The 129,463-nt window shown below is 42.8% G+C and overlaps 4 protein-coding genes across 10 annotated transcripts; all 4 read right to left on the bottom strand.

Moving 5' to 3' along the window:
- Window positions 1-1,460: 1,460 nt before the first annotated feature.
- LOC310863249 (ras-related protein Rap-1A-like) lies at window positions 1,461-45,278 on the bottom strand. Of its 7 annotated transcripts, none has more exons than XM_083771449.1 (8): window positions 45,164-45,278; window positions 36,332-36,420; window positions 35,026-35,094; window positions 32,565-32,621; window positions 28,863-29,003; window positions 16,278-16,421; window positions 15,404-15,537; window positions 1,461-2,541 (listed from the first exon to the last, which is right to left on the bottom strand). In XM_083771449.1, the coding sequence occupies exons 2-7, from the start codon at window positions 36,386-36,388 to the stop codon at window positions 15,448-15,450; spliced, it is 558 nt and encodes a 185-aa protein (XP_083627575.1). In that variant the 5' UTR covers window positions 36,389-36,420; window positions 45,164-45,278; the 3' UTR covers window positions 1,461-2,541; window positions 15,404-15,447. The 7 variants fall into 7 exon arrangements, with proteins under 7 accessions (XP_083627575.1, XP_083627576.1, XP_083627578.1 ...); XM_083771450.1 differs by having other exon boundaries at window positions 36,332-36,425; window positions 45,164-45,252; XM_083771452.1 differs by lacking the exon at window positions 45,164-45,278 and adding an exon at window positions 45,056-45,149.
- Window positions 30,241-90,012, bottom strand: shisa4 (shisa family member 4). Its single transcript, XM_083771447.1, has 6 exons — window positions 89,744-90,012; window positions 86,439-86,616; window positions 83,109-83,245; window positions 80,793-80,984; window positions 79,956-80,570; window positions 30,241-30,285 (listed from the first exon to the last, which is right to left on the bottom strand). The coding sequence occupies exons 1-5, from the start codon at window positions 89,820-89,822 to the stop codon at window positions 80,530-80,532; spliced, it is 627 nt and encodes a 208-aa protein (XP_083627573.1). The 5' UTR covers window positions 89,823-90,012; the 3' UTR covers window positions 30,241-30,285; window positions 79,956-80,529.
- Window positions 48,095-56,793, bottom strand: timm17a (translocase of inner mitochondrial membrane 17 homolog A (yeast)). Its single transcript, XM_083771456.1, has 6 exons — window positions 56,725-56,793; window positions 53,299-53,398; window positions 51,639-51,702; window positions 51,381-51,509; window positions 50,378-50,488; window positions 48,095-49,043 (listed from the first exon to the last, which is right to left on the bottom strand). Exons 1-6 carry the CDS (start codon window positions 56,748-56,750, stop codon window positions 48,964-48,966), a joined length of 510 nt encoding a protein of 169 aa, XP_083627582.1. The 5' UTR covers window positions 56,751-56,793; the 3' UTR covers window positions 48,095-48,963.
- lmod1b (leiomodin 1b (smooth muscle)) lies at window positions 68,406-74,240 on the bottom strand. The gene is made up of 3 exons (XM_083771439.1): window positions 73,672-74,240; window positions 70,362-72,092; window positions 68,406-69,272 (listed from the first exon to the last, which is right to left on the bottom strand). Exons 1-3 carry the CDS (start codon window positions 73,969-73,971, stop codon window positions 69,246-69,248), a joined length of 2,058 nt encoding a protein of 685 aa, XP_083627565.1. The 5' UTR covers window positions 73,972-74,240; the 3' UTR covers window positions 68,406-69,245.
- Window positions 90,013-129,463: the final 39,451 nt, after the last annotated feature.

The raw sequence follows: 129,463 nt of genomic DNA on the forward strand, positions 1-129,463 counted from the left end.
TGCTGCAGTGTTTCTATTAATGGGACCTGTAGCAGTCTGCTGCAGTGTTTCTTTTACTGGGACCTTAGCCGTCTGCTGCAGTGTTTCTATTAATGAGACCTGTAGCAGTCTGCTGCAGTGTTTCTATTAATGGGACCTGTAGCAGTCTGCTGCAGTGTTTCTATTAATGGGACCTGTAGCAGTCTGCTGCAGTGTTTCTATTATGGAGACCTGTAGCAGTCTGCTGCAGTGTTTCTATTAATGGGACCTGTAGCAGTCTGCTGCAGTGTTTCTATTACTGGGACCTTAGCCGTCTGCTGCAGTATTTCCCAAACGTTTCAGCTTCAGACCAGAAGCAAAATGTTGTCTTTCCAGGACCCAAATGAATGAACATCTATCTACAAGCATGACGTCGTGAGTTTGTAGATCAAATAATTTCACTACTAATTTAAAAAAAAGAAAAAGTAATTTCTTTGAATTATTTTATTCATGAATGTTTGATTTTTAAATTCAGTCTACCACTGGTATTCTATTATTGGGATTGGACCTAGTAGGCTAGAGCTGGTATTGGGGCCTTTAGTAGGCTAGAGCTGGTATTGGGGCCTCTAGTACGCTACTACAAGTCTTCAATCTATAGCAGACAGTGAGACTACTTTAGGCCTACCACGGTTTTTCTACTGCAGTGTTGCTTTTGGCAGCAAATTTATATTTTAGTCGTAGTCTCCTGAAGTTTTCACTTAGTTTTAGTCACATTTTAGTCACCTGGAATGTTTTAGTTAGTCTAGTTTTAGTCGAATAAAATGTTAATTAATTAATTAATGATGTCGTCGTAATGACTGATTTTATACTTGCTGAAAATAGCCGATCTACAAGCTCACAACGCGTTGCACACCTTGTGAGCTTGTGGATCGGCTATTTTCAGCATGCAACCAAGTGTAAAATGACTTATACCTGGATCTCTTATCCACTAATCCCTTCCTAACATTTTAGTCTAGATTTTATTAGTTGACGAAATGGTCAGTAGGCTATATTTAGTATTAGTTTTAGTCATCGTAGCTTAGTTTTCATGTAGTTGTTTGTCAGTTAAAAAAGGTAGTAGACGAAAACATTTCCTATTAGTTTTAGTCGACGAAAACAACACTGGTTAATGGGAACCCCAGCAGTAGGCTTAAAGTACACATGTAGCCTGTCCTCGCATGCAAACACCATTAAGTGAGGCCAAGTTAAAGGCCAAGTTAAACTCACTGTATGGAATTAAAATCAATATTGAAACAATCATTTTTTGAATACTGAAGCGAGCAAAATAGATATCAATATGTATCATGCAATTGCCCCCCGTCCCCGTCCCCCCCAATGCTTTGGCGTCATGAGAACGCATGCTCAACGTAGAATGTACGTTAACACCATTTCATTTCACAGGTCGCAAAATCAGTCAAATCTGTTTTGGATAAAAGTTTAATTCACAAAAATACAATGACCAATATAATGAAAACGTACTAAAATGTACTTTAATAATCCATAAAAGCTGGAACATCATTTGACAGAAAAACACAAGAAGCATTATTAGAGTTGGTTTAGTATAATATATTTCAGCTTCAAGAGACATAGAAATCAATCCTTATTATTCCCCATATTTCTTCTATAAAAGACCCAGTTTTTTTTCTTCTGAAGCATTGTTATGCAAAAAAAATGGCATTAGAATATATTATGGGAGCTATGAATTCCCAGTGACTGAGTATAAAATTAAGTCACATCAGAGAGAGAGATATCTGCAGAAGAGAAAAGTCCATGAATAGAACAGGGCGAAATGAAACATCCTTTGTGGTTCTGGATCTATCACCATCGACATGACAGACATGGAGGATAGGTGTATGGCTATAAAAATAAAAAAAAAGTTCTCACGTTGCCACTTGGTTTCACTTGAAAACATTTACGCTTTAATAACAAATGTGGTTTCTTTTTTTCATGCTCATTTCAAATATTTATAATCATACAACTAAAAAAAGAAAGAAAAGGGCTCAACTTCCATGTCTTTCAAATACACTAATATATTGCGAAGATGAAAAAAAGACTGAATTGTGAAGTTTATTTCTCCACCTTAACATTAATTCATTCCTGTCACACTCTTGGGAGGAAAACGAAAAACACAAGTTAAGGGGGCTGCTCTCTGGACAGATTGGCAGATAATAATGGGACACATTTTTGTTTCTACCATCAGAGGCGTTTTGTCAAGCTTTTATCATCATCATCATGATCAGAGTTCGTTCGTTGTGGTGGAGTTTGTTTGTGTGCGGATTGTCCGTTCAGACTCGCACTGATACAGAAGACACCGAGGACTGCCCTCAGAGGTTGAGAGACCAGAATCTTCTCTCTCTCTCTCTCTCTCTCATTCGCTCTTTCTTTCTCTCTCAAGTAGATCATCCTCATCTTCAACAGGAGCACATCGGTCAGCCGGATCACCGTTTTATGGCTGATGGCAGCGGGCGGGCGGGGGAGGGTCGTGGGGGACTGTCGGAATGCTGGCACGTTCCAATCAGGGCAACAGTTCTTCATTACAGCATTCTGAAGAGGAAAAGACAAGACATTCATCACAGCATTCTGAAGAGGAAAAGACAAGACAGGACATTCATCACAGCATTCTGAAGAGGAAAAGACAAGACAGGACATTCATTACAGCATTCTGAAGAGGAAAAGACAAGACAGGACATTCACAGGACGTTTCAACTCCTTGTCCTTGGGACTGCTGGTACGGCTGGGGTTTTCCACTGTGTAGCACACACCATTTGGCTTTTTCCACTGTCGAAAACTAAATGGAAACTAAATGAAAGCTAAGCTACGATGACTAAATATACTGACAATTTTGTCAACAAAGAAAACTAGACAAAAAATTAGGAAGGGACTAGTGGACAAGAGATCCAGTATAAGTCATTTTACAGTTAGTTGCATGCTGAAAATAGCCGATCTACAATCTTGTAGATCGGCTATTTTCAGTAAGTGTAAAATCAGTCATTACGACGGCATCAAGGCTCGCCAAAATACATTTTGTTCGTCTAAATCAACTGAAGATTTAGTCGATTATTAGTCGCCTAAAACTAGAGTAACACTAAAACATTCCAGGTGACTAAAACTAAATGAAAACTATTCAAAAGACCAAAACTAAAATCTAAATGTGCTGCCAAAAGCAAAACACTGGTTTTCCATTATACCAAGTTATGTCTAACTGGTATGACAACACCGTCCAACATTACAACTAAGGACAAACACAATGTTAACCACCCGGTAAACTGCTAAACATTACAACTAAGGACAAACACAATATTAACCACCCGGTAAACTGCTAAATAGCATACATGAATCCTCACTGAATCATCACTAAATTAGCATACATGTGTTATCCATGGACGCCCTCTTGTGGCCATTTAGAAACATTGACTGCCGCCCCGCCCCAAGTTTTCCCAACCTCTCCCTGAATGACTATACACACACACACACACACACACACACACACACACACACACACACACACACACACACACGTCTCCAGTTCTGACAAGCCAATGACGACACCGCCTCCTCCTCCCACATCGTAGGTCCCCGTCTGCAGTGGTGGAAAGTACTTTTACTTAAGTACTGTACTTAAGTACAATTTTGAGGTATTTGTACTTTACTTGAGCATTTACAATTTTCTGTACTTTTACTTCTACTCCACTACACCTCAAGAGCCAAAGTTTTTACTTTTACTCCTTTACTTACTAGTTGCTTTGGCGATTTTAAAAACATACATTAACCACTTCAACCCTATACATTTCGGGCATTTTAAAATAGCTGAGCTTGTGGATCGGCTATTTTCAATAGATTTTCTGCACATTTTGAACTTGTGAAATGATACATTCTGCACAATGACTACTTTTACTTTTAGTACTTTAAGTACATTTTGACGCCGATATTTTTACTTAGAAGTAGTTCTACATTGCAGTATTGGTACTTTTACTTACCTAAAACAATCGAGTACTTTTTTCCCCACCACCACTGCCCGTCTGAGAGGGAGGACTAATGGCCAGCTGCGAATGAGGTAACCCCGGGGGTGGGAGTCCAGAGACAGACACTCCCTTCTCCCCAACAGACACGTCCAGAGAGTTGAGCCAAAATCAACCGAGATGCTCATCTGATCTATGCAAAAACCACAGCCTGCTCCAAAACCCAATGACAATTGAAATGGATTCATATAGAGTTCAAATGGCCATTCAGTACTTTCAGGCATGGCAATGTGATATTATGACCCCTCTTATATAAGTATTCATGTTGCTTTACATTGAAGCCATTTGGTAGGAGAGCAGCAGAGTGCTGGGAATGGCTTAAAATCAATCGGTACATCTGATGAAATGACTTGAAGGAAGCGTGCCAACTGCAATTTCTATCATACAATCCAAGATTTATTATTACGGGCCCCAGACAAGGCCGTTTACCATTCTGTAAAATCATACGACGTGCAGCACCAGATGCAGGTTGAATTACCCTGCCAGCTCTGTGCGCCATTATGACTACCTGTTCAGTCGAGTTAGAATGAAAATTAGAAGGTATCAGTCTAGGGAAGGGTAGAGCGGGCCAGGGAGTTTGAAACCCCCAGAGTTAGTGTCGAAGTGTCCTTGAGCAAGACACTGAATCCCTAATTGCTCCTGATGTGCTGGTTGGTGCCTTGCACTGGTTTCCTCTGCCATCACTGGATGAATGTGAATGGGTGAATGTAATTCACAATCTATGTAAAGTGTACTTTTATAAATGGTAAATCGTGCATTTCTATATTATAGGCTTTTTCTTTATGCAAAGTGTGCCTCGGGAATGTGAATACACATTCCAGGGGCAGATGAAGTGGGACACTGTTCATGGGGTTGCAGAGCGTTAAGCCATTTTGGGCAGCAACCCCCTTTTGGTGTTTTAGCCATTGAAAAATCGCAGACCTACAAGCTGCAACTGAGTGCCTATGATGTAGGTCTACTATTTTTGAAAAATCGTGAAAATGTGGTGCAAATCTTTGAATATATATTGAGTTTTTAACTCAAATCGTTGCTTCTGGTGAGGTCCCTGGGGCAACATATTTTCAGATGGGGGTCGGCGGCCAATTACAATAATCTTGGGGGTCCTTGACATGAAAATGTTTGAGAACCACTGACATAGGTCAGGATTTATAACACATTTGTAGAATCGTTCCCAGGTCAAAATGGGTTAAGGAAAATGACCGTCGGTCGTCAAACAACAGATCCAAGTCCCTCTTTGTTCCGTTCATGCCCCCCCCTTTCCCCAACCTCACTTCCTGCCTCTCGCAGTTTAAATGCTGCTGTATGGTGGGGAGTGAAACAGTGGGTCTGTAATCCTATTAGTGTCAGTTCACTGGCTCGAGGGGTGGGGGCAGACACTGCCCCAGGGCATGCAGACTGAGGGGGCACACACACACACACACACACACACTACACCTTCTCCAACTGACCAACACAGATGGATGTGTGCCTAGGGGCTCAGTGGGTGGTTCAGGGACACTGTTTGTGGTGTGGCCAACATGCAGGCCCTCTTTGTGGCCCTGTCTATTTTACTAATCCAGTGTGTTATCACTGACTGGGACCAAAAGTCTGCTCACAAACCGATGAATGCAGGAGCAACAGTAACGCTTCTTTACAACCTTAGAATCTGTGTATTGTAACTGCGCTAGTGACAGCAAGTGAACACATGCATTTCTGGAGTCAACGTGAATCGACAACAATGAAGGCAAATAGGCTTTTGGGATGATGTTGTGGGCATAGTAGAGATGCGTCGACAATAATTTATATAGAGAGAGGACAGCATGAGTGTACCGGCAATGACGTCTCCATTTTCACAGTGCGTCTGTGGAGGAGGCTGGCCATCTATGAGGGTCTCAATCCCTGGGGCGGGTCATACCAAAACACTACATGGGGGACATGGGGCATTTTCACAAAATTAAACCTAAACCAAATGAGCAAACCCATGTTAACCCATATACTCCACACACACACCACACCTGCTGGACGCACAGCCAACCTCAGACTGCCGAGGCCATTTCAATGCTGCACACTCTGGACCCACATCCTGTTTTGGGCGTCCATGTTTAATGCTACATAAATAGTGTCAATGCTAGCGAGCTAAAATGAAGCCCTCCTTGCTCTAGAAAGCGCAAAGCCAAGCCCAAATAATAATAAAAAAATATAAATCAGCGATCCGGTTTGATATCAATAATAAAGCTTATCAGACGGAACATTACGCCAGAAGCAGTTGCTGGTTGGATTCATTCTGACAGAACGTTCCGCCACAAGCAGTTAAACCATTAAACACAATCAGTGCCGGGATTTTCTTCAAAATAAAGAGGCGCTAGAGTGCCAGAAGATATGGGAGATTTTACTCTGAAAAGCCCTGCCTTCTGTTCCCCCCAAAAAACGGGAGGCATAATGGTGCTTGCTTGCCTCGCGATGATCACGCTAAAGGCTCTCTAGAAGCGTTAATATTCCAAACGAGAGGCTTGTTGAAGTCAGAAATGAAGACAGAAGTATGCTCGTTTGGTCAACACCGCGGAGTTCCCTAGATAAGGAGATACGAGGCAAACTGAAAATGAGTGAAAAGTTACAAACCGTAATAATGACCCCTAGGTGTAGAAGACCCAGCGACACAGTCACTTGTTCGGGTTCACTAGTTTCAATGTTTGGAAACATGGGAGGCCCCATGCTGCAGATCTCCAGCTGAGGTTACACACTCCCAAGATCTCATTAAGATTCCCTTAACCAATTAAAGCCCAGCGTTACCGTCCCAGGGCAAACTTTCCACATCAAGGTGCATTCCAGCTGCTTTATATGTGCAGAGCGAACAGCACTTTCCAGCGGACTCTCGTTCGGCCTTAAATTCTTGGTCTATAAAATGTTTGGTGAGAAACAAATGGATGCATACGTTAGATTCTTGGTTTTCTTACTAATGCAATTACATTTTAAGTCATTTCGACAGACTTTCCACACATTCCTTAAGGATTCCTGAATATGCCTCGCTTAATAAGACAATAGTTGCAGTCATGGTGATGAATCAAAATTACCCTACAGGCTTAAATAAACATATTAATTTGTGGTTTGTTATACAAGAGCAGGGATGGCTGTCAAAGAGGACTTTGCCGATGGCGATATACAGATATATATATATATATATATATATATATATATATATATATATTCGTGAGTCATGACATCCATGCAGTAGTTTGTCTATTACGCCAACATAAAATCATCCAGCAGTTCTGCTAGCCAATTACTACAATGTGATCGTTGGTCCATAAATGAGTCAATTACAACACAAAAGTCCCTCTGGAGAATGGCATCTAAACAATCAACTAGCCATTTAGAATGCTCATGGCTTATCATCAAGGCAGAGTAGTTGCAAAACGTCAAGCTACATCTAAAGTCAACAAATAAATTACACAATCACCATAAAACAAAAGGAGAAAGCTTTGCTGGTAGAGAATCCACCGTTTGCAAACGGTGGTTGGTTGGGGCTGTATGTGCCGACTGGGGCTTGGGTCAATGCAATTGTGTTAAGAAACAAAGTATCCAACATCTCCTTAGCAACGCTGCTTGGCAGTTATATTGAAACCCGAATACATTTTGAGAACCATTCTGACATTGGGTCAACAACGCATATTACGTTTTTGTGTTGATTTGTGTCACATACGTACAGCCGCGCACAGCTCAGTGATGTAAATGGCTTTTCAATGTAATGAGTCCCGGGATGCAGGGATGGTCTTTTAGATGAGTCCCAGGGACATTTTAGGAGTCCCACTTCAAAAAGACGTTATTTTTTACAAATTGCAGCATTTAACTCCCATTTCATTTTATATGGTTATATTCATGTAGGAAACAGAAAAAGAAATGCATATTATAACTAAAGCTAGCAAAGTTAACTAGAATAAAAAAACAGTACAGTAGTATAGTAGTGCATCCCGTGGATGCAGGGGTCGTTTTATTGCGTCCCTTAACTATGAACTGCATATTGGGATGCAAAATGCACCCATTTTAATCTCTGGTAGCTCCAACGTCATGATCAGATATGCAGACGACATGGCAGTGATGGGCCTGATGGACGACGGCGAGCTGAGGTTGGAACACGGAGAGAGAGGTGCCAGGAGAACAGCCTGGTCAGGAAGACCAAGGAGCTGATCGTGGACTTCAGGAGGCCAGAGCAGTGTTGTTTTTGTCAACTACCTTTTTCCACTGACGAAAACTACATGGAAACTAAGCTATGATGACTAAAACCAAGACTAAATATACTGACAATTTCGTCAACAAATAAAAACCAGACAAAAATGTTAGGGCCTAGTGGACAAGAGATCCAGTATAAGTCATTTTACACTTTGTTGCAAAAGTCGACTAAATCAACTGTATATTTAGTGGACTCAAATCTTATGACATTTAGTCGACTAAAACTAGACTAACACTAAAACATTCCAGGTGACTAAATGTGACTGAAACTAAATGAAAACTATGACTAAAACTTAAAAAGCACACACCTATTGTTTAAGTTCCTCGGAATACACATCGTGGGACCTGAAGTGGGCCACACACACACACACACACACACACACACACACACACACACACACACACACACACACACACACACACACACACACACACACACACGCCTGAGAGCTGACAATGAGGTTATATCTTCCCTTCTTCTCTGGAGTCCTGCCTCAAAGCAGACCAGATGTAGAAAACTGTCGTTGCCTGTGATGTCATCGTTAGGGACACATGCATCAGTAAGCAGGAACTGGGGATGGCAATAGAGGACCGGAAAGTCTGGCGGGGCATTGTGAAATCCATGATCTCGACCACAGTCGAAAAATGATGATGATGACGATGCCCTGAGGGTGAGAAGCAACCTCACCCTCAAAAAGCAGCACCAGACTCTTGAACAGTTTCTATTTGTCAACAATTAGACCAAGAACCAAGTCGGGTGACATTGCACAGACTGAACTGAATGCCTTGTTTTTATAGAGACTCCTTTATATTATACACGTAGGCTACATCAACATTTATGACCGACATTTATTTATTTATATGTATACATATTGTATCATGTAGATTAGTCATGTACTAAGCACTTTATGACAAGTCATCTGTGCATGTTTCAACAACGGATAGTGAGTCAGTCGGTCATGGACAGAAACTATTCTGGGTCGTAGTATAGCCTAAAGCCAAGCCCCAAAATCCTGCTTGGCCACAAGAGCTTTGCAGGCTGCTGCCGACTGTCAGACACCTAAAAATATATGGTGGGAATCAACTATATTAATCCCATTAAATCTCAGCAGTGCTGAAGTCAGCCTCAAGCAAGCGCCAGTTAGGCCATCTAAGCCATGTTGACAGTTTAACGGTAGGCTTGTTCCGATTCGTGGTCGATCGCACCGTGTGTCACCGACTGAACGGAATGACAGATCACAGCTTGTTCCTACGCCGGTATTAAAGCCATTTGACTTAAAACCAGAACAAAGATGTTATAAATAATAGAATGGACACCCTGGCCCGGGCCGGCCTAGCAGTCCGGGCACCTAGGCTACAAATGCAGCCCCGATCCTGACGACCTTTGCTGTGTGTCACTCCCCATCCCCATTAACCCATTTAGACCCGAGAACTGATTCTACAAATGTCTTCTAAATCATGACAGTTTTCTGAAAAACCCAATGTTTCTATGTCAGTGGTTCTCTAACGCGTTATGTATCCAACCGCAGTTCTAGAAAAGCCCCGCTGTGATTGGCCAGTATTTTGGACAGATTGGACAGTCCTCGTTTTTGCGACCAGTCATTAGTCCTACAACTACAACCTATCTCAAACCCTCACCCTAAACCTAACCTCCCAGGGGGCAGCACACCTAAACCTAACCTTAACCCATGTCTAAACTAAGTATGCACCCCCCTAAACCTAACCCGAACGGCCTAACCTCAGTAAAACTATGCCTTCCCGGGAGCCAATCAGACACATGGTGAGGGGGGTCTACCCTAGAACGTTGGTGGGATTCATAATCACGCTTCTCTAACAACCCCATCTGAAAATATGTTGCTCCTGTGTCAATTATCTAATGTGATCCTGGGCTCTACACACCCTCCGCCAACCTGGGGAGAGCAACGGACTTGAATGCATGTCCAAATCGCTCCTTACAAGCCATTTTTAATGGCCATATGAAAATATTACCCAAGCCTATTTGACGAGACTATTTGAGTAGTACACGACATGCGTTTGTTCACAGGTCAAAAAATAAATAAAAATCACTGGAGAAAAATAAAAATGGAGAAGTAAAGCCCAAAACACACCGGCTCCGTCCGACGCGGCGCGACGCGTTGCCGCCTGGAAAATAGAACTGGTTCTATCGGCGCGTCAGGCGAGGCGCCAGCGCACGTCGGTTGCTAATGACAGCACTCTGCACTGACTCAGTCAGGAATATGGGCCTTATTCACAAAACACTGGGCTTGGTTTGTGATGGTCGTCACGAGGAGGTGCAACAACAGCGGTGTTGTTTTTGGCAGCAAATTGAGAGTCTCTTGAATAGTTTTAATTTAGTTTTAGTCACATTTTAGTCACCTGGAATGTTTTAGTGTTTGTCTACTTTTGTCTAAATGTCATAAGATTTTAGTCGACTAAAATGTGTTTTGGCGGGCCTTGATGCCGTCGTAATGACAGTTTTTACACTTTCTGAAAATAGCTAATCCACAAGCTCACAACGCGCTGCGACGTGTTGTGAGCTTGTAGATCGGCTATTTTCAGCATACAAACAAGTGTAAAATGACTTATACTGGGACTCTCTTGTCCACTAGTCCATTCCTAACATTTTTGTCTAGTTTTTATTTGTTTGACGAAATTGTCAGTACATTTAGTTTTAGTTAAGTTTTAGTCATCATAGCTTAGTTATTAGCTTAGTCATTTAGTTTCCATTTACGGTATTTTTAATCAGTGGAAAAAGGTAGTCGAACTTTTTGTGTCATAGTTTTAGTCGACAAAATCAACACTGAACAGCAGCAGTGGTTCATGGAAACTTACGGGATGGACGGACGGGTACGAAAATGTTTCCTGTGGACAACAAGCCTGACTCATTCAGCATCATGCGGAATTGTTCCTGGTTTAAGACAAAGGCAGCGTTTACGCCGTCCAGATCACTGTGGCTACCGTGTACACACAGCACATAGGAACGGTGGTCAGATTGTTATGCTGGAGGAGTTGTATACACACACACACACACACACACACAGATTAAAATGGGGTGCATTTTTCATCCCAAAACGGTTAATAAAACAACGACCTCTGCATCCACGGGATGCACTACTGTACCGTTATGTATTCTAGTTTACTTTGCTAGCTTTAGTTATAATTATCATTTATTATTCTGTTTTCTACATGAAAATAACCACATTATAAACATATAAAATGAAATGGGAGTTAAATGCTGCAATTTGTAAAAATCGCAGGATAAAATGTCCCTGGGACTCGTCTAAAAGACCATCCCTGCATCAGGGGACTCATTAAAGTGAAAACCTATTTACATCACTGCACACATTAGTGCTGCACGATTCTTGCTCAAACGTGAATCTCGATAATCCTCCACAAGAATTGAGATCACGATTCTCACACGATTCTCGTTTCTTTTTCCATGAACATATTCATTATCTTTAGTTGCTGAACACATAAAAAATGATGCACCTGGAGCCAACTACTGTGGCTTTAAAAGACAACACCAAAGTGCTCGACTTAAACCTCTTAAAGTAGCAAAAACAGAAGAGTTACTGAAATGAATTGGACAGCGAAATAGTGCTGCACGATTCTCACAATGCTCAAATGTAGATCCCATAGGGTGTCTGAATCTAGATCGTGATTTGCTTTTTGCATCAGGTCAGGCCAGCAAAAAAGATAAATCTCTCCTAAGCTCAGGCCAGGCCAGCCACAGTCAATTTCAATTCAATTCAGGCAGTGTTACTGCAGCACAACTACTATACATTGTGTGTCTTATGTTAATGGAGGGAAGAAGTTAATAATATAAATAACATCAGATGGTACATTTCTCATGTGAAATTGCTGCAAAGGCCCGCAAAATGTCCCCAAAATTCTGGCGCGCGCAGTGTGGCCTGCCAGGGCGTATAACTCCCGGCCTGATTTGGAGTTCCACTCCGGGCCTGCACTCTGCACCCCATTATTGGTTGGGTGGAAGGGGATCTGATTTGTATAAGCTTGGCTTGACCATACTAAACGGGCATAGAGCCCCGCTCTCCGATGGACGCCGTGCATGGGACCGGACCTCGGTCTTATTCAAAAAAATATTTGTGGACCTTCATCATTTCTAGTTGAGGACCCCTGCTGTATGCCATCAGATGATATGGCCTGGGTACCGTTTTGTGGTTATTAGACAGTTACACTTATCCAATCAACGCTTATGAGGGCGCTGCACGCCAAACAGTGTTGTTTTCGTCGACTAAAACTAAGACGAAAAATGTTCGTCGACTACCTTTTTTTCACTGATGAAAACTAAATGGAAACTAAATGAAAACTAAGCTATGATGACTAAAACTATGACTAAATATACTGCCAATTTAGTCAACAAATAAAAACTAGACTAAAATGTTAGGAAGGGAGTAGTGGACAAGAGATCCAGTATGTCATTTTACACAAAATACAGTAAAAGATTACGACGGCATCAAGGCCCGACAAAATACAATTTAGTCGACTAAATCAACTGTAGACTTAGTCGACTAAAATCCTATGTTATTTAGTCGACTAAAACTAGACACGAACACATTCCAGGTGACTAAAATGTGACTGAACCTAAATGAACACTGTTCAAGAGACTATGACTAAAACTTGCTGCCAAAAACGACACTGTACACTGCCAACGAGGTACGCCAACAAAGTCAGTGATGAATTAAAATACCGGCCCCTGTTGATGCGGGGGTTCCTCGTAATGATTGAAGTTAACACAAAGTAAGCAAGGAACGCAGGACCTCGTTCTTCTATCCACGACCCGCCTGTGCCAAGACGAGGGACCTAGTCCTTCTATAATTTAATTTAATCCAGCTATGAAAAAATATATATATATTATTCTTTTTTGCCTTTACTTGCCTCTACAAACTAGAGATCAGCGGATGAGTTTTTTGTCACCCAAATCCACGTGTGCATAATTATAATCTGCCCGTTATCCGACCACAATTATTAATTAATCCAATGTATTAATCCGCTGCGCAGGGAAGCGTAGCAGCGACGCGTTGTGAGCTTGTAGATTGGCTATTTTAAAGTACTTGTACTTTGTCACTCACCACTTTCACGACAGTTCACCAGTGTTACGTTAGTGGTTGTATATATCCATTTCCATGGTAACACGCCGTCCACGTTACAGCATATCCAGCTGTCCTCGGCAGAGTAAAGAACTTAATCACTCCCAGTCCCACGCCAAACGTATATTCCTCCCTGCTGTTTTACAAGTTTTACGTTTATCTCAGACTCACTAGCTGCCTGTTAGCAACTTTAGCGTAGCTACCTGTAGCAGACCCTGAGCAGACCATGTGGTTGCCGTTTTGCGGCGGCCGCGGGACCCAGCGTAAATGTTGACGGCGTGGGTGGTATTAAAATGCCTGCGGGCGGGCCCCGTGCCGGTCAACAAAAAAAAACAGCGGGCCCCCGCGAATCCCGCATCCTCCTGCAATTAACCAGATACAGAGCTTATATAGCCTACAGTTTAGCAAAATATAAATGTATAATTTCCATGCGCTGGACAAGCACCGTGGAGTCAGTCTCACTCTCCAACAGACATCATCAGGCACGCTCCCAAAGCGGCCGCACCTGTCAATCATTAGTAGGCTAATCACTCTGAGAAGTGCATGCGTGGATCGAGATCCTTTTCCCAACAATGGACATTTTCGCTTCTAAACCCCTTGTTGCTTTTCCCTGTGTGCCTCAGCGTCAATCACTCAGCAATAACGTGAAACAGAACACAACGATGAGTATATTTGGTTTTTAACAAGCAGTCTCTCTCTCTCTGTCTCAATCATAACTTCTGACAGGAATGCACTAGAAACGTACTTTTTTTGACATGCTCATATCGCATTCTCGCCGAGATATAAAGGAAAAAAATATATATTTATTTTAATAAAATAAAATAAACGAATGGTTCAAGCCCATTAATTAAGAATAGAGTGGCAACCCTAACGAGCGAACATTCGAACCTTGAATGTCTGGGGACAGCCTTGGGGGGGGGGGGGGTGCACTTCCTGCCCAGGATCTCTTCTTCTGCTGTGGTATTTCGCACATTTGACTGGCACTGGCCTAACGATCCCGCTTAGTGTAACGGGAAGGAATTGTGGTAATGGTCTATAAGGCCAGTGTCATCATGCACCGTAAAATTAGTCACTATGTAAAACTATAAAACACGATTATGTAACGCGTGCAGCGTTGCCACTCTACCTGTGTGTAATGACCTTGATACAGCCACAGAGAGAGTCTACCGTGTGTGTAATGACCTTGATACAGCCACAGAGAGTCTACCTGGTGTGTACCGTGTGTAATGACCATGATATAGCCACAGAGTGTCTACCAGGTGTGTAATGGCCTTGATACAGCCAGTGAGTCTACCAGGTGTGTACTGTGTGTAATGACCTTGATACAGCCACAGAGAGTGAGTCTACCAGGTGTGTACTGTGTGTAATGACCTTGATACAGCCACAGAGAGTCTACGAGGTGTGTACTGTGTGTAATGACCTTGATACAGCCACAGAGAGTGAGTCTACCAGGTGTGTACTGTGTGTAATGACCTTGATACAGCCACAGAGAGTGAGTCTACCAGGTGTGTACTGTGTGTAATGACCTTGATACAGCCACAGAGAGTGAGTCTACCGCATGTGTACTGTGTGTAATGACCTTGATACAGCCACAGAGAGTCTACGAGGTGTGTACTGTGTGTAATGACCTTGATACAGCCACAGAGAGTGAGTCTACCAGATGTGTACTGTGTGTAATGACCTTGGTACAGCCACAGAGAGTGAGTCTACCAGGTGTGTACTGTGTGTAATGACCTTGGTACAGCCACAGAGAGTGAGTCTACCAGGTGTGTACTGTGTGTAATGACCTTGGTCCAGCCACAGAGAGTGAGTCTACCAGGTGTGTACTGTGGCGAACATTTCATTTAAACTTTTGTAATGAAAAACAGGGTTAACATTGTGGATAACGGTGTATTATTGAAATCATGATCTCACACACACACACACACACACGGAAAGTAACTAAGTACATTCACTACCCATTTAGGCCTGAAAAAACGTTCGCTCTGAAATAATATATATTCAAAGATTTGTGCCGCATCTTTACGAAGAGACACACACACACAGAGACAGACAGAGACAGAGACAGACCTGGCTCAGAGCTGCTGCAGGGTAAGGGGTAGGATGGGTGTCTTTTAAAGCAGGACACAGTTGGATTTCTTTTTTGCCTTCTTCTTTTCCACTGGCGTTTTCCTATTTATCTGTCTGACCAGGTCATAGAAGATCTACAAGAAAGGGAGAATCAGAACACAGTGATTCATGAGAGGGTTGACGCAGGTGACACTAAGGGGCAGCAGTGGCTCAGGTGTAGAGTGGCCGGTAGATCGGACGGATGGGGAAACCGTGAGGTTCCCAGTTAGATCCCTGTGGGCTCCCCCAGAGTTAGTGTCCAAGTGTCCTTGAGCAAGACGCTGAACCCCTAAATTGCTCCCGATGTGCTGGTTGGTGCCTTGCCTGGTTTCCTCCGCCATCAGTGTATGAATGTGTATGTGAATGGGTGAAGGAAATGCACAATCTATGTAAAGTGCTTTAGGATAAAAGCGCTATATAAATGCACCATTAAGGTAGAATTACAGGTAGAATACTGGATGTGGTTGGTTGTCTGCAGCAGGTACGACATCTCAAACTGAAATTCATGTCCGTTAGTGTGGAAATGCTTTGAGATGAGGGTTTAAACTTAAAGGGCTCCATTTTAGTCACCGCTAAACCCCTTAGACCTAAACTTTTTTGCCTTTGTTTTACCATTTTGCAAAACATTTTTGAATTTTTACGGTTTTTCAAAAATAGCAGACCTACAAGCTCATAGCGCGCCACCCGGTGGCGCGCCATTTTCCTATTTTCCCTGCACGACACCGTTGCACGACAAGAGTATGAAACGGGGCCTAACTCGACCTGTATCGGTCGCCATTTGCGATGCAGAGCCGCTGTGTGTGTGTGTGCAGTGCAATCCGTGTGTTGTACTCACTTCGAGGACGTTGATCTTTGACTTTGCGGAGGACTCTAAAAAGGCACAGTGGTTCCACTGTCTGGCCAGGTTCTGACCCTGCTCCTTCCCCACCACGCGCTCATCCTCCAGGTCACACTTGTTCCCCACCAGGATCATTGGCACCTGCACAGGACGGAACGAGACACACACACACACACACACCATTTTAACTCACTTTTCTCCACACACATTTATCTAGCTTAATATCCATCTACTGTACATGACATGTACAGTGCGTGCACACTGCACACACACACACACACACACACACACACACACACACCTTAAGGGCTGTATTTTGCGTGTCTTAAGTATCAGGTCTTATTCCCTAACTTGAGTAAACTAAAGACCTGGAGGCGTGATCAATGCCATTTGGCTATTCTGAGTGGCCAAAGAGCATTGATCACACCTCCAGGTCTTTAGTTTACTCAAGTTAGGGAATAAGACCTGGTACTTAAGACACGCAAAATACAGCCCTAAGTGTCTCAAACTTGTGCATGCGACATTCATCTTGATCTCATTGTGCTAAATACAAATAAACACATTAATTGATTTTGTACTGATCCACAAGAGGATACATATTTTGTACTGATCCACACGAGGATACATATTTTGTACTGATCCACACGAGGATACATATTTTGTACTGATATACAAGATACATATTTTGTACCGATACAAAAATGGCATATTCTGTGACTTCAGTATCATGTACAGTAAAAGAAGAAGAGTGAGGAGGAGGTGAATAGAGGATACAGTAAGTAGCCTGGGGTCCATCTATGCTTTCTATGGCATAGGTAGAGAATCTAGACACAGCTGCGCGACACGAGAGAGGTGTGTGTGTGTGTGTGTGTGTGTGTGTGTGTACGGGTGTGCGTCAATTTAACAAAGGAGCAGACCATCAGAAATCAGCAGTGAAAGGGATCGACGTTTGTGCTACTCTATGCCGAATTGAAGTGGACTCGGTCCCAGACTCTTTTTTTTTTTCCTCCATGGAAATAAAAACGTCTGGGTTTCCGAGGCTAGAGGATAAGTAGACGGGATGAACGGAGAGAGACAGAAGACATAAGGGCGAAAGGGGAGAGGGCAAAAGAGAGGCAGAAAGAAGGAGAGGATTGGAGGTTATGAAGAGATGAGCAGCAGGCGCTCTTGTTAGCAACACGCAGTCCATTTCATTTGCAGCACTTATCTGCAGCTAAGTAGTCTATTCAATATAATCTCAAGGCGGCTTGGATGCTTCACATAAAGCATCATCGACCGAGATCTATTCATCCCCCGGGGAAACTGGCATTTACACTACCTGGCACAGGAACCCAAAAAGGACAGAATCAATACAAAGCTGCAGCAGAGGCAGTATCTTAGTTTTTTGGTTTACTTTTGGGAAAAAAGGACATCCTCCTCAATTAATTTTCCTGGATTGGTACCCAATGCAACTAATAAAATAAAATACAGTGCTTTAGGAATCTGCCAAATATGCAAACTCGTTTCCTATTTTTGTATTACTCTGGGACAAGAATAAAGCTTAGCCCTTAGCCGTCCCACTGGATAGAGGACAGGACTAGCCCTTAGCCGTCCCACAGAGAACAGGACTAGCCCTTAGCCGTCCCACTGGACAGAGGACAGGACTAGGCCTTAGCTGTCCCACAGAGGACAGGACTAGGCCTTAGCCGTCCCACTGGACAGAGGACAGGACTAGCCCTTAGCCGTCCCACAGAGAACAGGACTAGCCCTTAGCCGTCCCACTGGACAGAGGACAGGACTAGGCCTTAGCTGTCCCACAGAGGACAGGACTAGCCCTTACCTTAGCCGTCCCACAGAGGACAGGACTAGCCCTTACCTTAGCCGTCCCACAGAGGACAGGACTAGCCCTTACCTTAGCCGTCCCACAGAGGACAGGACTAGCCCTTACCTTAGCCATCCCACAGAGAACAGGACTAGCCCTTAGCTATCCCACTGGACAGAGGACAGGACTAGCCCTTAGCTGTCCCACAGAGAACAGGACTAGCCCTTAGCCGTCCCACTGGACAGAGAACAGGACTAGCCCTTAGCTGTCCCACAGAGGACAGGACTAGCCCTTAGCTGTCCCACAGAAGACAGGACTAGCCCTTAGCTGTCCCACAGAAGACAGGACTAGATGTTGTAACTTAATTTAGGTTACAGTTCATTTGTGTAATATTTATATTGCATAACAGTTAAATGTGTTCATCGTTATTATTATTACAGTTAATAAGAGAATTGATTATAAACAAAAGAAGTCGATTTAATTCACAGTATGATTTATTTGATTGATATTGCTTACTAAGGAACGAATTATAAGTTGAACTGCATATCCCATGATGCATTTGTGTTTAGCACAGGATATCCGGGGAACCAAGGCGGGCTTTATTATTGTTGTTTACATTGAGAAGAAGGAAAAGTCTCAGCCTAGTTTTGCCGTATTAGCCATTGACTAACCAAACTAATTCATTGCATTTTTCTGTACCATTTCTTTTGCCTATATAAAATTCAAGCATTCTAGTACCAGCCGACGTCCTCTTATGTTCATTTTGACCGTATTTTAATCTACATTTTTGGTGCCGAAACCCGGGAAGGAGATGAGTCAGGGAGACGTACAAGACGCAGCAGCCGCTGTTGCTGCTTTGAGAGCAGAAGAGGAACGTAAAGAAATGGAAAGAATGAGAAGAAAACGGGGTGCAATAAGAGGTAATACTACAAGACTTTTGAACAATATCGACGCAGAAATGGCCAAGCCAGACGCGGACGTGGATCAATTGAGCACTTTATTGGATATGTTGTCGGCGAAGGAGGACAGTCTACTGGACCTGGACAACGAAATTGAACGGCGTACGGCGCTGGATGACCTGGAGAACGAGATCGAAACAACGGAGGATTACAAGAACCGTGTCGTCTCGTCTAAGAGCCGCGCACAGCGCATGATAAGGCGGCAAGAAGAGGGAGACCACCAGCTCCAAATGCCAGCCATACAAAGGGTGAGCGACGCTAATTCGGCTAACTCATTAGCACAGAGGCATTCTGTAAAGCTACCGAAGTTGATTATTGACAAATACAATGGAGATGTCAGTAAATGGCAGGAGTTTTGGAGCCAGTTTGAGACCGCTATTCACACGAATGATGCACTGTGCAAACGTGAAAAGTTTACCTACTTGAAAACGTATCTCACTGGACAAGCTGCAAAGGCAGTAGCAGGACTGATGCTCACGGATGCTAATTATGACAGCGCGATCACATTACTGCAAAGCAGATTTGGAAGGAAAGATCTGGTTGTCAGTGCTCACATGTCAAGGCTGCTGAATCTAAATCCTGTGAAGAAATCCTCTGATGTGCATGCACTAAGGCAGCTATATGATGAATGTGAAATTCAAATTAGGAGCCTGGAGTCACTGGGTGTAGTGTCAGACACCTACGGAAGCCTACTATGCCCAATTTTAATGAAGATGATTCCAGATGACATAGCTCTTGAATATAGCCGTCAGAGGGGAAGTGATGATGAATGGAAAGTTGATGAAATAGTCAAATTCCTACAGAAAGAGGTTCAGAGCAGGGAAAGAGCACTGCAAATGACATCGTCATACACTCAAGAACAGAAACCAGAAAGCAAACCATGGAAGCAGTCATGCTCGTACAAAGACACGAAGACTAACAGACCCAGCATGCAATCTGCTGCTGCACTGCACACCGCCAGCCAGGAGAGGACAGGCAGTACTCGGAATTGTGTATTCTGTGGCAGTGCAGAGCACAAGTCTGAACATTGCCCTAACTATGACATTCCTGAACGCAAAGAAAAAATCAAGAAAATGGGAAGATGCTTTGTGTGTCTAGGACAGAAACACATCGCGAAGACATGCAAAGTGAAGGATGTGTCATGTGAAAAATGTGGAAGGAGACACCATATTGCTGTGTGCACCGGTGAGAAGAGTGAGGGGCAGCCACCTACCGTTACAGAAGATGCTGTTGTTTCCTCAGTCATTCCTCACCCAGCAAAGATGAAACCAGGACAGAACACTGTGCTGCTGCAAACGGCTAAGGCATGGGTGGGAGGCCCATCAGGAAGGAAAATAGCTCGTTGCTTACTCGATGGAGGGAGTCAGAGAAGCTTCATCCATGAAAACCTGGTGAGGAGCCTGAACTTACCAGTAATAAGACAAGAAACACTCACTCTTCACACGTTTGGCTCCACTGTGCCTACAAGCTCACGGCGCAACACAGTGAGAGTAATTCTACAGAATGTCTGGGACAACCAGCAGATAATTGAAATTGAGGCCATAGAAACCCCACAGGTGTGCTCAGCTGTGATGAAAGTTCCTGGTGACCAGATTCAGCACGAGATGAAGAAAAAGGGACTACAACTAGCAGATTTTCCAGGCAACGACGACGACCCCGAGCTCTCCGTTCTAATAGGAGCAGACTACTACTGGCAAATAGTCTCAGGGAGAGTGGAGAGACTGACAGAGACATTAGTAGCACTGGAGAGCACTTTTGGATGGTCTGTGCAGGGACCAGTGTCCATGTCAAGTGTCGCCGAGGCAACCTGCATGTTCATTCCACTTGAAGAGGACACACTTGTCTCCAAGCAACTATGTGCATTCTGGGAAATTGAGTCTCTGGGTATCACAAGTGAGAAAACGCAGAACCCAGCAGAAGAAGAGGCTCTGCAGATCTTCGAGAGAACGACAACTTTCAAGGATGGACGATACCACGTGGAGTTGCCATGGAAACCAGAAAGAGCAGATCTACAAGACAACTACAGAGTTGCTGCGAAACGATTTGAAGGTCTGAAGAAAAGACTAAAGAAGGATGTCACATTCTACAGCAGATACAATGAAGTGGTGGAGGACTATTTACAGCAGAACATTGCAGAGGATGTGCCTAAGGGCGCAAATACAGACAATGTGAAATACTACTTACCGCACCACGCAGTACTCAGAGAAGACAAAGTGACCACAAAACTGAGAGTGGTGTTTGACGCATCGTCACATGAAGATGGCCGTCCATCCCTCAATGACTGTCTGCTCACAGGACCAAACCTGAATCCAGATCTACTCAGTGTCCTCATTAAATTCAGACAACATAAGATAGCCTTCATGGCTGACATAAAAAAGGCCTTCTTGCAGATTTCCATTGTGGAGAAGGACAGAGATGCTGTGAGATTCCTGTGGCTCTCACGTCCACCAAGTGGAGAAGAAGATGGAGAGCTACGCGTGCTGAGGATGACCAGAGTGGTGTTTGGAGCCTCCCCAAGTCCATTCCTGCTCGCAGCTACAATCAGACATCACCTGAAACAATACGAAGCAGAACAACCACAGGTTGTGGAGACACTAAGAGAGTCATTGTACGTGGATGATTTTATTTCAAGTTCAAACAGTGTTGAAGAGGCCTACCATGTGACAACAACTGCAAAGAAGATGCTGTCAAGCGCCGGGATGGACCTCTGCAAGTGGATGACCAACTCTCATGAGCTGGAGAATAAATGGGAGGAGGGCACAACAGAACACACACTAGCACCAGAGACACACGGAGCAGTGCTCAAAGTGCTGGGTTTAGTGTGGAGACCAGCAACCGATGACTTCACCTTTGACCTCAGACCGCTATTAAACATACTAAAAGAAATGAAGAACACAAAGAGAAGCGTTCTACAGTCAGCTGCACGCATCTACGACCCACTCGGGTTCCTAACACCTTTCACCATCAGAATCAAGTGCATGTTTCAAGAAATGTGGGAGAGAGGGCTCTCCTGGGATGAAGAACTGCCACCTGACCTGACTCGAGAATGGCAACAGTGGTGTTCAGAATTGCCCCAGCTACACCAGCTCGCCATACCAAGGTGGTATCAAACAGACATACAAAACAAACATGCCCTGACATTACATGTGTTCTGTGACGCAAGTGAAAGAGCTTACAGTGCTGCTGCCTACCTGCAAGGTGAATCACCAGACGGAGAACCGATAATGAGCCTAGTCGCATCCAAATCCAGAGTGGCCCCCCTCAAGAAAATGACACTGCCACGCCTGGAGCTCATGGGAGCTGTGATTGGAGCGAGACTAGCCAACAACTTGATGACTACTCTAAAACTGGAACCCAAACAGATAAGAATGTGGACAGACTCCATGATTGTGTTGCATTGGATTTGCAGCTCAGCGCAGAAGTGGAAACAGTTTGTTGCAAACAGAGTGACCGAGATCCAGTCACTGACCAACCCTGAAACATGGTCACACATAGCAGGAAAAATCAACCCAGCTGACCTACCAACAAGAGGACAAAGTGTTGAAAAACTGATACAGAGCCAGCTATGGTGGAATGGACCCAGCGTTCTGACTACACCCGATCAGTCAGAGGAGACTGACGATGAACATGTTCAAGGCAACGTGAATGCAGAACTCAAGTCCAGTCAACAAATCACTGTACAGCTCGCTGCAAACGACACAGACCCCACTGAACCAGTGTTACAGCTGGAAGGATACAGCAAGCTGAAAAGAGTCCTCAGAGTGACAGCTTGGATAAAGAGATTCATAGCCAATGCACAAACAAAAACAAAGACAAAGGGAGAACTGACTACTGACGAGCTCTTCGAGGCAGAAAAGTACTGGATCAAGACTACACAACAACAGAGTTTCAGCCAGGAAATAAAACAACTGAAGGCAGGAAAGAGCCTGAACAATGATTGCAAGATTAAAGAACTGAAACCTTTCCTGGATGAACACGAGCTGCTCAGCGTGGGAGGAAGGCTCCAGCAGTCCGACTTCACATACAGACAGCAGCACCCATGGATTATGCCCAACAAGCACAGATTTTCAGAGCTGCTGATACAGAGCTGTCATGCTAAAGTGATGCACTCAGGAGTGAGAGACACTCTCGTACAAGTGAGAGAGAGATACTGGATCCTGCGTGCCAGGCAGCTGGTCAAGAGCATTGTGGCCAATTGCACAGTCTGCAAACGATTCAAGGCAAAAGCCGGACGGCAGATCACCGCGCCCTTGCCCAAAGACAGAATAACGGAATCCCCACCATTCGAAGTCACAGGTGTGGATTTTGCAGGGCCGCTTTATGTGAAAGCAGATGATTCTGTGAAGAAGTCATACATAGCTCTCTTCACCTGTGCTGTAACCAGAGCAGTACACTTGGAACTGGTCTCAGATCAGTCAACAGAGACCTTTCTGTTAGCGCTGAAAAGATTCGTCTCCAGGAGGGGGTTATGCAAGATAATCTACTCAGACAACGCCAGAACATTCAAGAGAGCTGACCAGGACCTGAAAGAGCTGTGGAAAGCTATCAAAGAACCCCAGCTGTTAGAGTTTTTCTCAGAAAGAGGCATCACCTGGAAGTTCATCGCAGAACGAGCAGCCTGGTGGGGCGGATTCTGGGAGCGAATGGTCCGATCAGTAAAAACATGCCTGAAGAAAGTTCTTGGGAAAGCTTCACTCAACTTTGAAGAGATGTGCACAGTACTGACAGAAGTGGAGGCTATCATAAACTCAAGGCCTCTGACGTTTGTGCACAACGAAGTGGATGAGCCACAGCCACTCACCCCAGCCCACTTCTTGGTGGGAAAACGACTGACTTCACTGCCACCCAAGCCTTTCCCTGCCGACACACAGCACCCAACTGTCAACAAAGCAGAGATCACTCGAAGATGGAAGTACAGGCAGAAGCTCACAACCCGCTTCTGGAACGCTTGGCGTAAGGATTACCTCATGGACTTGAAGTCAGCACACCGCTGCGACACACCGACGCCCACCCCACTGAAAGTGGGTGACGTTGTTCTCATTGGAGAGGACAATACCCCCAGACAAACCTGGAAACTGGGGAGAATCACAGAACTGTTTACAGGCCGAGATGGACTTGTCAGGTCGTGCATGGTCCGCACTCCCACAGGGACTTTGCTGAGAAGACCTATTCAGTTACTGTACTGTCTTGAGATTTAGATGAACAAATAGTTCATGGGTGGGAGGATGTTGTAACTTAATTTAGGTTACAGTTCATTTGTGTAATATTTATATTGCATAACAGTTAAATGTGTTCATCGTTATTATTATTACAGTTAATAAGAGAATTGATTATAAACAAAAGAAGTCGATTTAATTCACAGTATGATTTATTTGATTGATATTGCTTACTAAGGAACGAATTATAAGTTGAACTGCATATCCCATGATGCATTTGTGTTTAGCACAGGATATCCGGGGAACCAAGGCGGGCTTTATTATTGTTGTTTACATTGAGAAGAAGGAAAAGTCTCAGCCTAGTTTTGCCGTATTAGCCATTGACTAACCAAACTAATTCATTGCATTTTTCTGTACCATTTCTTTTGCCTATATAAAATTCAAGCATTCTAGTACCAGCCGACGTCCTCTTATGTTCATTTTGACCGTATTTTAATCTACACTAGCCCTTAGCTGTCCCACAGAGGACAGGACTAGCCCTTAGCTATCCCACTGGTCAGAGGACAGGACTAGCCCTTAGCCGTCCCACTGGACAGAGGACAGGACTAGCCCTTAGCCGTCCCACTGGACAGAGGACAGGACTAGCCCTTAGCCGTCCCACTGGACAGAGGACAGGACTAGCCCTTAGCCGTCCCACTGGACAGGACTAGCCCTTAGCCGTCCCACTGGACAGAGGACAGGACTAGGCCTTAGCCGTCCCACTGGACAGAGGACAGGACTAGCCCTTAGCCGTCCCACTGGGCAGAGGACAGCAGGGGAGTGTTGGGGATGCGTCGACTCCTGCCTGCTGTTTCCTGACAGCCTATCTAGGGAGCAAGGTCTGCCAGAAGGAAGTCATGGCGGACCCGCCCAGACCCGGGATAACATCACTTTCCTTCCTGCCCCCTTTCTAACACTGCTGTGTGCTTAGTTTAGTGTCTCTGCTCCAGCTCCTCTCTGGAATGATAGGATAGTGTTTAAGCACATTTAAACCCACCATCCCCGCTTTGGGCAAATGTTCAAACATCTTCACACAATTTTACATTAGCAAAATTTTAAATAAAATAATGAAAATAGTCAGATCTACAAGCTCTCAGCGAGTCACTATTCGTTGTGCGAAGAGTGCATAGAGCCAAGCGCTTAAGTACAAGTAACATGTGTGTTTCTGTAAGTGTTCGGTACGATCCCACGTTTTCGCCAAAGGTTTGTGCCTCTGTGGTCACGCAGGGGCAGGCAAGAAACATACTAAAGCAGGGTAAGACTAAGATTTAAATCCAATGCAATTCATCCATTTGCATAATGCTTTGCTTATATTGTGGTGGGTCGCAACGGATACGGATATACTGTACCCCCCCCCCCCCCCCCCCCCCCATTTCATTCAGCCTTGTCCAAAGATGACGTGACTTGTGGTGCTGGAAAAAAACTGGACAAGATTTGAGAGAAATATGGTAGTGTCCTGACTGATATGCACCAACCTGTTCATGCATATCCATTCTTTTTCCTAGTCAACTGCCGCCTAGTATTTCAGAGGTTGTTCTTGGACAGGGCTACTATGACCAAGTACTTCCAGAAGATGTTATCCTAAATACTCAAATATTCTAGTACCCCTACCCCTAACCCCCCCCCCCCCCTCCCCTTTCTCTCTCGCGCACGTTTCCACACTCGCTCACTCTGAGCTGTGGGGCAGACGACAGGAAGTGGGTATGTTTGGTTTAGCCCCATGGAGGTTGCTGCTTGATGTTTGATAACCAAACAAGCCTTCAGACGGGACCGTTGAATGACAAGCCCCCCCCCCCCCATCAGAGGTCCCAAGTGAACCTGTGGTATGCCATTCTAACACAAACTGTAACAAGCCAAGCTGGAGGGGCAGAAGGGTTGGACTGTTAAGGTCAGCAATACGGCAGAGCTATGTTAACTAGCAGTGTCCACACACACACAGGCTCCGTTCAGACAGGTCCTATCCCGCCTCACAATGGCATTCCAGAGGCTGGACTGCAGACAGAATCATGGAACTCAGAATAGGGATAAGGATGCTTGGTCCGAGTAGAAACATGAATATAGACACTGAGACGGTGCTTCACAGGCATTAGTTAACCCATTTAGACCTGATTTTAAAAAGCCTTCTAAATCAGACTTCTGAAAAACCCCATGTTTCTACGTCAGTGGTTCTCAAACTATTTCATGTCAAGGACCCCCAAAATTATATATAATTGGCCCACTGACCCCCAAAACGTTTGCTCTGAAATAATATATAGTCAAAGATTTGGGCCACATTTTCATGATTTTCCAAAAAATAGCAGATCTACAAGCTCAATTTTTCAATAGCTAAATGCTTAAAACACCAAGAGCCCCAAAATAGGTTAACACCCTGTTCACGCGTGTGAGATGAAGAAGCCAGCTTGGAAGAGTCATAAGACGTCAGTTACGTAAGAGCAGTGGGAGGCAATGAGGCATGTCGGCTTTCTCTCTCTTTTTTTTTTTAATACACTCTTCAAGCGAGTTACTTTAACTCTCTCTGCCTCACGAGACCCTTAACAAGTCTTCTCAGGAGGAGGAATTCAGTCCCACTGCGATCAAAAACGCATGTCATTAAAAGGCCTTTTTAATTGAGCTTGGCAAGGCAGAGTGCAGTCTGCAAATTTCACCAGCGTTTGCAGTAAATGGTGCGTGGCATTCCCATCGAGTTGAACCAGAATGAGAACAGCTGCTGCGGCAGCAAATAGTCTTGACTGCCCTCTCGCGCGCTTGCCCCAGCCTCAAAGCCTTCAGCTCCAGTTAAGAAATATCTCCTCTTTGCAAGGAGAAGCCAAAGAGAGAGGGGGGGGAAGACGGGGACAATGTGTTAAGCATTTCCTTTGCTTGCTTCATTCTTTCAAGGGGCAAAAAGAAAAGATAAACAGATGTCGTGGGTTGTCATAGCCAGACGTCTTAAGTTCTTAAATCACCAGTAGAGTGCTCGCTGACGGAGCAACTGTAGCGACCAGATAAGCGTGAATGTTTGGACAGGGGTGGAACACATCAGGAGGCCCGGAACACGGTTCCAACAGGAATGGGACAGCAACTGCTTTCCGCCATATTGGAGGAGCCACACTGATCCTGCAATCAATCCCGGCTTCAACCCCGAGCCTGAACCTCGGCCCCCAGAACCACAGCGGCTCAGTAATGAGCTACCGCAGATCCTCCCCGATTCCAGTGCGTTTTCTGATGAGTTGGGGCTTTCCTCTGACAGTCCAATCACCCGCACAGAGTGCCAGAACCACAGTCAGTCAGACCACAAGGCAGGCCGGGGAAAGAGAGAGGTGGGGGGACGACGACAAAGAGCCAAATGTGATGAAAGGCCAATCAAAACAATGAGCTGAAGAGAATATTGGTATAGAGAGTGGAGGGCTGGCCGATTTGGGTGGGTGAAGGCAGGAGTAGGGGTGAGGGGTTTTACAAACTGCTGATGGGAGAAGGAGAGAGAGAGAGAGAGAGAGAGAGAGAGAGAGAGAGAGAGAGAGAGAGAGAGAGAGAAGAGACAGAAAGTGAGTGAGCCAGATAGAGTGAGTGAGAGAAATAGAGGGAGGGTTATATGGTAACATTCATTCCCTCCAGAGATCACCAAAAAAGGGCATCCTGAATCCTGCTGACAAGCTATCTGCCCTGCCTGGGAGGGGATGGATGGAGAGCTCTCCCAACAGTGTCCCAGCGTACCAGGGACACAGAGAACCTGATGCACTGCTCAGAACGGATTGACATGATCATATCCTCCAAGACTCAATCAACATTTGAAGGGGAAAACCAAACTGCATGTTAAAAAAAGGGGGGGGGGAGAAACGCAGAACTATTATGTTAATATTTCTGTGCAAATTAGGGATAGGAAGGGATTAGTTGCAACTAGATAAAGTGCCCCTCGGGGCACAGGTCTTCACAGGTTGTGGCCTCCTGGTGGTGCTATATTAGGCGAATGTGAAAAGGGTGCAATTTCTTCTTACGCCTTGGATGGCAATTGGATGATTTGAGGCATTTTGTTAAAAAAAATTGTTTTGGTGACCAGGCCAATGGGATATATTAATCAACAGGAAAGTCTGTGAAAGATTTCATGTAAATTGCACAGTGCGTTGATGATTTGAGGCATTTTGTTCCAAAAATGTGTTTAGCAAAAATCCACCTGTTGGGCGGGATATATTCCTCAGCCTAGTAGGAAACAAGGAAAGTCTGTGAAAGATTGCACGTAAATTGCATGCTGCGTTCATGATTTGAGGCTTTTTGTTCAAAACGGGCCAATCCAAATGTAAACTTTGAAAGCCAATGTTAGCCAATTGCGGTGTGCAAATACACACACAAGGAACAGCGCATCGCAGTTTAGCCAATGAGAAAGCCAACTGGACTAGCACAGCAACGTCAGCCAATGAGAAAACCGGCTGGACTATAGAGGACTAGCTTGCACATCGATGATAGACAGCTGGTAAAACAATGAAGAGTATTAAAAAGTGCTTGGGACAAAACCTCTCAACTCCACCATCAAGTTGTCTGCTAAAGCAACTAACTCCACCGCCTCTCATTCAAAGCACTTGACAATATATAGTCACAATACCAACTTTGACGAGGCAGTGTTTTCCGACTAAACTCAGGTGTTACTACTTACATCCTCCGTGTCCTTTACTCGTAGGATCTGTTCCCTCAGGTCCTGGAGGTCGTTGAACGTCGACTGTGCTGTGATGGAATAGACCAAGGCAAAGCCTTGGCCATTCTTCATGTACAGGTCCCTCATTGCCGTGAACTGCTCCTGAAATGACAATTCAGAAACAGGGAGAAGCAAAAGGCTGTCACTACTGTTTTACGGTACAAATTGGCCATATTGACAGACACGTTGGCCATATTGCTCTTATGTCATACCAGGGTGGGAAAAAAGCCCACTGTGGAAATATTGCCACTGAGGTTATGCAATGAATTCACCTTTGTCTATACTAACCCATGTTGGGGCGGGAAACCCTTTTGGTGGGTTTTTTTTTAATCATTTTTACCCCACGATTTTGCAACCCAGTTTTTTTCACCCAGTGCCAATTATCTAATGTAATCCTGGGCACTACACTTCCTCTGCCAACCTGGGGGAGGGCAGCGGACTGACCTCATGCCTCCTTCTATGCATGAGGAGTCCAAGCTGTTTCTTTTCACCTGACAGGGGGGAGTTTCCCTGGCCGGACGTAGCGCGTGGAAGGAACACGTTATTCCGACTAGGGGTGCAACGGTTCTCGGTTTAAAACCGAACCGTTCGGTACAGGATACACGGTTCAATGCGCTTATTGAACCACGCTTTTTCGGTTTGCATTGATTAATTTCTTACAGCTGCGAATAATGTATTTCTCTGTCACACACCGGCCTACTTAGAAGTCTAGCACTATCGGTCACACACCGTCCTACTAAGAAGTCTAGCATTCTTTCGGTCACAGAAGTGTAGCACTCTGTCGGCCACACACACACACACACACACACACACACACACACACACACACACACACACAGTTTGTTCAGATCTGCTTCTGCATCTGCACTCGCTGTTTGAGTGCTAAAGAGGGAGAGAGAGAGCAAAAACAACTTGTTGTTGTTGCTCTCTCCACCCGGAGCAGGAGAAGAATATTCCGTCTGAAAAGTCCCAACAAAATACTCCAATCCAATCTAATGTCCAATCCATGACTGTAGATAGAAACCTTTCTTCTAATAATATAAGCATAATATCCTTATGCAGAGATCTTTATTCAGTAAACTAGTATTTTTCTGTGCGACACGGCAAAGTGAATCCACCCCCCCCCCCCCCCCCCGGGAACCCGCACACAGAGGTGCGATTTTTCTTTTTACTGTACCGAAACCGAACTGAAACCGTGGCCCTCATACCGAGGTTCGAACCGAACCGTGGGCTAACTGAACCGTTGCACCCCTAATTCCGACCAGTTCCTTTCCCCTCCATCAGGCGCCCCGGCTGGCCAGGGGGAGATAGTTTTAGAGACCAGGATTACTGCATGTTTTTTGTGAGGGTACCTACCCTAGGGGACACGGGGAGAACATGCAAACTCCACACAGAAAGGCCCTTTCGTATAGGCGCTGATGATGCGGAGGAGGGAACACGCCCGCAGCGGGAATCGAACCCAGGACATTCTAGCTGTGAGGCGACAGCACTACCGACTGTGCCACCGTGCCTCAAGGGTTAACTTTATCTTGAACAAACCCTGGTAATAATTATGATTATATTATTAATGCATGTTGAAAAATGCTTGACGCACCATGGGTAATACTAATGGGCCATATTTTTTTTTAATCTCCATTACAAGTGCAATGCTGAACACAGTGTGGATAAGGCACGTTATCAGTACACTTTGTTTGGGCTGCAATTCTGAGTGGCTACATGACAAGCATAACAGTTCCACATCTAACATCATCAAGTATGCCAGTGTTGATTCCATCGACTAAAACTAAGACGAAATTTTTTCGTCGACTACCTTTCTTCACTGACGAAAACTAAATGGAAACTAAATGAAAACGAAGCCACGATGACTAAAACTAAATATATCGACAATTTAGTCAACAAATAAAAACTAGACTAAAATGTTAGGAAGGAACTAGTGGCCAAGAGATCCAGTAAGAATAATTTTATACTTGGTTGCATGCTGAAAATAGCAGATCTACAAGCTCACAACGCATCGCACTGCGACGCGTTGTGAGCTTGTAGATCGGTGTAAGTGTAAAATCACTCATTACGACGGCATCAAGGCCCGCCAAAATACATTTTAGTCGACTAAATCAACTGTACATTTAGTAGACTAAAATCGCATGACATTTAGTCGACTAAAACTAGACTAACTAGAACTAAAACATTCCACGTGACTAAAATATGACTTTATGAAAACTATTCAAGAGACTATGACAAACTAAAATCTGCCAATGCTGCCAAAAAAACAACACTGGTTGTAAGCGTACATTTGTGTTGCAGAATAAATGCGATGTACAATAACACTGTACAGATGGACAGTACAGGCGGAGGTTTACATTGCTGCTTTTAGATTTCCTTGACAGAATTAAAAATATTTCCCAGATAAAATAAAAAGCCCTCTATCAATTCAAAGGCTGGCCAACTGACCCTTGGCATGTTTATATAATGTTTCTCAACATAAATCGCATAGCTGTTCCTACCCCAGATAAAAATCAGCAATTCACATCAATTCAGTCACACTATTCGGTCTTACTGATTTGAATGTGAATCCCATTCCCTACTAATCATATGAGGGGAGAGGTGCTGCACAATATAGGATAGAAAGGAACGTCCCTGGAAGAATATCAATGTTGTGTATAAAACCTCTTGACTTGAATACTAGCCTATTACTAGTTTCAACCACAGCTAACGAGATCAGACAGCAGAATTGAGAATAAATTTGGGAAGAGACACCAATTTGTTCCCGTCTCTATCACCGTTACCATTTTGTTGTGCAAACGTCGTTGTGTATTGGCTGCCGCTGCATGCTTCTACACAAAAACAAACAGTGACTGTCATGCCGTCAGTGCCATTATTACATTGGCAGAGGGAGTGTAGAGCCCAGGATTGCATTCGATAATTGACTCACAGTGCCAATGTTGAGTGATAGAGCTTGGTATTGGAGGAGGCTGGGTATAGACTATAGAGCGTCACAGTCCCGCCCCCTTTCATGACGACACCAGGCCCAGGAAATGAATCTCAATGCATTTTTCCCATAGACATTTCAAAACGTAGACCTTTTAAGCGTCGTACGAAGCCAACTCGTCGTGACAAATCATGACAACACACAAATAACAAATAATTACAAAGAAGAAAAACAACAAAAAAATTGTTTAAAACCTGCCGTTTTTTCCTACTTTCCAATTCTTTGTTTGGCCCGACAAGAGTTGTCATGACAAGAGTTGGCTTTGTCCGCGGCGTAAACGTCTTTAAATAAATACTTTCTGAAAAGTCTATGAGGAAAATTAACGGGGATTTATTTTCCGGGTCTCTCGAGGGGGCGGGACTGCGACGCTCTATTGGATTGAGTGATAGAGCTTGGTATTGGATGAGGCTGGGTATTGGATTGAGTGATAGAGCTTGGTATTGGATGAGGCTGGGTATTGGATTGAGTGATAGAGCTTGGTATTGGATGAGGCTGGGTATTGGATTGAGTGATAGAGCATGGTATTGGATGAGGCTGGGTATTGGATTGAGTGATAGAGCTTGGTATTGGATGAGGCTGGGTATTGGAATGAGTGACAGAGCTTGGTATTGGATGAGGCTGGGTATTGGAATGAGCCATATGATATGATACCACAATTATGGAGGTTGTTCACTTACTGTGCCGGCCGTGTCGAGGATTTCAAGCATACATTGCTGCCCATCTACCTCCACTTGCTGTAGGGAGATATGACAAGGGTGGCATAAATGTTAAATTTACAGTATATAGTGCCTTTATCCAAGGCGCTTTACATAATAAAATAATAAGAGGGCTAATAAAAGTTACAGGTATGGTGTGTGCGATATTAATTGTGAGATTACCATAATGACGGTAATCATTAAAGGACCACTTTTCAACCTATCTTCATATAATAGGTCCTCACTAATAATCATAATAAAATGGCACGTTTTTTTCTACTCGGTCTGTGTCACATAGGAGGGCTGTGGGCAGTTCAGAAACCCACCCAACAGTGACACCAATGGAGAATCCAAGCTAATAGAAACTGCAGGCTTTCTAGTCCTGAAAAGTTGCAATGCGAAAATGGAAGTCATCATTCTCACGATAATAAACCCTGTTAGGGTCCATTTGGTTCCATTTGTACACTCTCAGAGTTACAGACCCATAAGGGTCCATTTGGTTCCAAACCATCATTTCCCTGGGGACCACCTGGAACTGCCTCAAGGACCCTGGGGGTCCCCGGACCCCAAACCCCACTTTGGGAATCACTGCTCTATGTAATCTGATCTTTATAGTCTGATAAACTATTCTCACGTAAATAAATCTTGTTTAAAAAACAATCTGCCTAACGATGATGTCATTGGTGGTCGTGGACGGGTTTCTGAACTTTGATTGATTGATTGAAATATTTATTAACAGTTTGTAGAATTTACAGTACATTTTAAGCACAAACTCAATACAAAGACTGTTAACTGTGAGTGGACGACCCAATTAAGCATTACACTTGTTTACAACAGGGTCCACATTGTTCAATTCATCAAAACATTTAGAGACATACAAACATTTAGAGACATACAAATAGACATTTCTATGTAGCTAAAGAACAGAACATGAATTCATCATATAGGAAGCAAAAAAGGGAAAATATACATTATACAGTGAGGGGAAATGGGGGGGTGGGGTGGGGAGGATTCAGATTTTACAGAGGCCAGTTTCGAATTGCAGCCATCCGTAGGTGCCCTTTGAGAGCGGTTTTGAAGGAGTCAAGGGATTCACATGTCTTAATGACTGTTGGTAGGGCGTTCCACATTTTGGTGGCATGGGAGCGAAAAGAATTTAGTCCCTTGTTTGTGCCGAATCTGGGTTGTACATGGTTTGTTGCACTCCCTCTGGTGTTGTGGGTGTGGACTTCGTTTACATTAAGGAAGTATTTAGACAGGTACATGGGTATCTTGGTGGTGTATCGAATCTTGTGGACCAGACCCATTGCAAGATGGGTCTGGTCCACAAGAGAGTGAGTGAGTGAGTGAGTGTGTGCGTCCAGCTGATGGTCGTTAATGTCAAAGCAATGCTGTTTATGCACTGTCAAATAGGTCTAGGCCTCCATCTATTCTAAGGTAGCATATACCTGTTTAGACATATTATCCTGCTCATTACTGTGCGGAAATATACATAAATCTTCGTGTTTGAGCACAAAAAGCATTTTGAGAACCCACAAATTTCCGTGCTTCGCTGTGCAGCCCCCCACACACAATCATTCTACAGTTGTGGCCCCAGGCCAATCTAATTGAATACCCCTGTCATAAAGCATTACACTTGTTTACAAGAGGGTCCACCATTTTCAATTAATCATATCATTTTGTACACTATGCACTTCTATAAAGCCAAAAACAGGAAATCATCATAAAGGAGGTAAAAAGGGGGAAAAACGTATACAGTGAGGGGGGAAAGGGGTGGGTGGGGGTGGGTGGAGTCAAGGGATTTACATATCTTAATGACAGTTGGTAGGGCGTTCCACATTTTTGTGGCATAGGAGTGAAATTAATTTAGGTGGACCCTCTTGTAAACAAGTGTCCACTCGCAGTTAACAGTCTTTGTATTGAGTTGTGCTTGAAATGTAGTGCAATTCTGCAAACTGTTAATAAATATTTAAATCAATCAATCAATCAATCCTTGTTTGTGCCGAATCTGGGTTGCACATGGTTTTTTGAACTCCCTCTGGTGTTGTGGTGTTGCTGGCATGATTAGACTGACTGAGCGTCACCGTTTATTATGATACACTTTTCATTTCATTAAAAAAAAAACATAATAAAAAATAAAAATGTTTTTTCTTTTTTTTTAACCGCGGTAATGAACCCGATACCGCGGTATGCGTTACATACCGGCGGTATGGCGGTATTGCGGTTATTGCACCCAGCCCTAGTGTGATGAGGACCAAAAAGGGGACAGAGAGAGAGGGGGACAGGGAAAGAAGAGCGAGAGGGAGAGAGAGCGAGAGAGGAGGAAACAGTAACATCATGACGTGAACCTGAAGACCAGCTGCTAGCAATCAGCTCATTCCAGACCAGCACACAATCTCTTTCACTCACTTCCCATTCTCTCCTTCTCCACGGAAACACTTACCTTTCTGTACGAGTCTTCTATTGTCGGGTCGTATTTCTCCACAAAGATTCCCTGTACAAACTGAACTGTCTGTAAGAAAAAGATACAGACCCAGAACAACGTCAGATCAATGTAACATCCAAGAGACACGAAAGGTGGCCGAGCGACAGTGTCTGCTATTAGCAGGGGTTCCCAAACTTTTTCACATCAAGGACCCCCAAATTGACACTAATTAGCCCCACGGACCCCCATTTGAAAATATATGCCAGGGGACCCCCCCCCCCCCATAAGAGAAGATGTTTATGGCTCTAGCAGTGATTCTCAACCCATTTAATTTCAAGGAACATGCATTAGTCGTCCCCCTCCCCCCATTTAATGGCATTTCTATCTCTGGGACCCCCAATTGATATTGTAAAATCAATGTTATTTTAACTCTGAGAGAGTACAAATGGAACCACTCTCTGAGTTACAGACCCATAATGGTCCATTTGGTTCCAAACTATAATTTAGCTGGGGACTCCCTGGAACTCCCTCAAGGACCCCTGGGGGTCCCCAGACCCCACTTTGGGAACCACTGTGCTATAGCACTAGCAGTGCTGTACCAAAGTTTCAGGGTTAAGTCTATAAAATACATACACAGCGATGGAAATACAGTGCAAGCAACCATTGATCTTAAATGTTGAGGATTAATCTTGTGCAACAAATGGTTCCGTTAAAGAAACGTAATAGCCCTGAATTCACCAAGCCTCTAAACACGTCACTGCTTGCCAGTTTGAGAGCAGGACTGTTTCACTTTGCATTAATTAACCATGAAGACCTACTAATGCTGAGGAAAAGGTTGAGCACATCTCAGTGCAGAGGCAGTTCCAAAGTGCCCTTAAAGTGTTCTACCCGTTTCAAATACATTTGATACCGGTTTCATATACTGCAAGCAAATTTGAGGGTATTGGATAACCAGTATTGACATCACTGTTGGTTTTTGCAAAAACAGTTTATAGTTAAGGGACGCACTACACCAACGACCTCTGCACCCACGGGATGCACTACTGTACTGTTTATTCTAGTTTATTTTGCTAGCTTTAATTATAATAATAATTTATTCTTCTGCCTACCATATACAATGTTAATAAGTTAAATGCTGCAATTTGTAAACATTGTTGAAGTGGGACTCCTAAAATGTCCCTGGGACTCATCTAAAAGACCATCCCTGCATCCCGGGACTCATTACATTGAAAATCTATTTACATCACTGTCCATTGAATAAGGATGTGCTACCATTCACGTCATTGTTAGTAGAGATGTGGCAGTGAAGAGAATATATACTTACCAGAGCGGACTTGCCCACGCCTCCCGAGCCTAACACCACTAGTTTGTATTCACGCATGGCGGGATCGCTTCACCAGACAGCCCAACACTCTGCACTGGAGAAAACAGGGAGGAGAGGAGCAAAGAGAAGTGGAGAAAGATAAAGAGAGAGAAAGGAATAAATAAGGACAGGACAATGAGATGAAAGATTTATGAAATGTGTCGAAAGAAAGATCTAATAAAAAAACATTAAGAAAAGGAGAGGAAAAACAGGGATTGTCCCACTAGTCCAGTCCAGTCCCAGAGTTAGTTTCTCCACTTCAGGAAGAAAAGGATTCTAGTAATTCCTGGAGGTCTGGGAGGACAAGAAGCAGCACAACAATGAGGCAACACCCATAAGTGGAGCTGCTCCAGGGTGGAGGAGGTGAAGAGTTTGTGACCCCTCTCTAACGCAAACCAGCTGTGCTGCCGCGTGTGTGTGTGTGTGTGTGTGTGTGTGTGTGTGTGTGTGTGTGTGTGTGTGTGTGTGTGTGTGTGTGTGTGTGTGTGTGTGTGTGTGTGCGCGTGCGTGCGAGCGAGAGAGAGAGAGAGACATAGTGAGATGGGGAACTGAAGGCAGGAAGACACATGGGTTTGGCAGACAAGCCCCTTAATGACACAATCATTTGGCCATAGAACACAAAAAAACACACCCAATGCACCCCACTGTCAGGACATGCAGAGTCGAGCTCATTCGCTCATCGCCTAGCTAGCATATTTGTGTACCTCCGACAGCACTATGTCAGTCACTGGAGGTGACTGTGGCAACAGTCGGGGGGGAAGTGGAAAATGAGATGGTGGGGGAAGTTGTGAAATGACTGGAATATCCCTTTGAGCAACATGGAACTGGAGGCTGTGAATCGTTGGCACACGTGACGTAACGCCAAGTTAGCCAAGCCAACTGGGTCACTACTAGTTGGCCTCTACAGAGAAGCTAGCTAGGAGGCCTGGTGAGAATGGCTCAGAGTCAGAGAGGGAGGTGAGTTTGGATTATTGGTCCAGATATGTGAAGCTTGATTTAAATGCTTTGTTGTTGCACATTATACCCCAATAGCAGATCTACAAGCTCACTTTGCAGATGAGCTATTTTCGCTGTGAGACACGGATGTGCAACTAAGTATGAATCATCTCTGAGGAAAAGCACGTAATGGTTCACTAGGAAATTATAACTAAGTATGAATCATCTCTGAGGAAAAGCATGTAATGGTTCACTAGGAAATTATATGAACAGGAAATAAAACATTCCTCCAATGAGTGCTTTGAAGCATCATCCAGCAATTGGATACATTATTTTCTCTCTCCTTCGGTAGTTTAACTGGCTTAGTGGCTTTGATCTTCTATTGCTTGTTTCAGCGTTGTATAGCAGTCATGGTCAAATAGAAAGAAAAAGTCAACTGGAATGCATTACGCCGCATTTCAATAACTATGGTACTACTAAACAGTAAACAATAATTGCAGCCATTATTACCAAACCTATGCCGCCCACTACATTTATATATATTAGACCTGAGGACGATTCTACAAATGCCTTCTAAATCCTGATAGTTTTATGAAAACCATATGTTTCTATGTCAGTGGTTCTCAAGGTTTTTCATGTCAAGAACCCCAAAGATTATATGAATTTGGCCGCGGTTCCCCCCCCCCCCCCCCATCTGAAAATATGTTGTTCCAGGGACCTCCTAGAAGCAAACCTTTGAGTTATAAACATTCACTCTGAAAGAATATATATTCAAAGTAGGGGTGGGCGATATGGACAAAAGTTTTATCACGATATTTTTTTAAGCTTATCACGATACACGATATTATCACGATATTTTCGTGCGAGTTTTTTATGATTCTTTTTCAAGTTACTTAACAGTACAACGTAACAATTTTTTAAATAAATACCATTTAGTAGACCCTCCATAAAAACGCGGGCAAAAATTCTTGATTATGCGATATGCAGGGTTTTATGTGAATTTATGTGGCAAAATTGTGGGAATTTGCTAAAGTTCAAAATATGATGTATAATATAACCACTTTTTTAAAAGTGATTAACTCACACACTATGGTATTGGCTGTCAAAATGGGGTTCAGCAGTTCCAGAGGGTCCCCAGCTAAATTTATGAATATCATAAATATCTATTTAACCACTAATCATACACATTGGCTATTAGAAAATAGCCGATCTACAAGCTCACACAAAATATTTTTCAGATGGGAGTCGGCAGTCAAATACATTAATATAGGGGTCCTTTAGTGAGCACAGCAGAGCCTTTCATGATTTTCAAGGTAAAAAAAGCAAGGCTTTGTCAACACTATTTACTGCACTTAAAGGCAAAAGAAAATACCTCATGTCGCTTAGTGAAGTGAAACTCCGGTTTATGTTGTGGTTTTACCCTTAAATGGATTAAAAATGTTGTGCCTGCAACTTAAGTGTTGATCCCATCCGCTTTCATGGGATACTATAACTTTTCGCTGAGGAGTTTGTTTGCTGGATACATTTTTGAACGTGGCGACTTTTTAAACTCTGTTTACAAGGAGTATGCTACCATCAAAGGATGCACGTCGCATCAAGTAGGATTCAGTTTAAATTGTCATTATGAAAGTTTCTTGAATTTTGGCGGAGCAGATTAATGTAGGCTACATTATAGAGTAAGGGAGGAGAACACTGACGGACGGTGTACACACACACACACACACACACACACACACACAGCGTGTGTCTTTGCAAGTATGAAGTCGCCGTCGGCGAAACTGTAGAGTTTGAAAATAATGTTCCTTGTCCCTTCTTACCGAGAATCCGAAATAGTTATTTTGGGGAACTATAGCCCTCCACTCGCTTGACATCTGAGTATAATTGACTGTCCATTTATTTCGTCTTTCTTTACATATTATTCTGTGCACTGCAGAGCGCAGTGAGTGTGCGACGTGCGTGTGTAGACTGTAGACAAACTCCGGTTTCCCTCTGCCCAGAAGAAATTATCTTTATCGGTTATCGAGAAACCAAAATAGTTCCACATCACCGACGTGGAGTTTTTTTTGGGAACTATAACACTTCGCCCTTCCTCGACATGGACATGTTCTGCATCTGACTCTGTTTCGGTGTCCATTCTGTTGTCTTTCTTTAGTTTACTACATGTGCTGTGAGCGCAACAGCGCAATGCTGTTTCCCCCTCTGCCTAGAAGAAGGGGGCGGGGACCTTGGGAGTGCTGAGAACTCAACAGAGTTATAAGCAAACCACGCCGCCCATTGGGGTGCTGTAGCAACGTGTGGTTAGCTTGTAGATCTTTTATTTTTTGTGAACGAAACCGTCGTACTGCAGAAGTAAAAATTACGGCATAGAACTGCATATATAGAGTGTGCATTCACTGTGTCTGATGCAGCACATTTATCGTGAGATAAACGATAACTCTAAAAAGCCATATCATGGAGACGTTGTATCGTCCCGACGATAATTATCGCCATATCGAACACCCCTAATTCAAAGATTTGCGCCACATTTTCACGATTTTTCAAAAATAGCAGACCTACAGCTACAAGCTCGTAGCACGGCATGAGAGCTTGTAGATCTGCTATTTTTCAATATCTAAAGCATAACAATGCTTAAAACACCAAATGGGGTTCCCGCCCAAATGATTAAAACTATAGCTATGACTATTTGGCTAAGAGATACATGTAACTTTCCAAAGGAATATTATAAGCGTGTAGCATCTGGGTAGGGTTATTCAACTACAGGTCAGTGTTTTCCCCTAGCAATAGTACCATGCCATATGTTATGACCATAGGTACCAAGACAAATCAATACGTTACCCTTTTGAGTCTGTGGCTGGAGAATTCGCCATATTGTCCCCCAAAGGTTGAGAAGTAAGAAGCATGTGCTTAAAAAGCAGGACCCAAGGATAAGAGTCTAGCCTGGCCTAATCATCATCCCCTTTTTCACATTGTCAAAAAGCTAATTACGAGCCATCCTCAAAAATAGATTATCTCCTCCCACGGCCACACCATTCTTAATCCCTCTAAAATATCGAGGGAGAAACCAACTGAGGACCGAGGATCTCCAACTCTAAGTCACGAGGGACAACCATGTGGGATATGAAGCCCGAGTAGTGAATAATTTATATGCACTAAACACTGACACGCAAAGAGAATTCCTCCTACCACAATTTGGAAGGAGCCAGTCGGGGGAATTGCAGCCCAGGCATGCACGTGTGCTTTGCAAACAGTCGTTCCAAGTACTGCGATGTTAGTGCACACACGGCGTCACATGTGCAATGTCACACTCACTCATAGTGCCATAACGCGGTACACACAATGTCACATATGAGATTTAAGGCTGGGCCTTTACTCGTCAGCATATCCATGTTTCTTATATTAACACTGTGGCCTAATCTGTGCAAAGGCGGATGACATCAAGACCCCCCCCCCCCCCCCCCCCCCCCCTCTGAGACAACGGCTGTAACACTATTATAAGAATGCATCACAAGTGACTATGGAGGACGTTCACTCCTCCAAACAAACAGTGCACAGTCAGATGCCATCTGTTCCGTCGTCACACCCTCCAGTGTCATTGTGGGTGAGCAAAACTAAGATGTAACCATGGTGGCGACTACTGCTCTTCTAGTGGCTCACCATAAGGGCCAGTGTTGTTTTTGGCAGCACATTTCAATTTTAGTTTTAGTAATAGCTTTCATTTAGTTTTAGTCACCTGGAATGTGTTTAGTTAGTCTAGTTTTAGTCGACTAAATGTCATGCGATTTTAGTCGACTAAATCTGGAGTTGATTTAGTCGACTAAAATGTTATTTTGGCAGGCCTTGATGCCGTCGTAAGGACTGTTTTTACACTTGCTGAAAATGCAGCCAAGTGTAAAATTACTTCTACTGGATCTCTTGTCCACTAGTCTCCATAGTTTCGTTTATTTAGTTTCCGTCAATGAAAAAAGGTAGTCGACGATTTGGTCGACTAGTTTTAGTCGACCAAATCAACACTGCCATAAGGGCAGAGTGTTTGTTTTCACAAACCAGGTTCCCACACTAACACAACTCATTTTGTTGTTGCAAAAAAATAAAAATAAAACGGTTCATACAATAACTGCTATACATCATAGACTGTAATACAGACACCAGCCTCCCTCTACTTTGAACTTGAAGTAGTTGAGAATGGGAAACTGCCTGGTTAATTTGTCTCCCACACTACATGACCCCAATGCCCTTAATGGCCTGGGTTGTGGGATCCATTTTAAAACCCAGCCTGATTTTACAATTATTACGCCTCGCCCTCGATTGTCACCTTTCTTAGTTTCTTCCTCCTTTGCCAACTTCCAAGAAATGCATGTTCACATTAAAGTACAGCCATTTCTACAGCAAACAAAAAATGAACCTCTAGCAAGGCCATTACAGAATATAGGACACTCTCTTTCTCCCAACACCTCCTCTGCCAATTAACAATTCGTACCAAGTTTCATACTAGCAAAACAAAGCTGAACTCTCTAACTCTGCCTGCCTTCGCACACAGTAACACAAAACCACACATACAAGGGGCCGAGGCCATGTAAGGACATCTCCCTTAACGCTAAAATCTTGCCCCTTTTCCACAGCCGCCACAACTACACGCCGCAATGTTCCCAACAAAACAAACACAACGCCACCGTTCCTCTACGATTGTGGAAGGCTGGAAGCCCCAACAAATAAGGAGAGGGAAAGCCACACGCCGCAGCGAACACACACGACTGCATCACTCACCGTCTAATATGGACCAAGGTATGTCTCCATGTAAGGCTGGAGAAGGCAAGAGGAGGTGCTGCCTGTGAAGCCACACAAAACTTCTGGCCAGAGAATGTTTCAAGTTTGACAAAAGTGAAAGTAGGGTGCAGGGTAAAAAAAAGGCAGTGAAACTGCAGCGCCAAACAGTTTGACGATATTATCTGGAAATAAGGGTTTATTGCGAACACTATCACATGTTACTTCCTGGTATAGTAAGGATATAGCCGTCACAGAACTGAGTCAGCAGGCATGTTGGTTTGACAGGTGCCTTCTTCTATCTTTCCTGCCCAGACGAATGGTGAAAAACCACACATCCGTCCAACATACATAACATTAACCGTTATGCCATCTTCTTGTGCTTGTTTGACAATTATGGATGCTGCACAATTGGTGAGGCAATTTGAGGTTTTGGGGTTAGAAAAGTAGGTGACAAAACAGCTCTGATGCCCTCAGGTCTATTCAGATTGCTGGCCATTGCTCATCTGTACCAAAATCTGCCATCTCACACTATATTACTGTTACACAAAACGTAGCAATAAACCAACCGACTTACTCACTCATGTTTACATGTTAATGGCAGCAGTGAGTCTGACAGGGAATAAACTGTGGTAGACTTTATTCCAAGGACAAAAAGATAAGAGAAGTTCTTGTACAGTCAAACATATCTTTAAGAGTCTGTCATGACTCATTTCAGATTTTAGTGGTGTTGGCTTTTACAAAATGACGGATGTACAAGTTCACAGTGCCACTCTGCGAGCTCATGTACATCTGCATCATTGTTCTGTACATCTATTTTTGAACAGTTTTGAAAAACCTTGTGTGAGAACAGTTTTGAAAAACCTTGTGTGAGAACTGAGAACTGATTTAGAAGGCATTTGTAGAATCAGTTCTTAATTGTTATATGTGCAACATGTGTATACCGTATATTATGTAAAGTTTATAGTACATTAGACATTTTCCTCACACATGAACTTAAGACTTAGAGTAAATAGGACACATCTTGAATAAAAATGTAGGGGAAACACAGATGTGCGAGGTTAAGTACAGTCAGAATGACGAGCACCCTCAACACTGCCCACGCCTTCTCTCTCTAAAACAATTACAATTCAGTCGAGCTAATATTCCCTACAAGGGGGAGACCAACAGTAACCAAAGAAAACTGCATACTTTTACAGGACCTCTATTATAAACAAGCTACTCAAGTTGAACAAGTTAGAGGACCCAATCTGTAGCAGGAACCTTGAAAACAAAATGAAACTAGCCCAAAAATCTTGCTGACTTGACGCCAAGAACGATTACTTTCTAGCTGACTTTGCTTTTAAGAATGATGATCAGTAAATGACAAGTCGACAACTGCCAGTCAGTCAGCCAGTCATATCGGGGCCTTGACCTGTAACTACATCCTCTTTCCAGAGTGCCAGTTATGCCTCATTCTGATAGGACGGATGGAAAGCAGCAGCTACTTTTAGTCCAGGGTTCCTGTTCAAACCCTAGACAGGAGGGCGAGTAGGTTCATGCTTGGAGAGGGGGAGGAGGAGGGGGTAGGTTTATAGCCTAGCTCTCATCACCCAGCCTGGGTGGGTTTAAACGGATCCTTCCTCAGTCAGAACAGGATGAAACAGATGCTGAGGGAGGGGGTGGGTGGGGAGACCCACTCACTCACCTAGCTCGAGGAAATAATATAAACCCATGTTAAAGGAAGCACTTTTTGGGAAGGTACACCTGTGCAAAAAATCTTATGTTGTTGATCTTCTCTATCTATCTGGTGTTTTATCTTCCATCATCAAATAAAACGCATGGGTGAGTCTGAGAGAGCCTCGAGTTCGTAGTTTTTGGGGGACATCACTGCAACAGGCTGCTGCTGGTGTGTGTGTGTGTGTGTGTGTGTGTGTGTGTGTGTAGTAGCAACAGTTCAAAAAATGAGTCATCGCACGTCGCAAATCATATAAAAGGAATCCTGTCCATGTCTTCGCTGCAGTAGCGTACAGTACGTTTTTATCATACCAGGTCATGTCAAATAATTCCCTGCTATTTGCGGCCGTGACCATTCCCCGGACGGAGCGAGGAGGACAGTTTGCTATTTTAACACAGCTTCCATAACATTCCACACATGCTATTCATTTCTATCTGAGCCTCCCCCCTGGCCTGGGCCACACATAAAGCCGCAAGAAGACCCCCCCCCCCTAATCTCTAATCCAGGGCATCCCAGATCAGCATACATGTGTCGGCCAAAAGCATATGCTTATATTCACACCGGCAAAAAGACGACTAAACTACCCCCCCCCCCCCCGTTTAACTGTCTCGTTAGCAAAATACTGCTAAGTAGCTAGCTAACTGGGCCGCCCCAGTGAGTCACTTCTAGCCCTGGCTTCATGTTAGCTATTGATTTATTAACAGTTTGCAGAATTACAGTACATTTCAAGCACAACTCAATACAAAAGAAACTGTTGAATGTGAGTGGACGACACCATAATAAAGCATTACACTGGTTTGCAATAGGGCCCACCATTTTCAATTCATCAAAAACATTAAGCTAGTCAGTTAGCTGGCTAGCTATTCTGTGTCCTAAAACACCAACACATGGCAGGATAGTCCCTCACGCACTAGTGGCCTTTTTGGTGCAATTAGAACTAGCCATGAAAGAAATGGCTCATACAAAAACAAACACACAAACATTTTAGCTCGTAAAGGCAGCACTTTTAGCCGGTTGCTAACGTTACCTGCCCTTCCTTCCTTCCGCCCGGCCTTCCTTCACTAAAATGGGAGTGCTCCTCTCTGTCTCCCAGCGGCAGCTCGCTCCCCAGTCCCAGTCTCCTGCTACTTCTCCTTATCCTCCCTTATTAAAACACCCAATCAAACACACACCACACAGTACAGTACAGTACAGGCCGGCGTGCTTTCATTAGTGCCCCCCACCCACCCCGGGGGTTAGTTTAGGGTTAGAGATGCATTACAGTTACACACCCGGTCTCTGTCTGCAGTCCGTTATATCCCACCCGGGAGGCACTAGGCAGACCCCCTTGTTTAGTCCCTTTTAAATCTGGTTTGAAGTTGATCCGTTTTGCTACTTACCGTTTCTCTTCTCTCTGGCTGGCTGGCTGGCTGTCTCTCGCCGCTCCGCAATTGTCAGTTTCCCTCCGGCCTCAGTGTGCGCGTGTGTGCGTGTGTGTGTGTGTGTGTGTGTACACACTGCGTTGGTGTGTGCGCAGTAGACGTCATTGGAACTAGTGCGATCATTTTCTCTCTTAAAGGACCAATCCGCGATACAAACGTAAACAAACGGGCACCATAGTACACCACCACCACCACCGCCAATTAAAAATGGGAGGCATTTGGTTTTACTTCTCTAATCAGCGGTGTAAACTGTAAAGTTTACTCAAGTAGGCCTACTGTATAAGTAAAAATAATAATTAAGAATTTAGGTACTTTTTTACTTACAGCAAACTTTGCTACTATAGTTACTTAATACTTTGTAGATTGATTATTACAAAACATGCATTAACCACTTCAGCAGCTGAAGATGTTATACACTTGATTTATTAATTGATTTATTTAATAATTAGTAGGCTATACTCTTGGTACTTTAAGTACATTCTGATGCAATTACTTTTGTAAAAAAAATTGTACTCCAGTAGATTTTGAATTCCGGACTTTTACAATACTTGCCGTATTGATACGTTACATAAGTAAAACATGTGAGTATTCCTTTTTCCCAAACTTTTTCATGTCAAAGACCCCCAAATGGACACTAATTAGTGTCCGGCGTGGCGCGGACACCCATTTGAAATATGCCAGGGACCCCCCATAAGAGAAGATTTTTACGGCTATAGCAGTGATTCTCAACCCATTTAATTTCAAGGACCCCCAGTTTGACATACATTAGTCTACGGACCCCCATTTAATGGCATTTCTATCTCTGCAACCTCCAATTTATATTGTAAAATCAATGTTATTTTAATTCTGAGTGTACAAATGGAACCAAATGGACCCGACCCGTTAGGGTCCATTTGGTTCCATTTGTACAGAGAGTCTCAGAGAGTTCAAAATATGATCATTTGCAATCAGGGGTCCTATACTAGGCCCTCTTGTATTTCCCTACAGTCTACTACTGTGTCTTTGCCCGAAAACATAGCAGATCTCACAGCATGTTGCAACATGAAGCTTTGTGAGCTTGTAGATCTATTTTCCAAATGTTCACCCCAGAATAGGTACCGTAGGGTTCAAGTGGTTAAATAGTATAAAACACTGAGAAATAATAATTAAGTAGGAGTGAAGATGAAAAGGCTGTGTTATGCATTTTTAAATATGTTACATATATGTAGCCTACTACAAAGCATGCAGCTCCACATTCATTTAACAAGCTCGGCCAGATTTCTGGTGAAATGTATCAAAGAATGTCAATTAATGGTGTAATGTTTATCATCCCTAGTAATCACCATAACACAGTAAAATCCTCAGTAATCATTTATTCATTTGGAACTGTGCGAGTGTACAAATTAAGAGTTGTACAACATACTCAAGATTAATCAGAGGATTTCTGTGCATTATGCCAACCCAAACCTTTTAGCCTGTGACCCAAAAGAGAAATGTGATGTTTCTCCGGGAGCCAAACTAGTGAAAATCGCTGTGTAGTGAGCTTGTAGATCGTCTATGTTCACTACTTCTTAAACATTTGTTTTCTAATTACATTTCTTTTATTTCTTCATGAAATTTGTATGCAAAATGTTCATTCATGAAAAATGGGGGAATTGTTTTAAATATTTTGAAAGAATTAAAAACAAAATGTAGGAAACAAATAGGGAGCAAATAGATCGAAACGTTGTCATTTGTTAATGCAATAAAGTAATTTACCAAATAAATAGAGACCCATACAAATGTGAGTGCACGACCCACAAATCCATAACCCAATAAATCTCAGAACTCTAAAACTGGTATCATAATTAAATCACGACATAAATCTGCATTACGTTCAGCAAACGAGGTCCTCTTCCATCGGTAACAAGAAGACTCACCCCGGTGCGTGCCTGTTTTTCCTCCCGGAATTTTCCTCAGTGAGGGGGGTCCTCAGTGAGGGGGATAACTTTGTAATATGCTATTGGCTGTTTGTGTTCTTTTTGGAAAAATATAAAAAGATACTCCAGTGGAAAGGCTATATTATATTACTTATATTGACCCTATAAACTATTTAGTATTATTTAGTATAATTATGTAAGGTTTTGCCCCCTCAAATGGTACCTCGTCAGATAATCCCCACATATCCTACAACAACTTCTGCGAACAGACTTCACTGTAATAGCTTTTCATAAATTATATTAATATTTATAATGCTGTCATGAAAGTTTACAGTTAAGAGAAACTCAAAGTCCAGCCGTCTGCTGTCCAGCCTCTCCCACCCCTCACTGGGGGAAATTCTGGGATGAAAACAGAAACGGGGGCGAGTCTTCTTGTATTCCTTCCATCCACCCAGTGTCCTTCACCTGCAAGTAGGCTGCGTGTTTGTGCGTGCCTTCGGGGTCTTGGGTCCAAGTCAAGAGACAACACATGTACCAAGAATGCCTGCTAATGAGGGCAAAGTGCTCCCTTATGTGTTGACTATAAACACATCTTTAAAGATCAAATTACACAGTAAACCATGTAGGCACATCATCATTTACTGTAGCAATCCCCTCTAATGATGCTTCCCCCCCCCCCTACATTGTAGGGGGGAAAATAATCATTTATTGCTACAGTAGTGTGTGAGGCCTGCCCTCTAGTGGGGAAAATGTGCAATCCCTCTAAGCCAGATACATCACTTTCAACCTGGCATGCCCTATTTTGGCATGACCGTCATTGTATGGTGGAAATGATCAAAAACGTACAAAAATTATAATAACAGGTCTTCAAGTCCCTGTAAACTTGCAGATCGAAGGATGAAATAGCATTCAAGTGATCCAATTGTGCATACCCATCACTCCACGGGGAGTGATTATGTGCGTATTCAGTATTCACACGTTACAACAGATATAATGTAGAATTATTTTTTAATTGTTCAATCTGTCATACAGATTTAATGTGCATCAACACCCTTGCTTGAGTTTGTCCATACATTTGTACTGCCAATGCCATCCTTCCTATCCAACATCAACCCTACGCCATTAGCAGTGCGTTCCTTTTCTTGGTGTCAAACAAACGGCACTGTAATGCCTGAAAATAGCTATCCGGTACAATTCTTCACAACTAATAATAATAAATAATTCACTATATATATATATAAAAAAAGAAGAATACATCAGGGATGTAATTGAATGTAATGGATGTTTGCCTTCATAACTCTGAATGAAGTTAAAAAGGCCAACATCGTGTAAGAAATTTACAAAACGGGGCCAACACAAGCGGGTGACATGACTGATATCATTAAGGCAAATGAGCAGTACGTGTACATGCGGTAAGCTTTTACTGTATATACATACAATAGACATGGTACAATTTTATTTGGGTCCATCTGTGACATGACTATGCTAGGTTCAACACCAGCTGGAGATTATCCATCGGTGAACGGCATCTTGTAGAGCCAAACATACATTGCATGGTTACAAAATAATATGCAACTCCATAAACCAACAACCTTTTCCTTATCACAAAAGCCTAGATATTTTAACCACCGCCTGGGAGAACTAGATGCAAATTGACAAGTCTGAGGATGGCAAAAAGGCAAGTCTGTACATGGCTCTAAAAAGACAAAACACAAATAAACGTGAGCATTGTCCTCTCCCTTCATTTCTGACACAGTCTGTAAAGTTGGGTTCAATGATGAAGTTTTGCTCCATTTTCCCGGTGTAACCTCAACAAGGAATTCAGAGGGCCTAGTGGATGCGTGAGAGAAGATGGTCACCTCATTGATATTGACTGTAGTCGCCAAAGGGGGGAGGTGAGGGCATGGGGGCAGGAGTGGGTTCCTCTGGAAACTGGGGACCTGAGGCGAAGGAAAATAACAGACGGAAACCTTAAGTATTTAACCCATTTAGACCTTCTAAATCATGACAGTTTTCTGAAAAAAACCATGTTTCTATGTCAGTGGTTCTCAAACAGTTTCATGTCAAGGACCCCCAAAAATATATGTATTTGGCCACCGATGTTCCCAAGCCAGTCACACGATCGGCTTAGACGTGGGCAGGGAGCACTCGTTTTGCTTCACGTTGATAACTTGTTCCTGTCTGTCACATCTTGCTGTCTGCGTCCATCGCATCTTGCCAACTCTGACTCAGCGGGTGAACCAAAATGAGCATGACGTAATAAAAGCTGGCTGGGGAATTAGCTCCCATTTACAAACAATTTAACGTGCACACCAACAGTTAACTATAGTGGGTGGGGCTGTTGCGAAAGGTCAATTTAAAGTGGAACCCAGGTACCACGTGCAAGTGCCAACATTTCTATTGCAGAGCTAATACTTAAAGGATATTTTGTACTCTAGTTCGCGCTCTTCGCCAACGCATGCATGACTCCAGGTCGATAAGCAACCGATACAACAGGAAATTAACCGGAAGTGAAAGTTTCGCCTGCCGTTAAACCTCCACGTTATCAGGAACCAGAAACTCTAATTCCTTTCCCATACTGCGTCCCTGGTCAAAATTCAATTCAATTATTAAATTATTCAAACGGCCCACAACCAAAGAACCGCTGGTCGCGGCCACAAAATCTAGTTTCCGGGTCACAACATACAGCATTTTCCTACATCTGGTTCACGTCTCGCCGGGTTCCGGTGGACCTGCAAGAATAAGGGTTTCACTGAAAAACACTGGCGGTTTAGCAGGCATTAATCAATTAATACCTGCCAGTGAATGTGTTAACACAGTTATGATTGCCGCTCTGTGGACTCGTGTACATAGATTGGTGAAAATAATATTGGATTACAGCAAGTCAATTATTTTATTTAAAGATCGAGTGCTGTGATTTTTGTACTTTTTTTGTTTAAGAGGTGACAATACTTCATTAGACCCCTTGGTGTGGTTGTTATGTGCAATGATGTCTTCCCTTTGCATTTAGGGTTTCTTCCTCCTCTAACTCCTCCCCCTTTATCATATAACAAGAGCTGTGGGTGTGGCTTCAGTTCAGGTGGATCACCACCCATCACCCCCCACCAGGCAAACTTAATGAACTGGTGGGCATGCATTTTAACAAATACTGTACACGTTTTGGGAAAAAAAATCTCCCTCCTTAAGAACAATAAGACCAGATGATCGTGTTTTAGGGTGGGAAAAAAAATCATGGCACTCCATCTTTATTTCTTTTTTTAAATAAAACACTCACCGGTTGGGAGCTGTTGGGAAGCAAATCTAGTGAGCATGATTCCAGCCCCTTCTATCAGTGCCAGTAGAATTCCCCCCATAGCTGCAGAGCCCACCATGGCTACCGCTCCGTCTGAGAAGAACACAGAATAGAAATGGAACTACAGTTCAAATAATGAACACAAACAAGCGTTTACAGCTCTAGCATGGTAGCCGAAGGAATATGTAAATACAGCTACCAAATATAATAGAAACTATCAAGAATCGAGTCTAGTCCATGATGTCCAGTAGTATATATAGCATGTAACTTTGGAAAAGTGTCATAGTAGCTTGTTTAGTTCTGAAACGGACTTCCTGTGCTCCTGTGCCCCAACCAACTTCTTCTTCAAAATAAGAGTATTTCTAAGTCTACTTACAGGACATTAACATCACATTTGAGTTCCTTTTGAATGCCTGTCAGATTTCTCTACATAACTCAGCTGTTGGTGCGCAAATGCACCTTGAATGCCTTTGATCTACGCGCAGAAAACATTTTGACGACGTATGCGCACTGGTTGTGTGCCCCCCTGATTATTAATAACATCTAAACATGTAACATGTAAACACAACATGAACATAGTACTCTTATTATGCATATGACATTCTCGCCAATAAATATTTGAGTTAAAAAAAGGGGAGTAAAGACAAAAACAATGAATGGTTAAAGCCCATTAATTAAGATTAGAACCCTAACGAGCGAAGGTTCGAACCCCGAATGTTCGCGAACAGCCTTAGTGTGTGTGTGAGTGTGTGTATTGGCGTACTAGGACATACTGTACATACATGGAGACATACTAGACATTGGAGCGGTGAAGCGCAACAATTAAATAAAAAACAAATATGGTTATGGTTAAGATGTTGCTTTGCCTCAATAACTGTACTTTACTCTAAATGTACTTTACATGAGATATCTGTATTGGTTAGAGTTGTGTTGTAGGGTTAAAGCTAGCATCTGTTTATCTGGAAATCTTGTTTATCTAACTCACTTCTTGCAGCAAGGATAGCTCCGGTCATGGCCCCACTTGTGATCGAGTTCCAGGGATCCTCTTTCCCTCGCACTTTTACAAGACCACAGTCAATCATGGAGAAGAGGCCTCCCCATACAGCAAAGCTACCTGCATCCACCGAAACATTTCCAAACACAAGCAAAACAGCATTACACCAAAAATATAGCACGGTATGAAAACGCTCATATTCTTGTTCATCAAAGTGAACGACGCAAACATAATGTTCACAATGCTTACCTCCCAACTGTGGGGCTCTGGTCTTGATGGCAGTCATGCTACCCTTCATTCTGTGGCTCATCCCCTACAAGGGACATACAACACATGCGTTCGTTCAAAGTCCATCCAACTTAAAGGGCTACTATTATAACACTTCTCTAACACTCGCGCTTGTGTGTGCACTCCATGATTCAATATTTAATATATTTGATCAGACTTCCTATTCCTCTTCCTATATAACCCCAATGAAACTTCAAAATCCATTTTCAACATCTTCAAGTTAAGAACTGTCTTGAGTGCACACAGAGTATTCGTTAAAATGAGAAGTGTTTTAAAGTGAAATACCTCTTTATTTTTCATTATTAATATTTTTTATCCCACGATTTTGTAACCCATTTTTCACCCGTGTCAATTATCTAATGTGATCCTGGGCTCTACACACCCTCCACCAACCTAGTCCCCATATATGGGGGACATGGGGAGAGCAACGGACTTGAACTCATGCTTCCTTCATGCCTGAGTGTCCAAGTTGCTCTTTTACACCTGACAGGGGGGAGGAAACACGCCACCAGCACCCACAGCGTCCCGAGCGGGAATCGAACCCAGGACCTTCTAGCTGTGAGGCGACAGCACTAACAAGTACCAACTGTGCCACCGTGCCCCCAAAATATCTCTCCCATTATACTTTGTGCATGTGTTTGTACAGTAATGTGTCAGCAATCAGGACTATTATCCTGCACCTGCACGCAAACTCCACACAGAAAGGCCGTTTCGCCAACCCCACCTTCGGGTATGGGCACTGATGACGCGGAGGAGGAAACACGCCACCAGCACCCACAGCGTCCCGAGCGGGAATCGAACCCAGGACCTTCTAGCTGTGAGGCGACAGCACTAACAAGGACCAACTGTGCCACCGTGCCCCCAAAATACCTCTCCCATTATACTTTGTGCATATGTTTGTACAGTAATGTGTCAGCAATCAGGACTATTATCCTGCACCAATGTCATATAAAGAGGTCTCTGTACAACTACTGTATGTGGCATATAAGGTTATTCTAAATAGCATACGACTTTGTTAACAGCAGAGGTGATACGAAGATATATATATATATATATATATATATATATTAGGGCTGCACAATTTTGCCTAAAACCTTGATTTTTTTTCTCTGAAAAACATAAATATTTAATTTCTTTCATAAATAGAGAATCTTTCAATCAATAGGGACTGCTCCCATCGCAGGTTGATGATATGTCCATGTGTGGTCCAGCCCTATGGAATGCATATGCGTTACAACTTAATACTTCCTAAGAATAATATGAGCATCAAAGTAATATTTAAATACTTTTTATTAGCATGTGCATTCCATACATTCCCTGATGACCCAATGATGACCTGTCTCATTCCCTTCTTCTTACCTTCGCACATCATATCCAAAAAGCAAAAGGTCGGGGGAACCTGCTCTCAGATGTTTTATTTTCTAGCGGGCAAAGAAAATCTAACTGAGCGTTTGAATCGTACGCATCAGATTCAGAGTAAGCATGGCGGAAACCAATAGAAGACTTCCGGAAGGTCTTACAACTAAATAAGCGAAAATGTTATACACAGTACATTGACAGCAGTAATAATAAATTAAAATACAAAGAATGTCTTTGTTATACTTATATATCTCCCACTTACAGAAGGTGCATTTCGGAACCCTTTGACAGCCTGGAAAATACCGCCTCCGATGGCTCCCATTGTGAAGGCACCCCCACAGTCGTCCACAATCCTCCAGGGGCTAAAAGACCAAACAAACAAACATTAGGAAGAGAACAGCTTGGGTCCACGTTTATGTCACTACTGATACTGTATCACTGGTGTCACTATTCACTGCATTGTCCTTCCCCCTGTAGTATGTTTACTTGTTTTTGTATTGTATGTTTGTGTTTGTATTTTTTTTTACCACTTTTAAGAGCCTGCTCAGGGACTACAGATGAAAATTAGCCTATGGCTAACTCTGGCTCATTTACATGGATTTGCAAAATGACGTGTTGATTATTGTGTATTGTCCCTGTTAAATAAATAAACACTGCAACAGTGTTGGAAACGTCTATTAGTAATACTAGTATTAGGGACGTGAATTATCCATTAATGCATGAATAGTTAGTTGATACGTTTTGATGAGGTTATCGATCGATTAACCGGTTAGTTGATAAAAAAATCCCTCAATGTCTAGATTTTACTGATATACAGAAATAATACAAAAGTTATTATATCCCTTCATCAAATATTTATTTGGCCATTGACGATACAGGGCGATGGCATCATAATGTGTGTTCCTCGGCCACACGCGTGTGCACAGACAGCATTACATTCACAGAAAAAAGAATCACACTCATGTGATTCATCATACATCATGATTCATCATACATCATTCACATCCCGGCCAAACACAATTGGCATCCTCAATTTTCTGTCCTCACTTTTTATCCTCAAATCCGTGGAACACACAGAAAGCTGCATATAGGAGGGGCTAGCATCCCTACACAAATCTGATTTCCAAAAGCTATGCAACAGGAGTGGTTCATTGAATACCGGACTACTCGCCTCGGTGCTTGCCTGTTTTTCCTCCCGGAATTGTCACCAGTGAGGGGGATGACTTTGTAATATGCTATTGGCTGTTTGTATTCTTTTTGGAAAAATATAAAAAGACACTCCTGTAGAAAGGCTATATTATTTTACTTATATTGACCCTATAAACAATTTAGTACATGTAAGGTTTTGCACACTCAGATGGTACCTCGTCAGATAATCCCCACATAGCCTACAACAACTTCTGTGAACAGACTTCAATGTAGTAGCTTTTCATAAATTATATTTGTACTTAGGCTGTCTGCTGTCATGAAAGTTTATAGTTAGAGAAATTCAAAGTCCAGCCGTCTGCTGTCCAGCCTCTCCCACCCCTCACTGTGGAAAATTCTGGGAGGAAAACAGAAACGGGGCGAGTGGTCTTGCTACCGGTTCATTCACCTTTGTTAATTTATGTGTTTGTGTAAATAGACACAAATCCCTTTTCCTCATTTAAAGGAGCATAATAAGAAACCCATAATAAAGATTGCTAATTGACAACATATTGTACAACCCAACATTGGCTAGCATGGAGCTAGATCTCAGTATAATCACAGTATATCACAGTCCAATTTTGGAGCAATAGTGAGTGTGTGTGTGTGTGTGTGTGTGTGTGTGTGTGTGTGTGTGTGTGTGTGTGTGTGTGTGTGTGTGTGTGTGTGTGTGTGTGTGTGTGTGTGTGTGTGTGTGTGTGCGCGCACACACGTATAATGGCATTCAATGTTAATTTGTAAATAGATGGAGATCACCAATACAAACATTTGCTGAGATACACAAGCAGCAGACATTATTAATTCAATATGTATCTATACCCAAAAAGCTTCACTCCCGATACACACATTGTAGCCCTGAAACATGACTGTCAAAATCGTCTCATGTGAATGACATGACAGTCAAGTCCTGCAGGGCTAACACTGTTGATGCTATTATTAGGTCTCTAACCGACCAAGTAAACAATGATCCAAGGTTACCGAGTTGCTATTGCTAACTGCAATGAACCCAAATCGGTAACAGTACGTTACTGTAACCGATTTGGGTTAATTGCAGTTAGCAAGCAGAGCAGAGAGCACTGCCTGCCCTGGGACATCAAGGCTACTAAGAAGGCTAGAGCTTTGAGTACACATGTTATGTGTTGGCTTAGCCCTCCAAGCAGAACCCAAATGCTACTGAAGTTTCTGACATTTGTTCGACCCAGTGCATTGGGTCCTGTTCCTCGTCGTCCATGCCACCTGATTAAAACATTTACTGGCTCGTGTTTACATGTTAAAACGCGTCCCCGCGCTCTTTGACGATATTCTTCAGTATGAGGCTTTCTGAATATGTAAAGTATAAGTACACATACATACCTTTGCGAATATCTCCTGTGGCGCGGAAGCCGTTAAGTATTTTTAATATATGTTTGCCCGATTTGGAAGCTTGGATTCTTCTTGTTTATTGACACCTCATTGTACCGCCTATCTGGCTAGCTAGTGGCGCTATAGCTATGACACAGCAGATCAGAGGCAGGGACGTAGCCTCACAAGCCAACCGCACACCGGGAGGCGGTACAATAAACGGTAAACAAACAAGAAGAAATAAAGCGACCAAATCGGTCAAACAAAGATTAAAAATACTTAACGGCTTCCGCGCCACAGGAGATATTCGCACCGGGGTGTATAGCTACTTAAAGTTACCGAATTAAGAATAACTCAAGGAAAATAATGGCGGCACATGCCGCGGGGCCTATTTTAGAGAGAATCTCCACATCCGCATTTAGGAATTTCCATACGAAAATACACTAGCGAGTAGGGACCCAACGTAAAACAAAACAAAATATCAAAAAAGTTTTACGTAGGGTCCCGAAAGGGGCTAGTGTTGGCTAAGACTTGTCTGGCTGGCTGGCCCTGATATAACTGACCGGTCTCCTTGCTCTTTGGAGAAGACTGAAGGCCACTACAGTGAAGTGAGACATCAAGTAAAAACCCATGTCATAATCTAAATAGTACAGTAACCCAACCGGACATCAAAACAAGCCGATGTTTGTTCACGTTGTTAGGCCGTTTCAGCCACAATGCCACATACATACAAAAACAGTAAACAACACAACATTAAAGGGAAGCTAATGTAGCTAACGTTAGCACTGCGAAGGAAAGGTTTCGTCTAGAAAACAGTTCACCACCTGCTTGTCTTTCAACTCGCCTAACCGTGAGTTTAGTGGTACACGTTCAGTGCTTTTCAAAGTTATCATAAAATAATGGAGGTGACAGTTATTACTAAGTGTAAACAGGTGGATAGCACCCAGGCGACAAGGTCACCATGAAGCAACGTGATCAACATGATGTATGTTAGCATTCAGCAACCAGCCGGGCTGGTGGTGCCCGGACCCCCAGCACCACGGATAACGGAACGAATACACAATCTAAAGCTTCATCAACTAATTAATTAAGTTAATGGAGTGGTTGAGAGAGACGCTGCAAACAGCATTATGATCTACCGGTATTTAGAAGTGGGACTCACCACGGCTCCCTCGCATACTCCTCCATTTTGTTCTCTAGCTGTTCCCTCTGACGTCACTGTACGACGAAGACCGTTAGGTTACCAACGAATGAATGACGCAACACTGTATATTAAAGGGACACTCCGCACAATAATTATAGTCCCCCCCCCCCCCCGGCGCTGGCACGCACGCACCCACGCACGCACGCACGCACGCACACAACTAACTTTGATTCAGTCATTTATTTTTCTTCCCACAGTAAGAATTTCTGAAGCTGACTGACAGCCCAATTGTATGTCATTTTAGATTTCCACAGTTTATGCAGGATTCTAAATGACAAAAATAAACAACCGTTCAAATATAAACATTATTGGTTCAGCAGATTGTAATAAGTTGGATTGATTGATTGATTGATTGACTGATTGAAGTATGTATTAACAGTTTGCAGAATGGGTACATTTCACATGAAAGCACAACTAGAGTAATTATATTCGATTAAGTAGGCTACTGTAGCGTGGTTCTCTCAAATCGTGGTCTAGAGGTCCTTGGGGGGGGGGGGGGGGGGGGTTTCCAGCTAGGGGGGTCCTCAGGAAAATCTACTATCTATTTTATATTTATTCCAAAATAGTTGTGCGACACGTGAGCTTTTATATCAGATAGGAAAATCTTGAATTGTGGAAATGTTTCAATATTGAAACTTTTTAACACAAATCTTCTCTTGTATAGCGTGGCCGCTGCATGTGGCCAAAATGTTTTCAGATGGTCTGCAGCCATCCATCCATCCATCCATCTTCAAACGCTTATCCGTAGTCGGGTCGCGGTCCGCAGCCAAACACATTCATTTGAGGATCCTCCTTGACATGATGTGTACTTGATTCCCAGTCCACTGAAGCAGGGACGTGCAGAGAGTGTTAGAGAGGCAGCTAGGGGCTAAAATTCCGTAAGGGGGCACTTTTGGACAAAAATAGCGAAAATAGCAGATCTACAAGCTTGAGAGCTTGTAGATCAGCTATTTTCTCGGCACAACCCAGCAGTCTTTAGCTAGTGGAGATGCAGGTGTATAACGACATGGATTTCAAAAGCTATTCTCCTGAATGCTGCCTTCCGGTATAATATACCGGAAGGCAGCATTCAGGAGAATAGCTTTTGAACCATGTAGTAAATGCTACATTCCTTCGTGGTCTGGAAAGGGTCGTTGTTTTACAGACGGGTAAAAGGGCAGGGGCTGAAGCTCCCTTTGATGTCTATGTGTGCACGTCCCTGCACTTAAGTACAGAACTCTACAATTACAATAATATACATTCTTTCTTATACATTCTCTAATTGGATTACCTTCTAGCTAGTGGTTTTTATACCGGCGTATGAGCTGCAAGAAATGTTTGTGTTTGCTCCAAGAATTGATCTAACAAACTGATATAACCTCACCATTGATAAAGGGCATTATCAAATTCCTCACCCTTTTTTCCCTCTTCCATGGCTTCAGTACTGTTGGTCAGAGAGGAGCTGTAGCCGAAATACAGACAGACGTATACCGTTGGAGAACAGCCCGTTATTAGGAACGGAACGGGGAAGGAATGGACCGCAGACCAAGTCAACATGGAGAAATGACCAAATATAGGCATTTCATGGATGCAGAGGCTGAGGCAGAGCAATAGAACTGGATTGTTGAGTGTTCCCCCCCCCCCCCCCCCCTCTCTCTCTCTCTCTCTCTCTCTCTCTCTCTCTCTCTCTCTCTCTCTCTCCCCAGTGCTGGCTGGATGGTTTGCTGGTCTGCTGGCAGCACTGCATGGGTGCCATCCATGTGGTGTGAAGGAGAGGGTCCGTGTTTTGACAGCAACAGCAGCAGCAGATAGTTACTATGAGCTCCCGGCTGCTGGAGGAGAGCTATATGTGATGATGGAGAAATCCTGTACATTACACAGACTGCCAGATGAAAAGGTTATACGACTCATTTAGTGCCGTGAAGTCAGGTCAACACTCTTCACACTTGGCTAGTACCAATGATACGATGCATTCATCTTCTGTGCTAATCAAGTCAAGTGTCTTAAATACATTCATTTCCACCAACGTTCCATTTTGTTCCCTTTTTTCCTCATACTTATATCTGCTGCTCATGAGGTTCACAAAAGTATTTTTGAGGTTGCACAATCCCACTGAATATTGAATGTCAGGGTGGTGATAGTCTAAAGGATATCCTAAAAACAAAAAATGAAAATGTGTATTTTTGTAAGTAAGCCTTGCCGAGCCATGAGGCCCATAGGGGCAGGAGCCTATCTCATGTTTCTGTAGCGTGAGGCAGCTTGAAGTATACGTATTAAGTACACCCCCTGGACATGACGCAGGAACTTACCCCCAATCCAACCATTGATGCTGAGTGCCAAGCAGGAAGGCACTAGATCCCATTTTTCTTTGGTATGACATGGGCAAAGATCAAACTAAAATAATGTGTAACAAAAATAATATAAGACTGCTCAGTATAAAAGGAACACACCTGTGATGGATAAATCCAGCAATGTGGGACTATATATTTAGCTATTAGACACATCCCATAATTCTACATAGTTGTGCATAGATATAATCACTTGTGATATTGTTCCATTCAGGCTTACAGCATTGAAGTTGTGACTTGCCATGTGAAGTTGTGAACATACCAGTATAATTTTATTGAAGGTATACAGGCTGTGTAAGGTAATCATTCCATATTAAACATAACATCAGCAGAGTGCCACTTGGAACATTTTATCACATTAGATTAGAAATTACATTCATTTTAAAGTATGGAATAAGTCAACAAAACAGTTGTACATTGCTGATAGAAGCCATTAGTTACTTCATAAATCCCCAACGATAAGACGTGTAGATTTATTATGTAAGACTATCTAACTAAGATATCCAAAAATCCAGCCTAGAATAACACAGAATATCAGATAAGATACTAAAGGCCAGCCATCCCTTCCTTCTGAAAACGTCCATCCTACCAAGTCTTTCATAATTGAACAGGTTCTAATGCCTGCTTTCCAATGTGTGTAAGTGTAATGTACGGTAATGCATGTGGGTAAACTCTAGCTCTGGTCCATAGCTCTAATGCGTTGCATTTAGACTGAGCTATGTTACTCTCGACTTCCGCCGCTCGCATGAAAAACGACCAGCCTCTTGGCCTCTTTCTGGCCAAAAAGTACCGTTTATACATGTGGTGGGGGGCTCAGAGTGCTCTGAGGAAAGTAGGCTTTCTAATGACACAACCTGCCTTTGTTTTGGTGAGTATAGCACCAAAGATGAGAGGCTGGTCTGCATTCATGCGAGCGGCGTTAGTCGAGAGCAACATAGCTTTAAATTTAAAACGCATTAGAGCTATGGACCAGAGCTAGGTAAACTCTTGCCTGAGATTGTCTTGAGATTTGACAATGAAACAAACAAACACACACACACACACACACACACACACACACACACACACACACACACACACACACACACACACACACACACACACAAACTTTGATTCACTCATTTATTTTTCTTCTGCTTAACCACACGATATATATATATATATATATATATATATATATATATATATATATATATATATATATATATATATATATATATATATATTAACAAGTGAGAACTTGTACCCAACACATGGCAAGAAACCCAAAGCCACAACAGCTATGTCACTATTGCAACACCCACAACACCATCTTACACACTTACATTCGTAGTGTTCGGGACCTATCTCCTCCTATCGCGCCGAACGTCAAAACTCAACACCACCCGCCAAACACTGGCACTGGCACTGCCACCAAAAATGCCTCCCTTCCACACTCACGCCGCCAATGCATTTGTTTACTACAAACATTATCGCCCGAAGCACCCACACCCCCGGAACACTGTTGCCCTTTCACCACGCTAAATTCGCCAGGTCTATGCAAGTGAGCACAAATTACATGTGAGAAAATTCATTCACAAGCCCACAAATGCCATTCAAATGCCATTCAACACACACTATGACTCGCTTACAATTCGCAAACCTGGCAACACTGCCCTGTCTTCTAATAGGCCCACACTAGCTCTCAGAATCTGATTCTGATCTCCCGCAGGAGAAGAGAAACAAGGAAGGGGAGGAATTGTAGCCTCACGATTTTGCTTATTCCTTCTAAATCTCTGTATTTAAAATATAACTCACTCAGCGAATCTCTTAGTTACATCAACATTGTACTTTGTCAGTAGTTTGTTTGTGCCTAAATATTACGATTACACGGATCGCTTTGGCTATTTTTGCCTGCCAGCCAACTGCCGAGTACACACGCCTGCACACACACGCACACGCACGCCTGGCTTGCACACACACACACACACACACACACGCACGCCTGGAAGCCACGATCTCTCTCTCTCTCGCCACGCCTCTCTCTCTCTCGCCACACCACACACACACACACACACACACACACACACACACACACACACACACGCAGGCTATACACGGCGGCGCCGCGGCAGCGAGACAGGACGTTATAATCTTGAGTTTCATTAAATAACTGTCTTTCTCCGCACGCGCACGTGCGCACACAACATTATTCAAGTGAAATGCGTAACGGCAATATTGGGCTAATATAGGCTACCAATACAGGACGTTATAATCTTCACTTTCATTAAATAACTCTGTCTTTCTCCGCACGCGCACGTGCGCACACAACATTATTCAAGTGAAATGCATAACGCCAATATTGGGCTAATATAGGCTACCAATATGTGGGTAGCCTACGGGGATTTACCCACGGAATGAATATATATATATATATAATATATATATATTCATCTATACCAGGGCTGCCCACACTTTTTTTTACTTCAGAGCTACTTTCAAAACGAGCAGCTCATATACCCACCAAATAAAACTATCATCCCATTGCAGAAAATAGTTACAAAATGTAATTGAGGCTACATACAGTGGTGTCACCTTCGTCTGTACCAGGCTGACTTCTATAGGTTTTGAAAGGTACCTTTCTTTTTTTATGTCAATCAATCAAGTCATCTCAGGTCATCTCAAGCGGCAGATGCAAAAATAGTTTTTTATATTAAAATTATATATATATTTTTAGGGCCATGTCATGTGCTCTACCTGCAAAGCCTTTGTGATCTATAACTTTTGGGCACCGCTTAACGTCAGATCAGGGGTTTTGTCGGCCAGTGCCAAAAATGCTCCCCGACAGCATAATCGGAGCAAATACCGGGCAGTGTGTATGAGCCATAACGTGTTGACTACACTACACTACACTAATAAGGACAAGGACACATAATAACTAATAACCCATCCGTTACTACATGTGGAGTCAACTCCCGCAATTTCCTTCTTCCCATAGTGCGCGGCAACGTAACTCTGGGATGAGTGGCGAAATTCTAGTATATATATATATATATATAATGATGAAATGATGAAACAACCACAAAGAAAACCTCCTGGCATTTTCGGAAGTTTGCTATGACAGGTCCAGCTACATCACACATTCTCTACAATGTCCCTTATGATAGTAAGGGCCAAGAGCTCGTCCAACTAACTGACTCAGTATTTCCTTACATTAATCTGTCTATGTCACCACACTGCTCTGTGACAGACAGTGTTTAAGAACTGCACATGAGGACACGTTGAGCTGTTTGTTATGCCTTATGTAAACCGCAGGTGAGCTGTCTATTCTCTATACCTGTCTCCCGTTTCGCTCTCCATTCCAATGGGACTATTACTGCAACCACTTTGGCACAGGAACCTGTTGAAGATATAGATATGAACAGGAATGTACTTTATGTGTGCACATGAATATATACTACAGATAGGCCTATACTTATTACTTAATCATCCTATATATTCATCTTATATCCGTTACCTTCTTCAGTTGGTGCTTATCGCTCCCCCTGATGGAGGCGAGCAGTTGTTCCCTTTAGCTCTTGCTGGAGACTGGCCCTTTGTTATCCATGGGGAAGGGGGAGGTGGAGGTGCCAGGCCCCCAGATACCCGCTTCAGTTTTGGCAATGCCCTGGGTGAGACCATGGGGGAGGGTTTCAGGGATGCCCTGGGTGAGACCATGGGGAAGGGTTTCAGGGATGCCCTGGGTGAGACCATGGGGAAGGGTTTCGGGGATGCCCCTGGGTGAGACCATGGGGGAGGGTTTCAGGGATGCCCCTGGGTGAGACCATGGGGGAGGGTTTCAGGGATGCCCTGGGTGAGACCATGGGGGAGGGTTTCAGGGATGCCCCTGGGTGAGACCATGGGGGAGGGTTTCAGGGATGCCCTGGGTGAGACCATGGGGGAGGGTTTCAGGGATGCCCTGGGTGAGACCATGGGGGAGGGTTTCAGGGATGCCCTGGGTGAGACCATGGGGGAGGGTTTCAGGGATGCCCTGGGTGAGACCATGGGGGAGGGTTTCGGGGATGCCCTGGGTGAGACCATGGGGAAGGGTTTCGGGGATGCCCTGGGTGAGACCATGGGGGAGGGTTTCAGGGATGCCCTGGGTGAGACCATGGGGGAGGGTTTCGGGGATGCCCCTGGGTGAGACCATGGGGGAGGGTTTCGGGGATGCCCCTGGGTGAGACCATGGGGGAGGGTTTCGGGGATGCCCTGGGTGAGACCATGGGGGAGGGTTTCGGGGATGCCCTGTGTGAGACCATGGGGGAGGGTTTCAGGGATGCCCCCCCTGGGTGAGACCATGGGGGAGGGTTTCGGGGATGCCCTGTGTGAGACCATGGGGGAGGGTTTCGGGGATGCCCCTGGGTGAGACCATGGGGGAGGGTTTCAGGGATGCCCCCCCTGGGTGAGACCATGGGGGAGGGTTTCGGGGATGCCCTGGGTGAGACCATGGGGGAGGGTTTCGGGGATGCCCTGGGTGAGACCATGGGGAAGGGTTTCGGGGATGCCCTGTGTGAGACCATGGGGGAGGGTTTCAGGGATGCCCTGGGTGAGACCATGGGGGAGGGTTTCGGGGATGCCCCTGGGTGAGACCATGGGGGAGGGTTTCGGGGATGCCCCTGGGTGAGACCATGGGGGAGGGTTTCGGGGATGCCCTGGGTGAGACCATGGGGGAGGGTTTCAGGGATGCCCTGTGTGAGACCATGGGGGAGGGTTTCAGGGATGCCCTGGGTGAGACCATGGGGGAGGGTTTCGGGGATGCCCTGTGTGAGACCATGGGGGAGGGTTTCAGGGATGCCCTGGGTGAGACCATGGGGGAGGGTTTCGGGGATGCCCCTGGGTGAGACCATGGGGGAGGGTTTCGGGGATGCCCCTGGGTGAGACCATGGGGGAGGGTTTCAGGGATGCCCTGGGTGAGACCATGGGGGAGGGTTTCAGGGATGCCCTGTGTGAGACCATGGGGGAGGGTTTCAGGGATGCCCTGGGTGAGACCATGGGGGAGGGTTTCGGGGATGCCCCTGGGTGAGACCATGGGGGAGGGTTTCGGGGATGCCCCTGGGTGAGACCATGGGGGAGGGTTTCGGGGATGCCCTGGGTGAGACCATGGGGGAGGGTTTCGGGGATGCCCTGTGTGAGACCATGGGGGAGGGTTTCGGGGATGCCCCTGGGTGAGACCATGGGGGAGGGTTTCAGGGATGCCCCCCCTGGGTGAGACCATGGGGGAGGGTTTCGGGGATGCCCTGTGTGAGACCATGGGGGAGGGTTTCGGGGATGCCCCTGGGTGAGACCATGGGGGAGGGTTTCAGGGATGCCCCCCCTGGGTGAGACCATGGGGGAGGGTTTCGGGGATGCCCTGGGTGAGACCATGGGGGAGGGTTTCAGGGATGCCCTGGGTGAGACCACGGGGGAGGGTTTCGGGGATGCCCTGTGTGAGACCATGGGGAAGGGTTTCAGGGATGCCCCTGTGTGAGACCATGGAGGAGGGTTTCAGGGATGCCCTGGGTGAGACCATGGGGGAGGGTTTCGGGGATGCCCCTGGGTGAGACCATGGGGGAGGGTTTCGGGGATGCCCCTGTGTGAGACCATGGGGGAGGGTTTCAGGGATGCCCTGTGTGAGACCATGGGGGAGGGTTTCAGGGATGCCCTGGGTGAGACCATGGGGGAGGGTTTCAGGGATGCCCTGTGTGAGACCATGGGGGAGGGTTTCAGGGATGCCCCTGTGTGAGACCATGGGGGAGGGTTTCGGGGATGCCCTGTGTGAGACCATGGGGGAGGGTTTCAGGGATGCCCCTGTGTGAGACCATGGGGGAGGGTTTCGGGGATGCCCTGGGTGAGACCATGGGGGAGGGTTTCGGGGATGCCCTGGGTGAGACCATGGGGGAGGGTTTCAGGGATGCCCCTGTGTGAGACCATGGGGGAGGGTTTCGGGGATGCCCCTGTGTGAGACCATGGGGGAGGGTTTCGGGGATGCCCCTGGGTGAGCCTCTCAGAGACCCACTGCCGCCACTCTTGGGAACGTCCAGTTATCAGGATGGCTGAACCCATTTAGGCCTGACGTCGAAGTTTTTAAAATGTCTTCAAAATCTTGATAGTTTTCTGAAAAACCTTATGTTTCTGTATCAGTGGTGCTCAATATTTCATGTCAAGGACCCCAAAAATCATATGTAATATGCCTCCGCCCCCCCCATCTGATTTTTTTTTAAATATATATATAACTCAAAGATTTGAGTTAAAATGTTCACTCTGTAACAATATATTCAAAGATGTGAGGCTTTTTCAAAAAAAGCAGACCTGGCTGTGCTATGAGCTTGTAGATCTGCTATTTTTCAATAGCTAAAGTATAACATAATGCCAAAAGGGGTTCCCGCCCAAAATGGGTTTAACCTATGATAAAAACCAAACCTGCAAATGTATCTATACAATGAAAAAAGCTCCCTGGCATATTTGCTTAATGTAAACACTGCTTACTGTAACTGCAACACACTAGACTAGACATTATATTCTATGTGTTTACAGTAGGTAAACGTACTGGAAAACATTATTATAGTGCAGGGATATATTTGCAGAGTATTGCTAAGTGTTTTGTGTGCTCTCCATCTGTTTTGCTGTGCAAGGCCAAGGGTCCAGGCAGATGTATCCTTAAAAGGCAGTGAGCGTAGTAGGAGCAATCAACCAAGGCATTCCATCAGGCTGCGATTAAGCTACATAGGACCGAAAGTGCCTTTCCATTAAACACTAGCCAGCAGCAAACTGCTAGAAGTTAGAACCCTTCTGCACTCAAACCTGTACCAGGGATTGGCTCTCGATCTGAAAAGTCTTTTATAATGTGATATATTAGGATGGCAAAAATAATACCCTGTGTGTTTCTGAGAGGCTGCTTCGATCTCCTCTTGGCTCTTGCGAAAGATTGAATAAGGATGCGATAAAGCTGCAAGTACGCCTTGGACGGAAAATGTTTTTCCTGGCACATACGCCGACTGTGGTGGACCACTATTTATGACCTGATGGACTCGCTGTGAATGAGATCCAGTTGACAGAAAGAAAGAAAGAAAGAAAGAAAGAAAGAAAGAAAGAAAGAAAGAAAGAAAGAAAGAAGAAAGAGAGAGAGAGAATACAATCTAATCTATCATTAGAATATCTGGGGTGACGTAATGAATGGCATGTCAATCGATAAAAGCAAACATTCACATCAATTGTCATTTTGTCTATGGATGCTTTTATAAATTGAGTAATCATTTTCATTAAAACGTCAAACTGCAAACTAATACAAACCTGAGAGCTCTGCAACAATACCATGAGAAATGAACAAGGACGGTCTTAAAATTAATAATCATAGAGGCAAAGGATAGGTTTTCCCCATGCAAGCATTATGCATTAATCTCCTTTGAGTCAATACAAATTATACTAACAAGGGGTGTGAAAAGTGTAAGGGATTAGTGGTGATGCTGAGATCGTACCTGAAATTACTGTTTCCTCTGACTATGCCACCTTTTAAGCCCAAACCTGAACACGAAGGGTTGGGTCGGGACAAAACTGCATGTTTTTTAAAGGGCCTTGTGCAACCAGATCTTATTTGAATGGAGACAATTTTAATTGGGAGACAAGAAATACTTTCCTTCATGTGGTCTTTATGTGGGTAATATGTGTTCTTAGATATTTCAGTATTTCCATGTCCATGGGCTCACTTCCTTTCTGGACTACATCAAGGACTGTCTAAAGAGGACGGATTTGTACAACTTCCTGGTCTCAACTGCGCATGTTTCTTTCCTGCCATGGAGCAACATGGCGTCGCCCGAACGGTCTCCGCGTCTCGTCCTCTTTAGACAGTCCTTGGACTACATGTTGTCTCAGTAACAGCGCAGGCACATCTTCGCGCACAGCCGTGGACAGAGGAAGCTGACGTCATGGAGCCCATGGACACTTCGAAATACTGAAATATCTAAAAACACATATTACCCACATAAAAAGTGTTTCTTGTCTCCCACAGAGGAATGAGGAATATTCCCATAGGCCAAAGCAGATGGTACCCTGCTGTCCTATCATGTCCTGTGTCCCAAAGCCACCAGAGGCATCAATCCTGGCACCATGAGGCTGGGCTCACAGGGGTGCCTTGTGTTAGCGAGCGGTACGAGTGACGGACTGCGATATAGTCTCACATGAATGATCAAATTGGATTGGGAGTCTAGGACATTCTTTGAAATCCTGTGCATGTCCATATTTAGTTCAGGGTCCTTGAAAGGCAAAGGGAAGGGCTGAGGTTTACACAGATGTACACTACAGAGTGGTATTACACAGTGAGACTTCCAATTCCAAAATCATATTGATTATTTTCTTGGGACCAGTTGCCAATTATTTAATTGATAATGTCTCTGTCAAACGGCAACAGTTAGGAATTCTAAACTACATTTTACTGCCAAGACAGTTATGTCAGCTGACATTAGGAGTGTTTGCTAATTAATTAATCTCCTCCAACAAACACATTCAAAATATTTGTGGAATGTACAATGCAAGAAAGAATAACATTTATACACAGGAACTATAAATAGTGCTAATAATCCGACTGAGGTCGTGGAAAAGGAATCAATAATTTGTTAACAAATGCTGGTGTTTTGAACAGAGTTTCAGAAGCAATGTGATGGTGATATGTTTCTAATAACGCCTGCTAGGGCATGCATACATCATCTGTGATAAATAAACGTAAAAAGTGACAATTTATGGACATCTAGTGGTCAAAATAACGTAAACGCAGGATGACCCTGTTTTCCAATGTCATACTGTATGTATCCAAGACAGCAAGAGACAGCAGGCCATTAAATGTTATGTTCCAAACTTTTAGTTTATATTACAATTTCATACCATCCATTAATTTGACAATAGACAAAAAAAAGCCTCATCTAGAAACCGTTAAATCACAACCAACGACATTTTCATTAAAGGGACATTTCACCCTTTTTGCAAAAATATATATGTTAATGACGTTTAGAAGATTTAGAACACTTTCCTGGGGGTCTTTGTGTGTGTAATATGTGGTTTTAGATATTTTAGATTTTAGCAGTGAGCCCAGTGTCTCTGATGTCATGGACTCGGCTCACTTACTTCCTGGACTACAATTCCCATAATGCTTTGGTGCACTGCTCCTCCTTGTGGATAGGGTGGGGGGCTGTCTTACTGAGACAACATGTAGTCCAGGAAGTAAGTTTCACTGCTAAAATCTAAAATATCTAAATCCACATATTACACACATAAAGACCCCCAGGAAGTGTTCTAAATTTTCTAAACATCATTAACATATATATATATATTTTTGCGTGTGTCCCTTTAACACACTTATAGAGTTGGTCAGAGGCACAAATAAACAGATACATAAACTTTCCAATGTGTAAAACCTTGCCTGAGATTGTCTTGAGATTTGGCAACGAGACACACATAATAAATTGAATTGAATCACTCATTTCTTTTTCTTCTGCTTATCCACACACTGTGAATTTATGAAGTTGACACCCCATTTTTATTAATTCCCTGATATTTATGTCATTTCAGATTTCCCCTGTTTATGTAACATTCCAAATGACAAAATAAAGTGGATTCTCTCTCCACAAATAAATAACTGGTCAAATTATTGTTCAATATATAAATGCTAGATTTGTATATACCGGTAAGCATTTATAGTATATTTTGAACCTCTTACTAAGCTCACCGCGCACTCCAACCACACTCACATTCAACCACATGTACACAAGCTGGAGTCACTTCTGAACCGCTTCATATAATCTAGTGCAAATAACAGGCTATGGTGTCAAAATGGAACGAAGACAAACAACCACGAAAAAACTCATTTCCTGCTGTTGGCTATCAGAGGCTCCCTCTGCATCACTCATTCTCCACCATCTCCTTTTGGTCCAGTGTTTTAGGGGAGAAATCATAGTGAGGGCCACTCATCCAACCGATGGACATTGGTTCACCTTCTCCCTACCCCATAATCTGTCTATGTCACCATGCACATGGCGTTGTGACAGTGTTTAAGAGCGGCACATTGGGATATACATTAGAGGGGTTTGCTATTCCTCTGTAGACCTGTGTTGTGAGGTGGCTGTCCTTTCCCTCTCTCCCGTTTCTCTTTCCATTCCAATGGGACTATTACTGCAACCACTTTGGCACAGGAACCTGTTGAAGACACATATATGAACAGGAATGTAAAGTACAGTATGTGTGACAATATACTGCAGATATAGAGCGCCGAAGTCCTGACGTCACTCGCTCGTCCTCTCGATTTCCCCTGGTTCACGGAAGTAATTTCTCTATGGAGAATAACATGGGGTTATCTTAAAATCATTTCATATAAGCATTGTGGTCCAAAAATAACCAAGCTGTCTTGGCATTATTGTCAGGGAGGTGTCTCTGTATCGTTTGTGACAGTCAGTCACTCATTATGATACAGATTGTTTCTAGCGAAAATGTAACTAATTCAGTAGCAGTAACAATAGCATTTTCTCTCAGTCTGTTGATTCTTCATATCCATATGAGTGAAACGGCCTGGATGACATGTTTATTTTTCACATAAAAACACAGTTCTTATATGAGGCGATCTAAAATCCCCCTATGGGGATTACAATGCAAATAAAAAGTACATTAACTCGTGGATTTGCGCCCTGTACCGATATTGACGTCAGACTTTGGTGCTCTACAAAATCATCATGTATATTTTATCTTATATCCGTTACAGTGGTGGAAAGTAACTAAGTACTTTTACTTAAGTACAATTTTGAGGTATTTGTAATTTACTATTTCCAATTTCCAATACTTTTACTTATACTACATCTCAGAGTCAAAATTTGTACTTTTACTCCACTACAATTATTTGAAAACTTTAGTTACTAGTTACTTTGGCGATTTAAATTTTGATTAGAAAACATACATTAACCACTTCAACCCTATACATTTTGGCCATTTGAAAATAGCCGATCTACAAGCTCACAATGCGTCGCAACGCAATGCATTGTGAGCTTGTAGATCTGCTATTTTCAACAGATTTTGTACACATTTTGAAGTGAAATGGCACATTCTGCACAATGAGTACTTTTACTTTTACTACCGGTACTTTAAGTGCATTTTGATGCCGATAATTTTGTACTTTTACTCAAGTACCTTTTCAATTCCGTACTTTTACTTGTAACGAAGTAGTTCTAAATTGCAGTATTGCTACTTTTACTTAAGTAAAACAATTGAGTACTTTTTCCACCACTGATCCGTTACCTTCTTCAGTTGGTGCTTATCGCTCCCCCTGATGGAGTCGAGCAGTTGGTCCCTCTTGCTGGAGACTGGCCCTTTGTTATCCATGGGAGGTGGTGGAGGAGGAGGTCCGCACCCGGGCGGAGGTGGAGGCGGCGGAGGTCCGCCTCCAGGCGGAGGTGGAGGAGGTGGAGGTGCCAGGCCCCCAGCAGACACCCGCTTCAGTTTTGGCGAGGGCATGGGTGAGGCCATGGGGGAGGGTTTGGGGGACGCCCTGGGCGAGCCTCTCAGAGACCCCACACCACTCTTGGGCACGTCCAGGGTGCCCTTCTTCTCCCCGCCGTTGGCCTGCGCTTGCTTCTGCTCCTGCAGGCGCCGCTGTCTCTGGCGGTCCATGTTGCGGCTCAGGATGTTGGTCATGGTCATCCGGGGCCCGGCCAGTTCGAAATGGTAGCCCAGCTTCAGCAGCGTGGTGTTGTCCTTCAGGATCTTGGTCATCTCCATCTCCGTCTTGCCGCCGCAGATGTGACGCTGGTTGTGGAAGCGCAGCTCGGTGAGGCTGGCGTTGTGCTGCAGCGCCTGGACGAGGGACAGGATGCCCTTCCCGGTGAGATGGTTGGAGTCCAGGTTGACACTGGCGATGGTCTTGTTGTTGCGCAGTGCGCCCGCGATGGCGTACGCCACGTGGTCGTCGGCCCGACAGTTGGCCAAGGCGAACGTCTTGACGTGGGCGTTGCCATGCAGGGCCTCGGCGAACTGAATGAGGGTCTTGACCTTGATGACCTCGGAGTTGTTGACGTTGAGTTCGCCGAGGGACGGGTCGTCGCTCCGAACCTGCTCCATCAGCTCGTCGAACATGCTGGAGTCTTCGTCCTCCTCCTCTTCCTCTTTCGTCTTGGTTTTGGCGTTCTTCCCGGCGACACAGTTGCCCACATGCTTGGATTCCCCTGCCTTGCTGGGCTTTGTGCCTTCGTCGTTTGTGACGTTTCCCTTGCTGTCCTCTTTCAGGTCATTCTGTTCTGCTCTCTTCTCCCCACCGTTAGTGGCATTGTCTTTCACGTGGTCATCGTGTTTTACTTCCTCTTCATTCGCTTTCCTTTTTCCTTCTTTGTCGTCTTTCACCTGCACATCGTCCTCTCCTTTCTCTGACGTCTGTCGCTCCAGTTTCCCATCCGGCTTGTCCTTCTCCACATCTTTCTTCTCCTCCACTTTAGCCTTCCTCTCTTCTGATGTACTCTCTTGGCCCTGACCTTCATGAGCCTTGCTCTGTTTCTCAACCATCTTGGAGACAAGACCACCTCGTGTCCTGACGTCTTCTTTCCTGTCCTTCTCTTTGTTGCCTCCCTCCTTTTCGTTTTTTCCTCGCAGCTTGGAGATAATATCTTTGGTCTTGCTGTCGTCTCTTTTCCTGCCGTCTTCCTTCCTCTCCTTCTCTTCTCTCTTCTCTTGTAACTTGGAGATCATGTCTCTGGTCTTGTTCCCTGTGCTCTCCCTGTTGTCTTGCTTGTCCTTTAGCTTGCTGTCCTCACATTTGTCCTTTTCTTTGGTCTCGTCTTTTACGTCCCCGTCTTTGCTCCCCCACTTCCTATATCTATTGGAAAGGCCAGGCCGCTCCTCTGTGTTGTTGCTCTCCTCCAGCCTGTTCTCCTGGTCACTAGCTTGTGGAGCTCCTTTCTTGTGATCTGTGTCTCCCTCTTGACTCAGGCCCATCTTCCTCAGGTACTCCTGCTTCCGGGTCTCCCTCTTTGGCTCACCCTGCAAGACAAACAAAAGAATATATTAGCACACAATTATTATTATTATTATTTTTTTTAGAATTTAACGTTAATGCTTTACGTGACAGGGAAGTCAAGGGCTTGGTACAAGGGGGGTATTGGCCACAAGGGGCCCCTGTGGTCAAAGCAAAGCACCATGCAGTGTCATGGCAGCTGAGCTGAAGAAGATGAACCTGACATGGGGCGAGGCACAACATGCAGCACAAGACAGTTCCCGATGGAGGAAGAACGTTAAGGCCTTATGTCCCACCTGGTACGAAGAGGATTACATAAGTAAGTAATCTATCATGGTTACAATGGGTTTGTAGGAAGGGGGCGAGGCAGCTAAAATGAATATCAAATATCTAAATACTGAATATATCTAGTAACACAAAACCTGGCGGTCCAGGCACCTATAGGCTCCTAATGCAGCCTGACAGTGCATCGCACAAGTACAAATTTTGGCTCTGAGATGTAGTGGAGTAGAAGTAAAAGTACTGGAAATTGGAAATAAGTAAAGTACAAATACCTCAATAATCAGTAAAAGTACTTAGTTACTTTCCACCAGTGAACATAACCCCTGTGATATACAGTATAATGCCTAACCTGCACATGTATACAATGAAAAGGCTCCTATCGTATGCTTACTGTAAAGTTAAACACCGCTTAACTGCAACTCTGACCCACTAGACAAGATTATACTACATGTGTTTACAGTACGTAAACGCTCAGGGAAACAGTGAATAGCGCAGGGATATATTTGCAGAGAATATAGAGCTAAGTGTTTGATTTGTGAGCTCTCCGATCTGTTTTGCCGTGCAAGGCCAAGGGTCCGTGGCAGATGTATCCTTAAAAGGCAGTACAGCGTAGTAGGAGCAATCAACCAAGGAATTCCTACAGGCTGGGATTAAGAAAGCTCTGTAGGACCTCGTCTCTATCGACTTTAAACACCAGCCAGCTGGCAGCCACAAACTGCTAAAGCATTTCAAACCCGTACTAGGGGATATGGCTCTCGATCTGAAACATCTTTTATGTGATATTAGGATGTCAAAACCCTGTGTGTTTCTGAGAGGCTGTTTCTCCTCGTGTGAGAGAACGAATAAGGATGTGAAAAAGTCTGCAAGTAAGCCTTGGGGGAGGGGGGAGGGGGTGTACAATGTTTTTCCTGGCACTTTAAACTGTGGTGGACCGCTATTATGAGCTAATAGACTCAGTGTGCATGATATCTATGCTAGTTGGCAGCAGATGTATAATATCACATGAAAGTTATCATTATAGGATATTTGTGGACAGTGCGGGGGACTAGACATTGTGTATAGTATACTGCAACAAGCAAACAATTACATACATTGTCTTAATATAGTCAAATTACTACTGTGAAAGCTCTGCATATAAACAATGGCATACAAAAGTAATACAAGCGTGGTGTTCATAAAAAAGTAATAAAAGTGTGGTGTTTATAAAAATCCATCCATGTATAGAAGCAAATTAAAATGTTTGTCCTGTGAGGAAACATGAACAGTTTCTTACAAATGACAGATGTCAGTGTTTTTAGTGGTGATGTTTGAAAGTAACCATACCTCAAACGACTGTTCCCTCTGACTACGCCACCCTTTAGGGTCACTCTCTCGACGAGTGCCCGGTCTAGCGTCCGGGACATTGTTGGTTGCCGGTGGCTGTGTGGACAGGCTCTCCCCCGGGGAGATTACATCCTTCGGGTCGAGGTCTGGGACTTTCAGCATGTCCTTTTCCAGCTCCTCCATTTCCTCAGGGGAGAGGTGGGACAGCAGGTTGTCCAGGTCTGGGTCCTCGCTCACCTGGCGACCCGTACTGGTCAAGCCCCTCACCTTCCTCCTGGACATCTTGTCTTTTGTAGACATTGTCTAAAAGCTATGGTAAAGATGACACCCGTGGTGGGGGGCGGGGGGGACAGAAATAATTGGATTTCTGCCGGTATAGTGGTCGCAAATTCCCCTTTTATAATTAGAAAGTGGCGTTATCTCTCTCCCTCATGGAGCAAGCTGAGGAATATTCCCATAGGCCAAAGCAGATGGTGTCCTGCTGTCCTGTCCTGCTCACCAAAAAGCCACCGGAGGCATCAATCCTGGCACCAAGAGGCTGGGCTCACAGGGCTACCTTGTGTTCGGGGTACCAGTGACGGACTGCGATAGTCTCACATCATCAAAGTGGACTGTGAGTCTGGGACATTCTTTGAAATCCTGCGAAAGTGCATGTCCATATTTAGTTCAGGGTCTGCAGTCCTTTAAAGGCAATGGGGAGGGCTGAGGTTTACACAGACGCCACAGAGTGGTATTACACAGTGAGACTTCCTATTCCACAAATCATGTTGATTATTTTCTTGGGAGCCGTTGCCAATTATTCAATTTATAATGTCTCTGTCAAACGGCAACAGTTAGGAATTCTAAACTACATTTGCGAGTCAGATATGTCAGCATTCTTTAGGAGTTGCCCATCTAACTAATCTCCCCGAACAAACATATTCCCAACATTCTGTGGAATGTACTATGCAAGACAGAATAACATTATGTTATACAGGAACTATAAATAGCATTAATAGGCCCAAGAGATTGTGGAAAATGAATCAATCATTTGTTGACAACTGTTGGTGTTTTAAACAGTTTCAGAAGCAATGTGATGGTGATGTGTTGCTATAATAAGGCATTCAGACATCATCTATGTAAACTCAACTTAACAAATCTCTTAGAAAGTGACTATTTGTGGACATCTAGTGGTCAAAAGAATCCAAACACAGAATGGCCTCACTTTCCATTGTCATAATATGTGGAAACAGAAAAGACAGCAGACCAAGTAATGGTACGTTCCAAAGTTAAACTTTTATGTTAATAGAAATAAAAATGTTTCACTGAGTTTATATTACAATATCATACCATCCATCTGACAAGACAAAAAGCCATATCTAGAGACAGTCATATCGCAAACCAATGCCATTTTCATTAACACACTCATAGAGTTGGTCAGAAGCACCAAATATAAACAGAAAAGTAAATCAAACTATACCAGTGACTTCAAAACAAAATGTCCAGTGTTCTACTTGTGCTTTACAAAGGCTCAATACAACTGTGCATAACAAACACCGGGGCTGTAAACTAATGACATAAATGTTCACCTATTGTATGGGTTTGTACATACAATAAGGGAGACACAGCCAGTAAGTACCAGTGGTGGAAAAATAACCTTTCATTTTTTTACAAGTAGCAATACCACAATGCAGAAATACTATGTTGCAAGTAAAGGTCCTGCATTCAATGTCTTTGCTTGAGTAAATATACAAAAAACAGTATTGGAATCAAAATACACTTACAGTACCAAACATGAAAATATTCATAAAGCAGAATGGCCCAATGATATTGGATTGTATTAGTGCATTTAACATTTGAATATTGCAGATTGTAAAGAAAGGGACTGATTTCAATTACGTAATGTGCTGCGAGACAACTTAACAGATAATGCCATCATTTATCAGTTCACATATGTTTTGACAAGTTTAGTTTTTTTCAACCAAGGTTCATGTTTTAGGTTGTTATTAGAGAAAGTAAAAGATGAGTGTTATTTTTTTTTCATTTGCTGGTTTCTTTCGTTTTAGGGATTTTAGCTGTTTTTGACAGGGGGCATTCGAGCATGAGGCTAAATATGTATTTATTTGCAACATTTTATAGCGATTTCTTTTGTTTTTATTTACTATAGTCCTACTAGACCAAGAAATTACATCTGGCCACAGAAGATCACAGGATCTACTGGATGTGAAGGTAGTCTACTGGGGGGAAGCCACACTGTGTGTCATAGGCTCAATATGCCAGTTTGCCGCATTCAGTAGATCCCGTGATCTTTTGTGGCCAAATGTAATTTATTGGGGTCTAGTAGGACTATAGTAAAGAATAAAAAAATAAATCACTTACATTTTTACTAAATTACATTTTGTAAAGAAATACATATTTAGCCCCGTGCTCGAATGCCTCCGCCCCCCTGTCAAAAACAGCTAAAATCCGTAAAACGAAAGAAAGCAGCAAATGAAAAGAAATTACACTGACCTTTTACTTTCTCTAATAACAACCTAAAACATGAACCTTGGTTGAAAAAAACTAAAGTTTACTAGTGCTGTACAAAGGAAATACTCAAGTAAATACCTACATTACAGTACTTGAACATAATTCCACCACTGGTAAAGTACCAGCAAATTATTAGAGCAAGATTGCTTGGCCCTTGCTGTCGGCTTCTCTGATTAGAGAGGACGAAAGAGAGCCAGAGAGGGAGAGATAGAGAGACAACTCAACTGAAATAACCAATGTTCAACTGAAAACATAGATCATGAATGTAAAGCAGGGGTTCCCAAACTTTTTCATCTCAAAGACCCCCAAATTGACACTAATTAGCCCCACAGAGCCCCATTTGAAAAGACATGCCAGGGACCCCCATAAGAGAAGATTTTTACGGCTCTAGCAGTGATTTTTAACCCGTTTAATTTCAAGGACCCCCAGTTTGACATGCATTAGTCTACGGACCCCCATTTAATGGCATTTTTATCTCTGGGACCCCAAATTTATATTGTAAAATCAAAGCTAATTTAACTCTGAGAGTGTACATTTGTACACTCTTCGAGTTACAGACCCATAAGGGTCCATTTGGTTCCAAATGATCATTTAGCTGGGTCCCCCCTGGAACTCCCTCTAGTACCCCTGGGGGTCCCCCCTGGAACTCCCTCTAGTACCCCTGGGGGTCCCCCCTGGAACTCCCTCTAGTACCCCTGGGGGTCCCCCCTGGAACTCCCTCTAGTACCCCTGGGGGTCCCCCCTGGAACTCCCTCTAGTACCCCTGGGGGTCCCCGGACACCACTTTGGGAACCATTGATGTAAAGAGAGCGGAAACACGTCCAATTAAAAAACAAAAACATTGTAGCCAAATAAATATAACCCAGGCATCACTTATATAAAGTAGTAGGCCTACCTGTACATGGCTTACTGTACAGCATATGCTTGAGACAATGTTCTATAATTCAAGCATTTCACAATGGGGACAATATCAGCACAAACTGCATCATTGGCAGTAGAGTTGTCCCGGTAACATTTTTTTCAGACCGACTACAAGTACTTCATTTGTAGTACTCGCCGATACCGAGTACCGATACATAGGAGTACTTTATTTTTGGAGTACTAACCACCACTTCTTTTACCCATCTATACTCTACAGTTGTCATTTATGCTTGTCAATCGGCTGTTTTTTTTGCGATTTGCTGCAGTGTTGGGTCAGACTTGCTCCCGTTGCATTCGTTCAGCCTATAGTGTCAATTGGATGTTTTGGTACTCAAAGTATTGGGGCCGGTTCCGAGTACCAAGTACTTGAGGGTGGTATCCACCCAAATACAACTCTAGCAGGGTTGATCACAGACCCGGACCTCAATGTGAAGAAACAGATTACCTCAAATTCAAGTAGAGGTAAATCATTTATGCTAAAATGACATGGCTCTTCTCTTTTTTTCTTGGCCAGAAGGTGAAACCCATTCACAGCAAGAAGTGATAAATATATCATCAAATAAAGTAAAGGAATAAAATATGTCAAAATTAAGTAGTAAAACAATATCTTATGTTACAATAACAACTTGTTACAATATCATGAAAAAATATTCAGCTGTATTAATTTACAAAATATGCAGTGAAATAGTAGTACCGTAATCTCAATTTGTGACGCTCTGTTAAGGCTGGACATAGTATGTTTAAATCAAGCAATGTGTGCCTGCAACTACTACATAGACCTGATGTTTACTGAAAATAAACTGTTGACATGAGACCTCACGAATAAAAATAAAATGGCAATATTGCATTATTCTAGAGACAACCAGGTGCTCTGACTCATAAGTCAATGTTAAAATAGTGAAAAGGTGCTCCCGGATCAGCCGGGATAAAACATCAGATAAAAGAGGAGGAGATCCAACATGTTCCACGGCCTTCATCAGGGCTGCCCCGATGAAGGCTGTTATAGGTCGAAAAGTGGTTGGTTTAACCCATTTAGGCCTGACGTCGAAATAAAAAAGTGTTTTTGAAATACCCCATGTTTCTATGTCAGTGGTGCTCAATACTTCATGTGAAGGATCCCAAAAATTATATGTAATTGGCCACCAACCCCCATCTGAAAATATGTTGTTCCAGGGGACCCCCCACGTTCGCTCTGAAAGAATATATGTTCAAAGCTTTGCGGCACATTTTCACGATTTTTCAAAAATAGCAGACCTACAAGCCCATAGCGCGGCACTCGGTGCCGCACTATGAGCTTGTAGATCTGCTATTTTTCAATAGCTAAAGCTGCTTAAAACACCAAAAGGGTTTCCCTTCAGAATGGGTTAAAGTAGTATCTTCTCCCTTTTTAACTCAGAGTGCCTGGATATTTTCCTCTTTAAAAAAAAAGCCATTGCATTATTCTAGTTGACCGAATATTTGATAACTAACATGCTAATCATGTGATGGTACATTAGACCGGTGTAGGTAACTATGCTCCACTGAAAAATAAATGTCAGTCAGGTAATAGCCTGAGCTAACGTGTTAGGTTTCTGGTCTAGAGGGGCGGGTCGCGGCTCAGATTTGCGCACGCCCTGATTGGATCTCATCGATCTGTCAGTCACCCCCGGCCCCTCCTCTCCCCCCACATCATTTGGAGCAACGCCCACCCGGAAGGGTTGACTCCCACTTTTAGACCAGAGCGGCCAATGCGTTCCTCCAGGCTTTACATTTTTGCACCAACAAAAATGAAAGCCTGGTACCGAGGCTAGTCAGGTAAGGAAGACAAGATGAGACTGAGCTGCCAGATAAAACAAAAGAACAACACATCAGTGTGTTGACTTACAGTGAAGGTTCACAGAAGACTTGACACAGAATCAGACGTACCATGTTACAAAAAGCAGAACATTAACACTGTGCTCTCCGTCTGTGAGCTGAACACTTTCCAGCTTATATTATAGTCAAACAGACCTCACAAACCTCTTATCGCAACACGCCGGTTTTCCCTAATTTAATTTAAATCACGCATCACAGAACGAATGCAGACCGATGACCACCTGGAATGTAAACCATCGGAAGTAGTTGAGTTGCTTCAATTCAATGAGGGCAAGGAGGTAAGGTATTGTTCTATTTAAAAGAGGGACTTGTTAACAAGTGGAGTGCCATCCCCCTTCCCTCAGGCTTAGAGAAATAGAGCACCGAAGTCTGACATCAATATCAGTAGAGGGCGCGAATCCACGGGTTCATGTACTTTTTATTTGCATTGTAATCAATTTTAGACCGCCTCATATAAGAACTGTGTTTGAATAATAAACATGTCATCCCAGCCGTCACTCATATGGATATGAAGAATCAACTGACTGAGAGAAAACGCTATCGTTAATGCTGCTGAATTAGTTACATCTTCGCTAGAAACAGACTGTATCATATATGAGTGTCTGTATCGCAAACGATACAGACACACCTCCCTTTTTTTATATAATATTTTTTATCCGACGATTTTGCAACCCAGTTATTTTTTTCACCCAGTGCCAATTATCTAATGTAATCCTGGGCGCTACACTTTCTCTGCCAACCTGGGGGGGCAGCGGACTGACCTCCTGCTTCCTTCTATGCATGAGGAGTCCAAACTGTTTCTTTTCACCTGACAGGGGGGAATTTCCCTGGCCGGACGTAGCGAGTGGCAGGAACACGTCATTCCGACCAGTTCCTTTCCCCTCCATCAGGCGCCCCGGCTGGCCAGGGGGAGGTAGTTTAGAGACCAGGATTACTGCATGTTTTTGTGAGGGTAGCTACCCTAGGGGACACGGGGAGAACTCCACACAGAAACTCCACACAGAAAGGCCCTTTCGACAACCCCGCCTCGGGTATGGGCACTGATTAATCTACCCAGGACCTTCTAGCTGTGAGGCGACAGCACTACCGACTGTGCCACCGTGCCCCCAGACACACCTCCCTGACAATAACGCCGAGACAGCTTGTTTATTTTTGGACCACAATGCTTATATGAAATTATTTTAAGATGAGCCCATGTTATTCTCCATAGAGAAATTCCTTCCGTGAACCAGGGGATGAGCGAGTGACGTCAGGACTTCGGCGCTCTATTGAGCACACTGTGCACCAACGCATTCAGTGAGCATGCAGAGATGCTGCATTGGTGGCGCTGGTTGATGACCTCACCTTGGGGATGGTGTGACATTCACTCTGTGAAACCACCAGAGGGCAGCAGGCGTCAGGTTTCGGTAACCAAAATTGGACTCAACTGGAGTTAAGCCATAAAAGAGGGACAATGTTATAAATAAACAAAACACCTTAAAGTGCTTCTGGTTATCTTTCACAAGCAAACCACTGCTAGTCAAGCAGTGAGTGTGTGTGTGTGTGTGTGTGTGTGTGTGTGCGTGCAATAGCCCATCAATGGCCAGGATACTGTGGCGGAGAGTAGGGTGGAGGAGCTGAAAACGGAAGAGATAAAGAGTCAGTCCACTCCAATATCGTTCATGTTGTCTCCTGAAAACATATTGACTCGCCAAATACTTCCCTTTGGATTAACAGTTTATCATATGTAAAAAATAAATAATAATAATAATAATAGCCAACAAATCACATTTGATCGTTTGGCCCAAGAACATTAATTCATGCCATTCCCTAAAGATGGGCCTTGCTGCTCCCCTTACCCTGGCTGTATCCGGGGTCTGCCATGGGATACGCAGCGTAGGGGCCGGGCTGCATCATGGCATACTGCGGGGGCATGCCAGGGTACTGGGGGGCCATTGGATAGCCCAGGTGGTAGTCGGAGGGTCCCAGTGGTTTTCCATAGGCATCATACATGGGCTCCACCGGATAGCTGGTCATAGGGATCTGTTGGGCTGGAGGGAGGGTCAACAACACACATATTGTTGTAAAGAAAACACATCAGGGTGGGGGGACTGGGGGGGTGACCATTGTTGCTGCTAGCGAAACCAAGCAGTGTTTGTGTTTGATGCCCACACACACACATGAGAGAGAGAGAGAGAGAGAGAGAGAGAGAGAGAGAGAGAGAGAGAGAGAGGGGCAATAGTTAGAGTGGTGGAATAAGACAGAGAGGGAAGATAATGGAGCTCTGTGTAAGTGTGTGTGTGTGTGTGTGTGTGTGTGTGTGTGTGTGTGTGTGTGTGTGTGTGTGTGTGTGTGTGTGTGTAAACTTGGGGTTTAGAAGAAAGCCCAACCTTAAAATGGACTCCCATGCTACTGGGTTTGGGGTGTCGTCAAATTGGCCTGACCTCAATGACCTCTGTGTGAGAACTGGAGTATCCCTGTTCTGGGTTTGACCTGACTCTGAATCTGTAGCAGTTTCTGAGGACATTATTACCAACTGTTTGATCTCAGTAAGGGCTACTGTAATTGATACAGAACAGTGAGAACACCATATATCACTAGTCAATGCACAGAGGTACCTTACAACAGCAAAAACAACAACAACACTGGACTGGTTTAAAACTACAGGGGAAGCTAGCTTGACTTCCCGATGCAGACCACACCGTATCTCATACAATATTCAAGAATTATGCAGTTGATGAGGATATAGTCACCTTTACAGTCAAAGCCAGAGGTCCTTCCAACCAGACTCAATCTCTCGCTGTGGTACCCTAACACGTTTCCTCCTCAAGGATGCTATTATACAGCTTGGCTACAAATGTAAACTACTTGTGTTCATATTTGGAAGCCTCTGTAATGTCCATAAATCAGTCGTGAGGGGCCTGCAGATTGCAGGCATGCTCAAGCCGAGAGCTAAGGCATCGGCAAAAGTCTATTCAGTGTCTGCAATAATTGGCAGTCGCCATATATGGAGAAGGCGATGCTTTCTGTACCCGTGATCTGTATCCTGAAACACTTGTTGTAGAGTTTTCCAAGTTTGCGCATCCACTATTGTTTGTGTTCAAGAATTTCTTGTTAAATGTGAATGCAAATTAAGATGTTAAGTGTGTGTGTGTGTGTGTGTGTGTGTGTGTGTGTGTGTGTGTGTTAGGGTTGGGTGACGATACGAATACATCGTCAATCGCGAATATACAAATCCAATCGCCGAATATTTTTATTAGGCGATTTTTCGGGACGATTCAGCCCAATTAACCTGTAAAGTGTGAGCAACATGTGAATCAATTTGGGCCAGCAAGCGGCCGGGTGGAAATCCCCTCCTCCCGTTATAACGGTATGCTCCCACAGTCCCCGCACTCAGCAGTCAGCAGCAACGGGGAACGGCACTTACGGCAGCCGCCTGCCAGAGTAAAGGCTGGGAGCCGAGGGAGGCTGTAGCCTACATGTTGTTTAAGCTCCGGAGTCCAGACCCATGCAGTTTAATAATATACAGTCACAACAGAATGCACACTGCTGTCTCGTGTCTCATCACAATCCCAATGCGCCACCCGTGAAGTCGGGGGGGGGGGGGGGGAAATTAAAAACAGGCTAGTGTTAGTATAGGCTTCTAGTTTAGCATTAGCTTAGCGTGTAGCTACTGATTCAACACACTGAACTTCATCTCCGCCTGTAATCCAAGTTATTATTTTATTAACAACGTGAACGAACCCCGACACCAGCGCTGCAAAAATAGACAGATCTACAAGCTCTCAACGTGTAGCGAACTGTGCTGCAGAAACAGGCAGGACGCGGCGCCTTGAGAGCTTGTAGATCTGGCTTTTTTGCGACCTGCAGTGAGCTGTTCTCACTTTACTTTTATGACACGAATACATCGCCAATTTTTGGTCAGACGATTGGCGATTGAAAAAAATTGGCATATCGCCCAACCTGTGTGTGTAACAAAATATCCCTGCCCAAGATCAAAGTCCTAATATCTCCACTTGGCCCCTTTGACTGAGAGGCAATGGAGAATCCCATGTTTGAATCATGAGTGTTACACAATCTGCACGTGTGTGTGTGTGTGTGTGTGTGTGTGTGTGTGTGTGTGTGTGTGTGTGTGTGTGTGTGTGTGTGCGCGCGCGCGTGCGCGCGCGTCTCACCATCGTAAGGTGTCCTGCCCCTCTGCTGTCTTCTCTGGTAGAGGTAACAGCATGAACACATGAAGCAGCACACCATGGTAGCAATGATAGCTACAAACAGCAGAATGGATGAGGCGATGCCAGCTATATTGGTGGGGCTGTGAGAGAGAGAGAGAGAGAGAGAGAGAGAGAGAGAGAGAGAAAGAAAGAAAAGGTAAAGAAGAGGGCAGCTCAGATTTCAGTCTCAACCACTTATGCCCCTAAAATAAAGACAACAGGGTTGAAAGTCGTTACATATCATGGCCTCCTAAATTTTTTTAAAGGATCCCTGGCTAAATGAGACAAATATGCCTTAATAAACAAATAATTACAAAGAAGAAGAAAACGGAAGGTTACAACACTTTGTTGTTTTTCTTCTTGTTTGTTGTCATGATTTGTCACAACTCCAGGTGGCTTTGTGAGAACAACCATGGTATCCTGTCTAGTGTCTATTAATTGTTTCTACTCAAGTAAGGGACCAGGGGCAGCCAAACCTTATCAAATTGTAATAACTGTACCGTTTTCAAACGTGTTAAATTGAAAATCCAATTCAATCAATCAAAAGTAGAGCTTGTCTTTTTGACGAGCGATACTATTGAATGTACACTATACGAAGTGCTTGCACCGCATGTCGAGTTGTTCACATTGGACATTCCTGTTGCCTTGTATGGTGTTAAACGGCGCATTTGATTTATGAACAGGTGGAATTCTTCATCTACATCCGAGTTGCACGTAAATCAAGGCTTTACATCGTGGATCTGATGTTGGCCTTCTTTTTTCTTTTTAATAATTTTTATCCCACGATTTTGCAACCCCTTTTTTCACCCAGTGTCAATTATCTAATGTAATCCTGGGCGCTACACTTCCTCTGCCAACCTGGGGGGGCAGCGGGCTGACCTCATGCTTCCTTCTATGCATGAGGAGTGATGTTGGCATATACTTAACATATACAGCAAAACTACACTAACATAATAGTAGACCTTTGTGAATTAGGCCCAATATGGTACGAACCATCTATTTTTATTCTGTCCTCTCCATTTCTCTAAATCAGTAAGTACCAATTGACGCGCAGACTCATCCAAACAACAAAGTCCACTATACTTTCAGCCCCTCTAGCACAACAAAGGTCCACTACCTCTCGTCACTTCATTTCAGACCCTATATACTGAACATAAATCTTATCTCACTTGGGGGTTGATAAGTGCCAGGTAGCCTGGTCAATGCTGTTAAAGTGATGGATGGTTCCCAGCGCTGTGGAGGAATACTGCAAAGTTGCAACCTCTGAAGGTATACAAGTGTGCTTAGTCCAGCGTTATCACGATGGCTCACAGGGGACTTCAGCTTATCCACCATTAAAAGCAGAGTTAAGCTGATGTGTTGTTGGAAGAACTAATGAGAACATGTTGTGCAGCGCAGGGCCGTGAGCAAGAGTCAATTAGTCTGATGGGAATTAACCTTATGGGAATGAGTCCCACTCATGGTGGTGACTGTGGACCAACGTCAATTCAATTTACAAACCATTAGTTATAGAAATAGCGTAAATATAGCAGATCGACAAGCTCATAATAAAGCATTTGTGATGCGACGCCTTGCGAGTTTGTAGATCAATTTCACTTTTTTTTGTAGGCCACCCTTGTTCAGCAAAGTAGCATGAGATTACTAATCATTTTATTCAATTTTGGTTAATTGCCGATGTAGTCCTATTATTATGAACCCATGGCTCCCGACAGTGAACCAGTGTTGTTTTGGCAGCAACATTTGATTTTAGTTTTAGTCATGGTCTTTTGAATAGTTTTCATATAGTTTTAGTCACCTGGAATGTTTAGTCTAGTTTTAGTCGACTAAATATCATAAGATTTTAGTCGACTAAATCTACAGTTGATTTAGTCGACTAAAATGTGCTTTGGCGGGCCTTGATGCTGTCGTGATGACTGATTTTACACTTGCTGAAAATAGCCGTGTAGATCGGCTATTTTCAACATGCAACCAATATTGTAAAATGACTTCTCTTGTCCACTAGTCCTTTCCTAACATTTTAGTCTAGTTTTTATTTGTTGACGAAATTGTCAGTATATTTAGTCTTAGTCATCATAGATCATAGCTTGGTTTTCATTTAGTTTCCATTGAGTTTGTCAGTGGAAAAAGGTAGTCGACATTTTTCGTCTTAGTTTTTACTCTACGAAAACAACAGCCATGCAGTCCTATTATTATGGACGCATGGTTCCCGACAGACAGTGAACCAACCCCACCTGAACTGGAAGAGCATGCAGCGTTTCTGCTCGCGTTCCGTGATCATCTTGAAAGCGTCCAGACTGAAAATAGCCGATCTACAAGCTCACCTAATATTTTAGTCCGGTTTTTATTTTGTTGACCAAAATTGTCAGTATATTTAGTCTCAGTTTTAGTCATCATAGCTTAGTTGTCTCCACCAGGCCGAAGGCATGGGGAGAGAGTATGTTTTGCACTCCGTCCGTCCGTCCGTCCGTCCGTCCGTGTGTGTGTGTGTGTGTGTCTGTCCGTGAGCAGCTAATCTCGGCCACCGTTAACCCGGTCGATGCCAAATTTTGCACACACACTCCCTGGATGCCAACGATGAACCTCTGCCCCAAACTTTCCAGAACGGCCTGTTATAGCGCCACCAGGAGGCCGCTTTGTGCAAAACAAGTTTTTGCACAGTACACCTACAGATTTTGTCCAAACATCACGCAAATTGGTACACAGTCTCTCTAGAGCCATTCAACGAAACCGGTCTTTCACATTTCTCAGACTCCATCCTGATTGGTTAAGATTGGCTTCCAAAGTTCACAGGAATGCTCACTTTCAAACAAAATGCTGCAAATCATGAACACATCGCGTGATTTCCGTGAAATTGTGCACCCACATTCCCACTAGGCCGAGGACAAAATGCCACATGAACAATTTCAACTCAGCCTCAAGGTGGCGCTATAACTGGCCGAAAAGTGTTTTTACCTCTATCTACACGGATCTGTGGATAACTTTGTATGCCAACTCCCTAGAGGCCAAGGAAAAACCTTTGCCTGCAATTTTTCACATCTGCTCTTTATAGCGCCACCAGGAGGCCGACATATGTAAAACACATTTAATATTATTACTCCTTCAGATTTTATCCAAATTTCACGCAAATCGGTACACATGATCTCCATAGTCATGCCATGTCCTACATTCCTATCCTGGTGGAGACCTGTGCCCAGAAGGGCACTTTTTCTAGTTTTCATTTAGTTTTCGTCAGTGGCTCAATTCTTCGTCTTAGTTTCACTCAACGAAATCAACGCTGCAGTGAACCAACCCCACCTGAACTGGAAGAGCATGCAGCGTTTCTGCTCGCGCTCCGTGATCATCTTGAAGGCGTCCAGACAGCAGTAGCGCCGGTGGCAGTTTCCACAGCAGAACGTGATCAGGGGACAGTCGAAGCCGTTGTGCCACGTGCCGTTCTTATCCACGTACCACAGGCAGTCCTCGTTGGCGCTCGCTGAGACCACGAGGGAACAAACAAACAAAATGATATGGTGAACGAAGTGACATGGAAAGAAAAAACGTCGGCCTCGACATACCTTGCTTACAAGGACAAGCTTAACTTTGAGGAAAAGGAGCGTTACCTCAACAAAATCAAGGATAGTGACGGTCTCGACCCCTATGAACACACTGACTGAACAGACGATTCGATCTTCTACCACCACTAATGCGACTACATTTAATGCTTGTCCTTGTAAGGTATGTCGAGGCCGACGTTTTTTCTTTCCATCCTGGTGTTGGCTAAACGAGAAATACCTGCCAACATGGCGGCCGCTACCACGTGACACATATGTTAACGCCCCCTCCGGGAGATTTTGGTGGACCCTATAGCACCGTCGCAACCCACAGCTCAGGTTTTCCCCAAGCGTAATTTTGGTAAGAACGCACGCTCATTCTGCCCGGGCTGGTATCGTGGGAGACCATGGCTGGAATATTCGTCAAAGGTTGATGCGTGCTTTTGTTTCCCATGTCGCAAATTTGGGGGGAACAATGACAGGGATTTGGTTTTTACAAAACAAGGATTTAATAATTGGAAAACGGCATTGGAAAAGGACAAGGGACTCACAAAGCACGCATCAAGCCATTGCCACATAAAAAATGCAAAAGCCTGGAATGAAATGTCCCAAAGAGAGGCTACAGGGGAAACCATTGGTAACCTAATAGGGCCCACACAAATAGAAAAAAATAGATATTATATTATTATTGATATTATTATTGATATAACCATGTGACAGGACTAAATCAATAAAAAATATAAAAATATATCAAATAAAATAAGACAAAAAATACATAAAAAGTAAGATAGATAGATTAGATAGAATAGATTAGATGGATTAGATAGATTAGTTAGAATAGATTAGATAGATATATAAATATAAAGATAAATGCAGCCTCAACAGGGCACAAGCCAGTGTCCTATTTGTGCCAGTCCCAAGCCCGGGTTAATGCAGAGGGTAGTGTAGATAGATGGAGATTAACTGATATGACCAAACCCCCATTTCGGGGGTTTGGGGGGATTTGACACCCCAATTTTTTTTCGGTGTCGCCCACAGACAAGTCGCCCCCCCCCTAATATTCTACCTGCCCACCCTAGTGGTGGCTAGATCCGGCCCTGGTTAATGGTATGTATAGGTAAACACAAAGCGCAATATATAGCAAGAAAGCACGACGTCATCACGGTTGTTCAGATGTGTTGTTTCAGTGGCTACGTTTACATGAAGGGTGATCATTCCGAATAAATACTTCAGAATAAAATACATCCGATGTAATGTTTTTTGCCGCGAGTTTACATGGGAAATGGTCATTCCGAATGAGTGTTTATATGGAGAAGTGATAGAAGACATGATACATGTTAATTCACGTGAAACTACGCCATCTGTTGGACACATAAAATATAGGCAGTTCATTCATTGTGACTGTCTCAACAATACAAACATATGATATTACAGACGAAAGACGATACTTTGAAATCCCATCATTTCATTCCGCAGTAGCTTTGAGGCTGCTGGTTGGATAGGGACGGGCAAATATGTTTACCGTCTTTTTTTCCCCCACCCGCTGCGGCTCCGCTTCTCCGCTGGGAAGGTGATCATCTCGTTTTTATTTGTACTTTATTATCTACAGCACGGCCAGGGCACGCAACACACTGATTATTATTGTATCGGGTCGCTCGTTATTTTTGAGAGAGAGAGAGACCGAGAGAGACCGTTGAACACACACACACAGTCACGCCAGGGCTCCACTGGGCGCGTCTGCGTCGCGTCTGCGTCGCGTCTCCGCCAACGTCGGGAATGTTCCCTTTTAATCAATGGAGGGTGGCTCCACTGCCCGCGTTGCGTTGCGTTGTGCTGCGTTCGGTGACTAAAAAATTGCCCCGGTTCGTTTTTTGACACACGCACGCGTCCAGTCATGTACAATTTTTTTTTGCTGACGCGCAGTTTTCAAAGGCCCGCGGTGGAGCACCTCTAGCGTGACGTTGACGTTGTCATGACACGAGCAGGACGCGACGGAGACGCGACGCGCCCAGTGGAGCCCTGGCGTCACACACATACACACAGATCAGGGTTATCGTCATCTGCTGCTGCTCCACGTTTTTTTGTGGATTTCGGATCTGAAAAAAGGAACGAAATAACGCGCTCCATGTGCAAACTCCTCGGCGCGCCTTGGATATGAGCGCCTTGGAGCATGCTCAGAAAGACCAGAATGAACAGTACACATCCGAATTAGTGTATACATGAGTCCAATTTTCTTTCAATCGCATTGAACATCGGAGTAATCCGTCCAGTGACATCGGAATGGTTTTTAGATCGCATCGAGCGTTTTCATTCGGATGTAAGTTTTTGTAGGTGTTTACATAACAACGTTTAATAGGATTGAAATTCTATGCTGAATGAAAAGGGGATTTAACTGCTCATGTAAACGTAGCCATTGTTTGTTGTTTTGCAGATTTGCGTCGTTGACGTTGACGCTGTGCACGGATGGGCATCATGGCTCTGATGGAATTATGATGCCAGTCATATTTGACCCACAGGGTCAGGGTGTATATGGTACTCGGCCCGGCCTGGATGTCCACAGTGTGGACGCATACAGTGGTGCCATATTTTGTGAGATAAAAAACAAAAGCAAACAGTTTAGGAAAGTATTATAGGCCACATCAAAGCTGATCTGCGTCGCGGCTCTTTGAAAACAGCCGATATACACAACACAAGGCAAGCTCACGACGCGTCGCAGCAGCATTAATTCTCAAAAAGTCTAGAAATAAAAAATGTGGAACATTTTTGTGCTCCCTCCCTGCCACAAAATGAGCATGAACATAATCTGAGAACAAACACTGGTGGTTTTAAAATGATAATTAAAATAAATTGGAAGCATGACTAGTAAATGGGCATATAGCCTACAATTTAGAGACAACAACATGACCAAGAAACATGCAGCAACCCGTCCCGTACCATAGCAACTTCACAGCAAATCAACAAGCTCGGGGTAGCTTAAGTTACCATGAGCCGACATGGCACCAACTAACACTGTACGCATACATTAGGGCTACAGACACAGTGATACACGCATTTTCTTTCTATTCTTACCCTGATCAGTGCAGAGGACGACCATCAGCACGGCCAGGCCCACCGCAGCGACCAGGGACATATTGCCCGTTAGAAACATCCTCCTCCTCCCTCCACGATGCTTATCCAGTGACTAGGTTCTGGATAAATCACACACTTAGCAGCACAGTGCACAGTGTCCCTGATGATGATGATGATGATGTGTGGTATTTATTATCCCAATCCCAGCTGTAGAAGACTGCAGCGCTGCTGGGACGCGGACGGATTTGGTTCGTGTTGAGGAGTAGCATCATAATGTGGAGCTAGTGGCTTGTTCAGTTCACTGACTGCACTCACTGGAGCCTTTTGATCCCATAGACCGGGAGGCCAGGGGGGAGGCTTGCGCTGTGATGATTGGCTCTTTGGTTGTCTAGCAACAGTAGTGGAAAATGTACTCGGACTAGTCACTCAGTAGGCTACTCACATATAGCCCAATAAAGTATAGCAATACTGCAATAAATTCAGAAATACTCTGTTACTTTAAGTATAGGCTAAAAGTCAGGAATTTACTTAAAAGTACCATCGTATTGGCATCAAAATGTACTTTTGTTTAAATGGGTAAGACTCTCAAGAAGTCAGTGTTTCCCAAAGTGGTGTCCGGGGACCCCCAGGGGTCCTTGAGAGAGTTCCAGGGGGTACCCAGCTAAATGATAGTTTGGAACCAAATGGACCATTATTGGTCTGTAACTCTGAGACTCTCAGAGTTAAATTAACATTGTTTTTGAGCTTACATGTCCCAGTTTCTTGTGTTTCCTCGTGCCTGTTTCCTTGCGTTGTTAATAAAACCTGGATCTTGCATCTGAATCCTGCCTCCACTTCTACTGTCTGCACTTCCTCTGCCCTGCACCGTGACAGAACATACTGTAGACTAAGTCTAAAATAAAAGATAACCAGCACATTTCTTGTCGGGTATAACAAAAATAAACACCTAAAATTGGTTAAAATACGAAAAAAAAAATATGTTTCAAGACCAAATATGAAACCTATTTCACATGAGCTTTAAAAGCCTATTAATAGATTAAGTTTGTATAACTGAGAGAGGAAAGTCATTTCAAATACATCTGACTTGACTTTGTAATTGATGAGAAATCAAGATAACCTCACACGTTAAATAATCAGGTAGGCATTCCATATATTAGGCCTTCTCAAAGCTAGGTTTACTTTTTAATGAGAAAAATCTACATGCAGACAGACTAGGCTGTATTTTGGGCCCACTTTGTTAATTGGAAAACACAATACAAATACAATCAACTCTTCAGGCAACAATTGTCATCTAGGGTTGATTTCTCAATCCTCTGGAAGGTGAGGACCTTGGAATAATAGGAGAAGGAAATAAGTTGGTTAAGACTTTATATTACCAATAAAGTTTTTCTTTTTTTCTTTCAAGATATTTTATTGTGGCTTTCGCCTTTATTTTATAGAGGGATATAGGCATACGGTAGACTGACAGGAGATGGGGAGAGAGATGGGGGGGTGACACGCAGTGAAGGCCGTAGGGATCGGGAGTCGAACCTGCGGCACGCTGCCAGACTGGATTACCACCAGCCGCCCGGGCCACCAATAAAGTTTAACACCTTCAGTGTCTACATTCTCTCTGTTAAATGATTCAATACCTGGTTCAAAACTCAATCTATTTGCATTTGTTTTGCATAAAAAAGTCATCACAAATGAGATGACCTGGAAAAGTGGCTATGGGCGTTTCTCAGAAAAAAACAAATGCTTGCAATGGATTCAGAATCACCAGAAACCTTTTACTCCTCACATGATGCTACTTACAGTAAAGCAGAATTACATTTTGTACATTTTTTTACCTGCATATAGATTATTAATGGTACCAAAACTTTCAGCAGATGTCACAGATTCCACTAGGGAAACTGAATTTCAATCTTAGTGAGATGTGTTACTATACTAGACACCTTTACAAACACATTGGCGAAGAATATCGTTTGGCAAGGAATTTTTTCTCAGATGTTTTTAATATCCCCTGACTACAAATACAGACAGACAGACAGACAGAGAGACAGACAGATAGACAGACATGACACTGATGTAATCCATTGTTGTGACATTGATTTTGTAAGTCGGCTTTGTATGATTAGGTCTTTATTATTTCTTAGATGAGCTAATTGAAACAATACAGTCAAACATTTAAACATCAGCTGTTCAATTTAAAAGAACACAAATAAGCAATCAATAAGCCAAGATAATTAAAACTAAAATGGAAGGTTTTCATAAATATAATATATAAATAAATATTTTTTTGTAATAAATATTGATTAAATAAAATTCTATATCATTTTGTGGTTGCAACAAATGTTCAGACAGTGAGTGAATTTAACCTAAGTCTGAGAAATTAAAGAAGTCCTCCTTAAAATCCACCAGTTGGTTGTCGTGTGACTTGTCCATTATCCTGAAATAAATGAACAAATCTTTTATCAAAAGGATCCAATTTACAATTTAGGCATTTAGCTATTTAGCTTACACTCTTTACAGTAGCAAGGTCAACACAAGGTAATAATAATAATAATAATAATAATAATAATAATAATAATAATAATAATAATAATAATAATAATGAAATGCATATAACTAGTAATTGAGGATCATAGGTAAATCAAGAAGAAGGGTGAAGAGTCTGGGACGTGTGCATTATCTCAGATGTTTTAATGAAGGTTCTGCCAGCTTCCCCGTGTTAGCTGATCTGAGTGAGCGGGAGTGGTCGTGGGGTTGGATCAGGCTTTGAAGATATGGGGGAGCCATACCTTCGGTTGCTTGTATGCCAACATCAGTGTTTTGTACTCTGTGCGGGCAGTAAGTTAGTAACTGGGAGCCAAAGGAGGGATCGAGTGGAGAAGGGGGGGGGGGGGGGGGGGGGAGACATGTGAACATTTTGTCTGGTTGCAGACCAAGCGTTCTGCGGCATTCTGGATCATTTGGAGGGGCTTAACCCATTTAGACCTGAGAAATTCTAAAAGAAAATGTCAGTGACAGTTTTCTGAAAAACCTCATGTTTCTATGTCAGTGGTTCTCAAACCTTTTCATGTCAAGGACCCCCACAAATATTTGTAATTGGCCACCGGCCGCCATCTGAAAATATATAGTTCCAGAAGCAAAGCTTTGAGTTAAAAACGTTGGCTCGGAAAGAATATATATTCAAAGACTTGCGCCACATTTTCACGATTTTTCAAAAATAGCAGACCTACAAGTTCGTAGCACGGCACTTGGTGCCGCGCTATGAGCTATGAGCAGGTTGTCCAATTATCCATGGGTCGGCGGTTCGAATCCTGGCTCCTCCTGTCCACATGTCGTAGTGTCCTTGAGCAACTGAACCCTACTGAACTGAACACTGAACCCTACACTGCCTCCAATGAGTCGGTCGGTATGAGCTTGCCACCATTGGTGTGTGAATGTGGGAAGTGAGGACGCTGGCGTCGACTGTTCGCCGCTTCACCTCCCAATGTATTAATGAATGAACCATTAATTCTAAGCGCTTTGAGTAGGCACGTAGTGCATAGAAAAGCGCCATAAAAATGCAATTAATTATGACTGATTGATGTCTGTATAAGGAGCTGGACTTGACTCCTGGATAGTGAAGATAGATATCTGGGGATCATCACACCATCCCTGATGATGAATATGTTTTTCAGGATCATATAAGTCTACTCACCAGAAGGAACTGCGTCTCTTCTTGAGCACAATGACCACAACAACAATGATCATCAGGAGGAGAAGAACCCCGGCCAGTGATCCAAACAGTGCTCCGTAGAACCCTGGACCCCAATGGAAGAGTTCACACCGTGGACCATAATATTGCTCCAGGGCAGACGTGTAGCACCTGCACTCAAAATGGTTACTTGTTACTTAAGACGGTATTCAATCACAAACCAACACAATATGCCGAAGTAAATAATGTGCTGTGACTTACAGACAGACGGGGCCCAGAAGAATGTTATTCAGACATTGTCCATGCTGATTGCAGTAATATGGGTTCGTCACACAAGGCCCACTACATTGCCAGTGCAGGTCACTATTGAGCTCAGAAGTGTAATTAGCAAGGTGACTACAATTGATATATTGATGGAGGTCTGAGATATCTGTTAAATAAACAAAAAATAAATAAATATTAATACAATTTACTATTTAGTGAACATAATTTTTGACTATAATAAATACCAAAAATGTCATGCCCAATCACCACGATTGTTAAACTTACAAAGCAGCAAGCAAAATGTGTGTATGTCATAATTAAAATGCATATTGATCAGTTGATGCAGTTGATCTCACTCACTTTTAATCTCAGGTGGCTGCGGGATTATGCTGTTAACCTGCACGCTCACATTACCAAGTGCCTCTCCAATTATTTTTAGGGTGCTTGTGTCATTTAAGATATCAATCAATCTGGCACCAATTTTGTTGTTGAGAATCTGAATTTGAGTCTCATTGTTCGGATAGTTGTATTCAACTGTAGTCTCTGCTACAACACTTCCTGGTCTACAACAGGAGAAGAGAACAAGTGAATGTCAAATGAACTGTTGTGCACCTTACCTGACCATGCATTCCCTTTTTGATTGCATTAGTCACCTACGTTAAATTGGGGATTTTTACTGCTCTGAAGTTCTGTGGATCTTCACTAAATCTGGCACGGATTTTGTTGCTGATTTGAGTTTCATCGTTTGCATATTTGTATTCGGCTGTAGTGTCTGCAAAAACACTTCCGCGTCTACAATAGGAAAAGAACAAGTGAACACATATGTCAATTGAACTGTATAGCAACCACACAATTTTTTTATAAAGTTTCTGCACCTACATTAATTTAGTGACTTTTACAGCTCTGAAGTTCTGTGGATATGCCTCTTTGCAGAAAACCTGAAGCTGGAAGTAATAAAACAACATAAACAAGTAGCATTACAATGTCACAAAGTAATATAATTCCAAACAGATGTATAGTGTTTGGTAAAACAGTCTTCTCTGTTAGAGCCTCCCGTCACTGGAACAGTCTCGCTACAGAAGTAAAAGAGACCTCCAACTATCTGACCTTAAGAGATGGCTAAAAACAAATCAAATTTGTAATCATGAGTATAATCAGCTCCATTTGTCACTGGTGTCACTTCTCACATCCCACTGTGATTGTTCTGTCCCCTGCATGTTTATTTGTCCTTGTAATGTATCATTGTATCAATTTATATAATTGTATCAATGTATTGTATTGTAGAGCCTAGTCCTTCCATGTGCCAGAAGTGTACCTCCCAGCCCTGGCAGAGTCGTTCTGGAGTAGTTCCAACGTATTGTGTGGCCCTGGTTTTTCCCTAGTGGGACTGATTGAGGGTAGCTACTGGGACGTAAATCAGGACTTGTTCACCCCGGCTGGGTCGCCTGAGTGAGGGGTAAGATGTTGGTGTGTGTTTTTTTTAATAGATAGTTTTATCATCACTTTTAAAAACCTGCTCAGGGGATACAGATGAAAATTTGCTTTTGGCTAACTCTGGCCCATTTTACATGGATTTGAAAAATGATGTGTTGATTAATGTGCATTGTCCCTGTCAAATAAATAAAACCCACCCTTTACCTCGTTTTCAAGAATGCTGATGAACTCTAGTGAGTGTGGTGAGCTCAAATTGTTAAATGCCTCGAGAAAGTTCTTCATGATTTCGAAAGACATATTAACTTTTCTTGTTGGTACTCCACTGTCTGCAAAACAACATGACAGATATTAAGTTTCAGAATTTAATGTTAAGTTAGACTGGTAAAGCATACAAATGCATTCAATAATCTATTCTATACATCAATATTTATAGCTGTATATGTAAAAGAGAGACTAGAAAACCAACCAATAACAACATTTGCGTCATCATGTCCATAAATACACTCCTCATCGAGGCACTGGTGCGATGTAGATGTTGAATCATTGGTTACTGGTCGACCAGTTGTAGATGTTGAACCATTGGTTACTGGTCGACCACTTGTAGCAGTGTTTGCAGTTGTTGTTGTGCTTGTGAATGGCATGGATGTAGATGGCTGAGTTGTTTCTGTCAAAGAAACTTCCGTTTGAGTATTAATGACCTGTTTTGATGTTATTTCTAAAGTAGAAGAGGGTATGAACTGTGTTGTAGGTACATTGGTCTGAGAGGATGGCGAATGCATTTCTACAGTAGTGGGCAGTTGTGTTGAGGATGTCTGGGGACTCTTGAATGAAGTTGTATTTGTTGTCTTTAATGTTGTAAGACCACTGGAGGTGACAGTGTGAGGTGTACGTACAGTTGGTTTAAGAGTATAGGTTACAGTTTGGACTGCATTTGGTGTTGACTCACTGGTTGGAGTGGTTGATGAAAGTGTGGCACTGGTTGGGACTGAAGAAGGCCTCATAGATTTAAAAGAAACAGTTGGAATCTCAGTAAGGTTTGAAGATGTTTTGCTAGTGCTGATTGAAGTTGTAGAAGATGTATTTGTTGCAAAGTGTGTGAGAGTTACGGTGTTAGTTTGAGATTCAGTTGGGCTATTTGTAGTTGCAGTAGCTGTATTTGTAGTTGCTGTAGTATGGACTGTAATATCTGATGATTCACTGGTATGAAGGGTTGAAGAATGCATGGTACCAGTAGGTATTGAGGACTGTACAGGCCTCATAGATGTATGTGCCACTGTTAGGCTTTCAGTTGGATTTGAGGATGTTTTGGTAGTGCTGAATGAAATTGCAGGAGTTGTATTTATGGCAACGCCAGTGACAGTTACGGTGTTGGTTTGATATTCAGTTGGGCTATTTGTAGTTGCTGTAATTTGGACTGTAATATATGATGTAATTGTTGCACTGGTTTGAATCGTTGAAGAATGCATGACACCAGTTGGTATTGAAGGCTGTGAAGGCATCGTAGATATATGTGACACAGCAGGGCTTTCAGTTGGGTTTGAAGTTGTTTTGCTGGTGCTGAATGAAATTGCAGAAGTTGGATTTGAGGCAACGTTCTTGGTTTGAGATTCAGTTGGGATATTTGTAGATGCTGTAGTTTGGACTGTAATTGATGATGTTTCATTCAATGAAACGGTTGAAGAATGAATGCTTCCAGGTTTTATTGAAGTCTGTGAAGGCCCCATTGATGTTTGTGACACTGTTGAACCTTCAGTTGGGTTTGAGGATGTTATGCTAGTGCTGAATGAAATAGCAGAAGTTGGATTTGTGGCAACACCTGTGACAGGTACAGTGTTAGGTGGAGACTGGGAAGGGCTATTTGTAGATGTTGTAGTTTCATATGGTCCTTTTGATGTTTCGCTGGTATGAAGGGTTGAAGAATGTGTGCTGCTGGTTTGCCTTGAAGTTGGTGAATGACTAACATAAGTAGTTGACACCGTTGGGATTTCAGTTGGGTTTGAAGATGGTTTGCTAGTGCTGACTAAGGTTGCAGAAGTTGGATTTGTTGCAAAGCGTGTGACAGTTACAGTGTTAGGATGAGACTGGGAAGGGCTATTTGTAGATGTTGTAGTAGCAAATGGTCCTTTTGATGTTTCGCTGGTATGAAGGGTTGAAGAATGTGTGCTGCTGGTTTGCCTTGAAGTTGGTGAATGACTAACATAAGTAGTTGACACCGTTGGGATTGCAGTTGAGTTTGATGAACTTTTGCTAGTGCTGACTGAAGTTGCAGAAGTTTGATTCGTGGCAACGCCAGTGACAGTTACAGTGTTAGGTTGAGACTGGGAAGGGCTATTTGTAGATGTTGTAGTTTCAAATGGTCTTTGCGATGTTTCACTACTATGAAGGGTTGCAGAATATGTGCTAATAATTTTCGTTGAAGTTGGTGAATGACTCACAGAAGCAGTTGACATCATTGTGCCTTCAGTTGTGTTTGAGGAAGTTTTGCTAGTGCTGACTGAAGTTGCAGAAGTTGGATTTGTTGTAAAGCGTGTGAGAGTTACGGTGTTGGTTTGAGCTTCAGTCGGGCTATTTGTAGTTGCTGTAGTTTGAACTGTAATATCTGATGTTTCACTGGTTTGAATGGTTGAAGAATGCATGATACCCGTTGGTATTGAAGACTGTAAAGGCCTTTTTGATGAATGTGATACTGCTGGGCTTTCAGTTGGTTTTGAAGATGTTTTGCTAGTGCTGAATGAAATGGCAGAAGTTGGATTTGTGGCAACACCTGTGACAGTTACAGTGTTAGGTTGAGACTGGGAAGGGCTATTTGTAGATGTTATAGTTTCATATGGTCCTTTTGATGTTTCGCTGGTATGAAGGGTTGAATAATGTGTGCTGCTGGTTTGCCTTGAAGTTGTTGAATGACTAACAGAAGTAGTTGACACCGTTGGGATTTCAGTTGGGTTTGAAGATGTTTTGCTAGTGCTGACTAAGGTTGCAGAAGTTGGATTTGTTGCAAAGCGTGTGTGAGTTATGGTATTGATTTGAGTTGTTGACACCATTGGGATTTCAGTTGGGTTTGAAGATGTTTTGCTAGTGCTGAATGAAATTGCAGAAGTTGGATTTGTGGCAACACCTGTGACAGTTACAGTGTTAGGTTGAGACTGGGAAGGGCTATTTGTAGATGTTGTAGTTTCATAACCTTTTGATGTTTCGCTGGTATAAAGGGTTGAAGAATGTGTGCTGCTGGTTTGCCTTGAAGTTGGTGAATGACTAACAGAAGTAGTTGACACCGTTGGGATTTCAGTTGGGTTTGAAGATGTTTTGCCAGTGCTGACTAAGGTTGCAGAAGTTGGATTTGTTGCAAAGCGTGTGAGAGTTATGGTATTGATTTGAGTTGTTGACACCATTGGGATTTCAGTTGGGTTTGAAGATGTTTTGCTAGTGCTGAATGAAATAGCAGAAGTTGGTTTTGAGGCAACGCTGGTGACAGTTACGCTGTTGGTTTGAGGTTCAGTTGAGATATTTGTAGATGCTGTAGTTTGGACTGTAATTGATGATGTGTCATTGGATTGAACGGTTGATGAATGAATGCTCCCAGTCTGAATTGAAGACTGTGAAGGCCCCATTGATGTTTGTGACACTGTTGAACCTTCAGTTGGGTTTGAGGAAATTTTGCTGGTCCTGAATGAAGTTGCAAAAGATGGATTTGTGGCAACACCTGTGACAGTTACAGTGTTAGGTTGTGACTGGGAAGGGCTATTTGTAGATGTTGTAGTTTCAAATGGTCTTTGTGATGTTTCACTACTATGAAGGGTTGAAGAATATGTGCTACTAATTTTCGATGAAGTTGGTGATTGACTCACAGAAGCAGTTGACATCATTGTGCCTTCAGTTGGGTTTGAGGAAGTTTTGCTAGTGCTGACTGAAGTTGCAGAAGTTGGATTTGTTGTAAAGCGTGTGAGAGTTACGGTTTTGGTTTGAGCTTCAGTCGGGCTATTTGTAGTTGCTGTAGTTTGAACTGTAATATCTGATGTTTCACTGGTTTGAATGGTTGAAGAATGCATGATACCCGTTGGTATTGAAGACTGTGAAGGCCGTTTTGATGAATGTGATACTGCTGGGCTTTCAGTTGGTTTTGAAGATGTTTTGCTAGTGCTGAATGGAATTGCAGAAGTTGGATTTGTGGCAACACCTGTGACAGTTACAGTGTTAGGTTGAGACTGGGAAGGGCTATTTGTAGATGTTGTAGTTTCATATGGTCCTTTTGATGTTCCTCTGGTATGAAGGGTTGAAGAATGTTTGCTGCTGGTTTGCCTTGAAGTTGGTGAATGACTAACATAAGTAGTTGACACCGTTGGGATTGCAGTTGAGTTTGATGAAGTTTTGCTAGTGCTGACTGAAGTTGCAGAAGTTTGATTCGTGGCAACGCCAGTGACAGTTACAGTGTTAGGTTGAGACTGGGAAGGGCTATTTGTAGATGTTGTAGTTTCAAATGGTCTTTGTGATGTTACACTACTATGAAGGGTTGCAGAATATGTGCTAATCATTTTCGTTGAAGTTGGTGAATGACTCACAGAAGCAGTTGACATCATTGTGCCTTCAGTTGTGTTTGAGGAAGTTTTGCTAGTGCTGACTGAAGTTGCAGAAGTTGGATTTGTTGTAAAGCGTGTGAGAGTTACGGTGTTGGTTTGAGCTTCAGTCGGGCTATTTGTAGTTGCTGTAGTTTGAACTGTAATAGCTGATGTTTCACTGGTTTGAATGGTTGAAGAATGCATGATACCCGTTGGTATTGAAGACTGTGAAGGCCTTTTTGATGAATGTGATACTGCTGGGCTTTCAGTTGGTTTTGAAGATGTTTTGCTAGTGCTGAATGGAATTGCAGAAGTTGGATTTGTGGCAACACCTGTGACAGTTACAGTGTTAGGTTGAGACTGGAAAGGGCTATTTGTTAATGTTGTAGTTTCATATGGTCCTTTTGATGTTCCTCTGGTATGAAGGGTTGAAGAATGTGTGCTGCTGGTTTGCCTTGAAGTTGGTGAATGACTAACAGAAGTGGTTGACACCGTTGGGATTTCAGTTGGGTTTGAAGATGTTTTGCTAGTGCTGACTAAGGTTGCAGAAGTTGGATTTGTTGCAAAGCGTGTGACAGTTACAGTGTTAGGATGAGACTGGGAAGGGCTATTTGTAGATGTTGTAGTAGCAAATGGTCCTTTTGATGTTTCGCTGGTATGAAGGGTTGAAGAATGTGTGCTGCTGGTTTGCCTTGAAGTTGGTAAATGACTAACATAAGTAGTTGACACCGTTGGGATTGCAGTTGAGTTTGATGAAGTTTTGCTAGTGCTGACTGAAGTTGAAGAAGTTTGATTCGTGGCAACGCCAGTGACAGTTACAGTGTTAGGTTGAGACTGGGAAGGGCTATTTGTAGATGTTGTAGTTTCAAATGGTCTTTGTGATGTTTCACTACTATGAAGGGTTGCAGAATATGTGCTAATAATTTTCGTTGAAGTTGGTGAATGACTCACAGAAGCAGTTGACATCATTGTGCCTTCAGTTGTGTTTGAGGAAGTTTTGCTAGTGCTGACTGAAGTTGCAGAAGTTGGATTTGTTGTAAAGCGTGTGAGAGTTACGGTGTTGGTTTGAGCTTCAGTCGGGCTATTTGTAGTTGCTGTAGTTTGAACTGTAATATCTGATGTTTCACTGGTTTGAATGGTTGAAGAATGCATGATACCCGTTGGTATTGAAGACTGTAAAGGCCTTTTTGATGAATGTGATACTGCTGGGCTTTCAGTTGGTTTTGAAGATGTTTTGCTAGTGCTGAATGAAATGGCAGAAGTTGGATTTGTGGCAACACCTGTGACAGTTACAGTGTTAGGTTGAGACTGGGAAGGGCTATTTGTAGATGTTATAGTTTCATATGGTCCTTTTGATGTTTCGCTGGTATGAAGGGTTGAATAATGTGTGCTGCTGGTTTGCCTTGAAGTTGTTGAATGACTAACAGAAGTAGTTGACACCGTTGGGATTTCAGTTGGGATTGATGATGTTTTGCTAGTGCTGACTAAGGTTGCAGAAGTTGGATTTGTTGCAAAGCGTGTGTGAGTTATGGTATTGATTTGAGTTGTTGACACCATTGGGATTTCAGTTGGGTTTGAAGATGTTTTGCTAGTGCTGAATGAAATTGCAGAAGTTGGATTTGTGGCAACACCTGTGACAGTTACAGTGTTAGGTTGAGACTGGGAAGGGCTATTTGTAGATGTTGTAGTTTCATAACCTTTTGATGTTTCGCTGGTATAAAGGGTTGAAGAATGTGTGCTGCTGGTTTGCCTTGAAGTTGGTGAATGACTAACAGAAGTAGTTGACACCGTTGGGATTTCAGTTGGGTTTGAAGATGTTTTGCCAGTGCTGACTAAGGTTGCAGAAGTTGGATTTGTTGCAAAGCGTGTGAGAGTTATGGTATTGATTTGAGTTGTTGACACCATTGGGATTTCAGTTGGGTTTGAAGATGTTTTGCTAGTGCTGAATGAAATAGCAGAAGTTGGTTTTGAGGCAACGCTGGTGACAGTTACGCTGTTGGTTTGAGGTTCAGTTGAGATATTTGTAGATGCTGTAGTTTGGACTGTAATTGATGATGTGTCATTGGATTGAACGGTTGATGAATGAATGCTCCCAGTCTGAATTGAAGACTGTGAAGGCCCCATTGATGTTTGTGACACTGTTGAACCTTCAGTTGGGTTTGAGGAAATTTTGCTGGTCCTGAATGAAATTGCAGAAGTTGGATTTGTGGCAACACCTGTGACAGTTACAGTGTTAGGTTGAGACTGGGAAGGGCTATTTGTAGATGTTGTAGTTTCATATGGTCCTTTTGATGTTTCACTGGTATGAAGGGTTGAAGAATGTGTGCTGCTGGTTTGCCTTGAAGTTGGTGAATGACTAACAGAAGTAGTTGACACCGTTGGGATTTCAGTTGGGTTTGAAGATGTTTTGCTAGTGCTGACTGAAGTTGCAGAAGTTGGATTTGTTGTAAAGCGTGTGAGAGTTACGGTGATGGTTTGAGCTTCAGTCGGGCTATTTGTAGTTGCTGTAGTTTGAACTGTAATATCTGATGTTTCACTGGTTTGAATGGTTGAAGAATGCATGATACCCGTTGGTATTGAAGACTGTGAAGGCCTTTTTGATGAATGTGATACTGCTGGGCTTTCAGTTGGTTTTGAAGATGTTTTGCTAGTGCTGAATGGAATTGCAGAAGTTGGATTTGTGGCAACACCTGTGACATTTACAGTGTTAGGTTGAGACTGGGAAGGGCTATTTGTAGATGTTGTAGTTTCATATGGTCCTTTTGATGTTCCTCTGGTATGAAGGGTTGAAGATTGTGTGCTGCTGGTTTGCCTTGAAGTTGGTGAATGACTAACAGAAGTGGTTGACACCGTTGGGATTTCAGTTGGGTTTGAAGATGTTTTGCTAGTGCTGACTAAGGTTGCAGAAGTTGGATTTGTTGCAAAGCGTGTGACAGTTACAGTGTTAGGATGAGACTGGGAAGGGCTATTTGTAGATGTTGTAGTAGCAAATGGTCCTTTTGATGTTTTGCTGGTATGAAGGGTTGAAGAATGTGTGCTGCTGGTTTGCCTCGAAGTTGTTGAATGACTAACATAAGTAGTTGACACCGTTGGGATTGCAGTTGAGTTTGTTGAAGTTTTGCTAGTGCTGACTGAAGTTGCAGAAGTTTGATTCGTGGCAACGCCAGTGACAGTTACAGTGTTAGGTTGAGACTGGGAAGGGCTATTTGTAGATGTAGTTTCAAATGGTCTTTGCGATGTTTCACTACTATGAAGGGTTGCAGAATATGTGCTAATAATTTTCGTTGAAGTTGGTGAATGACTCACAGAAGCAGTTGACATCATTGTGCCTTCAGTTGTGTTTGAGGAAGTTTTGCTAGTGCTGACTGAAGTTGCAGAAGTTGGATTTGTTGTAAAGCGTGTGAGAGTTACCGTGTTGGTTTGAGCTTCAGTCGGGCTATTTGTAGTTGCTGTAGTTTGAACTGTAATATCTGAAGTTTCACTGGTTTGAATGGTTGAAGAATGCATGATACCCGTTGGTATTGAAGACTGTAAAGGCCTTTTTGATGAATGTGATACTGCTGGGCTTTCAGTTGGTTTTGAAGTTTTGCTAGTGCTGAATGAAATTGCAGAAGTTGGATTTGTGGCAACACCTGTGACAGTTACAGTGTTAGGTTGAGACTGGGAAGGGCTATTTGTAGATGTTATAGTTTCATATGGTCCTTTTGATGTTTCGCTGGTATGAAGGGTTGAATAATGTGTGCTGCTGGTTTGCCTTGAAGTTGGTGAATGACTAACAGAAGTAGTTGACACCGTTGGGATTTCAGTTGGGTTTGAAGATGTTTTGCTAGTGCTGACTAAGGTTGCAGAAGTTGGATTTGTTGCAAAGCGTGTGTGAGTTATGGTGTTGGTTTGAGCTTCAGTCGGGCTATTTGTAGTTGCTGTAGTTTGAACTGTAATATCTGATGTTCCACTGGTTTGAATGGTTGAAGAATGCATGATACCCGTTGGTATTGAAGACTGTGAAGGCCTTTTTGATGAATGCGATACTGTTGGGCTTTCAGTTGGTTTTGAAGATGTTTTGCTAGTGCTGAATGGAATTGCAGAAGTTGGATTTGTGGCAACACCTGTGACAGTTACAGTGTTAGGTTGAGACTGGGAAGGGCTATTTGTAGATGTTGTAGTTTCATATGGTCCTTTTGATGTTCCTCTGGTATGAAGGGTTGAAGAATGTGTGCTGCTGGTTTGCCTTGAAGTTGGTGAATGACTAACAGAAGTGGTTGACACCGTTGGGATTTCAGTTGGGTTTGAAGATGTTTTGCTAGTGCTGACTAAGGTTGCAGAAGTTGGATTTGTTGCAAAGCGTGTGACAGTTACAGTGTTAGGATGAGACTGGGAAGGGCTATTTGTAGATGTTGTAGTAGCAAATGGTCCTTTTGATGTTTCGCTGGTATGAAGGGTTGAAGAATGTGTGCTGCTGGTTTGCCTTGAAGTTGGTGAATGACTAACATAAGTAGTTGACACCGTTGGGATTGCAGTTGAGTTTGATGAAGTTTTGCTAGTGCTGACTGAAGTTGCAGAAGTTTGATTCGTGGCAACGCCAGTGACAGTTACAGTGTTAGGTTGAGACTGGGAAGGGCTATTTGTAGATGTTGTAGTTTCAAATGGTCTTTGTGATGTTTCACTACTATGAAGGGTTGCAGAATATGTGCTAATAATCTTCGTTGAAGTTGGTGAATGACTCACAGAAGCAGTTGACATCATTGTGCCTTCAGTTATGTTTGAGGAAGTTTTGCTAGTGCTGCCTGAAGTTGCAGAAGTTGGATTTGTTGTAAAGCGTGTGAGAGTTACGGTGTTGGTTTGAGCTTCAGTCGGGCTATTTGTAGTTGCTGTAGTTTGAACTGTAATATCTGATGTTTCACTGGTTTGAATGGTTGAAGAATGCATGATACCCGTTGGTATTGAAGACTGCAAAGGCCTTTTTGATGAATGTGATACTGCTGGGCTTTCAGTTGGTTTTGAAGATGTTTTGCTAGTGCTGAATGAAATTGCAGAAGTTGGATTTGTGGCAACACCTGTGACAGTTACAGTGTTAGGTTGAGACTGGGAAGGGCTATTTGTAGATGTTATAGTTTCATATGGTCCTTTTGATGTTTCGCTGGTATGAAGGGTTGAATAATGTGTGCTGCTGGTTTGCCTTGAAGTTGGTGAATGACTAACAGAAGTAGTTGACACCGTTGGGATTTCAGTTGGGTTTGAAGATGTTTTGCTAGTGCTGACTAAGGTTGCAGAAGTTGGATTTGTTGCAAAGCGTGTGTGAGTTATGGTGTTGGTTTGAGCTTCAGTCGGGCTATTTGTAGTTGCTGTAGTTTGAACTGTAATATCTGATGTTCCACTGGTTTGAATGGTTGAAGAATGCATGATACCCGTTGGTATTGAAGACTGTGAAGGCCTTTTTGATGAATGCGATACTGTTGGGCTTTCAGTTGGTTTTGAAGATGTTTTGCTAGTGCTGAATGGAATTGCAGAAGTTGGATTTGTGGCAACACCTGTGACAGTTACAGTGTTAGGTTGAGACTGGGAAGGGCTATTTGTAGATGTTGTAGTTTCATATGGTCCTTTTGATGTTCCTCTGGTATGAAGGGTTGAAGAATGTGTGCTGCTGGTTTGCCTTGAAGTTGGTGAATGACTCACAGAAGCAGTTGACATCATTGTGCCTTCAGTTATGTTTGAGGAAGTTTTGCTAGTGCTGCCTGGAGTTGCAGAAGTTGGATTTGTTGTAAAGCGTGTGAGAGTTACGGTGTTGGTTTGAGCTTCAGTCGGGCTATTTGTAGTTGCTGTAGTTTGAACTGTAATATCTGATGTTTCACTGGTTTGAATGGTTGAAGAATGCATGATACCCGTTGGTATTGAAGACTGCAAAGGCCTTTTTGATGAATGTGATACTGCTGGGCTTTCAGTTGGTTTTGAAGATGTTTTGCTAGTGCTGAATGAAATTGCAGAAGTTGGATTTGTGGCAACACCTGTGACAGTTACAGTGTTAGGTTGAGACTGGGAAGGGCTATTTGTAGATGTTATAGTTTCATATGGTCCTTTTGATGTTTCGCTGGTATGAAGGGTTGAATAATGTGTGCTGCTGGTTTGCCTTGAAGTTGGTGAATGACTAACAGAAGTAGTTGACACCGTTGGGATTTCAGTTGGGTTTGAAGATGTTTTGCTAGTGCTGACTAAGGTTGCAGAAGTTGGATTTGTTGCAAAGCGTGTGTGAGTTATGGTGTTGGTTTGAGCTTCAGTCGGGCTATTTGTAGTTGCTGTAGTTTGAACTGTAATATCTGATGTTCCACTGGTTTGAATGGTTGAAGAATGCATGATACCCGTTGGTATTGAAGACTGTGAAGGCCTTTTTGATGAATGCAATACTGTTGGGCTTTCAGTTGGTTTTGAAGATGTTTTGCTAGTGCTGAATGGAATTGCAGAAGTTGGATTTGTGGCAACACATGTGACAGTTACAGTGTTAGGTTGAGACTGGGAAGGGCTATTTGTAGATGTTGTAGTTTCATATGGTCCTTTTGATGTTCCTCTGGTATGAAGGGTTGAAGAATGTGTGCTGCTGGTTTGCCTTGAAGTTGGTGAATGACTAACAGAAGTGGTTGACACCGTTGGGATTTCAGCTGGGTTTGAAGATGTTTTGCTAGTGCTGACTAAGGTTGCAGAAGTTGGATTTGTTGCAAAGCGTGTGACAGTTACAGTGTTAGGATGAGACTGGGAAGGGCTATTTGTAGATGTTGTAGTAGCAAATGGTCCTTTTGATGTTTCGCTGGTATGAAGGGTTGAAGAATGTGTGCTGCTGGTTTGCCTCGAAGTTGGTGAATGACTAACATAAGTAGTTGACACCGTTGGGATTGCAGTTGAGTTTGTTGAAGTTTTGCTAGTGCTGACTGAAGTTGCAGAAGTTTGATTCGTGGCAACGCCAGTGACAGTTACAGTGTTAGGTTGAGACTGGGAAGGGCTATTTGTAGATGTAGTTTCAAATGGTCTTTGCGATGTTTCACTACTATGAAGGGTTGAAGAATATGTGCTAATAATTTTCGTTGAAGTTGGTGAATGACTCACAGAAGCAGTTGACATCATTGTGCCTTCAGTTGTGTTTGAGGATGTTTTGCTAGTGCTGACTGAAGTTGCAGAAGTTGGATTTGTTGTAAAGCGTGTGAGAGTTACCGTGTTGGTTTGAGCTTCAGTCGGGCTATTTGTAGTTGCTGTAGTTTGAACTGTAATATCTGAAGTTTCACTGGTTTGAATGGTTGAAGAATGCATGATACCCGTTGGTATTGAAGACTGTAAAGGCCTTTTTGATGAATGTGATACTGCTGGGCTTTCAGTTGGTTTTGAAGATGTTTTGCTTGTGCTGAATGAAATTGCAGAAGTTGGATTTGTGGCAACACCTGTGACAGTTACAGTGTTAGGTTGAGACTGGGAAGGGCTATTTGTAGATGTTATAGTTTCATATGGTCCTTTTGATGTTTCACTACTATGAAGGGTTAAAGAATATGTGCTACTAATTTTCGTTGAAGTTGGTGATTGACTCACAGAAGCAGTTGACATCATTGTGCCTTCAGTTGGGTTTGAGGAAGTTTTGCTAATGCTGACTGAAGTTGCAGAAGTTGGATTTGTTGTAAAGCGTGTGAGAGTTACGGTGTTGGTTTGAGCTTCAGTCGGGCTATTTGTAGTTGCTGTAGTTTGAACTGTAATATCTGATGTTTCACTGGTTTGAATGGTTGAATAATGCATGATACCCGTTGGTATTGAAGACTGTGAAGGCCTTTTTGATGAATGTGATACTGCTGGGCTTTCAGTTGGTTTTGCAGATGTTTTGCTAGTGCTGAGTGAAATTGCAGAAGTTGGATTTGTGGCAACACCTGTGACAGTTACAGTGTTAGGTTGAGACTGGGAAGGGCTATTTGTAGATGTTGTAGTTTCATATGGTCCTTTTGATGTTGCGCTGGTATGAAGGGTTGAAGAATGTGTGCTGCTGGTTTGCCTTGAAGTTGGTGAAAGACTAACAGAAGTAGTTGACACCGTAGGGATTTCAGTTGAGTTTGAAGATATTTCGCTAGTGCTGACTAAAATTCCAGAAGTTGGATTTGTTGTAAAGCGTGTGAGAGTTACGGTGTTGGTTTGAGCTTCAGTCGGGCTATTTGTAGTTGCTGTAGTTTGAACTGTAATATCTGATGTTTCACTGGTTTGAATGGTTGAAGAATGCATGATACCCGTTGGTATTGAAGACTGTGAAGGCCTTTTTGATGAATGTGATACTGCTGGGCTTTCAGTTGGTTTTGAATATGTTTTGCTAGTGCTGACTGAAATTGCAGAAGTTGGATTCGTGGCAACGCCAGTGACAGTTACAGTGTTAGGTTGAGACTGGGAAGGGCTATTTGTAGATGTTGTAGTTTCATATGGTCCTTTTGATGTTTCGCTGGTATGAAGGGTTAAAGAATGTGTGCTGCTGGTTTGCCTTGACGTTGGTGAATGACTAACAGAAGTAGTTGACAACGTAGGGATTTCAGTTGAGTTTGAAGATGTTTTGCTAGTGCTGACTGAAATTGCAGAAGTTGGATTTGTTGTAAAGCGTGTGAGAGTTACGGTGTTAGTTTGAGCTTCAGTCGGGCTATTTGTAGTTGCTGTAGTTTGAACTGTAATATCTGATGTTTCACTGGTTTGAATGGTTGAAGAATGCATGATACCTGTTGGTATTGAAGACTGTGAAGGCCTTTTTGATGAATGTGATACTGCTGGGCTTTCAGTTGGTTTTGAAGATGTTTTGCTAGTGCTGAATGAAATTGCAGAAGTTGGATTTGTGGCAACACCTGTGACAGTTACAGTGTTAGGTTGAGACTGGGAAGGGCTATTTGTAGATGTTGTAGTTTCATATGGTCCTTTTGATGTTCCCCTGGTATGAAGGGTTGAAGAATGTGTGCTGCTGGTTTGCCTTGAAGTTGGTGAATGACTAACAGAAGTGGTTGACACCGTTGGGATTGCAGTTGAGTTTGATGAAGTTTTGCTAGTGCTGACTGAAGTTGCAGAAGTTGGATTCGTGGCAACGCCAGTGACAGTTACAGTGTTAGGTTGAGACTGGGAAGGGCTATTTGTAGATGTTATAGTTTCATATGGTCCTTTTGATGTTTCGCTGGTATGAAGGGTTGAAGAATGTGTGCTGCTGGTTTGCCTTGAATTTGGTGAATGACTAACAGAAGTAGTTGACACCGTTGGGATTTCAGTTGGGTTTGAAGATGTTTTGCTAGTGCTGACTGAAGTTGCAGAAGTTGGATTTGTTGTAAAGCGTGTGAGAGTTACGGTGTTGGTTTGAGCTTCAGTCGGGCTATTTGTAGTTGCTGTAGTTTGAACTGTAATATCTGATGTTTCACTGGTTTGAATGGTTGAAGAATGCATGATACCCGTTGGTATTGAAGACTGTGAAGGCCTTTTTGATGAATGTGATACTGCTGGGCTTTCAGTTGGTTTTGAAGATGTTTTGCTAGTGCTGAATGGAATTGCAGAAGTTGGATTTGTGGCAACACCTGTGACAGTTACAGTGTTAGGTTGAGACTGGGAAGGGCTATTTGTAGATGTTGTAGTTTCATATGGTCCTTTTGATGTTCCTCTGGTATGAAGGGTTGAAGAATGTGTGCTGCTGGTTTGCCTTGAAGTTGGTGAATGACTAACAGAAGTGGTTGACACCGTTGGGATCTCAGTTGGGTTTGAAGATGTTTTGCTAGTGCTGACTAAGGTTGCAGAAGTTGGATTTGTTGCAAAGCGTGTGTGAGTTATGGTATTGATTTGAGTTGTTGACACCATTGGGATTTCAGTTGTGTTTGAAGATGTTTTGCTAGTGCTGAATGAAATTGCAGAAGTTGGATTTGTCGCAACACCTGTGACACTTACAGTGTTAGGTTGAGACTGGGAAGGGCTATTTGTAGATGTTGTAGTCTCATATGGTCCTTTTGATGTTTCGCTGGTATAAAGGGTTGAAGAATGTGTGCTGCTGGTTTGCCTTGAAGTTGGTGAATGACTAACAGAAGTAGTTGACACCGTTGGGATTTCAGTTGGGTTTGAAGATGTTTTGCTAGTGCTGACTAAGGTTGCAGAAGTTGGATTTGTTGCAAAGTGTGTGAGAGTTATGGTATTGATTTGAGTTGTTGACAACATTGGGATTTCAGTTGGGTTTGAAGATGTTTTGCTAGTGCTCAATGAAATAGCAGAAGTTGGTTTTGAGGCAACGCTGGTGACAGTTACGCTGTTGGTTTGAGGTTCAGTTGGGATATTTGTAGATGCTGTAGTTTGGACTGTAATTGATGATGTGTCATTGGATTGAACGGTTGATGAATGAATGCTCCCAGTCTGAATTGAAGACTGTGAAGGCCCCATTGATGTTTGTGACACTGTTGAACCTTCAGTTGGGTTTGAGGAAATTTTGCTGGTCCTGAATGAAGTTGCAGAAGATGGATTTGTGGCAACGCCAGTGACAGTTACAGTGTTCGGTTGTGACTGGGAAGTGCTATTTGTAGATGTTGTAGTTTCAAATGGTCTTTGTGATGTTTCACTACTATGAAGGGTTAAAGAATATGTGCTACTAATTTTTGTTGAAGTTGGTGATTGACTCACAGAAGCAGTTGACATCATTGTGCCTTCAGTTGGGTTTGAGGAAGTTTTGCTAGTGCTGACTGAAGTTGCAGAAGTTGGATTTGTTGTAAAGCGTGTGAGAGTTACGGTGTTGGTTTGAGCTTCAGTCGGGCTATTTGTAGTTGCTGTAGTTTGAACTGTAATATCTGATGTTTCACTGGTTTGAATGGTTGAAGAATGCATGATACCCATTGGTATTGAAGACTGTGAAGGCCTTTTTGATGAATGTGATACTGCTGGGCTTTCAGTTGGTTTTGAAGATGTTTTGCTAGTGCTGAATGAAATTGCAGAAGTTGGATTTGTGGCAAAACCTGTGACAGTTACAGTGTTAGGATGAGACTGGGAAGGGCTATTTGTAGATGTTGTAGTTTCATATGGTCCTTTTGATGTTTCGCTGGTATGAAGGGTTGAAGAATGTGTGCTGCTGGTTTGCCTTGACGTTGGTGAATGACTAACAGAAGTAGTTGACAACGTAGGGATTTCAGTTGAGTTTGAAGATGTTTTGCTAGTGCTGACTGAAATTGCAGAAGTTGGATTTGTTGTAAAGCGTGTGAGAGTTACGGTGTTAGTTTGAGCTTCAGTCGGGCTATTTGTAGTTGCTGTAGTTTGAACTGTAATATCAGATGTTTCACTGGTTTGAATGGTTGAAGAATGCATGATACCCATTGGTATTGAAGACTGTGAAGGCCTTTTTGATGAATGTGATACTGCTGGGCTTTCAGTTGGTTTTGAAGATGTTTTGCTAGTGCTGAATGAAATTGCAGAAGTTGGATTTGTGGCAAAACCTGTGACAGTTACAGTGTTAGGATGAGACTGGGAAGGGCTATTTGTAGATGTTGTAGTTTCATATGGTCCTTTTGATGTTTCGCTGGTATGAAGGGTTGAAGAATGTGTGCTGCTGGTTTGCCTTGACGTTGGTGAATGACTAACAGAAGTAGTTGACAACGTAGGGATTTCAGTTGAGTTTGAAGATGTTTTGCTAGTGCTGACTGAAATTGCAGAAGTTGGATTTGTTGTAAAGCGTGTGAGAGTTACGGTGTTAGTTTGAGCTTCAGTCGGGCTATTTGTAGTTGCTGTAGTTTGAACTGTAATATCAGATGTTTCACTGGTTTGAATGGTTGAAGAATGCATGATACCTGTTGGTATTGAAGACTGTGAAGGCCTTTTTGATGAATGTGATACTGCTGGGCTTTCAGTTGGTTTTGAAGATGTTTTGCTAGTGCTGAATGAAATTGCAGAAGTTGGATTTGTGGCAACACCTGTGACAGTTACAGTGTTAGGTTGAGACTGGGAAGGGCTATTTGTAGATGTTGTAGTTTCATATGGTCCTTTTGATGTTCCCCTGGTATGAAGGGTTGAAGAATGTGTGCTGCTGGTTTGCCTTGAAGTTGGTGAATGACTAACAGAAGTGGTTGACACCGTTGGGATTGCAGTTGAGTTTGATGAAGTTTTGCTAGTGCTGACTGAAGTTGCAGAAGTTGGATTCGTGGCAACGCCAGTGACAGTTACAGTGTTAGGTTGAGACTGGGAAGGGCTATTTGTAGATGTTATAGTTTCATATGGTCCTTTTGATGTTTCGCTGGTATGAAGGGTTGAAGAATGTGTGCTGCTGGTTTGCCTTGAATTTGGTGAATGACTAACAGAAGTAGTTGACACCGTTGGGATTTCAGTTGGGTTTGAAGATGTTTTGCTAGTGCTGACTGAAGTTGCAGAAGTTGGATTTGTTGTAAAGCGTGTGAGAGTTACGGTGTTGGTTTGAGCTTCAGTCGGGCTATTTGTAGTTGCTGTAGTTTGAACTGTAATATCTGATGTTTCACTGGTTTGAATGGTTGAAGAATGCATGATACCCGTTGGTATTGAAGACTGTGAAGGCCTTTTTGATGAATGTGATACTGCTGGGCTTTCAGTTGGTTTTGAAGATGTTTTGCTAGTGCTGAATGGAATTGCAGAAGTTGGATTTGTGGCAACACCTGTGACAGTTACAGTGTTAGGTTGAGACTGGGAAGGGCTATTTGTAGATGTTGTAGTTTCATATGGTCCTTTTGATGTTCCTCTGGTATGAAGGGTTGAAGAATGTGTGCTGCTGGTTTGCCTTGAAGTTGGTGAATGACTAACAGAAGTGGTTGACACCGTTGGGATTTCAGTTGGGTTTGAAGATGTTTTGCTAGTGCTGACTAAGGTTGCAGAAGTTGGATTTGTTGCAAAGCGTGTGACAGTTACAGTGTTAGGATGAGACTGGGAAGGGCTATTTGTAGATGTTGTAGTAGCAAATGGTCCTTGTGATGTTTTACTTGTATGAAGGGTCCAAGAATAACTAGGGCTACCGGTTTGCATTGAAGGTGTTGAATGACTCACAGATGTAGTTGACACCGTTGGGATTTCAGTTGGGTTTGAAGATGTTTTGCTAGTGCTGATAGAACTGGCAGATGTTGGATTTATTGGAACGCCAGTGACAGTTAAAGTGTAAGGTGATGTTTCACTGATTTTAACGGTTGATGAATGAATGCTACCAGTTGGTTTTGAAGACTGTGAAGTCTTTGTGGATGCTTTGTTTGACACTTCTGAGTTTTTCCTTGGGTCTGAAGATATGCTCACAGTGCTGAATAACGTTTCTGATCTTCGATTCGTGGGAACACCAGTGACAGTCATATGGTTAGGTTGAGACTCAGAAGGGTTATTCATCAATGTTGCACTTTGGACTGATCTTTGCGACGTGTCACTGGTTTGCAGTCTTGAACTATGCGTGCGACTAGTTTGCATTGAAGATGGTGCAGGCATTACGGATTTAGATGGCAAATTATGATCTGTTTTGAGATCCTCTGGTGGTTCAGGTTCAGATCCAGTACTTTTAAAAGGCTTTGTTGAGGTTTTTTTGGTAACCTTTTCATTTGAGGCTTCCATTGATGTCCAACGTTTTGCTGGATTACTATTTCCTTGGGTTGTTGAAGCAACAAGGCCCTCTGTGCTTAATAGAACTAGTGATTCTGTAGTTACACTTGATTTTGTTAGGTTTTCCATATGTTTAATTAAAGGACTAATACTGAAATAATCCAGGGGATCATCATGCCCTGTAGGTTTTTCATTTGTTAGATGTAGATCTTCATATGTGTCCCTTATCTTTGGTTTCCTCGATATGTGGACAGATTCATCTTGTGCTGGATTGTTATCTCCTATAGAATGACAACAGATACTGTATGTGAGACATTACATTATTGTTTTATCAGGATGTCCCAGCACTACAATACATCCTTGCAACACAATATGACTTCATATAATATCACCGATTGCATTGGGTTAGCACCCATCCATTTTTGAGTGGTGCAACCACTCCTATAGACAGCTATGTGTGTCTCTGGCTGGCTGGCTGGCTGGGTCTGTCCCTGCCTGGCTGGGTCTGTCCGAGCACGAAATAGTGTTTGGTTGGTTTTCACAACCAACTGTCACTGTTGTGCAGCCTAACACACACACATATTAAAGGGTAAGACCACTTTGTTTAGGTTTGCGTTGTGAAGTTACCTTGCCATGATGTAACTCCAAATGTGGACAGAAATTTAAAAAGAATGTTCCAGTGATTAGAAATTGATAATTCAAAATATGCCCCTCATTGACATTGGCTCTCAAAGTCACTGTTCTATTATGTAAAGTAATGTATCAAGACAGACTGTTGCCAGATGGAGATGTCGACACAGTTGCACAACGCTTATGCCTAGCATTGTTTCGGTCATATAGTTCTTTGACCGAATCGCCAACCTTTTCTAAATTTTCTTTGGTGAGCGAATATTTCAAAAATTTCGAGGAACAACAGGGGATTCTCAGATTGTACGTAAACAAACACAAACAAAGTTGATTCAAACAATATAGAGCATCACCAAAACTCATGTGGTTTAGGGGCACGGTGGCACAGTTGGTAGTGCTGTCGCCTCACAGCTAGAAGGTCCTGGGTTCGATTCCTGCTCGGGGCGCTGTGGGTGCTGGCGGCGTGTTTCCTCCTCCGTGCCCATACCCGAAGGATCACATTAGATGATTGAAACAGGGGTGAAAAATGGGTTACAAAATCGTGGGATAAAATATATATATATTAAAAAAAAACTCATGTGGTTTTATTTTTTCATACAAATGTCAACTTGACTATTTGAAGATCTGGATCCGGATCCATGGATCCAGTCCGGGCTTTCTTCCTAATAAAATGGACAAATCAACAGGAAGTTAACATTTTTATGAAAAAATAAAACCACATGAGTTTTGGTGATGCTCTATATTGTCTGAATCAACTTAGTTTGTGTTTGTTTACGTACTAAAATAATGACTTTGAGAGCTGGGTAACACTTTAGAATAACTATCCGTTATAACTAGTTAATAGAGCATTAATAAACTGTTAGGTAATGAGTTATTAATGAGTTGTTAAACATTTGATAATAGTTAGTTAAGCATTAATAACTATATAGAATATAGAATATATATAATAAATAGTTAATAGATCATTCATAAACTGTTAGTTAATGAGTCATTAATGATTGGTTAAGTTGCGACAATTCCTCATTTACTCATGTTAATAGTCACAACTTTAGAATAACGTCCAAATATTAACAAATGCTTAACTAGACATTAGTAAGTGATTTACTAATGGCTTGTTCATAATCATTAAGTATTTAACTACATTATGAATAATTAGCATACCGTTGGTAAGTTAACTGATAGTTTGGGGGTAACCACCAGGGGTAACTAACTGTTAACAAATATTTAACAAGACATTAATAACTATTTGACTAATGCTTTATTAATGATCTATTAAATAGTTATTAGACATCGTTATGAATCCCTTCTACTATTAACAAATTATGAACTATTAACAATGAACTATTAACGGATGCTTAGATAGATAGATAGATAGATAGATAGATAGATAGATAGATAGATAGATAGATAGATAGATAGATAGATAGATAGAGTTTTTATTAAAGTGTCCTACATCATAAGATGTCCAGCCCGCACAGGCTTACAAGACACTCACAAAATTGTACATATATAATAATACATATACACAAATAGACAGTTACTCATGGATACATCGTTCTCCAACGTAACTGCCATGCCTTCTCTATAAATTAAAAAAAAAAAAAAACTTCATTACTGAACAACCAATTTAACATAAAACACTCAGACATCCAAAACGGATCTGGGTTCTTATCCTGATTCTTTTCAAATAAAACGTTTCTTAAATCGTTTCTCATCCTCTACAACTATACATTCTTTCCCTCAGAGAAACTCATATATTCATGAAAAACAAAACCTAAGTATTTGTATGAGGGGGAATAAGTCAAAGATATTGACCCGAACATAAAACTGTGGTTACTTTGCTGTACAGCCTTCCTTCTGAAGTGTATAATCTGAGTTTTCTCTCTGTTAATCGAAAGTCTCCATTTACTGCACCATAGACATGCAATATTCAGCATTTTTTGTAAATTTGACTCATTTTCAGCCATCAGAGCAATTTCATCAGCATATAAAAGAATACTAAAATTAATGTTTTCCATTGTTATACCCAAATTGGCCTGCTTAATTTCCTGGGCTAAATCGTTTACAAAAAGGGCAAACAAAGTGGGGGAGAGCACATCACCTTGCTTCACACCAAATGGTGTGGGGAACCAACCAGTTCTGAGGTCATTTAACTGGAGGCAAGCGACTGGGGCTTGGTATAAAGCTTTGATGGCATTATAAAATGTACCACTAATACCAGAGCAAAGTAACTTATATTCTAACAGGTCTCTGTTGATCCAATCAAAGGCTTTTTTAAAGTCAACAAATCATCATTAATGACTCATTAACTAACGGTTTATGAATGATCTATTAACTATTTATTCTATATATTCTATATTCTATATATTATATAGTTATTAATGCTTAACTAACTATTATCAAATGCTTAACAACTCATTAATAACTCATTAACTATAACAGTTTATTAATGATCTATCAACTAGTTAGAACAGATAGTTATTCTAAAGTGTTACCGTGAGCGGTTTTAGCATACAATGTAAGTCAATGAGGAGCATATTTTGAATTATCACTGGAGCAATTATTATGTTTTATTTCTTATTCACATTTGGAGTTACATCATGGCAAGGTAACTACACAACCCAAACCTAAAAAAGTGGTCTTACCCTTTAACTGTATATATGATGTGTGTGTTACAGTACAGTACAGTACAGGGACCCGCTGGGGACCCCCACACGGTAATTTTGTCATTTCTCAACCATTCTCAACCATTTCGGACATTTTCGGCTCGCCAGAACCGCGCCAGCACCATGGCCGGCGGCCGCGTTCCTGTGTGTCTGGAACTTCCGCGGACACCCCAGGGACCCCCACATGGAGTTGCACCACTCACTTCAAACGGGTGTGATTTTTTTCTTGTGAAATACATTTCCTATATTTCTGTTTAAAGGGGTATTTCACATTAAAACACATCTTTGGTCATTTCAATGTCTAGTCTGACTTTTGCGTACACACCAGAGAACTTTTAAGGTGCTGAAAACACAGGCCTGCAGGCCTATACCATAGCAGGCCTGAGGCCTGCCATACCAGGCCTCGGGCCTGAGGCCTGCCATAGCAGGCCCAGTGAAGGGAGTGTTGTTGAGAAGAACCATACGCCCACTCCCTACGCATGATGTCCTTTGGGAAACCCAGCCATTGTCCTTCTAATCTAGTGTGTAAGGTGATTGCAGTCATTTATTACTTGCGCAAGCAGAGTATGCAAGTAATGTTATCAGTCAGTGCAGGTATGTTTTCCGTCATGCTACGAAGCTTATGTCCTGACGTGATGAAGATATGTACCAATGCCAGGGTATAATTGGTTTACGATGGTGACGTAATGATGATATGTTTCAGTGTCGGGTGGATTAAAGGGACATACGCATCAAACCACCCAAGTAACCACATTATACCACTAATCAACTCAGAAATTACATATACTGTACATATATATATATAGACATAAGCATATGACGTGATGAATACATGTACCAATGCTAGGGTATAATTGGTTATCGATGGTGACGTATAACGATGACATGTTTCAGTGTCAGGTGGACTAAAGGTTAATGCCCCTATGTATACATGTATGTAATCTGACACCACTGCCATAACAGGCATAAGTAATCATTACCATACTTCAAAATACTACTTTTTTTCCCTCCAAAAGCAAGGTACGTAGCAAATAGCTAAACCTAATAATTCAATATTGCAAACGTTCTTTCACAGAGAGGCTGAGATTTGAAAGTTTGTAGCAGTCTACAGTACTTGCACGCTCTGCTTGCGCACTAGTTGGCCATGTATGGCCTACTTGTGCGCAACAAGCAAGTAGGCACTCGACAGAGTGCAGTTCTAGTTTTCATATAGTTTTTAATCTAAAAGAATAATTGTGACCGTATGTCGCAATCTCACGCCGGTCACATCCGTCACGCCTCGTGACACGCTCCATATCTGGCCAATACAGAATTAATTTCATATTATGTTGATCTGACCTCATCAAACCCTTAGAACTCCATATATAGAGCTGATCCGTTCTGACATTCCATATGTTGATCTGACCTCATCAAACCCTGTACACGCAAGACACACTCCATATATGGCACGTGTCATGGAGAAGACTGGATCATCACCTAGATCTACAAATATGGAGCCGGCCAACAACTCTACATCTGACCTCACGGACACCAGATTACTTTTGCATCACATGTTTTTATTGGGTCTAACATGGTTCAAATTGAGTTTGTTGGACCTTTACAAGAGTGAGTTTTGTTGAATGAAGCCTAATCAATTAAGTTGTTGTTTTTTGTGTAGAGAACACGCAGGTAGAATTTTTCACATAAATTAATACCAAATATCAAAAAAATTAATCAAGAATTAAAGGGTTAGTTCAGACTTTTGGACTTAAAGCTGTAGGAAATACTTGCCATTAATATAGTGGTTGCAAAGGTATTAATTGATTGCGTATGAGTCCTGTGGTGGGATCGAGTTCTGGTCTGTTTTTGGAGAATATTTAGTAGTTCCGGTCATTTGGTGCAGGGGTCTGGGGGCTACGCATTAAAAATAAATGAATCCACAAAACTAGCGTAATTTGTATTGTTGATCTATTTCTACCATATAGCGCAACTTTCGTTCAACTTTGACCTCTGTCACATGGAACAATTTTTTTGTGTCCAGTATCACTACCCCAGCAGCAGCACATGTGACAGAGGGGTCATGCATGTGCTTATTGTAATTGGAATATTTTATAACGAGGTAGATATTTGTATAGAAAGGCCTTGAGATGGGCCACAATGGAAACAAATACGGCTTTAAAATAATCACACCTGTGTGAACTGAGCGGTGCAGCTATACATTTATTGTCCGAAACAGTGGAGAAATGACCCCCAGGAACGCGCCCAGGGCACACCACTTTACTCTGTGCTGTACTCTACTGGCCACTTTAGGTGTTGCAGCTGTCCGACGGACACAGACAGACATACATAGGGACACACATAGCTACATATTGGAGCGGAGGCATCGCTCAAAAAGAAACAAAGGTAAGGTCAATAAAGTATTTGGGTTGGAAATTTGCCTCGGCTAGAAACCCCACATACAGTGCAATGGTTTCATGTTTTTCTTTTTTTATAAATATATTTTTTATCCCACGATTTTGTAACCCATTTTTCACCCCTGTGTCAATCATCTAATGTGATCCTGGGCTCTACACACCCTCCACCAACCTAGTCCCCCATATATAGGGGACAAGGGGAGAGCAACGGACTTGAACTCATGCTTCCTTCATGCCTGAGTGTCCAAGTTGCTCCTTTACACCTGACAGGGGGGAGTTTCCCTGGTTGGACGTAGCGCGTGGAGGGAACACGTTATTCCAACCAGTTCCTTTCCCCTCCATCAGGCGCCCCGGCTGGCCAGGGGGAGGCAGTTTAGTGACCAGGATTACTGCATGTTTTTTGTGAGGGTATACCTACCCTAGTGGACATGGGGAGAAGATGCAAACTCCACACAGAAAGGCCCTTTCGCCAACCCCGCCTTCAGGTATGGGCACTGATGACACGGAGGAGGAAACACGCCACCAGCACCCACAGCGTCCCCAGCGGGAATCAAACCCAGGACCTTCTAGCTGTGAGGCGACAGCACTACCAACTGTGCCACCGTGCCCCTAACGGTTTTTCTAACTTGATCAATTGTTATTATTAATTGTACCTTAATTGTATAAGTGTTGAAATACCCCTTAGACAGTTCTTATAAGCACGGCCATTTCTCCGACATAAATACCAGACCCTTTAAAACATAAATACCATACGCTTTAAAACATAAATACCAGACCCTTTAAAACACATAGAGATGTTTACATTTTTCACATATTTATGTCATCCAAATTTGCAACCCACAGGGTCTAGGTCAGTGTTGTTTTCGTCGACTAAAACTAAGACGAAAAATGTTCGTCGACTACCTTTTTACACTGAGGAAAACTAAATGGAAACTTAATGAATACTAAGCTATGAATGATAAAACTATGACTAAATGTATTGACAATTTCGTCAACAGATAAAAAAGTAATTTTACACTTGGTTGTATGCTGAAAATAGCAGATCTACAAGCTCACAATTAACGCGTCGCAGCCATTACGACATCATCAAGGTCTAAAGACTTATGACTAAAACTAAAATCAAAATGTGCTGCCGAAAACAACACTGGTCTAGGTCAAGGTGTTCTAAATACATGAACATTAACAATCAGTTGAATGAAGCCTAATCAATCAATTATTATTATTATTATTGTAGAAAACACACAGGTATAGGATATTGCTCACATTAATAAAATGTAACAATTAATACATATAGGCTAAATATTCATTAAATTGCTGCCATATTTACTCTGGTTATTATAACAGTACATTACTGGTTTTGTAATTGCAGGATTATAATAATAATAATAATAAGTATCAATTAACCTGTAAATCAACCTAATTAATCAATACATCTCATATCCAGCCTGTATTGTTGATCAAACTATATTCATAAGGGTGTGTGTGTGTGTGTGTTATTAATTGCAATGATCTATTATTTCAGAAACATTAGCAATAACCTAAAATGCTAAAATGTAGAAAGATAGCAAATACATGTAAATTGTAAAACGAAGTCTAGTGATTGTGTATCACATAATGGGCTATTTGTTATTTTTAACAGAAATAGAAAGATAATAATCTTCGCAGATTTGTCCTATACGGATTCATAGAAAATAATCAACTTACCTTTTTCTTTTGCAATCACTAAAATCTCCAAAGACACAAGGACTGCTAGAATGGCAAACACTTTTTTCCAATTTAAGGGTCCAAAAGAGAGCCACTTCTTCACGTTCATTTTGATTCAGATCATTAAAAAAATGTATTTCAACTGTTTCAATATCTCAGTCCCCTTTCCTCTAAAATGCAAGCATGTTTAAGCGCAATGACCGCAATCTAATCGTTGGGTGGACAATGTAACCTGTTTGCACTTGGAGAGAGGCTATATATCAACATTCTGTAATACATTAAGATGAATGAAAACCAATAATCATCAACTGGTGGGCTGAGGCCATTGTTTGATCATGTATAGTTGACACTCCTTAGACAAACCCTTGAGATCAGGGACGTGCAGAGAGTGTTAGAGAGGCAAGGGCTGACATCCCGTAAGAGGGCACTTTTGGACAAAAATAGCGAAAATAGCAGATCTACTGTAGGCCTACAAGCCCACAACACGTCGCGCTGCGATGCGTTGAGAGCTTGTAGATCAGCTGTTTTCGGGGCGCAACCCAGCACTCTTTATCTACTGGAGATGCAGTTTATCTACTACGACATGGATTTCTAAAACAATTTTGTTCAACGCAAAATAGTGTGTTGCAGGTTCAGGAGACTTCGGAAAAAAGCAATTCTCCTGAATGCTGCCTTCCGGTATGGAATGGAAAGGTGTGGCGTTTTGCATTTCTTTCACCATGCAGTAAATGCTGCATTCGTGGTCTGGAGAGGGCAGTTGTTTTACAGACAGGTAAAAGGGCAGCCCTGGGCTGAAGCCCCCTTTGATGTCTATGTGTGCACGCTGTCCCTGCTTGAGATGATTGACGCTGGTGTTGAATTGGTTCTGAGGTTCTCAGGTCTTGTACTCCCTCGCTCAATATGTGCTTCTATATGTACGTGAAGAACTATTTGACGTCACAGGGCAAACAAAATAAGTTTGGATCGGCATGCGTCAGATAATTAATCAGTATGTCATTTACCTGAGAACAAGCTCTGGGATATTTCAAATGCACTCATGTACAATATTCTGTGCTTGAATTTCACATTGAAAAATGTGTTTTATTGCCATCTTTTCATTTTCAGAAATATTATTAATTATTAATGTTATTACAGAGTATTACAACCATGTTTAAAAACCTGTAATATAAAAAAACCTAATAACAAATATTCTTATTATACCCTTTGCTTTCATTACTATAAATGAAAAACTTGATGTTAAATCAAAAAGCGAGGAGAATCTTAGTTCTACAGAGCCAGAAAGTAATTTGACCAACTGGGGAAATGAGAATGATTGGAAATTAATGCTGAAAGTGCATTATTCATTCAGAGGGGCCCACTTGTGGTATTGTGGTGTTGTAAGTGCTGTTTGTCAGCTTTCAAACATTTCCATGACAAACCCACTGATGCACCCATTCTATGTGTGTAGGTCTACGCAGGCATGAAGAACTTCATTGTCCACAATTTGCATTCCTTTTGCTTTGTCAAATAAAGTGCATAATACAAAAGTTTACTCAGTCTTCCATGCTACTGGTAAAAACCATGTATCCACGTAGGTGCATGCCTTCTCCCCCCACACTTTAGTTGAACCTTTGTCAGGGCCTTTTGTCAGTGTAATATATCTTGTGTCACTTAGAGAAAGGTGTGGTTTAGGTTAGACATCAAAACTACACCATTGAAATTAAAATAACTAGGAATGTTTTGCACTGCTGTGCACCTTTTGACCGCAACTATAGGTGGTCAACTTTGATGATGGAGAGGTCCACTATATTTCCACACTCACTCCAGAGGGCCACTATATTTCCACACTCACTCCAGAGGGCCACTATATTTCCACACTCACTCCAGAGGGCCACTATATTTCCACACTCACTCCAGAGGGCCACTATATTTCCACACTCACTCCAGAGGGCTACATTGCATATTACTGTCGTAGCAAAAATAGCCGATCTACAAGCTCAAAACATGTCGCACTGTAAATCAGCTATTTTTGCTATTTTTTAAATTGAAATCCTGATTTTTTTGGTTGGAATCCTGAAAAGTTACATTTTTATGAACTAAATACAAATACATTGGACGTAAGAAAATATAAATTTAATACTACTCATTTAGCTACTAATTTAGACTGAAGTAATTAACGCGGGTCATCTTTGCAAATCAATAATATACCAGTATTCTGATATTAACCTGAGGGCTACATTAAGTGAAGGTGGCCCCCGGGCCGCCAGTTGCCCCATGTATGACATACAGCAGCATAATATTAAAGCACTATAGGTTTAGTTAGTACATGCACTGAATACACTTTGTTGTTTACCGTATGAATACAAAATGTACACACTGGCAATCAGTTGGACATGAATGCAGGCAACATGAACTCAATGTCTGGGAATGCTATACTTTGCTTTTCATACTGTGCTCGAAGCTTAATGATTAATGAATCATTGCTACACTAAGAGGAAGTGAGATATAAAACACGGTAAAAGATGCTTTGTCATCTTGAATTTTATGATTTTATAAGTACTCCAGTCCACACCTGTCATTGGTTCCTGCTTGCTCATAGTGATTTACTAAAGAAACTTATATAAAAATTAAAGTTTATTTTAAGGAACTAATTTAGTAACTAAAGTTGTGGAAAAAAAACAATATTTCCCAATATTTTGTACAGGAGTAGAAGTTTAAAGTAAAAAAAAAAGAAGGGAAATTGTCAAAGTAAATGCACATCAAAGTTGTACTTAATCCATTCTGGGCGGGAACCCCTTATGGTGTTTAAAGCATTATGTTGTACTTTAGCTATTGAAAAATAGCAGATCTACAAGCTTGAGTGTCGCGCTACGATCTTGTATACTGTAGGTCTGCTTTTTTGAAAAATCTTGAAAATGTGGTGCAAATCTTTGAATATATATTCTTTCAGAGCGAACGTTTTTAACTCAAATCTTTGCTGCTGGGGGGTCCCTGGAACTACATATTTGCAGATGGGGTTGGCGGCCAATTACATATTTTTTGGGAGTCCTTGACACTCACTCACTGGATCCCATGTTACACTGCCTCACTGACATTAAATCCTGGATGTCAGATAATTTCCTTATGCTAAACGACAATAAAACTGAAATCATATAGTCTTTGGCTCCCCACCAGGGGGGCAGTCAGACAGATATTTTGTGAAGCCTATAAGGAAATCGCGATTCATATAATGGCCTGTTGTGGCGCTGTCATTGGACCCAGAAAAACCCATAGCCCCATAGAAGTCCATGTATTTGGGCCCAACTTCACCTAGACTGTATTACCTTAATAAACATGGTCATGAATACTTTCTGCTTCCAGTCACTAGTTTAAAGTCTCATTTCTCATTTCTGTCCATGTTAGACCCGGGGAACGCTTTGTCCATATTTTTTACAGTCTATGCTCCCCACACACAAAACATAATATCACCACCTGTCTTGCCTCGCTGACAAATAAACTCTGACCTCAAATTTGATAAACAAATAAATGCTGTTGTCAACAGTGAACAGGGGCTTCTTAAAGGGGGTATGTCACGGCCCTCGGGAGCTAATAATGCTATTAAAATTAGCGTCTTGGATTATGACATCAGGTCGGGATCGCACAATTTGACCAATGAAATTGATCTTGTATCTGGGCTAAGGGCAGAGCGCCTCTGGGCTCCGCGAGTTAGCAGTCCTGGTGGCTATCAACTCATGCTAGTGGTTTTGGTGTCAGACTTAGCTTCATAATGGTTCATAATGGTTGAAAAAAAAAAAGTCGAAAATATTCGTTACAATGACATTGAGTTGACGTGTAAGTTTCAGGGTATACTATTACATAGTCGCAATTCCGCGTGACGCGTTCCATGCCCCCGGGCCCATCCGCTCTGTAACGCCGCTAACATACCGTCAACCACGGCCAGATTCAGCGGGCCATCCAGTCCTCTGTACCCGACGTCATGGTGCTTCTACCCGGGGCACTGCATGCAGCCTAGCCGGCTCAAGTAACCTGTTACCTGACCGCTCTCTCTCTCTCTCTCTCTCTCTCTCACACACACACTGACACACACACACACACACACACACACACACAGTCACACGCACACACACACACACACACACACACACACACACACCGATATGGGGGGGCGGGACCTCTCTCTCTCTCTCTCTCTCACACACACACACACACACACACACTCACACACACACACTCTTCGCGGCTATACGTGCATGGATCTTATGGATCTTTTACAAAACGCACATTTCTTTGTGCGTTTGGGCCTTTCAGCCACACGCAAACGGCGTTTTTGGCCACTCAAACGGAGGTTTTGGAAACGGATAAATAAGTGGAGATTTTCGAAAATATTTGTTTCAGTGGAGCTGTGTAGTCATGCGAAACGGAGCTTTTGAGAAACGATGATGTCACCGCTTATTAGCGCATATCATTTTTACTATAATTAGGTGAGAAATGCAGTTTGTGCCTGCATGGAAACTACACAGATATCTATCCGATTGTTCATGTTTATATATCACTGTTAACAACTTTAAAACTTATCATATATTGCATCAACTGCAGCGAGCAAAGGCTCTGCTCTGCTGCATCCAATAATAAATATATCAACTAGTCCAGTGCGGACTGGTCATTTCATTTGTATTGGTGCCGAGTGCAAAGCACAAGTTGCACAACCGATTGTTTTAATTCAAAGTGGTATATATATTCTGTGAAATGTGTATCGTCATTCCGTGTATACAAGCTCCAAGTGTTGTGTCCACAACTCACATGCAGCGCGTTGTGAGCTTGCAGATCGTCGGTGCCCCACTCGCCATGAATCCAAGCAGAGGTCCTCACAAGTAGGCCTATAGGTAAAACACTGCCAGTCTGCAGCACAATGGCCCGTTGTGCAAAGATGTTGAGATTTTACTTGTGCGATATTCAGATAGTCTACAACCGATTGTTATAATTCAAAGTGTTATATATTCCGTGAAGTTTATATTTTCATTTGGTGTACAAGTCATGTTTTTAATATGCCTTTATCAAATGATAGAGAGATAAGCCATGCAGCCCGCATTGACTGCATGTCACTCTGCCTATACATGCTGACAATGTGCGCACGTTGTATTAGCCTACATTATAACGTGACATTTATTATACAGCTCGAAAATATAGCCTCTCTACAAGCTCACAACTGGTTGTGGACACTTCTATAGGTCTGACTCTGCTATTAATTTCTGTACCAAGTCGCCAGAGCAATGGTAAAGTGATATCATTTTTTAATTATATGGAGAGAAAAGTCGAGAGTCGGGATCTGGAGATTGCTGACAGACAATGAAAGAAACATATACTTCCACTCACAATTTAGGTGGCTTTAGGTGGTACTTATTCCTTCATTAAAAAATATGATTGGCACCTCATAAGTGTAAATATAAAATCCAATATAATATAGCCTACAATTGAAACCTGCTACTGCAGTGATTTTATCCTGTGTTCAATGCGTTGCTGCGTTTGTGTGTGGACATATATCTCTGTCGTAGGCCTATGGCCAGGGATTTTTTCCAAAACGGAGGACGAAAATATCCGTTTTGCAAAAGATCCATGCACGTATAGCCTGGGCCTCAGAAGGCATGTGATGTCTTCGTCTAATGAAACGATCATCTCATTAATCATTGACATAGCGTTATTTAGGCTATAATGATCAACTTGTATGGGTGATCATTTTATGTATATCAAATATTATATTAACTCAAGGTAATTAATGCTACAGCTCTGAATATAAATGTCGGAACTGGTATAAAATGGAGAATAAGTCTGTTGCAGTGTTGCGCGCTGAAAACCAGAACAGGTACGCTCGCCCCTTTTCCAACTCACCCCCACGAAAAGTGAAGAGCGGTCGCCCCGGGATTTCGAAAAGTGAAGGCTGCTTGCCCCAAAGCCATGAATAGCTCGCTCCCAAAGTGTGGTTATCTCGCCCCACAGCGTGGATATCTCGCCCCAAAGCACGAATATCTCGCCCCATGTTTATTTCATGTTTATTTCACCTTATTTCTCATATTAGAACCTTTAGAATCAATGTTGTTTGTCAAAGGAGAACATTTAGAACCAGTTTGTTGTTGTTGGTCAAATGAAAATGATGCATGGTACCCAGGGGGCAAACCACCCTTTTTTTAGGAAACCTGCATTTGCCATGACCTCAAAGGTTGTCCACCAGAAATAATATCTCATAGGATCACAACCTATATGGACAACCCGGTCAATTTCTTTTGCTGGAAATCAGAAAATATAGGTTTGGCAGTAACTTCTGAACCAGATGAGCTAGAAATGCAAACTTGGTGTCTATTTCATGGTTTCTGACCATGAGAGACTCAATGGAATACCTATTTTTTATTATTGGGTGTGTCTGGACCCTTATTGTGCATATTTACAAGATGGTGCCTACCCGAAACGTGAAACGTGAAAAAGAAAAGAGACATTGTCTCTTTTCTTTTGCAGCCATATTGACAATATGCAAGCTCAAGGATATATGTCCCTTCTGGGCCATACAATTTACAATTTAGGCATTTAGCAGACGCTCTTAATCCAGAGCGACTTACATACATTAGCCAATGGATTAATATTGCTTGTGTTTGCCAAAACAGTCAACACTCATGGTAGAAATCATGGTAAAGCACAATTTCGATATTATTAATTTTGACAATTTAGATATTATTTCTGGTGGACAACCTTTGAGGTCATGGCAAATGCAGGTTTCCTAAAAAAAAAGGTGGTTTGCCCCCTGGGTACCATGCATCATTTTCATTTGACCACCAACAACAAACTGGTTCTAAATGTTCTCCTTTGACAAACAACATTGATTCTAAAGGTTCTAATATGAGAAATAAGGTAAAATAAACATGAAATAAACATGGGGCGAGATATTCGTGCTTTGGGGCGAGATATCCACGCTGTGGGGCGAGATAACCACACTTTGGGAGCGAGCTATTCATGGCTTTGGGGCAAGCCTTCACTTTTCGAAATCCCAGGGCGACCGCTCTTCACTTTTCGTGGGGGTGAGTTGGAAAAGGGGCGAGCGTACCTGTTCTGGTTTTCAGTGCGCAACACTGCAACAGACGTATTCTCCATTTTACACCAGTTCCGACATTTATATTCAGAGCTGTAGCATTAATTACCTTGAGTTAATATAATATTTGATATACATAAAATGATCACCCATACAAGTTGATCAGTATAGCCTAAACAACGCTATGTCAATGATTAATGAGATGATCGTTTCATTAGACGAAGACATCACATGCCTTCTGAGGCCCAGGCTATACGTGCATGGATCTTTTGCAAAACGGATATTTTCGTCCTCCGTTTTAGAAAAAATCCCTGGCCATACGACAGAGATATATGTCCACACACAAACGCAGCAACGCATTGAACACAGGATAAAATCACTGCAGTAGCAGGTTTCAATTGTAGGCTATATTATATTGGATTTTATATTTACACTTATGAGGTGCCAATCATATTTTTTAATGAAGGAATAAGTACCACCTAAAGCCACCTAAATTGTGAGTGGAAGTATATGTTTCTTTCATTGTCTGTCAGCAATCTCCAGATCCCGACTCTCGACTTTTCTCTCCATATAATTAAAAAATGATAGACACTTTACCATTGCTCTGGCGACTTGGTACAGAAATTAATAGCAGAGTCAGACCTATAGAAGTGTCCACAACCAGTTGTGAGCTTGCAGAGAGGCTATATTTTCGAGCTGTATAATAAATGTCACGTTATAATGTAGGCTAATACAACGTGCGCACATTGTCAGCATGTAGGCAGAGTGACATGCAGTCAATGGGCTGCATGGCTTATCTCTCTATCATTTGATAAAGGCATATTAAAAACATGACTTGTACACCAAATGAAAATATAAACTTCACGGAATATATAACACTTTGAATTATAACAATCGGTTGTAGACTATCTGAATATCGCACAAGTAAAATCTCAACATCTTTGCACAACGGGCCATTGTGCTGCAGACTGGCAGTGTTTTACCTATAGGCCTACTTGTGAGGACCTCTGCTTGGATTCATGGCGAGTGGGGCACCGACGATCTGCAAGCTCACAACGCGCTGCATGTGAGTTGTGGACACAACACTTGGAGCTTGTATACACGGAATGACGATACACATTTCACAGAATATATATACCACTTTGAATTAAAACAATCGGTTGTGCAACTTGTGCTTTGCACTCGGCACCAATACAAATGAAATGACCAGTCCGCACTGGACTAGTTGATATATTTATTATTGGATGCAGCAGAGCAGAGCCTTTGCTCGCTGCAGTTGATGCAACATATGATAAGTTGTTAACAGTGATATATACTGATACTGTGATATACCGATATATGTTGTCGCGCTGTGATGCGTTTTATTATTAGTATTAGAGAGAGAGAGAGAGAGAGATACGGAGGGAGAGACTGGCGGTGCGTAAGGCAGTCCATATGCGCGCTGAAGGCTGATGCAAGACGCAGTGTGTGAGACGTGAGTGTGTGTGTGTGTGTGTGTGTGTGTTGTCGCTGCTCCCTGGTGATCGCTGATCAGATAGGCTATACAACACTATACAGCAACTGGCCTAATCATTAGAGAGACAGAGTGTGTGTGTGTGTGTGTGTGTGAGTGAGAGAGAGAGAGAGAGAGAGAGAGAGAGAGAGAGAGAGAGAGAGAGAGAGAGAGAGAGAGAGAGAGAGAGAGAGAGAGAGAGAGAGTCGAGAGAGGGAGAGAGGGCTCAGGTTAGCCCGGCGCTGTAGCGCTAGACAGGCAGTGGTACTGGTAGTGGTAACCTCATGTGAAGCTCCAGGGCTCCAG

This window comes from Protomyctophum parallelum (assembly GCF_964188405.1).
Source record: "Protomyctophum parallelum genome assembly, chromosome: 8".
NCBI classification, from domain to species: domain Eukaryota; kingdom Metazoa; phylum Chordata; class Actinopteri; order Myctophiformes; family Myctophidae; genus Protomyctophum; species Protomyctophum parallelum.

Bases quoted from the DNA above. Each gene is read 5' to 3' on its own strand.
- LOC310863249 (XM_083771449.1), bottom strand. From the start codon at position 36,388: ATGCGTGAATACAAACTAGTGGTGTTAGGCTCGGGAGGCGTGGGCAAG. The intron at 32,622-35,025 runs GTAAGTGTTTCC...ATCTCCCTACAG, and splicing joins TAGAAGACTCGTACAGAAAG to CAAGTGGAGGTAGATGGGCA. The intron at 15,538-16,277 runs GTGAGTACAACA...CCTTTCTTGTAG, and splicing joins CAAAGATCAACGTCCTCGAA to ATCTTCTATGACCTGGTCAG.
- lmod1b (XM_083771439.1), bottom strand. From the start codon at position 73,971: ATGTCTACAAAAGACAAGATGTCCAGGAGGAAGGTGAGGGGCTTGACC. The intron at 72,093-73,671 runs GTATGGTTACTT...TTTGTCTTGCAG, and splicing joins AGAGGGAACAGTCGTTTGAG to GGTGAGCCAAAGAGGGAGAC. The intron at 69,273-70,361 runs GTAACGGATCAG...TGTCTTCAACAG, and splicing joins ATAAGCACCAACTGAAGAAG to GTTCCTGTGCCAAAGTGGTT.
- shisa4 (XM_083771447.1), bottom strand. From the start codon at position 89,822: ATGTTTCTAACGGGCAATATGTCCCTGGTCGCTGCGGTGGGCCTGGCC. The intron at 83,246-86,438 runs GTGGGGTTGGTT...TCTCTCTCACAG, and splicing joins TGCATGCTCTTCCAGTTCAG to CCCCACCAATATAGCTGGCA. The intron at 80,985-83,108 runs GTGAGACGCGCG...CCCTCCCTCCAG, and splicing joins GGGCAGGACACCTTACGATG to CCCAACAGATCCCTATGACC.
- timm17a (XM_083771456.1), bottom strand. From the start codon at position 56,750: ATGGAGGAGTATGCGAGGGAGCCGTG. The intron at 51,703-53,298 runs GTAAGTGGGAGA...TGTCCCTTGTAG, and splicing joins GGTTCCGAAATGCACCTTCT to GGGATGAGCCACAGAATGAA. The intron at 51,510-51,638 runs GTAAGCATTGTG...CGGTGGATGCAG, and splicing joins CAGAGCCCCACAGTTGGGAG to GTAGCTTTGCTGTATGGGGA.